The sequence below is a fragment of the Capsicum annuum genome, chromosome 12 (assembly GCF_002878395.1).
Source record: "Capsicum annuum cultivar UCD-10X-F1 chromosome 12, UCD10Xv1.1, whole genome shotgun sequence".
In the NCBI taxonomy this organism is placed as follows: domain Eukaryota; kingdom Viridiplantae; phylum Streptophyta; class Magnoliopsida; order Solanales; family Solanaceae; genus Capsicum; species Capsicum annuum.
Genome location: NC_061122.1, coordinates 197,030,645 through 197,174,823, shown reverse-complemented (window position 1 = coordinate 197,174,823; position 144,179 = coordinate 197,030,645). Strand labels below are relative to the sequence as shown.

The window sequence follows — 144,179 nt, the reverse complement described above, 5'->3', positions numbered from 1 at the left end:
CCCGACGACAACCAATAGTGGTTTTGCCTTTTAGTAAAGGAACAAGCTCCCAAGTACCATTGTCATGCAAAACAGTCATTTCTTCAATCATAGCTAACGCAAACCTGGATGAACCAATGCTTCTGCCACAGTTTTGGGAACTTTGACAATGGACAAGTTACTGACAAACGATGATAACTTAATTAAGTATAAATTAGATCTTGATTGGCAGTAGTTATAGTACCTTTGCAAAGAGCAATAGGAAGATCATCTAATGAGTGCTCGATTGGAGCCCACATCGAAAAAGGGATGGTAATTGGTCTCCTTATATGAACTTGCACAATTCTCCCTCATGAGCTGGCTTTTGGGGTGTGAGTTAGGCCCAAAACTTAATTTAAATGGTATTAGAGCCAGGTCTATCCCAATTCTTTGTTCACCGATGTTGGGCCCCGTATTATATTGTCAATGTTTAGTTAACGAGGTTTCAACGTGCGAGGGAGTGCTATATATCCCACATCGAAAAAGGGATGGGTAACTGTTCTCCATAGATGAACTTGCAATTCTCCCCTAATGAGTTAGCTTTTGGGGTGTGAGTTAGGCCCAAGACCTAATTTTAAAAAGTGCTTTGCGTACCTATATCAGAGTTAGAAATATTAATTGAATTAGCAGGCTCGAGAGGAGGCTGAGGTCGTCGGGAATAGACCTTAAGAGAAGGAGGTGAAGCTAGGGATGGAATAGTTGGAATGGAGATGGTTGATATGGTCTTTTGATTTTTCGTATTAGGAGAAAAATACGGTGAAGACTCAAAAAAAGTAACATCTGCTGAGATCAAGTTCTTGTTAGTAGAGGGGTCAAAGCATTTGTAACCTTTTTGTAGATGAGAATATCCGAGAAAGACACATTTAAAAGCCTTGTGTTGAAGTTTATCTTTTCAGTGGTAAGGTTATGGTTATGAACAAAATAGGTGCAACCAAACACATGTGGAGGAAGGGAAAATAAATTTTGGGCTGGATAGAGGATTAAGCGTGGACTCTTGTACTGCAAAACAAAAGAAGCATACGATTGATTAGGTAACAGGCAGTTATAACGTCATTAACCTATAAATGTAAAGGGACATATTGTGAATGTGTAATGTCTGAGTTGTTAGAATTAGATGCTTGTTCCTATGCACAACAACTCCATTTTATTGAGGAGTATGTGCACAAGAAGACAAGTGCATATGCCATGAGATGACATGAAAGAAGAGAAAGAGGTGGAGAAATATTATTGGGCATTATCACCGATTAACTTCTTAATGACAGTACCAAATTGATTGCGGATTTCAATACAAAATTTCTGAAAGATAGAGAATAACTCAGATCTATTTTTCATTAAGAATAACCACATGCATCGAGAATAGTCATCAATGAAAGTCACAAAATAATGAAAACCTAAGGAAGAACTTACACGACTTGAACCCCATATGTCTGAATGTACTTTAAACATAGAGGCGACCCTATTATTGACGCGCTTTGGAAAAGAGGAACGAGTGTGCTTCCCAAGCCGACACAACTCATATTCTAACAACGCTAAACTAAATAAAACTGGGAACCATCTTCTGTAGTTTCAAGAGACTCGGATGACGTAGTTGAGTATAGAGAAATTCAGAGGAAGTAAACGAAGTGAAAGCAACATGTGGTTGTGGGGTGGATAACAGGTACAATCCCTGTGACTCATGTCCTTTTCCAATTATCTGTCCTGTATTCCAGTCCTGCAGAAGAACAAAATCATCAAGGAAGGTTACAACACAGTTCTGGTTTTTGGTTAATTTGCTAATGAAAATAAGATTATATGGACATTTAGGTGCAAAAAGAACTGATTTTAAAGGTATGGAAGACAGAGGATGAGCTATACCTATCCCTTTTACAACAATCATTGATCCATTAACCAAAGTCACAGTAGAGAAGATAGAAGGGGCAGTAAGATTAGAGAGAATATTTTTGTTACCAGAAATATGGTCAGAAGCACCAAAATCAAGAATCTATTGTTCCTGAGATGAAGATTGTGTGATGTAAGCAAAGGAGTTACTAGGTTGCATTGTGTAAGCAGCCGATGAAGTTGATGATTGTTGCTTTGATGCTTTGAATTGTAGGTAGTTAATATAGTCTGTTGTAGTTAAAGTGATAGATATCGATGATCTGTTGTGGGCAAATACCATCTCCTTTATGAGCCACATTTGTTGTGTATCCAGGGTGGTCATTATCACGTGGAGACATTATTTATTACCAAAAAAATGTAGAAACCAGTTGTAACCAAAAAAAGGCAGATTTTTTTTCGTTTTTGCGATTCTGCTTTGCAGAATTGTTTTTTTTTTTTGAGAAAAGGAAGAAAAATTAGAGAAAGGAGGACTCTAATACCATAGAAATTAGAGGGAGACAAGAAGAGAATTTGGGAATTAATGTCTTGATTATTCCCTCAAGCTAGTGGGATTAAATAGTATTACAGAGAATATAAATAAGGAAGGAAACTAATAAGAATATTACACAATATTCTAAGTGCCTAACTATGGGGATTTGGGGATATTGTCATATCTACTTTATCTAATAATGATATCATATTTAATATTTTTTATCACACAATACTCCGGAAGCAAGCTTCCACTTCATTCATGTTGCAATATGATGTGTGCTATCATTGTTGGTGTCCCCACTACCCTGGATAATAAAGTCAAGATACTTGAAACTATCACCTTTGGGGATAACCTGTGCATCCAGCCGCACTTTCTCGCCTACCTCATGCTACCTCTTACTGAATTTGCACTCCAAATGCTTTGTTTTGGTCCTGTTCAACCTAAACCCTTTTGCTTTCAGAGTTTGTCTCCACACCTCTTACATATCATTAAATCCGCTATGCCTCTCATCAATCAGTAATATGCCATCTACAAATAACATATACCAAGACACTTCATCTTGGATGCACCGCATCAATTCATCTATCACCAAGGCAAAGAGGAACGAACTAAGAGCTGGTTCTAGGTGTAACCCTATTTCCACAGGAAAGTGCTCTGAGTCTCCTCCTACCGTCCTGACCACGTTTTAGCTCCATCATACATGTCTTTTATCACCCCGATGCAAGCCACCGGTACACCTCTATCCTCCAGGCATCTCCAAAGGATTTCCCTTGAAACTTTGTTGTAGGCCTTCTGAAGGTCTAGGAACACCATAAGTAAGTCCCTCTTCCTTTTTCGGTATTTCTCCATTAGTCTCCTTACAAGATGGATGGTTTCCTGTAGACCTCCCTGGCATGAAACCAGTTACTTCCCTCGATACTTTATTGTGGCCTTCTGAAGATCTAGGAACACTATATGTAAGTTCCTCTTCCTTTTTCGGTATTTCTCCATCAGTCTCCTCACAAGATGGATGGCTTCCTGTAGACCGCCCCGACATTAATCCAAACTGGTTCTCAAAAATGGATACACCCCTCCCCACCCTCATATCCACCACCCTCTCCCAAACTTTCATAGTGTGACTTAATAACTTGATACCTCTATAATTGTTGCAATTCTGAATGTTGCCCTTATTCTTATACAATGGGACCATTGTACTCCACTTCCACTCTACAGGCATCTTAGCTGTCTTAAAGAATGACATTGAACAAACTAGTCAACCACTCTATACGTGCCTTGTCCATGCTCTTCCAAAATTCCGCAGGAATCTCATTAGATCCGGTCGCTCTTTCCCTACTCGTTTACTAATAGTGCGTGTTACGCGCGTCACCTCCTCAACCTCAATACACCTAAAATACCCAAAATCCGTATGTCTCTCAGAGTGCTCAAATCACCCAGCACAATAACTCTTATCACCCAACATGTTTGACCAAATATAATTTGCTTATATTACTTGTTGGACTGGTAAGCACATCAATGGTTACATAGCAATGAAATACACAACATTTGTGTTTTATATAGAACAATATACTTGGAACATTTTTATTTCTTCATCCCCTTTGGATTTGGTAGTGGTAAGGTCTGCGTACACTCTACCTTCCCTAGATTCCACTTGTGGGATTTCACTGGGTATGTTGTTGTTGGATTATGTAAACAGATCATTTTATGTACCCTTTTACAATTTCAAATATAATAAATGGATCTCTTTCTTTTTCAGTGAAGCATGCAACAAATTTATATCCTTGAGTGAGAGGTGGCCAGATTTGATCAGTCCGTGGAAAGGGATGCAAAGAGATGATCAAGCTGTTCGGTGCTCTTATGGATCAGACATGTCGATTGATGAGGACCCTGCTATTTCCGACCAGCCACCTACTCTGTCCCATTCTACTAGTCGAGAATCCTATTTTATCAAACAACAGCATCCACACCACCTCAACCAATGTATGTCCTCGCAATGTCAGCAACTGACACCCCCCTCGCAACATTACAATAGAGAATCAAATGTAAAATCAGAAGAGAAGAGTAAGGAAAGGGATGTCATCGCTCAGAAAGAAAAGGAAGTCGACACTTCACCCAAGCAAGCCGAATCAGCCGAGCTTAGTAGACATAAAAGGCGGCTCAGTGTGCAGGACCGTATCAGCTTGTTTGAGAACAAGCAGAAGGAGGAAAGTTCTGGGAGCACTGGCAAGCCAGTGGTTGGAAAACCTGTAGAACTTCAGAGGTTATCATCTGGTGTCTCAACCCCACCTGTCATTGAAAAGGCGGTGTTGAGAAGATGGAGTGGTGCCAGTGATGTGACCATTGATTTGACTGGTGACAAGGACACTGAGAGCCCTCAATGCACCCCTTCTTCTGCCTCTGTTTTTCAGTCCAAGTCAAAGGACCAAAAGGCATCAAGTTTGACTGATACAGCAAGCTTTGGCAGGCCAAATTTATGCAGTGTTTCATCTATGATTGGTGACAGCAAATTAAATGAACAGACAGATGATAATTTTAGGATTCCATATACAAATGAAAAGGAAGAGGTGTCTGATGCGAAGCGATTAACTGGTTCTTACAGGAATATAGAAGATTCTTCCAAGTCTATATCAAATTCTACTTCAGATATCCTTGATACCGATGGATGGAAAGAACAAGCTAGTGGAAAGTCCAGGTCAATCACACTTATTAGAAGGGCTGACGAAAAGAGTCTGAAAAATCAAATGGAACCTGGAGGACAATTTCTCACATCCCCTGGCAGTAAGCACAATCTAATTGCTTCAACTCCCAACTCAAACTTCAAAGGGTCCCAAGGAGGTGATGAGTTTGGAGGGAATAAAGGCGAATTGATTCATAAGGCTGCTGGCCTGAAGAATCATGGTGCTCGGCAAGAGCGTGAAGCTGTGAAGGCCAAGATTTGGAATCAGGAGGAACTGGGATCAAGTGATCTTTCAGTTTTGTGGTTACGAGATAAGTCCTCTCAAAGGATTACAGAGGACTCTGTGCCGTTGGATAGCAGTTCTAGAGTAGAAGTTACAGAATCGTTTTCTGCTAAAGGCATTGAAAATGATTCTCTGTACCTGCAATCAAGATGGCGATCCCCTGACAAAATTGAGGAAGTTGGTGAGGATGAGTTGGGCCCATCTGAGAAATTAGCAGGTGCTTCTGCATCAAATGGAGAGGATTTCAGACAGCAACTAATGAAGCTTAAAACACAAGGTGCTGCCGCTGACCAGATCAGGAAGGCACAAGATAGCAGAGATGAAAGCAATTCTGGAACTGGCAAACTGATGTTGTCCGGCAAAATGTTTATGGAGGCTCAGGATGGACCCAAGTCATTTTTGACACCCCCTATAGGTAAACTTCAGAGGGTAAGGCAGTCAAAAGGAAATCAGGAGTTGAATGACGAGTTGAAAATGAAAGCTAATGAGCTTGAAAGGCTTTTTGCTGAGTACAAACTATGTGTCCCAGAAGACCTATATAATTCTACCAGGAAAAGCAAGGCCAGCAACATGCAAGGCCGGCAAGTTGCAATTTCTTCCAACAAGAAGCCTGATGTAGATGATGCTCTTGTTCAATTATCTGACAATTACATGTTGAAAGAGTCTGCCACAAATTCCGATGATGTAGATAGATCCGCTATTACTCCACCGATTAAAGAGACTGACAATCAGACTTTTGGAGATCTTTTAAGTAGGACTTCCTCTGAGCTTAGTTTTTCAGATGGCTCTCGAGGAAAATTCTATGAGATATATATGCAGAAACGAGATGCAAAACTTAGGGAAGAATGGAATTCTAAGAGAGCTGAGAAGGAAGCCAAACTGAAGGCATTGGAGGATAGCCTTGAGAGGAGTAGAACTGATATGAAGGCCAAGTTTGCAGGGTCCACTGACAAGGTCAGTGCTGTTTCTGGTGTTCGTCGACGTGCTGAGAGACTTCAATCATTTAATTCTAGGTCCATTTTGAGGAGAGACCAGGTATTTTAGTTATGTTCTTTCATTAAATTAAGCAATACCCACTCACGTCCTCATTTCTGCTTCTTGTTCTTAGAGTTGATTGGTTGTTTTTCTGTTATGTGTAACCAACCTTGAAGAAGTTTCCTTTAACAGCAACAATTAGTTTTTGAGCAAACTGATGAAGAAGGTATTCCTGAATTTCCAAAGCGGAAAAAATATGGTAAAGACAAGTCTTTTGATGAAACATTTGTTGGGGAGGATCGTTCTAAAAACACTCGGAACAAGAAACTATTTCCTGTCAAAAGTTTTTCTTCATCCACACCTTGCACCTCAGTAGTACCTGTTCCAAGGTTTGGCAGGAAAGCTTCTAGTAGTACCTCAGGTAGACGAAGATTTCCATATGACAATCCTCTTGCTCAGTCTGTCCCAAACTTCTCTGTCATCAGAAAGGAAAACACCAAGTCTTCTTCTGCAGTTGGTAAAACAACTCGTTCACAATCTTGAAACTATATCCGTGATAAAAGCTCCAGTGAAGGGGCATTTGTCAAGGAGGAAAAATCATGGCGATCACAATCCTTGAGGAAAACACATTTTGCCAATGTGGGAGAATTTAGCGAAGCATCTCCTTTGAATTCAGATGGTTTTGTGGCACCACTCAGGTTTGAGATGAAACAAATTGGCAATGATAAATTTCTAAAAAGTTCAGATTCGAAAACTTTCTTAATAAAGGGTAAAGACCCTGTCTTTAGCGCTAGAGCTGGTCTGACTATGAAAGGGTCTTCTGTCGTATCTAAGCTTGAGGACAATGATAACGAATCTGGTGATATGGTTCTTGAGCTTAAAGATACAGCAGACAGGGACCAGGATAAAGAAGAGGAAGAATTTGAGAACATGACATCTGAACTTCGGGCGTACTTTGATAATGGGGAGCAAAGACTGAGCCATGATTCAGAGAAGATGGTGACCTCTGGATCAGAAAGTGGTGATGTTTTGAGATCATTTTCCCAGGTGGACTCTGCTCTGGAAGCTGTATTGCCTTCTGAATTTCTTTCTGGTGAAACTGTACAAGATTCAGTGGGAGAAAGTCATGTCTCATGGAATTTACATGCTCACCGCCCTTTTTCTTATGCTCAAGAGATGTCTTATGTTGATGCATCTGTGGAATTGCCTGGGGGAAGTCCTGTGTCGTGGAATTCAAAGTCTCTAAGTCAGATGGAGTGTGACGCAGCTAGAAATAGGAAGAAATGGGGAATGGATCAGAAACCTATGTTTGTTGCAAATTCTGCTCAAACTCAATCGCGCAAGGATATGGCTGGAGGATTTAAACGGTTATTGAAATTTGGGAAAAAAAATCGTGGCACAGATAACTTAGTTGGCCTGATTTCTGCAACTACCTCCGAAGGAGATGATGGCACAGAAGATGGACGTGATCCTTATAATCGATCTTCAGAATATCTTAGAAAGTCAAGAATGGGCCTCTTAAAAGGGAATCCACTCGATGATAGCTTGTACGGGGATGAGGTTTTCATTGAACGAGGTGAAATTTGATGTTTCACTTTTTAAAAGAAAAATTTCTTGTTTTTATATGTCAGATTAATATTGGTCGTCTGAAATTTGAATTATTGGTCTGATTGTTAGTTGTTTTATGGTGACATAGTGTTAACAAATGATATTATTGATCAGTTAAAGAGTGCCTTATCACCATATATTGTAAGCTTAGGATGCCCAGATTTTTTGTGTATTTATTGAGTAAATTTGACATTTGAAGAAACAACAAAGAGGGTGTTTGAATTGGTTTATTTTTAAGTGCTTTTGACTTTTAAGCTCTTTTTTTATTTTGGGAGGTGCTTGTCAAAGATCAGAAGCGTTTTTAAGCACTTTACTTTAGGCTTAAAAAATTAAAAAAAAAAAAAGCCAAAGGTTGGTAGCAACCTACTTTGGGCTTTTGGCTTTTAGCTTTTAAGTCACTTAAAAAAAAGCCTATCCAAACACCCCCATAGTACTACAGTTACATGCAAATGTGTCTGATGAGGGTAAATACAAGAAGGGAGCTTAAATTGCTTGTAAATCTGTTGAGGGTAAATCTCTGCCGTTGATCAGAGATGGGGCCCTAGCTGTACTTGTAAAGTATATGAACGCTAGGGGCCTTAATGACCTAAAATTGAATGCAGCCGTAAGATAAGGAGTTGATGGTGGCGGTGATGATGAATATGTTTATGGGTTATATGGATATGGTTTTCTGGGATTTGACCACTTACATCCAATGGATTTAAGGAAAGCAGATGGAGGAGGGCAAGGCTAAGGTTATACTTCTGCGTTGTGTCTTTAGATAAAGAAAATACTGAAAATCGTTTTAGAGAGAGAGCTGGCCAAATTATCTGTTTGATGTATTCTCATTTTGTAGATTGCCCACCTACCTGTTTTAAATATTAGCAAACAGTTTTTATTTTCTATTTTTTGAAAAAAGGTATAAATCTACTTTCTAAATGAGGACTTTTCAAGAAGGTATAAATCTACTTTCTAAATGAGGACTTCTTTTTCGGACTTTCTATATGGACTGGATGCCATTAATTTGAGGTGAACAGTGTTTTTAGGTAGTGTCTGACTTGAGTAGAACTCTGTTTAGTAGCTATAATTTGTATTCTCGGCTTCTTGCTTCCAAGTTAGTTTAGTGGGTGAGATAATCTGTTAATGGTTTTTGCTACTAGATTCCTTGAACTTGTCAAGTTTTTTTTTTTAAAAGAAAAACTCATGTTTGGATAGTACATTTTCTTGGCATTTTGTCACTTAATGTTAGGATCTTACCAAGTCTTGTACGCCAGTGCCGCTGAACATTTGCACAATAAGTACTATCGTTCCATCTGAATTCTAATGCTTTGTACTTCCCGTGTTAAATTGGTCAAAATTGAGACTGCATATCATCATATTTATTGCACATTTGGTAATGTCGCAGTATTACTATATTGCAGACATTTGAAGTCTGTAAAATTCCCTTGCTTCAACGATCTGATGTATTTCACATGCTGACTTTTGTTTATTTACTGTTTGTACAGCTCCAAAATCATTCTTTTCCTTATCAACATTCAGAAGCAAAGGAAGTGATTCAAAACCAAGATAGCTCTTTCAGAGTATAAGAATTCCCACTCGTCGAAAAATTAGAATTTCCTTCACAATGTTCAAACAGTAATTTACGCATAGAGATTGAGGTAGGCTATCCTACAATCATGTGTATGGTGTATAGTTAGTATATCATGGGGGTTTGAGAGGTCTTGCTTCCACTTAGCTATCTCTAGCATTTTTCTCTTCCCGGAATAGTGTTGTACTATATTATCTTGAGATAATAGATCCCTGAAGAGGAACATTAATGTGATTTTGTTAGTTAGAGCAGTCTTTTCTTGCGTTGGCATATGACCTTGATGTTGGGTAAATATTAGATCATGGATTGTTTTCTTGACCAGCTTTGTAATGTGAAACACTCTCTCTATCTCCAAAGGTTGGGGTTAGGTCTGCTTACATTCTATCCTCTTCAGACTCCCAAGGGGTTTACGTTGTATGTAATTATATCAGATGTTGCGGGAACAGAGGGGTAGCAATTTGATTCTGATGTATTGTAGGTTGTAATATAAGGTATATTGCGACATATGACCTCGTTATCTTGTGCCATAACGTCATTTTGCATTGTCTAGACCTAGTTTTAGAGTTTTTAACTTGAGATATTACAGTTTACGTTGTGGTCTCGTATCCTAGGTTGTCCCCCTTGAGTCCTTGACGGCGCTTCAAAGTGAAATGCAAAAAATTTGGATATTCTTTAAGAATTGTTCAAAACAATTGACTGACTATCATCTTACAAGACTTAAAAGCATGCAATTCGACAGCCCTCTTGTCACGTTTCGCTTGTCGAGAATCAATTTAACGAATTTTCCAAGCTAGATTATATTAGAGTGATCCAATACTTAAAAGTTAAAATTTAGATGTTCGAAAATTATATGAAAAATACCATAAGTTGTAATTCTTCTTATTCGTATGTTAATTTAGATTGAAGTTCATGTAATTTAACTTTCGAGAAGTAAAGTGTGACAAGTAAAAGGGAACGGGAAAAAATAATTCTTTTTTCAGTACTTTGGATCTACAAATAATCACAATGGCGATGAGCCAATTAATAACTGTAAACTGCACATTCTTTGCTTAGCGTCAAGAATGATAAATAAACAGATTATAAATGATTACAATATGAAGAAAAGCTTTTAAGGAATCAAAATTTTGTCAATTATTTATGCAGAAGCTTACACATAAATAAATACTATATGTCATTTTCAATAGTCCTACATATACTTCCGAAATAAAAAATGGATTCTTTCTTACTCTCTTAACAGCTCCTTCCCCTCTTCCTTAAAATGGCCAACCTGACCAGTACAACAACAACCATATTTAATTGACTATATTACCCTACAAAAATGACAAGAAATGTCACAAAAGGGTTGAGTCATGATCACTCAACTTTTGGTAATTGATCACTAAAGTCGAGTCACTATAGTCACTCGACTTTATTGTCTTTCAAAAGTCACTCAGCTTTTCCAAGTTACCTTTCAAAGTCATTTTAGCCTGAAATATAATTTCCAGTATCTATTCAATTACATGGTAGCTGTAAACTTTTAGAAATTACTATTTAAATTTATTTAGGATCTTATCCATCATAATGACGAAAAAAATGAAAATCTTCAATAGAAAATTAGCATACCTGTTGCTGGTGGGAGATGACAGGTATACCGTGGAATTTGACGAGGTGTACACAAGCTGGCTCGGATGCTACAATTATCATAAAAATATATTCAAGGGATAAAAGGCAGGATGGTCATTTAAAGAAGAATGTAAGGACCCTATGAAGGGTGTCAACAAATAGGACCATAAAGTTGGTGTCTCTTGGCTTAGAAGCCAAGGGAAGTTAGGACACAAACTTGATGCACTAGTAAGTTACAACAAAAGTTGCTTCTTGGGAATTATGTCTTTTTTTGTACAAGAATTTCTCTTACATTTGCCATTGTGTTTGTTCAACTTCTGGTTTTACTCCTCCATCTTCTGTCTTTCTGTTTCTTGGAGCACCACATTGTTCGTGTATGCTTTAGTTACTCTCAACATATCAATGCTAAACTATTTTTCTTTTATTAGGGTGTTCAACTTACTACAACCTATATTGCTCGGACTTTTTGAAAATGTCTACGTGTGCTTATTGGATCCTCCAAAAGTAGTGCATTTTCAGAGGATCTTGATATGGGTGCGGCAATATTTTTTGGAGAGTCCAAGCAATATGAGTCTGCAATCCTTGTAGTTTATCTTTGTTCAAATAAGAATTCTAACAAGTAGATTTTCCAAAAAAAAAAAAAAAGAATATTAAGAATGCTATATTTGAATGTTGAATGTGTGATATAAAGCAATTTTAAAACTGCCCTTACTGCTATACTAGAGGCAGAGAGGCTGTTTCCAATAGACCTTGGAAAAAAAATAGTAAATCTGTTGTTAAAAATTGTAGGATGATTGAAATAGTGACAATCTCATATGAAAGGACCTTCTTTATCTTTTTTGGATTTGTCTGGTTCAATTAGTTAATATGAATCCTCTTATGTTTTAGGGAAACAGGTTGAAGGGAAAAGATGGCGTCCCTCGTACCAGAAGTACTAATTAAGCTTCTACAAAGTATGAACTCCAATGTAAAAGTTCGCGGGGAGTATAGATCAGTTCTTTTACAAGTAATCAGCATTGTCCCTGCCTTGAATGGTTCCGAGCTGTGGCCAAACCACGGATTCTTTATTAAAGTCTCCGATTCTTCTCATTCAACTTATGTTACACTGTCAACAGACGACAATGAGCTCATTTTGAACAATAAATTGCAACTTGGCCAGTTCTTTTATGTTGACAAAATGGAGGCCGGAACACCGGTACCAGTTTTAGTTGGGGTGAGGCCAATTCCAGGGCGACATCCATTTGTTGGCAACCCGAAGGACCTGATGCAAATGTTGGAACAATCAGAGATTCCTGATCAGACTGATCAGGAAAATAAGGCCGGTCCAAAGTTGAACGAATTGCCTGAACCGAAAAAGGAGAACCAGAAGAAGAAATTTGTCATCAAAGAGGAAAAGGCGGTTGTTGCATCCAGGTATATGCAAGGTGTGTCAAACCAAAATGCAAAGATTGGTGGAAATGATCAAGGTACTGGTGCAAAATGCATTGAGAATGAGAACAATGGAGCAGATCACAAAGCTCTACCTTTGAAAGGGAAACAACCAGAGGTTAAAAGTCAGGTATGATCCTGCATCCAGGGACGGAGTTCCGCCAGGATAAGGTCCAAAATTGTTTTTTATCAATATATAATACATGTTGAGAAGGGGAGCCTTGGAGTAACTGCTAAAGTTGCTGCGGGTTCAAGCCTTGGAAACAACCTCTGTCAGAAATGTAAGGTAAGATTGCGTACGATACACCCTTGTGGTGGGGTCCTTCCCTGGACCCTGCGCACGGGGCCGGACCCACATTATCCGTACCGGGTGCTTGAGCACCCATTGAACCCGGTAAAATCGGTTATAATGTATTGTTAAGTACCCATATATAAAAGTGGTTGTTGGGTGCTTTGGCTTTGGTGTGGAACTTAAACACCTTGACACCTATAGTGGTGTGGGTTCAATTCTTGGTAGCAACACACTTTTTTTTCTTAAAGGAAGTAAGCACCCACAACCTACAAATCCTAAATCCACCCCTGCCTGCGCATAGCTGGAGCTTTAGTGCACCTGACTGCCCTTTTTATATAGTACATGTTGAATCCCCTTGCTTTTTTTGTGTCCTTACCTCCTTATATTTTGAACCCCTTGGTAAAAATCTTGGCTCTGGCATTGCCTGCATCACAGATTATTCATCTGTTTCACTTGTTAGAAATTCATATCCAAGATTACTATCAGTCCTCCTTTTTATTCCCTTTACTCTTTTGGCTACAGATCCATGATTTCTAAGGTTGCTGTAGTTGCATTTTTTATCCGTAAGTTATCGATAAATTTAATTTTCATCGTGACATTCAACGAGCCACATTTAACCTGTAATTAATAAAAGCTTCCATTTTTTGGTCGCTCTTGTATTGTAGGACTAAAATTGCTTTCTCATAAGATGAGAAATCGAATATTCTGACGTAGAATTTGCTAAATTTGTGAAACTTGTATTCCAGGACGAAAAGATAACTGTTCTATTCGTTTAGAACGATAACACAAGGGTCCTAGATGTGAATTTGTCATGATCCCAATTCTATTCGGAGCTTTCTGATGACTTTTTCTGCTTTTGAATTTCAGACACGGCCTACAACTCCTTCTCGTAGTCGTCCTGATGCATTTTTTCCAAACTCAGATGTGAATGTGCTTAACAGCAGGGAGGTTTTGACTCCAAGGTTTTCAACTTTAAAACGTCCTAGCAGCAAACAAGAAAACACTAGAGAGAATGGTCCATTTTCTGAAACACTCATACCCTGGTCCTCTCTACCAGCCAACCTCGCAAAGCCAGGGAAGGTATACTTGTTTCTTTGCATTCTCCTTTAATATTTCATGCCATTGTTTGCTAATTTCAAAACCCCATTAATCACAAAAATTGTTGCACTATTTCCAAAGCAGTTCTGACTTAAATGAGGCCATTCGACACTTCATAATAATGCAGCAAAGAAGAAAAGAAAAATTGTGATTAGACTAAACGATTTAAAGAAGACGTGTAGATGACTCATTAGTGAATCAGCATGATCAAAGTGTACTTATGCTTCTCATCTTTTTGTTGTCTCTATACAAAGGGGATTCTTAGAAGGAAGAAGTTAGCTTCTTTAATAGCAGCAGAAGCTCAAGAAGAAGCATTGGCAGCAACCAATCTTCTTCATTGCTTCAGGTATGTGCTATTCTGGACTTTAACTTAGCCGTGAGCCCGTGACATGCCCTTGTGCAATCAAAGAGTTGTTCACGCACTCAGTTGAAATTGCATTGAGTCATTTATCTTAAAATTTCTTCTCCATTCCAGCATGTTTGCTGAACTATGCTCATCCGCATCACCAGAGAGTCCCCATCTCGCTCTCTTCAAATTTTTCACTCTCAACCAGCTGATGGAACAACCGAATACCAAGACAAATGAACAAATCCAAGATAACTTTGCTTCAAAATTATCTTTACAAGACAAGGAGATCAAATCAGGCAAGAAGACACGTCCCTTGAATGTTAAAAATACTCTGAAATCGTCTTTGAAGCCATCAATAGAAGTTTCTGTGGCTGAAAAGGTAGAATGGGCAAAAGGAGACGGCTCCAAAGGCACGAAGGAGCTAAGAGAGGTTCTGTATAATGAAATGCAGTCCTGGTTTCTGAAATTCATGGACGAAGCACTTGATGTTGGTTTCCGGATGAATGAGCAAGAACAGAAAAAGAAAACACGCGCTGTACTACAACAAACGGATTCAAATAACCAAATTGCTCTCGCGTTGTCACAGCTTAAGCACGCCAATGACTGGTTGGACAAGCTAAAGAGTAAATCAACGTTGAATAAAGATGTATCCGAGACAGTGGACAGATTGAAGCAAAAACTCTACGCATGTTTACTTCTTCATGTCGATTCAGCTGCTTCAGCACTTGGAAAACCAAGTTCCTAAGAGCTTCTGTTCACTTAATACTAACTAATCAGCTCATATGAGAAGCATGTAAACTTAATTGTTTCAATGTATTTGAAAAGGATGGTGAAAACAGTTAATTAAACATTACTTGTTTGTCCAGTTTTGTATAGCCGTAGGATTTTGTGGTAGGAGGTTTGCTTCTAACTTCTTAAATCGTATTACAATAAAACAGATTCATTTAGTAACTTTCACAACAATCAGAATCTGGCGTCTGTGAATTAAAGAATGTAGGATGTCAAATGAAAAGAGATGCTAATTAATCAAAGGTCCAACTGATTAATTACTCATGAAAAGTTGTAAAGTAAATGAGGTACATGAAATGCATTAACCAATTCACCGCAAGAAGCACCAATTTTCTGTTTCACTATTTGGTTTGATATATTAAGGTTAGTTTTATCTTTAATCATGCTTATTCATTTACTTATACTTAATAACCTTTGTATTGCTAATATCATAATTTGTCATGTATTAGTTACACATGTATTGAATAGGGTTTATAGCTAATACACTTTAAAGTTGCGAGCTTTATAGTTTGATAGTGTGTAAGAATAGTACATAATAGAGTGTATTAATAATGTTAGAATTAGTTGTACTCGGACTTTTTCCTTATCTATTGATTAGTTTGATGTATTAAGGAAAGTTTTCTCTTTACCGTGCATATCGATGTATTAATAGCTCGTGTATTAGTTATACATCATATAATAATAATATTGAATAGGATGTATAGCTATACAGTCATTTGGTATGGATTATAAGGAATAACTAATCTCGAAACAAATTATTCCAAAATAAGTACTTATTTCCAACCAAAAAAATCTTACATGTATTAGTTATTTATCGGCACAGAATTCTATTAAACAGCGGACTAAATAATATCATAACTAGTACATGTATTAAATTTTCTAATACATTCCGCCAAACGGTCGGTGCATCAGATTGTTTCTTCTTTTTTAAGAATATATAACTAATACCTGCATTAATTTATCTAATACATCCTGCTACACAATCTTTAGAAATAATATTTTTTACTTGTCAAATTATTTTCCTTCAAATAACTTTTCTTGAAATTTTCTAGTTCTATAATTTGTTTGGCTAAACCTTTTTATTTTTCAAAAATACTTGTTTCTTTTTTAAAAAAAATAAGGTGTTTGGCCAAATTTTGAAAGAAAATAAGCGCTTTTGGAGAATAGAATAAGCAATTTTTAAAAAGTTAACTTTTCCTAAATGCACTTTGGAGAAAATTATACTTAAAAATACTTTTGAAAAGTCTAACCAAAATTGCTGCTTAAAATATTTTTTAAATTTATAGGTCAGAGACAAACTACTTCTCACCAAAGGTACTTTTTTTAAAAACACTTTTTAGAAAAATATATTTTTCAAAATAAATTAATTTTAAAAGGTTGGTCAAATAGACTACTAGTACTCCCTCTGTTCCTATTTACTTGTCACCTTTTTAAACTAACACTCTTTAAGAATAATATTAATTAGAAGGTAATGTGACTAAATTTGTCTTATTTACTATTCATGCTTATTTAATGTTTGCACTGGATTAATATCTTCATATTCATTATCAAGGATAAAAATAAAAATAAAAATAAATATTTAATCATGTCTGAATTTTGTGAAAAGACAAATACTTCCTCCATCCATCTTTATTTGTCCACTTTTGACTTCTCTACATACCTTACGAAAAACAAATAGAGAGACGATTTTACTAGGAAAAACGCTCAAATATGCCATCGAACTTTGAGAAAAGGCTCATCTATGCCATCCGTTTAAAGTTTGACTCATTCATATCATTGCCGCTATAAAAAAAGCTCATTCATGCTATTTTTTTAACAGTCTAGTTTGGTGATTTCTGGCAAAATTATTTTGTACACGTGGTCAACAATGATTCGTCCCATGTCATTAATTAAATGAGCCAAAAGAATTTAAAAAAAAAGGCTCAAATATGCCATTAAACTATCGAAAATGGCTCATTTACTGATTCAAAAACAACTACGGAACATATAAAACAACCATGAACACAAGACAATAAGAAATACAAGCTACGGCGGTAACACCACAAACCGAGAATAAGAAACAAGAAACAAGAAACAAGAAACAAGAACACATGATGCAATAAAGTAAAGGGATTGATAAGATGACATAATAAGTTACGAAGTGATACAATAAAGACAAGAGAAACACGAAATAGCTCCAAAACAGTCCGCAAATGTTAAGGATCCGAGGACCTTTTTGGAGACCACTCTCGGATTCGCTATCAACAAGAATAATACAAGATACAATGATGTATATATCACCAAAAAACAGCTACAAAACGTGATGAACAAGAATAACACAAGTTTCGAATTCAATAAAGGACCCAAAACAGTCCACTACACAAGATAACAACAACAAAAGTAAGGGATAGATAGTGAGACCAAGATTATTACAATATTAAGAACTAAAGAGTGTATTAAACTCAAAAACCCCTAATGAATATAATAATTCAAACCACACTCTTACGGTGACCGCCAATGGAATCAACTCACCTCAAGATTCACCGTTTCCAAGAAAAGATCAATATTAGCTTTTTCAAGCCCTAAACTAAGACTACCTAATGTGTTCTACTCTCAAGAGAGAGGATTTGTGTTTCAATCTTCCAAAAACTAGTGAAAATAAGACTAAAGGGGCCTATTTATAATATATTACAAATGAAGATAAAAAACCACTTTGCCCTTAATAAGAGGGGCTGCCATGGTGTGTAAATACACCATATGTAATGTATAAAATACCCTTAATGAAGGGGCAGCCAAGGTATGTTATAACTTGAATGAATGGCGCCTTTTCAATGCTCTCAAAAACCGAGTATGGTTTATACTTCAAGGCTTGTGGTTCTCAGGTTAGCATCAATGTAAGCAAACAAGCAACCTTCCACACACGAGATTGCTTTAAGTCATACTCAAAATGATCCGTCCTTGTGTATCCTTGTGCTCTCGGGGTGATCAAGTCTTGAGCCTTTACGTGTTGGCCTTCAAAGATGTCATCAAAAGCTAAGATGACCATTTGACTCGTATCATCCTCCCTATCTTAAAAAGGATTCGACCTCGAATCCAAACCTTATAAAACCAAAGAAAGGACACACAAATACAAACTCCTCGTGGAATGAGGGTTAGGGTTAACACGATAAATCACCTTAACATTCCAAGGTTGCACATATTTAGAATATAACCAAGGATTCCTTGAACTAAATACTAAATAATTAATGAAAAATGCACAAAGGATTTGGTTATGGAATTTACCCAAAGTGATACTTTGATTTTCATGTAAACCAAGCAACAAGTTGGGTGCCCCATCATCATAAAATCTATATTTGGCACCGGGGCTAAACGGGAAGAGTGGCCATAGACACGGGTCTAGACAATACTCTCCTTTCCCGTGGTCTCTACCCAAACTAAATGACGTACTCTCTACAATAGCATACATATTATCCAAAGCAAATAGAGAGTAGAGAAAGGTATTACTCAAGTCAACTTCTACTAAGGTGTCCTTATGTGTGTACTCACTACTAGTTTCACAATCATCACCATGAGTACTCTCAACAATAAAATCACACAAAGTAGAAGGAGAAGTAGTTGCCAAGACTACACATCTCTTACCCTTAAGAGTACTTTCATCTTTCAAGAAGTGATTTCCATCTTTAGTAGAAATGTTGTCACACCATAGTGGGTTAGCATATCGGCTATAGCTTCTAAGGCAAGCTATACCATTATTTTCACAACTAGGTTCATTAGGAGTGGTTATATCATCTTTAAACAAGACATTATACCTAAAGAGAGCATGATCTATTTCACGGGCAGATTCACCGACAAGGGAATCAACTCACCTCAAGATTCACCGTTTCCAAGCAAAGATCAATATTAGCATTTTCAAGCCCTAAACTAAGACTACCTGAAGTGTTCTACTCTCAAGAGAGCGGATTTGTGTTTCAATCTTTCTATCTTCCAAAAACTAGTGAAAATAAGACTAAAGGGGCCTATTTATAATATATTACAAATGAAGATAAAAAACCACTTTGCCCTTAATGAGAGGAGCTGCCATGGTGTGTAAATACACCATATGTAATGTATAAAATACCCTTAATAAAGGGGCAACCAAGGTATGTTATAACTTGAATGAATGGCGCCTTTTCAATGCTTTTAAAAACCGAGTATGGTTCATACTTCAAGGCTTGAGGTTCTCGGGTTAGCATCAATATAAGCAACCAAGCAACCTTCCACACACGAGATTGCTTTAAGTCATGCTCAAAATGATCCTTCCTTGCGTATCCTTGTACTCTCGGGGTGATCAAGTCTTGAGCCTTTACGTGTTGGCCTTCAAAGATGTCATTAAAAGTTAAGGTGGCCATTTGACTCATATCACGAAGAATGAAGAACTAAACCGTATATCAAATGATAAGACCCTTAAACTCGTAACAACAAACACTAATCTTCTTACGATGACCGCTAAGGGAATCAACTCCGCTTACAACCACCGTTTCTAATCAAATGTCAATAATGTCTTTTCCAAGCCCTACACTAAATGGCTATTCCAATCCCTAAACTACACTCTCAAAGAGAGAAGACTTTCAATGCTCTTTAAATATCCATCATAAACTAAAGAGAAAAAGAATTGCTCTTTTGGAGTGTTTAAAGCTCTTCAAAAGACTTCAACACTTGTGCTCTTGAATAGTCATCAAGGCAATCCTCCAAGCAACCCTTCACACACAGAATTGCTCTCTTGAATGTCCAAAGCGGGTCCTTCATGCTATTGTGTCCTCTAGGTGACCAAATCTTGAGTCTTTAAGTGTTGGCCTCCAATGATGTCATCAAAATCTATGATGGTTATTTGGCTCGTATCATCCCTCCCTTCTTGAAAAGGATTCGACCTCGAATTCATACCTTGCAAAATCAAAGGGAGAACAAGCAAACACAACTTCCTTAAGGCATGAGGGTTAGGATTATCATAAATAATTATTTCATCATGTCAAGGTTGCACAAACTTGAAATATAACCAAGTATCCTTTGAATTAAATATTAAAAACTCAATGAAAAATGCACAAAGGATTTGGTTATGGGAATCACCAAGAGGTAATGAAACTACAAAGGTCCTAATGGCGTCACTTGATTCCCAAGGTAGAATTACCTCCATCGTATGAGCCATAAGACACAATTATTTCACTACCTCTCCAAGAGACCACACTAAGGGTGGTTCTTCAATTGGTTCTAAAGTCTACAAGACCCATATAGCATTATCACTCAAACAAGTGGACCAACCAACAAGTTCCCTACCTCTATATAAAACAAATCCAAGATTAGCATGGATATCATCATAAGCAAAAATGTAGTATAAAAATGAATCAAGTGCAAGGACATACATAGCCGAAGACAAAGCATTTAAGCACATACACATTTTTCCTTTCGAACACGTAGGCAACTTGACATCCACAAGTTGGGATTCACTCAACTTAAGCACAAGTGTGTCAAGCAAGGATGCACATTTAGAAGCATTACCCCAAGAAGTCAATGACACCTTTGCCTCGGGTTTTCAAGAATAACTACAAATTCCTTACCCTTAAGAGTACTCTCATCTTTCAAAAAAAGATTTCCATATTTAGGAGGAATGTTTTCACACCATAGTGGGTTGGCATATCAACTATAGCCTTCAAGACAAGCTATACCTTCAACACCATATCACCACTAGGTTTATTTGGAGTGATTATACCATTTTTAAACAAGACATTATACCTAAAGAGAGAAGGATCTATCCCGCGGGCAGATTTGGAACAAGCAAGATTACTCTCTAAAAGTTCATTACCAAGTTTCAAAGATGTTGTGGACACATGATTCTCCCTATTAGCCAAGAAAGCATTAGCCTTTACCACAAGACAAGCTCACGAGTTCACTCCTATTCTTTTGATTAATATTTTCAACATCATCACACAGTTGAGATTCATTAGTCATATCACACACATCCTCAAGTGGTGCACAATTTTTACACACAAGTTGATCAATATAATTTTCACAGACGATGTACTTTCATTCAACACAATGGCTTCAACAATAGGTGGACACAAATTGATCTTACAAGAGGAGTCTATTCGGTCATCAATAGGATCAACTAGTGTATCCACACTTAGAATTTGTACATCATCATCAAGAGGCAAAGAATCAACAAACTCATATGTAGGCAAGCTACTGCTCACATTCAAAGGGCTACTAGCCACACAACTATCATTCACATGCACAAAAGTGTAAGAGTTAGCTATTTTACCTTGAAGTTATTGAGTATGTTCTTCTTCACATTGGTGTGAAGGTCCCCTACAAGCTTCGACAACAACTTCTCTTCGACCTTTCTCTCCTTCTTTTCATGTTGGTACCTACACAAATGTCCTTAAAAATAGAAGGACAAACAAAGTTAGCACGGTTTGGTGGCAATCCCCTCACTTCACTCCTCACAACCTCTCCTTTTTTCACTCTCAGATTGCCACCTTGCACACCCTTACTCCTCTCTATCTTTTGTCTCTCATAATAATTTGGATTGGAGTAGGTGAACACTTCTCTTTGGGACTTGGACAGAATGAACGTCATGAGATGATTTTCCCATTGGTCTCTTATAACATTAGGCCAATTTTGCATATTTAGAACTTTATGTTGTGCAAACCAATTGACACCCAAGCTTACATAACCATATGTCAAGGGAAAAATATCGCACCACACCTCCTCATGATATTCAAATTGGGATAAGACAACCTCCACCCTCTCAGTAACCTTAAACCCATCCAAGGAATATGAAACAAGTAAAGGTTCACGAAATAACCCCAAATAGTCAACCATGGATGGAAAGATGTAGTTTATAAAGTACCTATCATCTAGCACAATGAGGCATCCTGGTATCCCACAAATGATCACCTTTTCGGAGTGAACATTTCTTCTTGGATCAGCATTGTAAGGCATATGGGTACCCTTCGACTTTGGAGATGCATGCCCTTTTCTTCTCGTGGAAAAACCTCTACTATAGCTAGTATAACCATTCACACCACTTCGACCTTGATAAGAAGTACTACAAGGTGACGAATATAAATTTTCACGCTCCACACATGCACTCTCACCATAGCTCTCATAAGTTTTGCAAATTAAAGGGTTATACCTTACACCAATTCTAGTATCGGCTTGGAAAGTGTAAGACCCCCCATACGTTCCAACTTTATCATAAGGACCATCACACGACTCTTTATCATCCCCATGTTCACCATAATCACTAGGCACTTCATCCATCTCATTTTCCCCCTCAAACTCGTAACCCTCAAATTTGCCCGTGCCTTGATCATGGCTATTTTCATAGCCCCATAATCTCCCACAACTTCGTAGCCATAAAATCTCCCACTATAATCAGTCTCCCATGTCGTAGTCACAATAATCCGCGACTATCGAAGACATGTTCCCCTTATAACACGTTGTACCTACAGAATGGACAAATAAGATTAGTGGTAAAAGCTCCTCACCAACACTCGTATGCACTCACCTTTGTGATCCTTACAATTGGAGCGGTGAATATTAAAAGTTTCTTATACTTTGGTGGTCAATAAGGTGTCAATCCCTACTTAACGGCCGGAATAGATTCTTGTTTGATTGACTCAAGATACAAAAATAGAAAAATCTATTTACAAACTTGAAACAAAAAGTTATGACGAATTAAAAATGAGAAAAGAACATAGAACGAAGACACGACAAAAATGGATTCAAAAACTAATTCACAATCTAGTAGGTGATTACTAGTTGCTAATTAGTACTAGAATCAAGAAATAAAACTACCAAAACAAAGAAAAAACGTAGATTCTAAATTTGAGCTTCAAGGTTTTTGGAATGTTGATGACGTGGCACTTTGATGACATGGCAGTTTGGTGACGTGGCAAATTTTTTTTCTTGTTTGCAATTGGAATTGGTCAAAATTTTAATTTGAAAGATGTGGAAATTTGGTTTGGAGGGAAAAGAACAAGACTTGGAGTCTTTTCAAAATTCAAGATACATTGACTTTCTTTGCATTTTTTTTGGCAAGACACCTTTTGAAAGCCCTTTGTCCTTTTTTCCTCTTTTGTATGTCTTGGAAAGTGCCCTTTCTTTTTTTTGGTAGGCAAAACTTTTTGAAAGCCTTTTGTCCCCTTTCTTCTTTTGTACTAGTCTTGAAAATATTTTCAAGATAAACAAAGACTCACTCTCTTTCCACTAGACTTTTTAGATCAAACCACTATTTTGAATGTTCTCGTTCAATAACTTATGAAGAACATGAAGAACATTCAACAATGGTACCTAACCTAAATGAGCTCGGAATTAGATGATTTTTGGTTCTTTTTGCCCACGTTAAACTTCACAACAACAACAATGCATTTTCAAGCCACAAACCAACAAAATCCCTTACAATTTCGAGCTTCACCTTACTAGTTTCTTCAACTTTCAACTCAACAATAGTGAACAACTCAAAAGCACTCGGATTAAGCTCAAATCCAAGATCTAGACTCACTTAGTGTTAGGGAATAAGAACCTAACACTAGAAAGAAATAAAACACACTAAACTCTCATAAATCTAAGTTCAAAATTTCAGCCAAAACATAAAAACGTGGACAAAATTCTTTTTGTGAGATTTTTTATTTTCAATACTTTTTTTGATTTTCAAGTTAAAAAACCCAAGATTGATCTCGTAGGAACGAAATCAATCCTTGCTCTGATACCAAATGATACAAAAATGACTACGAAACACACAAAATAGCCATGAACATAAGACAACAAAAAACACAAGGTACAGCAGTAACACCACAAATCGAGAATAAGAAACAAGAACACATGATGCAATAAAGTAAAGGGATAGATAAGATGACATAAAAAGTTATGAAGAATGAAGAACTAAACCATATATAAAATGATAAAACCCTTAAACTCTCAACAACAAACACCAATCTTCTTACAGTGACCGTTAAGGGAATGAACTCCGCTTACAACCACTGTTTCTAAGTAAATGTCAATAATGACTTTTCCAAGCCCTACACTAAATGGCTATTCCAAGCCCTAAACTACACTCTCAAAGAGAGAAAACTTTCAATGTTCTTCAAATATCCATCATAAACTAAAGAGAAAATGACCAAATAGAAGACTATTTATAGGTTAGCTTATTACACTTAAACACTTGTGCATCTTAGTTAGGTAGCCCCAAGCTTGAGTCTTTATGTCTTGGCCTCCAATGATGTCGTTGAAAGTTATGATGTCCCTTTGACTCTTATCATCCTTCCCTTCCTGAAAAGGATTCGACCTCAAATCCAAACCTTGCAAAATAGTAGGAGACACAAACAAACACACTTTCCTCATGGCATGAGGGTTAGGGTTAGCACAATCAATCATAGTATCATGCCAAGGTTGCACATACTTTACATATAACCAAGCATTCTTTTTTTGAAATATTTAAAATACATTGAAAAAAGTACAAAGGATTTGGTTATTGCAACTATCAAGAGATAAGGAAACTACAAAGGTCCGAATGGCATCAATTAATCCAAAAGGTAGAACTACCTTCACTTTCCGAGCCACAAGACACAATTGTTTCTTCACCTCATCAAGTGATCACAATATTAGTTGTGCCTCAATTAGTATTAAAGTCCACAAAAGCCATATAGCATTGTCACTACTAGTGGACCAACCAATAAATGTCCTACCTCTACACAAAAATAAATCCAAGACTAACATGGATATCATCATAAGCAAAGAAGTAGTATAGGAAGGAATAAGTTGTAAAGGCATCATCCAAAGTGCTGTCATCTATAAGAAGGCCACTTGGCTCAAAAGATATAACGCATAAGTATGGGATCAAGTCACTTAAACACATACGACTTCTTCCTTCCAAGTGAAACATCAACTTGGCATCCACAAATTGGGATTCAAGCAACTTAAGCACAAGTGTGTCAAACAAGGATGCACATGGATAAGCAATACCCAACTTAGAGGGTAAATTACCCTTCCAATCATGGGAAACCAGATTTACACATAAAACATGCTTAGCATTAACATAATCATGCTCACACAACTCACACACGTCATTCCCAACCACGATTTGAAGGACATCAACATTACCATATTTCAAATTATCACTAGGATTAAATGGGTGAAGTGTCCATGGACACGGGTTTAGGAAACACTTCTTTTCCTCAAGATTACCACTAATACAATCATATGTCCTGCATATACTATCATGATAAAAAACAAAAATAATTAGACGGTCATCCTTAGTCAATCGACCAACATTTTCAACACCACTATCTTCACACACAAATTGGTATGACTTCCACAAGACAATGTACTATCACTTGTCATAATGACTTCAACACTAGGTGGACACAAATCAATCTTGCTAGAAGAATTAATTTTGTCATCATTAGGATCAACTAATGTATCCACAATCTTAAGTTGTACATTATCATTACGAAGTAAAAAGAAATTACGCTCACTTAAAGATAAACTATCTTTCACACTTAGTTGGCTACTAGCCTCATTTACTAGAGTGCGAGAGTTAGTTTGATTGCCTTGTAGCTCATTTCGAGCATGTCCACTCAAGGAAACTTTGACAAATTGGCGGATTGGGAAGGGTGGATTTAGGAAATCTTGGATGCTCTATCAAGTTATCCAACTTCTTTGAAAGAGAACCTTGCATCTCATTCATTCTTTCCATTCGACTACTAACACCCACTATGACGACCATCAAAGCTCCCATGGTTACCTTTCCCGATGCCATAGTACCTAGCAAATAAATACTAAAACAAAAACAAAAACGTTAAACACATTAAGGTTAGTAAATCAACCTCATAAGCTCTCGAGCTCACACCTTGAAATGTCACTCAATTGGCATCGTAAGTGTTGGTATCTCGTTTATACTCTAATGAGATCACTTGGTACCGATTATGGCTTGAAGATGGAATATGTTCTTGTTTGAAATGACTCAAGAAAAATATGTACAGATTTGAACCAAGAAATTACAATGAATCAAAATGATAAAAGCACACAAATAACACAAACACAAAGAAACGGACTCAAACAACTAATTCACAATCTAGTAGGTTATTACTAGTTGCTAATTAGTACTAGACTCAAGAAATGAAACTAAAGAAACAAGGAAAAGAAGCTTAGAAATCTGAAATTTGAGCGTTAGGTCATTTTGGAAGGGTAATAACGTGGAAGTTATGTGGCAGCCTTGGATTGGGCGTTGGAATTGTCGAAATTTGAAAAAAAAATTCTTGTCTTCAATTTGTATTGATTAATTTTCAACTAAGGATGAGTGGAAATCAACTTTGGGAGGGAAACAACAAGACTTGGAGCCTCTTTTTCAATTTCAAAAAGGTTTTCTTCCTTGTACCTTTTTGGCAAGACACCTTTTTGAAAACTTTTTGGCTTTTTCCTCTTTTGTTAGTCTTGGGATAAACTCTTACTCTTTTTTTGGTAAACAAGACTTTGGAAATCTCTTTTGTCTCCTTTCCTTTTTGGATGTCTTGGGATTGTGTCTTTCAATACAAACACAGACCCACACTTCTTTCTTCACCCTTTTAGATCAAACTACTCCTTTTGAATGTTCTTGTTCAACAATTCATGAAGAACATGAAGAACACCAAGAACATTCAAGGGTTGAAACTAAACCAAATGAACTCCAAATTGAATGATTTTGGATTCCTTTTGCTCACGTTAAACTCCACAACTACAACAACACGTTTTCAAGCCACCAATCCACAATAACAACACACGTACAAGCTTAGATCCACAACAACAATAACATTCAAATTTCAAGAACAACTAGGAAATGACTCAAAATTCGGATCTAGACTCTATTAGTGTTAGTGAAGAAAGAGCTAACACTAGAAAAAATCAAAACACAAAAATCTCCTAAATCTAAGTCTCAAATTTTGGCCAAAACACAAAAAACGGGACAGATTTCTCTTTTTGAGATTTTTGATTTTTCAACACTTTTTTTTGTGATTTTCAAGTTAACAAGTCCAAGATTGATCTTGTAGGAACGAAATCAATCCTTGGTCTGATACCAAATGATACAAACCAGCCAACAACACAAGATAACAAGATGAAACAACACTAAGGAAACAAACACAACCCGTTTTTAATATAACAAGAAGCCCAAACATCAACTAGTTACAAGAAAGTAAAGGATAGATAGTGAGACATAAAATATTACAAGCTTTAAGAACTAAAGTGTGTATTAAACACTAGAACTCCTAAGACCCACAATATCAACACGACACTCTTACGAAGACCTCAAGGGAACCGAAATTCTCAAGCAACCCTCGTTTCTAAACGGGTAACCAACACAATGATTTCACGTTGCCACAAGTGAATCCACACTTGCACAAGTGATTCCACACTTGTAATACACTCTCTAAGAGTAGTCTTTCAAAATATATTCAAAACTACTGAAAAATGAACTAATAGAAGCTATTTAAAGTCTTGGCTAAACTTATTACATAGCAAAATGACCAAAAAACACTTAATGAGTTCCTACACTCCATAGGCACCTCATGCTCTAAAGAAATGACAAAAGGGCCCTTAATGAGGGCGGCCTTGGAGTGTAATGAGTTATTCTTCACACTTCAACACCTGTGCATCTTGGTTAGGCAGCCCCAAGCTTGAGTCTTTACATCTTGGCCTCCAATGATGTCGTTGAAAGCTATGATGCCTTTTTGACTCGTATCAAGTTGTAATTCCATTGACTCCAATATATACTCTAAAGTTGCAAGAAAAGAAGCCAATGAACGATTAAGGCAAGCAAGAAAAAGAAGGAGATGTACCAATAGACCTTCTCCATTTTTCCATCACGAATTAGGAGAGCATACATTGTTGAAAAATTATTTCCAAATAACGGCTTAAAAGAAGCCCGCTATCCCAATTATTCTACCATTTATATGGGATAACTTATTCCATCACTATAGTATAAATGGTGAGACAAATAATCTCGATACTAACTAATTTCAAATATTTGAAATTAATATAGATTTATTTTAATTAATGATGTGGACCTCTAATAAAAGGCGACGTGAAAAAACTATTTTTGAAAATTCACCGTTAAAAAGTAATCGCATGGATGAGTTAATTTTATAAAGGCGATGGCACGAATGAGCTAAACTTTTAACTGATGGCATAAATGAGCCATTTTTGATAGTTCAATGACATATTTGGGCCTTTTCTCCTATTTTAATTAATGACATGGACCTCTAATAAAAAGGACAAATGACAAAGCTGTTTTTGAAAATTCACCGTTGAAAAGTAATGGCATGAACGAGTTGGTTTTGTAACGATGATGGCATGACTGAGCCAAACTTTTTACTGATAGCATAAATGAGTCATTTCTGATAGTTCAATGACATATTTGAGCCTTTTCTCATTTTACTATATCACTATTTAAATATAATAAATGCTTTGCTTTAAAAATAAAATGAGTGATGAATTGTATTTAATATCAATGATAAAATAGGCAAAAATAAGTATTTTATAAACTGAACAAGTATTGTTGGACATTAAAATAGAAAATGGATAAGTAAAGATGTACGAAACAAGTATTGAGGAATATCTACTTTATTTTTAATAAACGACGATAACTACTCCCTCCGTTTCCAAATAGTTGATCATCTTTCTAAAAATATTTGTTTCAGTTTAGTTGTCCCTTTAATTAAATCAAGAAAAAATTATTATGTTCTTTCAATATTATTTTTATTATTAAATAATTAAATAAAGTGTATATACACAAATTTATATTTTCTCAAAACATAATTAATAAAGTTAATTTGATCAAATAAACCTCTTACTTCCTCCATTTTAAAATAGTTGTCCCTTGTTGACTTGACAATTTTCTTAAGAAAATATTTATTAGGGACTTATTTTTCAAATTACTCTTATTAATCATATTTTAGAAATATAAGTTAAAATATAAACACTTTATGTAATTATTTAATAACAAAATAATATCGAAAAAACATAATAAAATATTCTTGATTTGATAAACCAAACAATTAAGGGGTAGTTTGGTAGGGTATATTAGAAAAATAATTCATGTATTAATTATGGTATTATTTTAATACTTTATTTGGTAGCAATTTTAAAGCAATGTATAAGCAATTTTAAAGCAATGTATAACTAATACATGTATTAGTAATACCCCCTACATGGTATTATAGGGTGTATAACTAATACATCTGATTTGATGTGGTAGTAATACATGGCTTTTAATGCATGAGATATATAGGAGTAAAGAAAAATGCCCTTAAATCTTTCCAAGATCTTTTTCAATTATTCAATATGAACAAATAAAGAAAAGATAATGGAAAAAAAAAAAATCAATCCCCACAAGTGAATGATGAAATTTTGAAATTTCAAAGTAAATTATTAGGTACATCATTGATTTTTTTTCAAAGTAAATTATTAGGTACATCATTGATTTTTTTTATTCTTTTTCTAAAAAAATAAAGCTTTGTAAAGAAAACACAAAGTTATAAAATGTTGGGATATTTTTGTAAACAAACAATATTATTTTAAAAATATATCAATACATATTATTTTTAATATATTAAATCAAATACAACATAAAAAATAACCTCAATATTACTAATCTCAACTTTATTAATTCCAATATTATTAATACACCCTATTTAGTACTCCTTCCATTCCATTTTATTCATTTCAATTTGATATTGTACATTAATTAAGGAAAATAATTAATAATATGACTATTTTATCATTATATTCTTATTAATGATGTTTATATTTTAATTTTAAAAAAACAATTAATATTAAGAATAAAAAAATATTTTTTATTTTAATTAATGAAAAATAACAAGTAAAATTAAAAATTAAAATTGGGATGGAGGGAGTAATTAGGAAGGGAGAGAGTTGTACTTATCACACAGGACAGCTTTTGCGTAGGTGTAATTACGGTAGAGAGTCTTTTTAAATTTTTACTCCCCAAATCTGTGGAAATGGTGGCATATTAATTACTACAATTTTATTAGTATCACACACAATAAATTGAAAAAATTAGGGAGGGAATAGAAGTTGCATCAACATCCAAGATCGGGAACAAGTATTATTTGTGGATCCATCAGCAAGCAGTATACCCAAATCAAGACTCAATAAATACACTGCCTATGATTTGTAATTAATTTCATCTATTTAACTTGTTCAATTACTAATTTATTATTAGTTCAATCAATCAGTATTCTTTGTCTACCTAAATTATTAAATACTATAGCAAAATGCATATACAGGATTCATAGTGAGGTGATTTCGCTTGTTTACTTACCCCCATTTGTTATCCTTCCATTTCGATCCCAATGTTAGAAATCACGTGTTAATTGCTTGTTTACCCGTATTTTTTTTTTTTTAGTGAGCAGCTCGACTAATTCCACTGCATACCTGCCACCTACCGGATAACTGACACCTCTAGGCCACACTAGAGGCGGAGTAGAATTTTTATCAAAAAGGAAAACTTTTGAGTAATTGGTAAAGTTGCTTCCATGTGACAGGAGGTGTCACAGGTTCAACTCGTGGAAATAGCCTCTTGCAGAAAGGTAAGGTAGGGTTTGCGTACAATAGACTCTTGTGTCCGGCTCTTTCTTTCTCGGACTCATTGGATAGTGGAGCTTAAGTGCACCGGACCGTCTTTTTTTGGTTTAAAATAGGAAGAAATAAATGTACTTAGAAGCCAAAGGTGGTTTCAACGTCTACTATTTATACGTAAAGGTTAATTTTAACCAAATTTTGAACAATGCAAATTTTCGTCGAAGGGGTTTGGATGAACCCCTCCATCCTACCTGCTCCCGCGCCTGGGCCACACCCTTGTGTGCTCTGCAAGTAGATTTTGTTGCAGTTATGGAATGTTAAAGTTATATCTGCAAAGGTGTCTTTATTGTAACAGTTATTGTTATAATAGAGTTCAAAATGTTGTGTATCTTGAATTATGTACTTTACTATGCCTCATTTCCAAAGATTTGGAATCGGTTTCATGAATCACCCATGTCATTAAGATTTAGAGCCGTTCCATGAGTCATCGATGTCATTCTGCTCTGTCTGGACCTACTTCATTCCCACACTAAATAATTTGTCTTTCAAACGCAAAGTAAAGGTTCCTTAAATTCCAGAAAAAACTGGACCTAATGTAAGTCTAATGACGCCAACTAAGTTTTTATCTGTGCAGGATACACTTTGTCAATTGAGTAGTATTTGAGGAATATGGCTTTAATTGAGTTCATCATGGCTAATACACCCTTGTCGGGTGTTCTTTCATGATACGAAATTTGTGGTATATTTGAGCAATATAGTTCATTTTAGTAGGTCCTTAATAAGTTCAAAGTAAAAATGTTGTAGGGTGAATCCCTTTTTAGAATCTTCAATTAAGTTCGACATGACATGGATCAAGAAGACCCCCTAATTATTCATTGAATTTGCTTTTTTGAAACTTTTGAGTTGAGCATACGTTGTTCTTTTCTATGGTTAAGGAACACAAAGTAGAGTAGAAGCAGATAAAGCTACTTAATTTGGGGCACATGCCTAACATGATCATAGGTTAATGGGAAGTTGCATTCAGCAGGGCATACCGCATAAGTTATTATCACTTGTGGAAAGTAGGAAGGAGAGAACATTAGAAACTTGTTCGACTGCATCGGTGCAAAGTCCTAGTGAGTGAGTGCTAAATATTTCTAAGAGTCCAAAATCTGAACAATATAATTTTCCAACTTACTCTGCACGTTTGAATCGTTATACAATTTAATGTCAATACAACAACATACCCAGTGTATTCCCGCAAAGTGGGGTCTGGGGAGGGTAAAGTGACGTATTCCATACCACTACCTCAACCTCAGATGAAGTAGAGAGGTTGTTTCCGATAGACCCCCGGTTCTAATAGCCTTAGGAATATCATTTTCTTTTCACAGTGTCTACACTTCAGGCCAGTCTTTCTTGCATTGAAGAGTTTCGGAAATTTTAATATAGTAGTCAAAATCATACATCTTTGTGAACTTTGAATAATTTAGTTTTTAGTAACATAGAAGTTGTGGGTCTTCGATTTATTAATCTCTGAACACTAAAGCATAAATTAATGTTTTTTCCTGCATTTGTCATTTGTTTTGAATTCGTCAAATAGATACATCTTAATCCTTACAATGATCAAAGTGGATTCAAGTTTTAGTCTCTAAATGAGAGAAGAAGTCATAGGATTCTAAGATGATCTAAAAGATAAAGTGCATTTTAGAAAAGCTACTTCTCTTACTCTTGAAAAAGCAAAGAAAAAACCGGATTTATTGGAGCCAAAAGCAGGAAAGTCCCATTAGAAAAGGCCTTGTTGGAATCCACTGTCCAAATAACAGAACATATTTGTAATATTTTCCTACTTCAAATATGCAAATGTAACTCTGACCTTCTTGTGTTTGATGTAGTTGTATGCTTGTGAAACCAAGATGGTGAAGTTGACTATGATTGCTCGTGTGACTGATGGTCTTCCTTTAGCGGAAGGCCTGGATGATGGCCGTGATATTCAAGATGTAGATTTCTACAAGCAGCAAGCCAAGTCCTTGTTCAAGAACCTCTCTATGGGCCAGATTGAGACATCAAGAATGTCGGTAGAAACTGGGCCTTATATTTTCCAGTATCCTTTTATTTTGTTTAAGATAACATCTGTTTCAATGTTCTTGGTGTGTTTAAATCTCTCATATCGCTGCTTACTGAAGTTTCTCAAAGTACAGAGTCATTCTTTTAGTTTTATTTTGTGGGATCTAAGTAACTAAGTGGTCATCTCCAAATAACTTCTCTGAATTACTCATGGTCAAGATTATTATGTTTAGCAATCTCCATCTCAGAGAATGTTGCAGAATTTTGTCACTTTGTTTATGCACTTGGGAGTGACACTCCATTTTTATTTTTTTGGGTGAAAGTAGGTTCCACTAGAGAGTCCCTAATAAATATTCAAGAGATTCAGTGATCAGGTTTACGCCCCCCCCCCCCCCCCCCCCACCACACACCCCCCCCCTTTATTTTTATTTGCCAACTATTGCCAATATCTTTGTCGCAGTTATAATCAGCACAACTTGTCAGAGAACTGTGATTTGGTATACGCATGAGTGGATTGTTTAGCACCTGCAGGTAGTGTTGCAAAATTTAAGGACAACTAGGATTTTTCATGGTATTAGCAGAAGTAAAGACGGTTGCACTGGTTGCCTTTAATAAATTTACTCACCTGTTAATGCATTGGGAAAGTTCTTGGTATACAAACACAGATAATTTTGCACAAGATATGGTTCTCTACAAATAACATCCAATCAATTTTATTAATAGTAACATCAGGGGAGGACCAAAATGGTATAATAAATGAAAGGAAGGTCCTCATAAAAAGTAATTTTTCCCTCCTTCAAATGCTGGCTTGATCCTTTTCTTCAAAGTACCGACAAAATAGCCAAAGGGATGAAGGATGGATCTGGCTTAATGCTTTCGATGAACTAAGAGGGATCTCTTTTTTGTTTTTTTTAAAACTAAAACAGAGGGATCTTTTTTGTTTTCATATTGGCAAACTTATTGCTCTAACCATGTATCCCTCTCCTTTTTGTCTTTCAACCCAATTTCTTTCTCAATCTATAGTAGTAATTTGGATGATATCTAATCTTGGATACACAAGAACTGATAAATACTTTTGGAAAAGCGGAAGCTCAGTGCATTTTATCCTCACAATATCTGTGATCTGTTTTCTGGCTTTTTTCACGGTATGCGCATTACCTATATAGGTGCTATGTTATTCGTTTTCTGGATTAAACAGCAGCAACAATCTTGTTGAACAAAATCTCATTGATGGTTTGCCTTCCAAATTACATTTTGCTTTACTACCCTTTCCTTTCTAAAATAGATATACTTAACTACTGCTTTTTGACACTAAAAGAAGGTGTTATGTGGGTATTTTGTGCTCTCTTAACTGGTTCGCTCAGTTATATCATTGAAGGCCGTGTTTGTTATTTGACAATGTGTGACCGCGTTTACCCCAAGAAACTTGCTTTTCAATACCTAGAAGACCTCAAGAATGAGTTTGAGCGTGTCAATGGGAGTCAAATTGAAACTGCTGCCAGGCCCTATGCTTTTATTAAATTTGGTATGGTCTTGCCTTTACTGTTCGCTCTTATAATTTCTAATTGATCTTCTGTTGAATACTTATCCTTTTTCTTTCTACAATTTGTAACTTTTCACATTTCAAAAGATACATTCATACAGAAGACGAAGAAACTGTACCAGGACACCAGAACTCAACGCAATATTACAAAGTTGAATGATGAACTCTATGAAGTTCATCAGATAATGACTCGAAATGTACAGGAAGTTCTAGGTGTTGGTGAAAAGTTGGATCGTAAGTTTCTCATTCCTATGTTTGCCTGACCTCATTACCTTCTTATAGTAGGTTGTCGCTCTGATGTTCTTAGAAATCTCTTTATTCGCAAAAAGTAGGTTGTTGCTCTGATACTCGCCATGCCTATGCTGCTTGTGGTGCAAGGAGTGGAGCAAAATCAACCTGTGTTAAAGTAAAGTTAAGAGTTGCGTCAGTTGTGACTTTTTATTGCATCTTAGAAATCAAATGGCACAACTAAGAACGAAACACATCAAAAGAAAATGTTTCATATAGCTGATACCAACTAATTCGGGTTAAGGCTTATTAATTGTTATACTTACAATAGTTCATATGTTTTTCATGACTCTTTCTATTCTAGTTAGGGACTTGTATATCTGTTTAAGGGTAAAGTGAGGTATAAAAAATCTCTAGTTTTGGTGAACTCTTAATTAGTCTTAAAAGACATCATTTATTTGTTTAATTATTATGTAAAATTCTTATTTCATTTTATTTGTTTTTAAGAAATTCTGCCAGGCAGTTGGAATAAAATAAATCTGAATAAAGCAGAACTGTACAAAGATTCTTATAGTTTACCCAACTCATTTGGAATTGAGGATAGTTGATTGATTGAATATAAAATCCAAAAGCACATGTACGTTTTTCTGTCAGTCATAACTCATACGACTCATAGCTTTAATATAGATCAGCAATCACACTCATTTCTATGCTATGCATTTGTTGTGTAGTTGGTTCTCCCTTTTTTTTCATCAGACTATCTTCAACAGTTTATGTTTGATATTAAAGATTTGATTGTTCAAATATGAAATTGTGCAGAGGTCAGTCAGATGTCCAGTCGCTTGACATCAGAATCCCGCATATATGCTGACAAAGCAAGAGATTTAAACCGTCAGGTTAGTGTCATGGAAATTTTGAGATGATATGATCATATTCTTGGTCGAAAATGTACTTTCTACTTTTGTCTCCTAAAAATATTGTACTTTTCTACTTTTCATTAGTTGGAGTGAAAAATGGTGAGGTAAAATGATTTAAAGGAGCGTGAAACTTGGATCTGTTCTTTATTTTCTGATGTGCACACAGATGCATATAATGTAGGATGTTACTGTAGAAGATTATGGGTATCGATATGTCCAGTTTATTGTGGATGAGAATTTTTTAACTCTATTAAGACTTTTGTTCTTTCCATGGCTCTTCGAAACTTGCACTTAGTTTAGTTCGCATTTGTGCTTCAGATAGGACATAAAAAAAAAAAAATGGTAATGAAACTTTGCCCATGTCTAAGTTCTAGTTTTAGTCCCGTTTGTTTTTATTAATATTCAATTTGGATACTAAATAATTATGAGGGTATGTTTCTCAACATTTTAATATTTGAACCATATTTTAAAAAAATTAATAGATCTTATATTATTTCAATAAAATATTTTGAAAACTCATATGATGGTTGGTGGTGGTGATTGGATAATGGTGGTGGCTGTGGGTGCCAACTGGGGTGGTATTTGGTGGTGGTGATTATCGGTAGTAGGCTAGTAGCTAGTGGTAATGGTGATCGACAGTATTGGTCAACAATGGCGGTAGTTGTTGGTGGCAGTTAATAATTGTGGTGTATGATACTGGTGACTGATAGCGGTAGTTGACGATATATAGTGGTGGCTGATGGAGGTGATACCACTGACTCTGGTGATTGGCGGTTGTGGTAGTTGATAATGATATTAGGATGTCATTACATGTTTTAATCATTCATATGTATTGTAACTGGTAAAAATAAAAATAATGCACTTAATGGTGAGATTTGAAGGATTAAGATTTAGTTCTAAAACACAAATGCACTTCATGACTGAGATCTGAATTTTAAATCCATGCGCTAGCATAGACATCCAGTCATGTATCAGATGCGTCTCTTTTTATTTTCTTATTTGCAATCACTTTGATATATTGACTCATATGTTCATTACTTTAGGCTTTGATTCGGAAATGGGCACCCGTCGCTATTGTCATTGGAGTTGTTATTCTCCTCTTCTGGGCGAAAAATAAGATTTGGTGAAGCTACCATTCCCATATGCAGCTTAGAATGTGTTATTACTCTTGGATACTTACTGATTTTGCAGCACCAAACTGTGTGGGCAACCGATAGACCACTTAACATTTCAAGGTGGCTGTCGTGTAACGAAGAGAGGTTTTTTCGCGGATGGGACACTCAAGCTATGAGTTTGTTAATGTCAGACAGATAGACCATGTTGGTAAACATTGAGATATGATACTATTCTTTGTTAATCCTCTTCATATTTTGCCTTGCTAAACTTGAAAATTTGATGTGCAACATCTGTTGTAATTTTGATAGGATCAGTTGCAACTTTTGATATATTAAAATACAGCTATAAGATTGCAGTGTCGATGTGTGTATTTTTTTTTTGCTTTCATCATTTATGCATGCTATGAAGTTCTGGTGTTTATACATGAGGCTGAATCGTGATCAAGTAAAAATAAGAAATTCTGAATGTTGTGCAACATTTCTCCAGCAAAATGCAGTGTTGTGCAACAATCCATAACCTTCGTAGAGTACTTTAGTAAAGATTTCATGTCTCTTTTCCATGTATTTGACTTTTGGCTACTAATACAGAACTCAGAAGGTAGGGATCCATGTCAAACATTCTGCCACAAGGTGGAATTAACTTTTTGTTGAACGATCCAAAACAAGTTTACTGATCCTCGCTTGATTCATTTCTCACTCACAATTCAAAGGTTTCTGTCTAGTATTGTCAAGCACATATTCAAATCACCTATCTGAATGTACAATTAAAATCTATTTTTCATCATACATTGCTACCTATGACCTCATTGTTAAATAAGGCGCCATCTCCAACATTCAGCAAAAGTTTACCACTACGGGACTCGTATTTGCAGCATTCCTGGCATTCATTTTGACAGAACACCATTAGGCTGGTTACAACAACATACTCGGTGTATTCCCACAAAGATGGGGTTTGAGGAGGGTAAAGTAAACGTAGTCATACCATTAGGCTGGTTAAAGTTGCCAAAAAAAGCTCCTCACAAGTGTGGAATTTAATTGAGCACAAAGCTAAAGAAAATTAACTTTTAAAATATGGTATAATAACAATTATACGGCTACGGCACTCTTGAAACTCATAATTTCAAATGTCATATCTTTTGTGTAAGCTATAATAGCTTGGCATTGAGAGTACAATAAGAAGTTTAAGTACGACCTTTTCTAAATATTAAAAGATCACTTCTTTTTTTTTTGAAAAAAAAAATAAAAAGGAAAATAAGTTAACTCGAATTTCAATGGACCACCTGCGAATCTAAATCGCATACATACAGTCATGCACTACAGGCAGACCGTAAAAAACGTTGCGCTAACTCGAATTACAATAGACTACAAAAATAAATATCCACTTAATTCACACAAGCCTGTCAAGTATTAAGCCATCAAACAGTTGACTCCTCAAGCTCCATTTTGTGAATTGTATATTCCCTCTCAAACAACAAAAATTCCTGCATGGAATGTAAGCTTCAACTTTAGTAGCCGTTAGAATATGAGTAGGAATAAGAATAATAATAGAATCCTAATTGGAAAAAGATTGGAATGTAGTGTCTATAAATAGAGTCTCAATGTAATAATAAAGGTACAACAATTCAATACTAATATTTTTCTCCTATATTTCTCACTGTAGCAGTATCTAATTATAGCTAAACAGAAATGACCCGATTAACAATACAACAAATATAATAAGCCACGATTTCATTTCTAGTGGTTCCAGAGGTTCCAACTACCCGATCATCTATACAAATGGTTGCACACTTCAATCTACACTAGCAAGTAATGGTAAATGTATCTTAAAATATCCTGCTCATGACAACCAGGGGGGGTATGTCGGATATAACAGAAGGAAGTGGCCAGATGGTAAATGAAATCGGAGCAGGGGGAGGAAGAAGGGAATCAATCACAGCGACACAACAAGGTGAACAGCGTCAAAGGTTGGGAATAAGTACATGGGCTTGAATAAAGACTCGAGAGCTTATACAACAACAACACACCCAGTGATTTCCCACCTAGTGGTGTCTCGGGAAGAATTTGCGAGTGATGTATGCATGAGAACTGATGGGATTTTGGCAAAACATAACAGTGCATAAAGGGTAGAAGCCTGACATGAAGCTTACCTGCAATTGATGCTGACTGAAGAGACGAAGAAATCCAGTTTCAGGATTTGTGACTAGGTTGATCAACTCATCATGGTTATTAGGTGGATTACCAGACTCCACGAGTGAGACAGAAACCTACAAAAGAGCTCAACAGATCAGAACAGGGAGAACAAACAGACAAGTCCTTGTAGCTTTTGCTTCTATTAGAACACTCAGAATAGTTAAATAAGATAAACTAAAGTTGTGGTTATAGGCACTTTGTTTTAGGTGATGGCGCGCACAGACAATACTATAAATAGTTAGAAATTGTGAGTTCCAATGGAAAGCTCACCTGCATACAGCGCAGAGCGACTTCAGGGATGCAACACCTACGACAAAGACCATGCACTATGTAGGTTGCAGGGCCATCAATAGAACCATCACTGCCAGAATACCAAGCATCTAACCGGGAGATCTCCATTGTAACTCCAGCTTGAAAGCGAACAAGCTCCCCTTTAACGAGAAACAATGTAATTTAAGACAAGGGCAACCTTTCTCAAAATATATATATATATATATATATACACACATACACACACACACACAGAGACACAGAGAGAGAGAGAGAGAGAGAGAGAGAGAGAGAGGGAGAAGAGAAAAAGAAAGAAAAATAAAAGCAATGGGCTTCATCAAAATTCCAGTTTACAACTCATGCCAAATGGCGCATTCTCATGCTACAAAGTCGTAGAAGAGGTCATTACTAGCTTCTGTAAAAAGAACTGCCTCTGAGTGGTTTTATGGCCCAAAATGTCAAAGATGGATTAAGATCGCATAGTGAGATAGACTTCAAATGGTAAAAGATTTGATGATGTGTTATGGACTTATGGTGAGGCAAAAACTACAGAAGCCAAACATCAAAAGTTTGGACAGTAGCAGATACAACCCCATATACGACGAGGTAAAAAACTAGGATGATACCAACTACCAATAAAATGGAGTTCACAAAGCAACTATAAATAGGGATAGAGAAGCATGTTCAACCAAATGAAATACAGATGTTACAACTTTCATTTATATGCAATACTATTCGAATCAATTCATAGACTCATTCCAAGAAGTCAGTAGTACCACAGAGAAACAATAGCCAATCCTCTACTCCATTTCAGTTGACCCTCACACTATCTTTCCACAGAGAGCAAAAGAAGAAACATTGACTGATCATACTTGAGTTTAGCAGAGTTTTGCCAACTTAATGGTCAGATGGTGTGAAAAGGTTTAAAGATGTTGATTTCAATTCAAAAAGACACTGGATGAATTAAAATATTTTTCCTAGAAAACTATATTTTCCTTGACAAAATCATTTTCCAGTATTTGGCTACAATAAATTTTGGAAAGGAAAATATATTTCCTGAAAAATATTTTTTACAAGGAAAATGCATTTTCCACCAAGTGGTAAAATGATCGAATCACACATTCGCAAAAGTCATTTCCTATACAACATCCCAACTCTTAATCGATAATACTAGCTTCAATCAACACGACATTGTAGTCATAGTTGAAAGCATACAACGATTTGCACCGTTTAAATGAATGTGGCCCTGAAAGGTGCTCCAAGATGACGATCGTATCAACCGAAGGCTTTGCCAAATTGGGAGAAGGCTATTCTAAAAACAAGTTCACCAACTAGATATAATTACCTTTGAAGCCAGCAGCAAACATTGCAGCAAGAATACCACCATCATGGAATTTATGTGGCCCAAGCCCATCGTTTTCAGTTGCTAAGCAGCGCAATACAACCTCGACACAATAGTTGTCTCTGGACGATATGGAAACGTTCACCTGCACGAAGATCACAATCCCAACATTATTAAGTTAATGTTGAAGGTTAAAGCTGTCCTGAAGCACAACCTCCTGCTTGAATCCTGTTTAATGTATACAACAACAACAACAAAAAACCCAGTATATTCCCACAAAGTGGAATCTGGGGAGGGTAGAGTGTACGCAGTCCATACCACTACCTCTAAAGAGGTAGAGAGGTTGTTTCCGATAGACCCCGGCTCAAGATCCTGTTTAATGTATAGTTGCTTTTAATAATTTGTTTCAGACAGAAACGCCTGATAAGTCTAGAAACCCATTACAAAGTACGAGCCCTATAGCTGGATGAGTATGTGTACTATCTATAAATCTTAGTTTGGGTCAACCTTCTGCTGCCTAAATATCAGCGTGTGGACTATCATGTTCTATATAAATCGCTACACCAATAGGTCCTAACCCCAGACAGATGTATTCATGTTTTAAGTACATTTGCTAGCTCATATGTCCATTCGGACATCCCCCAACACCCCTTTTCCTGGCACTGATACCTTGGCTGGGAGGTTCCATTTTACCATTTCCAAAGCTCACTAAGAGCATGTTTAGATGGACTTCTAACTTATGACTTATGCTAATTCTAACTTATGACTTTTTGGCTTGTTTTTGTTATTTTGACTTACAAACAAGAGTTCACAAGAGCTTTTTTATCTTACCTAACACTACAAAAGTGCTTAAAAATTATTTTGGCTTACAAGCACCTAAGATAAGACAATCCAAATGGGCTCTAAAACTTGTCACTTTTTATAGGTACCTTAATTAATGGAAAGTAAGACCAACACAGTCCAGATACAATTAAAAGTTAGACATCACAAGAAAGAGAGGAGACTCATGTATTGAACATGTACTCACTGGACCATACTACATCAATTTATAAATTTCCCACTTGACTTTCAATGGAAAAATCAGCATACCATTATTTGGCGATTTAATACATCTTCCTCACTGACAGAAGAGTAAAGGGCGCTCATTAACGCTGTGCATACGGTGGCATCGGGAGCCATACAATCACCAGATGATGAGCAAAGCATTGCAGTCGCATGCAACTCCAGGAAAACAGGTTCATCAGTATCCAATACCTGATCTTCAGTTGGAACCAACCATGGATTCTCTTGCCCTAAACACACACACAGCACATTAACTTTCTGGAAGCCCAACAATTCAATTTATAAGGCATATACTTGAGAAGAAAAACTGACAGCCAATGTGCAGGGTAGACAGAGAAACAATGAGACTTCACGAGGGGTAGGCGAATCATTTATGAGAAAGCAATACATCTTCTACAACTAGATATCTTTTGAACAATCCTCTCAAATAGGTTTTGTTCACTCACGTTGTAGAAGCGAGAGTGATGCATCAAGAGTTTCTCTAGCTGCTATAACTTCCTTCTGATTTTCCTCATCTGAGAGTTCAATTGGTGAAATTTCTGCATTCTCTAGTTCAACCTTTAGCCATTTGCGATAAGTTGCATCACATGAATAGAACTCACTCTGATTTGGGGAAAAAAAAACAAAATATTACAATTAAACTTCTACAAGATTGAAGAAATAACAAGCAAATCAAAGGCATCTCAAGATCATCTTTAGAATTCTCAAGAGCATACCCAGTCTTGGAACTCCTTTAAATTTTTAGAGAACTCATGACTCTTGTCGGAAACAAGATCATCTGATAGCTGCTTCAATGGCTCAGCCAGTGAACTGAGCAAAGTGTGAGCACCAATGGGCATTGCTGGAACCCTCCACATTGAAATAAGAGCAAATTCCCGGAACAGCATATTGCTGTGGAAGTAGTTGAAAGTGAATTCCAATTATATGTTGGGGACAAACAGTGACCAAACGTACTTGAGCATCGAAAAAGATTAACAAACAATAGTGGAGGGGGGACGCGACATCACACAAAAATTTTAGGTTGGGCATGTTGCCAAAGATTGAAAGCTGAAAAGAAGTGTTACAGAAAAGTTAAAAGTAATTAATTCTGCTAGTTTACTGGTTTTAAGAAAAGTACTCCTGCTGATATGTATCGTACATGCAAACTTGATATAATCAAGGATCAAATGTGTTCAACTTCAACCAAACGAGTTGCTTCCTATTTGCAGATGGGAACGTACTGTTGGTTTTTTTTTTCGTGTGTGTGTGTGTGGGGGGGGGAGGGGGGGGGGGAGCGATCATTTGAGTCGCCTCAAGGAATATTAAATTTTTTTTTTAACAAAAAAAACAGAGGGAAACAACTGACCTGTGCATCAATGCGCGGAAAAGAAGTTTCATACTGACAGACGTAGAATTATTGATTGTTGAAGGAGGGGTAAAGCAAAGCCACTGAATGACCATAGCTTTCTGAAGGCTCTGCAATCGATGCTGTTCTGCAATATCAGTATCACTATCATATTTCCCAACTTTGATTTCACGAGACCTTGAAAGAACCCTGTTTAAAATAATTTAATGTCAAGTCCTTTGAAGGAATTCTACTTTGGATGTTTTCAAACTTGTGAAATACGTGAAGAATAAAGGAACCTTTCAATGATCTCTTCAAAACTGCCCTTAGAATCATCCTCTGGAGCAAATGGCAAGTATTCAATAGCAGAAAGGAATATTTTATATCTGACGTGAAAACTGTCAAAAATGGAAAAGCGGCAATGGAATCAGACAGCAACTTAAGCCATTAAAAATAGTTTAAACAAAAACCACATAAACATGCTATATAAATCTTCAAATAAAGTCATCGACGTTATTCCAATCCCTGCATATTCGGAGAGCTTTGTATCTGATAGGGCACATAAACGTGCTATATAAATCATCTGTGTTAGAATAACTTATGACTTCATTTGAAGATTCAAATGCATTAAAGGCCAATTTTGAAGAGGATTTGAATCTTCAAATTTGAGCAACCAATGTATTAGCGGAATAGTACGTGTTTAAGAAACCCCTTTGGAGGCGCCTATATACCCAATGTAAGATAGTTGATATCGCAAAGACACTCCTGTATGTATAACTACTTCTGTTGTTCATGCATGGACTAACAATTGAATTTATAGGTAACAGAGCAAGGTTAAAATTTGAGAGTAATCTTTTATCAACATGTTTCAAAATTAGAATAACCTCTTCTTCAGACCAGTAACTTCATTCAACAATGGGAGAAAATAGGATCTATTTCAATGCAGGATTCAAGTCTTTTGAAATTACGAGATGGAACTCTGAAATTCAGTGTGGTTTGAGTGGGTAGAAAGAAGCCGCAAAATCATGGAGTGGATCTGTACCATTCTAAGAGAAGCCTCTGGCGACCATAAGAATATGATCGGAAGGTGGAAAAATGCAGAGAGAGGGGCTGAGCATTTTTGCACAAGAAAGTACAATGAATATGGGAGATTTATAAGCATCCTAACTATAAATAATGGGGGGAAATCTGTCTTAGTCATCCCAGAGTTGGCCATTAATGCTGGATGGCAAGACATAACATTTAAAATCGAGAACTTCATTAAATATCCTAAAGGGATGGAAGCTGCAGGCCCGCTGAGGGTTACTGATGCCAACTACCCATATGCAAGAGTCATATGTGATAGTAAATGGCAATCCATAACTCTACAAGATGCTGACGTCAAAAACAAGGAGGGGCACATTGAAGTTGCGATTCAGAAAGATAGCAAGGATACTGGACTGTTGAAGAGGTGTCTGGTACCAAATGGAAGGGAGAAGGAAGGAAAAGCCATCCTTGACAGAGATAAGAAGATGGTCAACTATGATGTGGAAGAAGGCTTTTGGGATGAACATTTATGAAATGTACGGTGACAAGTTCCTCTTCGAATTTCCCAACAAGCACATGGCTGAGTAAACCTTACAAGGGCAGTGGAGTTGGAAAAATCAAACTTTCAGCCTGGAGTGGTGGAACCCAATGATAGGTTGTGCACCTAATAGTACAATGTCCACTGGAACTTGGATCAGAATTATCGTACCCTTTGCATCTATGGTCACAAAAAGTTATCCAAGAAATTGGAAACCTATGTGGGGGATGGGTGACCACAGAAGAAGAAACAGAGCTGAAGAACCACATGAAATGGGCTAGAATCTTGGTCTCGAACGATGGAAGGAATATACCAAAAGAAGTGGCGACATCCATAAATGGTGTTAAGTACTATTTTTCGATCTGGTCGGAAAGTAAAGTAAGATTTGAATTATCGTCGGAAATGTACAGAGGAGACATCAGCGAAATGAGGACAAATAAGAACCCAGTTAATCCTATTATCCAAAGGATAATAGATGGCTCCTACTGTCGTGAAGTACAACAATCCCACTTTCCTAGGGATGCCAGCAACAGAATACGAGAAAGGGGTAACTTCAAAAGCTGTCACAATGTTTAAAAGAGGAGCATGTGACCAGTTTAAGGCTGCATTTGTTTTTTTAAAGATTCAGAGTCTGAATCTGAATGCACATCTGAATGATTAAGATGTCTCTAGATCTGAAAACTAAATGATTAAGACTGCTTATTTTTCAACATCTGAATGTGCAAAAAAATTTTATTTGTGTATATGATAAAATAAAAAATAAAATTCAAATAAAAAACTAATTATATATTAGAAAAGTATGTAATTTAATACAACAAAATTATTATTTGATTGAAAAAAAATTTATGTTTGTTAGTGATAGTGGAGATGGTTTATAATGGTGGTTGCAGTGACAATGATTGATGTTAGTAGTTGGAAGTGTTGATAGTGATGACTGAAAAATGAATGCATGATGGTTTGACAATGTGTTGGTGCTAGTTGAAGATATTGTTAGTTGTGATGGTGGAGATAGTTGTTAGTAGAGATAAATTGTAGCGATGGTAACGGTTGAAGTGATGGTAGAGGTGGCGTTACTAGTGACAATGATGGTGGCGGCCAAAGAATGTGTGAAGGTTGTGATGTATTAGCGGTAGTTAGCGGTGGTGCTAGTTGTGATAGATAAGTTGGTCGATAGTAGGGATTGGCCGATAGTGGTGTTGTTGACGGAGGTGAATATAATTAGAATAATATAGGTAGAATAATAAAGGTAGTAGGTGTGGCAACGGTTGACAATAGTGGTTGGTAGAAATATTCGTTATCGATGGTAGTTGTGATGGTGGAGGTGGTTGCTGGTGGTTGACAATGGTGGCGGCGGCAGAGGTGGTTAGTGGTTGTGACTGATGATTATGAATAGAGTGGCGGTGAATATTATTCAACACCAGAATACCTCCTCAGACCTATTAAGACTTGATTCTATAATTGAATGTGTTTTTTTTTTTTTTAAAAAAAAGATGGGGTAGCAAAAAGGGGTTAAAATGACTCTCTTTGGATTGAAATGGCTTTCTAGCTTTAATAAGCTTTCAATGACTTTCAATAATTTTCTTAAGCTTAGGAGGGCTTTAAATAGTCAAATTACAATAACAAACTGCATGATTTAAAATTCAAAAAAGCCTAAACTATCTCAACAACTAAACAACCTAATTTTAAAATTCAAAATTCAAATTCATCCTAAATCAAATAACTTATTTTCCTAAAAACTATTGCAGTAACTAAATGCAAAACTCAACACTCCTTTTTTGCTTTAGTTGCTGCAATATAAAAAAACTGCTCCTCAATTTTTACTTTGCCAGTGAATGCTGAATTTTTTCAATTTTTTTTGAACTTGAACTTTTTCTTTTTGATATTGATCTTTCTCTTCTTTCTATTTCTTCTTTTGATTCTTTGCTGAAAAAGCATCAACAATCTTGTCTTGTTTGAAGGTATTTTCACGGGCTTTGCAAAATATTGTAAGGATTTTTCATTCATCAAAACATAAGGATGGATTCCAAGATATAATTTCTTCACAGACCAAAATTGATAGTTTTTGTCGGTGAAAATTTTTGGGGCATTCAAAGAGAGACTGCTGCTTGACATCTTTTTGGTTGAAAATAACTCTATGCTTTGAAAATAAGCACGGGTTAAAAATGGGTAGCCCTGACGGGTTAAAGAGATAGCCCTCACGGGTTAAAAATGATATGGTAGCACTTTGGAAGAATTCAAGATCCCGTAAGATCAATGAAGCTCTGATACCACTGTTTTTTTTTTTATTAAAAGATGGGGCAGCAAAAAAGGGTTAAAATAACTCTCTTTGGATAGAAATGGCTTTCAAGTTTTAATAAGCTTTCAATAACTTTCAATAATTTTCTTAAGCTTAGGAGGGCTTTAAATAGCCAAATTACAATAACAAACTGCATAATTTAAAATTCAAAAAAGCTTAAACTATCTCAACAACTGAACAACCTAATTTTAAAATTCAAAATTCAAATTCATCCTAAATCAAATAACTTATTTTCCTAAAAACTACTGTAGTAACTAAATACAAAACTCAACAGAATGATTAAGACCTATTCAGACCCATTAAGAGCTAAAATATTAATAAAAAACAAATGCACTTAATGGTCTGAAGTCTGAACCATTCAGATTCAGACCTCCATTAAGTACAAACAAACGAGCCCTAAATGAAATTGAAAAAATTGGCCAACTTATGAAGCCCAACAAAGAGTCCACAGTTTCAAGAAGAGGTGGGCCTGATTTCTCAAGTCAAGTCATCTTTAATAACTTAAACAATAGTTGCGCTTTGGAACAGAATAGAGGCATCTCTATTGTGACTTCAGAAGTGCAATACCTCCCAAAAATAGAGCCAGCAGACATGCAGATTAGAAGTTGAGTGGTAACTGAGGATAGGAAGACAACAAAAGTGTCGGGAGAAGTAACAGTAGAAGCTGAGAATCAATTAACAGAAACAATTGAGAGGGAGTTGGGGAGATGGAGACTGACAATGCTGAAAATAAACTAATTGAGGCAGCGGAGAGAAATTCACTTACTACAGAGAATGGGAGATTGTTGAGGTAGAACCACTGCAAATCCTACAACAATTGATAATATGCAAGGAAAGGGAAACATCAGTATGGGCGAAGCAGAATATGATCAAATTGGGTAAAGTACTAGGAGTAGATTTTCAGGGCCATGAAGTAGAAGCTCTGGAACTACTTTTACAGGTGGATAGTTCTCGGCAAGTAAGAAGAATGGAGAATGAGAATTTCTGTCAGAAAACAAGATTTAGAGGCTCCCAAGAGCTGAAAAGTCTTGTGTCTTTTGATGTCAAATTCAAAAACAATGGGAATAGGAGCAAGGGGAGAAGTCAGACAAGCAGTAATCGATGAAGTTCAAACTTGTATCATGGAATGTTAGGGGGTTGAACAATAGGGATAAAAGGAGATTGGTTAAAAGTTTAATAGTAGAATGGAATGCAGATATTATTTGTCTGAAGAAACTAAACTGGAGGGGAATTTATCTGGGGAGGTGAAACAAATATGGGGAGGAAGATGGGTTAGATTTGCTTGCTTGGAAGCTAGTGGCTCTAGAGGGTGTATTATAATGCTATGGGCCAGCAGGGCATGGAAAGGAGAAATCCTGAAAATAGGTACTTACTCATTAACTTGCAAATTCGAGGCACAATTGCAAGACTTCTCTTGTCATATCACTGGGTATATGCTCCCAATTGTTACATCGAAAGAAGATTAGTATGGGAGGAGATGGGGGCAGTCAGAGGTTTAATGGAAGGTCCTTAGGTAGTATGTGGAGATTTTAATGTGGCCAGATTCGTCTCCGAAAAGAGAAACTGTCTAAGAAGATCAAGGGGCATGAGAGAATTCTCTGATGATATTGAAGACCTAAAGTTGATTGATATACAGTTGGAAGATTGTAACTATAATTGGTTTAAAGGGGATAATCATGAGATAACCTCCAAGATTGATAGGATTCTTTTTTCAGAAGAGTGGCATGACAACTTTAACAATCTAAAACAAACGTCACTGCAAAGGCTAAGATCTGGTCATTTACTTATTGTATTACAAGGGGGTGAGTATAAGAACAAAAACTACTTCAAATTTGAAAATTGGTGGCTAGGAACAAAAGGATTTAATGATAGAATCAAGGAATGGAGATCTTTCAACTTCTCTGGAAAGTCGGATTTCATCCTTGCATCCAAACTTAAAGTTCTAAAAAATAAGCTTAAGGAATGGAGCAAGGGTAAACAAGGAAACCCGGGAACAAGAAGGAGGAATCTGCTGAATATATTGGCAGAGTTGACAGAATAATGGAAGAAAGAAGTTTGACAGAAGAGGAGACGGTAAGGAGGGCAACAAGTTTGCTGGAGTATGAGGAATCAATTAAAATGAAGAAATCTCATGGAGGCAAAAGTCAAGGTCATTGTGGCTGAAGGAGGGTGACAAAAACACCAAGTTTTTTCACAAAATGGCTAATCATTGACTAACTCATGATTGAAGGAGAATTATCTCAAGATCCCGAAAGAATTGAAGGGGAAATTGTGTAGTACTACAAAAAGTTGTATTCTGAAACCACAAGTTAGAGACCAGCTTATATGTTCCCTAATTGTCCCAGACTAACAGATGAGGAAAAAGAAATGCTACAAGGGGTTTTTGAGGAAAGTGAAGTTTTGAGATGCCTAAAATTTTGTGCAACAGACAAGGCACCTGGCCCAGACAGCTTCACAAAGGGTTTCTTCATAAAATGTTTGGAGATACTGAAACAAGACATAATGCTGGCCTTTAGAATTTCCATGAATAAGAAATGTTTGAAAGAAGCCTTAATTCCACTTTCATAACTCTCATTCCAAAGAAAAAAGGAGCCAAAAGAGTTGAGATTTTTAGACCAATCGGTATGATATGCAATATCTACAAGTTATTTGCCAAAGTATTGACAAAAAGGCTGAAAGGTGTGATAGCCAAGTTGATTGATTCACAACAAATTGCTTTCATCAAAGGTAGACAAATCATGGATGTAGTGCTAATAGCAAATGAAGCCGTTGACTCCAGATTAAACCAGAAGAAGCCCGAAATCCTATGTAAGCTAGACATGGAGAAGGCATATGACCATGTTAACTGGGAGTACTTATTGGATTCTATGAAAAGAATGGGTTTTGGTCAGAAGTGGATACGATGGATAAAATACTGCATCTCAACTGTGAGATTTTCCGTACTAATCAATGGCTCGCCAGTAGGATTTTTCGATGCACAAAGGGTTTAAGACAAGAGATCCTTTGTCACCCTTTCTCTTCTTAATAGCTATGGAGGGTCTAAATAACATGATCAAAACAGCAAACATGAATGGGTGGCTCAGAGGATTTAATCTGGCCAGAATTGGACAAAGGAACCTAGAGATAACTCACTTGCAATATGTTGATGATACTCAAGCTATGTGATGCTCAAGAGGATAAACTCAAAACCCTGAGGGTGAATTTGGTACTTTTTGAAGGGATTTCTGGGTTGCACATTAATTGGAGGAAAAGTTTTCTATATCCTACTAATGAGGTACAAAACATGGAGTCATTGAATGCAATCCTAGGTGGTGAATTGGGAATCCTACCCACTATCTATCTAGGGATGCCATTGGGAGCAGAATCACAATCAACTGAAATATGGAATAATGTGATTGAAAGGTGTGAAAAGAAACTGGCAAGATGGAAGACTCAATATTTATCCAGGGGAGGCAGACTAACTCTCATCAACTCAGTTCTTGATTCACTCTCAACTTACAAGATGTCTGTTTTTCCTATTCCAGTGGAGGTTATTAAAAGAATGAACAAAATAAGGAGGAAGTTTCCTTAGCAAGGAACCAAGGAAAGGAATGGTTATAATCTGGTCAAATGGGAAGCAGTGATAACTGAAAAAAGACAAAGGGATTTGGGAATCAAGAACTTGAAATTCCAAAGCAAGGCCCTTAGAATGAAGTGGTTATGGAAGTATAGTAATGAGAACTTGACTCTATGAAGGAATGTCATTAATGCAAAGTATGAAGAGGAAGACCACTGGATGACCAAGGAAATAACTACGCCCTACGAAGTTAGTTTATGGAGTTCTATTTGTGGAATGAATTCAAAACCAACATTAAGATTAAAGTGGTAAATGGAGCTAAAACAGATTTTTGGAAAGATGAATGTCATGAAGTGGGAAGACTAGAAAATTTGTTCCCAAATATTTATGCATTAGTCTCTCATCAACAAAAGACTATTGCGGAGTTCTAGACACCCCATGGATGGAGCTTCAACTTTAGAAGGCATATAAATGATTGGGAAATCCAAATAGTAGCAGATTTCTTCAATACCATCGAACATTTTAATGGACTAGACGCACTAGATGCAGGTCAAGATACCTTGTGGTGGAAAGCCAACAAAAAGTCTGGAAAAACAAAATCCCTCATAAAGTGACTTGTTTTCTTTGGTTGCTAGCCAAGGAAGCAGTTCTCCCCCAAGACAATCTGATGAGAAGAGGGATACCACTTTGCCCTAGGTGGTTTTTTTTTGGGGGGGGGGGAGAGGGGAATGCCGAGACAGTTAAACATCTTTCTTCATTGCAAAGTCACTAGACAGCTATGGAAGATTTTCCTAAATCTCAAAGGCATCTCCTGGACTATGCCTTGAAAGATTACTGAAGCAATCGAGTGCTGGGAGGAAGCTGGAGCGCAAGCAAAAAACAGAGATACATGGAGGATTGTCCCTGCTTGTATCTAGTATCTAGTGGACAATTTGGAAGGAGAGGAATGCTAGGTGCTTTGATAGCATAGAGAATATATGCAAAAGATTAAGCTAAACTGTCTTTTGTTATTTTGTTTTTGGTGTAATCAAGTATACTCAAATAACAGTATCTCCCTAATTGATGTTCTAGATTCTATTTAGCTAGGAGTTAGCAGAACTTGGAAGTAAATATTGTAATTATGGTTTTTTTTAGTACAACCTATGCACTGTATGTGAGAAATATATGTTACCAGTTTCAAAAAAAAAAAAAAAGTTTAAACAAAAACCTCTGCAAAAGTTTCCTAGTAATGATAAAGTTCTTTCGGAAAAGCAAGAATTATGGCAACACCATACCATAATGTTTTTCTATTGGACCTCGTAAATAAGAACTTGTCCAAAAATAATAGGACAAAAAAGTTATAAATAAACCTCATGGCAGCAACAAACCATAATGACTTTTCGTTGTCCAACGAAATTAAAGAGAAACAAAAGTCAGCATTACATAGGCAAATACCTGCTATTCAGCCTCAAATCCATCATATGCACAAACAGATCAATACAACGATGACGAGCTAACTGAGAAGCATAAATCCCAACCAATTCTTCGTGTTGCTTTGTAAATAGAAACATAGTATACCTGCAATTGCAATTCAGGTTTCAGAAGCACATAACATAGTGCTAAAAAATCACAAAACACCGGATATTGGATGATAATATTTGAAAATAACACTGAAAATAGTGCAGTACTACGTAGATGTTTTACAATAATGAGCAGATAAACTTGATACAATGAAAAAAAAAAAATCAACAGCGAAGTCATTAACTCTTCACGAAACTTGTCACAAAAGGCAAATCCAATCAATCAAGAAACAACATAAATATACGGAACCAAGTCTAGTCTCTTTGTTCGAGTTTGGAGTTTAGTGATTGCAACCCCACTTCAATCAGAACACTATTGGATTTCTTAGCTGATCTGGTCTATCATAGCATAAACATCTTAAATGTATTTATCGTCTTTACCGTGTGTTATGCACAAGTCGAATAATATTTTGCAATAAGTACTAACCAAAGACCACCTACACAGCTACATAAGTCAAAACATCTCATAATCAATTGTATTACAGACTTTTTTTCTGGATAAGGTAGACAATTTTATAAAAAATTGGGTGGAAAACCCCGTATACATATGCCAAAGAAGAGAACCTACACCAAAATATGGTTCTCACCAAAAAAGGTCCAATCCTCTATACAAATTGGAACCTCGCAAGTACACAAAAAGTGAACTAGGTACAAAAAACTACTCTTTAACTTTATGAAATCAAGTTCTACCCCTTCAAAAGCCCTCCTATTCTTCTCTAGCCAAATGACCCACATGACTACCAAGGGGGAAACGATCCATGCTCTCGAGCTTTCCTTCCCTCTGTTAAGAGTCCAACTTTGCAAAGCCTCCTTCACTGTGCCCGGCATGACCCATTGCATCCTAAACAAACTTAGGGCCACCCTCCATAACCAACTAGCCACCTTACAATGAGAAGAAGATGATCTACACTTCTGCTGGTACTTTTACACATGAAACACCAACTGACATGAGTGATTTTCTTCTTTCTCAGATTCTCCGTTGGTAATATCACACACCCCTTGCCACCAACCATACAAAGAAACAAACCTTCCTTGGTGCTCTAGGAATCCAAATGGAGTCATGAAGAAAGGTACCTTCATCTCTCACTAGCAACCTCTTATAGGAAGAGCTAATAGTGAATAAGCCGTCACCACTCTCCTGCCACCTCCATGCACCTAACAAGTTGTTTGATATGTCTAGCCCATTCCAAAGCTCTAACAAATTGTGAAATACTACCATCTCCCAATCATGTAGGCTCCTTCTGAATCTTAAATCCCAGTGAATTGCACCCTCATGAGGCCTACAGATTATCACTCATTTTCATGCTTTTAATTTTCTCTTTTAACTCATAATTCACGTACCTCGAATCAAATAAAATAGCAACAGTAAAAACTTGTAATTTTCCACCAAAATTACATAAGATGCTATAAGCAATGGGAATCATGAACGTGTTTGGAAATCAAGCAATAAAAAGAACATTCCCATTGATTCAACATATACCTTCTACATTTATCAACACCACCACCACCAATAAAAAGAACAAGCTAAGTAGTACTTACATGTGAAGAATGAGGTCACCAACCGTCAGTAATTTCTCTCTAAAATCATCTTTCATTTGATCTTCGAGTAAGTATCGGAGCACAAGCACTAAGTGTGCACCAAGGCGCATCATTTGTGGATCACCATGAGGTCTAAGCAAGAGAAAATGCACATTCAGCATAAATCACATCCAACATAAACTTTATGTCCAAGAATACAAGTACTCATGCATATTGTGAACTAGTCTATTACTAACCACATGCATAGATAAATCATCCATTTAATTCTAACTATCAATGACACAGACTATTCTGTAAGATCCAGGAGACCAAAAACAACAAACGCACCTTCAGCTTACAGGAAGCCTAACCCCTTGGGACAATTGACACCAGGAAATCTAACATGCTAAAGATAAGAGGGAAGGCTCAGTATGTGAAGTGTGTTAAGTTTTTTGATGAGGTGGTCATACAAAACTCAACACGTCGCCAGAATAAGCAGAAGTCCTGGCTTTATATCTCATTACTACCGTTTTAGAAAAGGAACTTCGCATGTTGGACAAGAAAAAGAATGAGACTGAAACATGAAGCGGTGTGTTAGTTAGTAATTAAACAAAAAATGTGTTCCGTCTCTAGCAACTTCAACTATTTGACGAGGTGGTCACACAATTCAATAGTGTTAAAATGCTAGCAAAATTCTCAAAGAAACTATCAAGGAGCTTTATAAGGACAATAAGAATAAAAACACAACTGGAATAACCTAATCTTGGTGTGTATAAGCAGCAGTGAGCCTCAGCTCATGACAATAAAGTGTGAAAGGTTTACTTACCTGAAGAAGGTTTCATCATCTTCAGAAGGCGATATCCAAGACCATATGATGTCCAGCAAACTTGGTATGTCTCCTAACATAAGGTTCATCTGTTCAAAAGTTTTGGTTAAATATGAAGAACAGATCAGTGCAACTAGAATACTTCGGAAGTGAAGACGGTACTTAGCTATTATACACTAATATCTTCCACGTGGGAAAGATGTACTAACTTACAATGATACCAAGAAAAAGGATAGGATGAAAGACACTGTACCCAAAGTAATTACCTGCCTGAGCCACTATATACACAAAACTGTTAAGGCAAAGAAGATGGAAGGAGTCGAGCTTGTCTGGGAGTGATACAAGACCATGTGAGGGGGAGTCCTAAATACCAGATTTTATGGTGTATAGAGCTATAGGTTGAGCTGTCACAACAATAGATTCAATGCATATGCGTGGTAAATTTGTGACAGGAATAACGTCAAAGAAATATGACATCCATGGATGTGGAAAGTAGCATGCAATGGTACCCTATTTCTCCTTCTAAAGATCATCAGAAATTACTTAAATCAATAGACAAGACAGACCAATGTTCACAGACAGTGCTTCTTTATCATTCAACACAGCAGACTGTATAACAGCTTATGGAAAACCACATAGTATTTACAATTTGTAGTAGTACATTAAAGATAAAACTTTCTTTTTTAATAACCATGGTGTCCGGGCCAAGTTGCGCAAACCTTGACTAATTTCATGGGACACCTTGCCACCTCCCACCACCACCAGCTACTAGGTAACTCTGTCCATCAAGGCTAGGACGGATGGGAAGAAATCACCTAGTGTTTTTGTCCCTACTGGGATGTAAATCTGAGACCTCATGGTTTTCAACTCACTTCATTGACCACTAGACCATACCCTTGGGTGCAGTGCAGAAAAAGTATTTTAATGTGCTATACAGCCTTTCTCATCAAGTGTGTAGAGTGAAGACTTGCATTTAATATAAACTACGCTTCGGAGATTAAGTTGTTTGAAGCAAATGACCATGTATACTCACGACAAGTACATTAACTGGTAAGATGCATCTCGTTATCAAAAAGGGGGATACTAATTTTTCCAATGGATGAAAGGACTAAATAGAGGTTAAAACAGATCACTATTCAAAATAAAAAGTACAACGGTTAAGAGACGTTATGAAACCACGACTCTATACCTCAATTTGTCTCTGCTGCTCCTTGCACGATCGAGCAACAATTTCATGCACTGTATCGCTAGATAACCAAGAATTCATATGGATATCAGATAGGAAGTAGCAAAGAAAAATATGCTGCAAAATCTGGATTTCATAGTTACCTTGAATGGAGTTTTTGAAGAAGGGCAGAAAGGTGCCTAGGTTGCTGATTCACAACTTGAAGTGGCCAACTATCTGGTCCACCAGTTGGCTGAGAAGCGCCATCGGTAAAATCTGGACTTTTATTAATTGCTTCTTCAAAATTCTTGAAGTATCCACCAGGTTGCAGGCGGGCCAATTCCACATCAACCTGAAAATCAAGCCATGATTTTGACATGGCCCAGCAAGCAGACTGCAACAAGAAAATATTGATTTCAATCTCAAGAGCAACCATCAAAGAAGCAGCAGAAGGAAACAGAGACAAGTGGAACCAAAGCTCCTTATGACAAATGCAAGCATATGGTTGCAAATAAGTTCATCCTCCGAACAGAAAGGATGAAACTAAATGCAGTAAAGCAATTTGTGATGAAAGAACAAAAGCAGTTTATGCAGAAATAGTGCTGTCAACACGATAAAAAAAAAGGGCAGCCTGGTGCACTAAAGCTGCCGCTATGCGCGGTATCCGGGGAAGGGCCCCACCACAAGGGTGTATTGTAGGCAGCCTTACATGCATTCTGCCAGAGGCTATTTCGAAGGCTTGAACCCGTGACCTCCTGATCACATAACAATTTTACCCGTTATTCCAAGGCTCTCTTCACTGTCAACACAATCAAACCAGGTTAATTATAAATACAAGAAACAATCAACAACCAAACCAGGTTAATTATATATATGTATATATAACGTAGTTTTAGTTTTTTAGTTTCTTGGTCCATTTGAATTTTCATTTTTGCTTGTATTTATAAGTAACCTGTTTTTTTCTGTGTTGACAACAATATTTCTGTATATGTATATGTATAAGTATAAGTATATGTATATGTATAAAAACTACAGAAATGCCAATTGAGTTTAAAAAGCACACTCAATTTTCATTCAGATGCAAAAAACACAGTTCAGGTTTTTACTAAAATTCAGTGAGTAGTTTTTTCACACAATTTCTAATTTCTTAGTTCTAAGCAAATAGCATATCCATCCGTAATATTTTATATTGACCATTAGTTACTATTGTCGCTCCGTTAAGACAGAAATCATGGGCCCTGAAACACATGCCTCCTTGGTCTTGCATCAAAATTGTATAACAACGGTGAAGTGCACCGTACTGCACCAACTTGAGGGCTCAAGTGTGCATCAAGAAACAAGAGTGCCTTTTAACAATAGTTGATAGAGGAGTATAATGCAGAGTTGACCATAAAACTATGGAACGGCAATGTGTGCACCATGTGATTGAAGCAACTGTTCTAAAGAAATGAAACTCAGAAAGTTGATAAAGATTTAAGTTAATCTATGCAACCAACTGCCATTGCATATTGTTTCTAATTCAAACCCCTGATTGGGTCAAGCACATTGAGGCTGATTATGACCTAATTCATAAGAAGATACATAATAGACACATTTTCAAGAGCAATTCATAAGCTAGCAGGTACGTCAACTAAAGCTTGTCTATTGCTTCCAACGTAACTCCATAAGAGTATCAATCGATCAACGCTTTATTCATAAGAAGATAAATTCTACACGTATAAAAACTATTTTTGTGGTTCCATTCATTAGCTAGCAGATATTTCACTCAAGCAAGGATTAAGTGCACGGGAAGCAAACTTGGAGCAAATAATCTTTAATCTACAATTTAGAAGTGTTAGTATGTGCCTAGGTCTAAGGATAAAAATAGGCTAGGTCAAAATGATGGGACCAGGACCGTACTTGCATATACTCGCTCCGTCCATCTTTATTTGTCCACTATATTAAAATAAATTTCTACCAATACTTGTCCAGTTTGGAAAACCAATGGATAATTTATCATTTTGTGTCCATTTTACCTTTGCTATTAAATACTATTCATTACCCAACACATTTGTCAAAGCATTAAATTCAGTATATTCAACGGGTGGTATACTAAAATTGCCTCTATTATTTATTGTTTCTTAAGGTGTGTGCCAAGTCAATAGTGGACAAGAAAAGATGGACGGAGGGAGTGCCTCTGAAACATATATGTAATACATTTTACAATATCTTAGAATATCATTTTGCAACTCTTTTTATCAAGCAACTGTTTTATAGATTCCAGAAAACAACCTGGTGTACACAGTACAACTCGAATAAAAATACTACTTTACATTCACAATTTCTGTGTCAATTTTATCTTTCAAAATTTACTTCACAGTGAACAAAATTTCGAGGAACAAAACGAATAAGGTTATTTGAGGAATAAATTCATATTTGTAAAAAATAAATGTTTAAAAAAAGAGCAAGGGCCGGGCCATCCAGATAACCCGTTCTGGATGAGACCTCATTTTGAAGTTTTAAATGGGCCCTGGACAGTGGACCAGTTTCTTAGGGGCGTCTTGGCCCATCTGCTTTTCATGTGTATCCAGTCTTCTCTTTTTCTTTTTTTAGCTCATTTGTACATCTAGAGTCATATGTGTTTAGGTTCATTGAATAGAACATTCATATGAACAGACAATAATAAGGAGTCCTTCTAATTAGAGGACCTTATCAAAGAAATTAAATAATCTGGTTTACATACTGAAGTCTCTCTGTCCCAATCTCAATGTCCCCTTCAAGAGGAAGTTTTAAGAAATGACAACTATGACCAGAATCTGTACAATATCTGAAAGATTAGAGAAGTTCCCGGAAGAGATCTAATCAACATTCAGCAAAATTTTCAATCCAAAGGCTACCAAACATGTAGTATCATGGAGATTAAAATATGAAAAACACTGCATTAACAAATGCAGGAATATTATACCTCCCAATCCATACATGTTGGAAGGATGCGTTTCAGATTACTGCACTGGGCTGCATATACTGCTGCTTCATACTTTCCACCATCTTGATCTGCAATATTCTTCAATGTAGCAAAACAAGTTCCATCAGTTCAACTGAAACCAACCCATCAACACATTCATAGATGGACCCAGAAAGGCACAACAGAAATAGACATCCATAAACCCAACATCTCTTGCATATACTATGAATAACATAATTATTTTTGGATAAAACAAAACCAAGAAATGGAATAGGAAAACTTCCATCACTGGAATTCCTATTTCCTACCTCTGAAGCACAATAGCAAGCCCATTTCCAGAGACGCCATTGATGACCAATTCCACTTTCCAGCTCAATGGCCTGTAAGGTTCTGTTCTTGCCATTTCTCACTAAGGCTTCCATGGAAGGGAATAGATCAAACCCTCCGAATGGAGATAGTGTTGCAGCTCTCCATGACTGTCAAGTCAATGGCTCAATGTTTTCTCAGAATAAGGGATAAAGTGTCATACTTCCCATAAAGATCGACATACCTGTCCAGCAGACCGGCAGAGGTTGCATGCTTCTTCCAGTCTCCCTGCCCTTAACAGAGTCCAGACATCCTCCAGAAGAGATTCATCTTGTTTCTATAGGTACAAGAAATTCCGAATGGCAAAATGAGTAACCCACACCATCAGTTGATAAGATATCTAGGCATCATGAAACGCACCAATATAAACTCCCACCCACGATGGTGGATACAAAGATCCTGGTTTTTCCCTTCCTTTTTCTCCATCCCCTCCCCACACGTCCCCTTTTTCACATGATTCATTTATAAAGCACGCAGGGAAACCAAAGATGCATAATAAATGATACATAAATTGAAAAGGACTACCATGAATGAACTGAATGAAGATAGGCATAATGAGGATGGAAGAAGACATGAGTTCCCATGAGAAAGCTGAAGCATGGTGGTTTACACCATATCTAAGCCTACGCCTACAGTTCAAAGGATGATGATACAAGGTCTTCCAATAATTCTACAACTAGAGATAGTTTTTCTGTTAATAAGAAAAATTCAACAAATTTTAACGATCCCAAAGAATCATCAATCATCCCGAAGGAGAACACATGGAGACACCTACGCAGATAATTAAGTCAATTTATTTGCAACAGAATACCTTGTCATCAGGTAACTGCTGAGCCTGTTCACGTGTAGGAGCATCAAAGTCCAAGTGATTAATTGTCTTTGGATTTGAAACACCTTTCTTCAGGAACCGTTGAGTGTGATGCCAAATTCCAGAGCTAGGGAGATAGGTGCCAACGTGAGATCCTCGCACCTGCAAACGTCATTAAGTACAGCATAATTAGAAACAAAAGCCACTACAAGATTTCACGGAAAAAAAGAGCAAAAATATGTTGACAATAGAAAATAGACACGGCACTGAAGTTATGGGCAGTCTTTCCCCCTTCATTTTTGGTATTATGCTAGATAACTAAACAAACAAATAAACCATCAAAGCCATCTCGCTTACACTCTATGATTTTCGTGCAAACAAGTGAAGAGAGATCGGGTGAAAAGGATGGCATCCCTTTGTTCCAGAAGAGAATGTAGCGAGAGAAAAAATAACACCTTGAAACTTTTGCTGCAATTACAAATATCCCAACAGATAAATGTGAGTAGAAAATATGATGTAACATCAAAGATCTTATCTCAAAATTTTACAAAAAAATATCTAGGAATCAAAGCCTGTTTTATCCATCCGACTGTCTGGAGAATTTTTCATTTTTCTTTTGAGAAGGTAACAATTTTGTAGTATAAACCAATACTTAGGTGGTAAAGTAGTGAATCCTAAAAACACAATATCAGTCCTAGAATGAATCTAAAACTTCTAGTATTGCTTCTGGCTCTGCATCTTCAGGGGAACTCTTTGTACAACAAAAACAAAGCAACAGAATACAATCTGTTTTAATCTTCTGTAAGGATCTACTCTTATCCTCAAAGCTCCTAGAATTCTTTTCTTTCCAAATGGTTCACCGTCATTTTCAAGTCCGCTAAGATGCCCGAGGTGTGGAGATTGAGAACAATGATTCCTTTATATAAGAACAAGGGTGACGTTCAGAGCTGTAACAACTATCGTGGTATTAAGTTGTTGAGTAACACGATGAAGATTTGGGAGAGGGTGGTGGAGCGGAGGTTGAGGAAGATAGTGTCTATTTCGGAGAATCAATTTGGATTAATGCCTGGTCGCTCGACGACTGAGGCAATTCACCTAGTGCGGAGACTAGTTGAGCAGTATAGAGAAAGGAAGAAGGATCTGCACATGGTGTTTATTGATTTGGAAAAGGCGTATGACAAAGTCCCTAGAGAGGTTCTTTGAAGATGCTTAGAGGCGAGGAGGGTTCCAGTGGCGTACATTCGCTCGATTAGGGATATGTACGAGGGGACGAAGACTCGGATAAGGATTGTGGGAGGGGGTTCCAAGCATTTTCTGGTCTTGACAGGATTGCACCAGGGATCGACTCTCAGTCCGTTTTTATTTGCCTTGGTAATGGATGTGTTGACATGGAGTATTCAAGGTGAGGTGCCGTGGTGTATGCTTTTTGCGGATGATGTAGTTTTGATAGATGAGTCACGACGAGGTGTTAATGATAAGTTGGAAGTTTGGAGGCAAACTCTTAAAGCTAAAGGATTCAAGTTGAGTAGGACCAAGACGGAGTATTTGGAGTGCAAGTTTAGTGACTCAAGGCAAGAGGACGAGATGGCAGTGAAGTTGGAGTCTCAGGTGGTTTGTAAGAGGGATAGTTTCAAGTACTTCAGGGAAATGGAGAGATTGACGAGGATGTCTCTCATCGTATCGGGGCAGGTTAGTTGAAATGGCGGCTCGCCTCGGGTAATTTATGCGACAAGAAAGTGCCTTCCAAGCTTAAAGGCAAATTCTACAGAGTTGCAGTCCGGACGGCTATGTTGTATGGAACGGAGTGTTGTCCTGTTAAGAATTTTCACGTCCAGAAGTTGAAGGTGGCGAAAATGAGGATGTTGCGCTGGATGTGTGGACTCACGAGGGCTGACAGGGTTAGGAATGAGTTTATTCGAGAGAAGGTGGGAGTGGTGCCGGTAGAGGATAAGTTACGGGAAGTGAGGTTGAGATGGTTTGGTCATGTGATGAGAAGGGGCACGGATGCCCCAGTTTGTAGGTGTGAGAAGTTGGCCTTGGATGGTTTCAAGCGGGGTAGGGGTAGACCAAAGAATTACTGGAGATGAGTGATTAAACGGGACTTGGAGCAGTTACGGCTCACTGAGGACATGACCCTTGATAGGAAGGTTTGGATGAAGAATATTAAGATAGAGGGCTAAGGTGTGTGGTCAAGTCTTAGGCTGTAGTTAGGAGAGTTTGGTGTAGCTCGGTTGGTAATGCTAGGGTTTGGGGGAGGAGGTGTCCTTTGTTAGTTAAATGTGCTTTATTTTTGTGGTTGTTGTATCTCTGTTATTTTTATCATGCTGTATGCTTGCGACTTTTGTCTATGGTCCTTTGTCTTGAGCCGGGGGTCTATCGGAAACAGCCTCTCTACTTCGGGGTAGTGGCATGGACTGCATACATTTTACCCTCCCCAGACCCCACTATGTGGGAATAACTGGGTTTGTTGTTGTTTTTGCCAAATGGTCCACCGAATGCTTGCTGGAATAATCCTCCAGTAGCCTATGTCCTTTGCTCCCTTCCCTGCTTCTGCTTCTTCCCAGCTAGGAAGAGTGTCAACAACCATAATAGGCATTGTCCATTAGATGCCTCTGAGATTGATGAAAATCTTCCATAATTGATCAGTGATTCTGCAATGAAGGAACAAATGGCTCACCGTCTCAGCTGCTTCCCCACAAAGGCAGCAATGTGTCACCAAAATAATGCCTCTTTACCTCAAGTTCTCATGCATCAAAACAACCTCTTTTGTTAACAGCCAAGTGAAACATGCCAACTTGAGTGGTATCTTGTCTTTCCAGATCTCCAACCAAGGTCAGTTGAGGCTCTCTAACATGTCCAAGCTCATGATCTTGTACCCTGAGCTCACTTTATAAACCCCCTTGCTATGTCCAGTCTGCCATAGGCAGTCCACCCCTTCACACTTTGGAATGTTTCCAGCAGTTTTAAAAGCTCAACTAACCTATGTACTTCCCAGTCGTTAAGATATTTCTTCTGAGAGAGATATTCCAATCTTGCGGAGACCACATTTCTGCCACTGATCTTTCTTTTTGAAGAGCTAAGTCAAACATATCTAGAAAGAATTCAAATGAGCTTCTATTGCCTAAACAACTATCTTCCCAAAAGCTTGTTTTGTTGCCATCATGAACTCTGATGACAGTTTGACTTTTTAGAAAAGGCAACCAATTCCTGATTGATCTCCATACTGTCACACCATACGGGTTGTGTACTTGTTTAGTAACTCAAGAATCCATTTCTCCATACTTCATGTTATCACCTTGCGCCACAATGATTGTGGTTCTTGAGCATATCTCCACAACCACTTCAATCTTAGTGCCTTGCTTTGATTCTTCAAGTTTTTAATGTCTAGACCTCCTTGTTTTTTCCCAGTAATCAATACTTTCCACTTTACCAGGTGAAAACCTTTTCTTTTCTTGTTACCTTGTCGGAAAAAATCCCTTCTAAACTTGTCCAGTCTTTGTACTATACCTGCAGGGATTGGAAACAAAGTTAGCATGTAAAAGGGGAGGACATCCAGGACTGCATTGATCAGTGTAAGCCTGCCCCCTATGGACAAGTATTGTGCCTTCCATCTAGCCAATTTCTTCTCACATTTCTACAAAACCGAGTCCCAGATATGTTTAGAATTTGACGTTGCCCCCAAAGGCATCCCAAGATAAACCAAGGGCAATGCTCCCACTTCACCCCCTAACACAGACGCCAATAGATTCATGTTAGGAACTAACTTTATAGGATAGAGGTGGCTCTTTCCCCAATTGATGTGGAGACCTGAAATACCTTCAAATAGTACCAGAATGACCCTTAAATATTCCAGTTGCTCCTCGTTTGCATCACAGAAAATTCAACTTCTTTATTTCATGGGTCCTTGCAGTAACTGGTTAAGTTGCTACCATGTGACCAGCAAGTCACGGGTTCAAGCCGTGGAAATAGTCTCTGGCAGAAATGCAAGGTACGGCAGCATACAATAGACCCTTGTGGTCTGGCCCTTCCCCGGACACTGTGTATAGTGGGAGCTTTAGTGCACGAGGCTGCCCGTTTCTTTTCAATTTTATTTCATGGATCCCTCAGACTATCTTTCAACACCTTTCTGACATGCTTTCATGACCCATTCATCGACGAAAAAATGATTTCATAACCCAATAATCAAATGCCATCATCAGTGTGTACAAACACGAGTATCAGAAAGTGTCATCATCTTCCGTAGACAAAGTACCTCAGTATATTTTTGTTTACTCTTCAATTGCTTGATCACAGTAACAAACCTTAGACTTAGGCATTTTCAATTGTTTCCTCTGTGAAGTTCACTACAAAGAAAATGCCCATTTCTCACCAAAATTTAACTATAATGTAGGTTATAACCAAGCCACCTTGGATTGACTCAATTAAAGTTTTACTTAAGAAAGAATATCACCATACCAGGTATAAATTTGAGGCAAGTGCAAGACCTAAAAAACTTAGCTTTAACAAGCCAAAGATCAAGATAAAGGAGCATAATTCTGTTGATTTTATTAGGTTTCTGCAAATTGAATGCAGGCCTTACAACCAAACTTTAGTCAAAATCTTTTGAGCTGAAAGAATCACTCTAGAAACCCTCTCTTCCCTCGACAATTTTCAATATTTTAATACATTCCAACGAATTTGGAATTAAAGGGGGAGCTGATTAATTAATTTATTACATCCCCGACGAAGCTTAAACAAATATTTGTAATAGATAAAATCACATAAAATTCAGAATATAAAGGAAGATGAAACTTATGTTAGCCTGTTTAGTCCCACATTGGTCAAGTCTATGAGCCATTATCTCACTAAATGATCTTCAACTATATGATCTCAAATAATCGTCACCTGATGAGCTATAATTTTTGGGGTTACACTAAGTACAAGGTCCATATTCTTAATATGATATTCATGTTGTTTGGTTACACAATGTGGGACCCATACTATATTACTCTATGTTCCACATAATTTGCAGGGGTGCAGTCAAATCCAGCTTGTAGGTCAAGTTCGGTTCAAGGTTCATTTTTTCACATAGTCAGTTAGACTGCTTGCACATTTACATAAAGATCAAAACCTAGAACCAACAAGTTTCAACGAATCTGCCGAAGTGTGTGTGCACTTCTCTAATATACATAAAAATTCTATTTGTGTACATTGCATGTAAGGCTTGCAGTGACACATTTTTTGAAAAAGTAGAATATGTTCCAAATTGTTTTTAGGCGAAAACACCTTAAAATTCTGAAGAAACACTGAAAATATTGATATTTTCTGGAACTTTACACCCTGGACTACAAAAACAAACCAGGAAATATGATTAATGAAAATGGCAATCACTGAGCTGGGGGTCTATCGGAAACAACCTCTCTACTTCTTTGGAGGTAGCGGTATGGACTGCGTACATTCTACCCTCCCCAGACCCCACTTTGTGGGAATACACTGGGTTTGTTGTTGTTGTTGTTGGTTCAATGAGAAACTGAGATTGTTTTGATATAAGGTGAATGATGCCATTGGTTCCAGGGGACATCCAATAAAACAGTGATACAATCTCTTTTTTTCTTTTTAGATAAGGTACTATCAAACTATTTCATCACACTAAGCATCAAGGTTCACCTCAATCATCCACATTCAACTATCCAGGGAGCAGGTATGCAATGCACAAGTACAATGTCATAAATATTTCTAATTAACTCAGACGTGTAAATCTGTAAAAGGAAATGTTTAACACCCCTGGTTAAATTATGGGCTTGATTGATTTGAAAAAAAGAACTGAGCGTATAGGGAAGACCGGCAAAAATAAGAGAACTGCAGAAAAAATGTGCTAAAACCAAGTTAAATTTTATAATTTACTAACTCATTACCTTTCTGTCCAAGTCAAGGGCTTTGGAAGCTAATCCTTCAAGCCACTGAACAATTCGTAGGCATAGTTGGGCTGTATGATTCTTCACTACAAACTGGCAAGCTTCTAAGTGTGAAGTAGTCGGTAACTGGACAGAACATCACATAATACATAAATATTAAACACAAAGGGAACAAAACAAGCTAACAGCGATACTACTGGTATGTTAACAACTAAAGATACATCACCATGATTAGGTCTTCAGGAAGTTGTTCATTTCCTGCAAGTGGATGAAATATTCAATTTTAAAAACAAGTTGCAATACTATAAAAAGAACTAACATCAAAACAATCATTTTGAGCTGGATACTGTTTTTTGCTATGAAAACCTTTGCAGTAAAATAGCTGAAACACACACAGCTCAAAGTGACTTATGTCCACAAATCCTTTTTCCAAGTGCCAAATGCAGACTACATTTTTGGCAATCACTTATGAGAAAGAACATGAAACACTTAAGCTATCTCCTAGTGTTAACTGTGCACAAATTTTCATATTTTTACAGTTAGATGGAAGAAAAATATGCCTTCCATTCTACCGATGAGAAATGACTTTTTGTCATCAAAATTATCAAAGTTTTAAGTTGACAATGATGTCCATTAATTCAAATTTCCAGACTGAACCTTGCACACTTCAGAACTAAATTGAGAATACTATCGACAATAATGATTAGATTTTCACGACATTTATTAGTATACAGATTTTTAAAATAAAAATAATCAAACTGGGTAGTTTAACATCAGAAATTTAATTTAAGTCATAAGAAAATGGAGTAACAACTAAGCCTTTCCCAAAAACATACACAATTTTTAGAATGGTAACATGTCCAAGACACAATTTCTCACTACCAAAAGTAAGGAGTGCGAAAACTTGTCTAGTGATAACTAAGAAACATTAAAAGGTTGACGACTTATTTCCTTTTCCATAAAGATGCCACAAGAGAGACCATGAAGCTGCCTCATCAAGCAAAATCCGAGCCTTCTGTCTCATCAATTTGTCCTCCATAACTCTGTGCATGTCATTAGAACCATACCTACAGGAAAAGATCATAAATAATTGCAGTATCACATGAAAACACTAACGGACATATCCCCTAATTGGGACTACATTACAATGTTCACAGTAACATCAGAGAATGTGGGCAAACATCATCAATTTGACAAATTTGGCATGTTAGTTTTTTTGTTTTACTGTTTTAGTCATTACAACTATTTTGGCATATCTTTGTAAGATATTTGCTAAGGAGAGAAGTTTCTCTGCTACTAGTCAGAGCACATATTTCTATAAAGCCGCTTGCCAAATAAGAAAGATTGATACACTGAAATGAGGAGGATTTACTGAACCAAATAAAACAAGGAAGACTAATTGCTAATTCAGAAACAGTTTAGGGACCTCCAACTCAATTGGCTGAATACATGTACACGAACAAGCAAATCGGGAGTATCTACAGGCTGGGTTTAATGAAATTTCCTTTTTTCTCCTATTTTTAAGACTAATGGAAGAAGCATAACAGTTGGAAAATCATTTTTAAAGAGTAAAAATGAGAATCCAAACCAAAGAAGATTTAAATGACTGCAAAAGGGACACAGCAAGAGAAGAAAAAAAAAGGAAGGTTGACAAAGAGCCCTACGACCAAAATGGCAAAACTAGTCCAAGGCTTTGGAGGGCTCTCTTAGTATGCTGTTCCGGGAGGAAATGTCAACCCAGTTTGAGATCCTAGTTTGCGAATCTGAATAAACTCGAGAGAAGTTTATCCAGTTTTTCCTAAGCTAAAGAGGATTCAAAATATTTCTACAATAGGAATTTGAGATCGTCAAACATTTCAAAGAACCCAAACATGTAATTGATGATACTTTAGTATTTTTGGATAAAAATACACTAGTGGGATTCTGTTAGTTTGATCTTACGGAAGGAACACCAAGCCAATTTCGGCATCTTAGTTTGTTAATCTGGATTGAAGTTTATCCATTTTTAACTCAAGTTAAAGAGGATCCAGAATATTTCTGCGGCGGGGAATTTGAGATTGTCAATCACTTCAAAGAACCCAAGCATGTAACTGATGATTCTTGAGTATTTTTGGAACAAAAAAGCTGCACTGGAAGTAACTAAAAAAACTAATAAACAAAGCCATAATTAAAAATAGCTTATTCTCCCATATATTTCAGATGAATTGAACATCCACCTTTCCTTTTAGCTTTATTTCAATACAAATCCAGAACAGCACTTTTCCAGCTCCCATCAATTCATCTCTTTTTTGACAATGGTAACATTACCCATCAATTCATCTCTTTCTTTCCTTTTTATCTTTTTCTTTTTTTTTTTTCCTTTTTTATCTACTAAACTCATCTATTTCTTATTCCTATAGAATCAAAGGTAACCAACCAACAATAAACACAACACATTGTCAGCTCTCATTAATAGATATAAACAGTCAAATAGAGACATTCATTAGGGATAGAATGCAATACAACAGGGCAACATACATACCTAATTGACTCTGAAACTTCACGGCAACAATTCTCAAAATGTAATATCAAGTCAGGGATAGAAATTAGCCCTACAGCACATAGAAACAGAAACAGTTAGGTATCAAACTCTATACATAGTTCCTTATTCATGGCATACTATGAAAACTTTTCTCCTTAAGACTAATATTTTAATCTCCACTGCATAATGATAATGTCAATGTATCTTAAGTTCAAGTCTTTCCAAAGCCTAATTCAGTCCATAAATTAAGAAATAACAGTCCTAACATGTCCTGTCTGTAAAAAAATGTGTGAACCAAAAGATTTGAAGTTCGGTTTAAGCAAACACCAAACTTTCTTTATTCCGAGCGCATGATCTGCATCAAATAGAGAAGAGTATGTCTTAACAGAAAAATAAGAATTCTCTGGCTCTCTCTCTGTTTCCTATTGAATCCAGCTTCTACAGAAAGTACACACGTCATCTTCGTAATATATAGAAAAAAATAAATAGGATTGTGAATAATTCAAGATCCGATCAACATAAAGATTAAAGAGCTTGATATGTCAGGAAAGGTTGCAAAGAGATTTTCTTGGATGTGGATCATATTTTGTTACATTGCAAATTAGCCCCGAGGCTTAGAAAGGATATGTTTACATGGTTTGGCTTCAGTTGGGTAATGCCAAGATCCGTGGAGGAGTTGATGTTCAGTTGGAAGAGTGGATCTAGGAGAAGAAGGCACAAGGCGTGGAATGTTACTCTAGCTCTAATGTGGGTCATTTGGAAAGAGAGAAACAAGAGAGCTTTTGAAGGGGTGCAAATGAGCTTTGCTCGATGAGGAGTAGTCTCTAAGCCCTTTTTTTTTTTTGGTGCACCCATGTAGTTCCTGTTGGTATAGAGGATTGGGTGTCTTTTCGCAGAGAACCATATTTTGTAGGTCTCTCCTTTTGGTATATCTCTTGTATACCGCCAAGTTGGCCTCGTAATTATCAACGAAAACCTTACTTGATCCCAAGAACATCAGATCTGTGTAAGTTTCTAGAAAATATGTTGATGTCTAGAATACGAAACTTCACCAGAAAAGAAACAATAAGGCACTAAATTAGTTCTTAAGTCTATGAATCTGAATAATGAGCATGCAGAAAATCCCAAGAGAAGCTCCATGAAAACAAGTTAATCACACAAATCACTATACAGAGCTTAAAAATATGTATCATGCCTCTCCACTTCTCAAACTGCACTAAGACATTCAAGACAAGAAATTCTTTTTTAGCCCTGAAAAAATCAATTAACCAATCAATCCACTACACCTCAACCCCAAACAATCCGAATAGACTAATAATTTCAAAAAAATAGAGCTTTAAAACAATCTTACTAATAAGCACCTTGGAGAGCTGAATCCAGCAGAGAAGCAAATAAAGTAAATGTTGAGTCTCCGCTGTCTTGTGATGCATCATGCTCCTCCTTGCAGGTTGTAAGGGAAAGGCTACCACCTCGACGAATCAAATCAGTATCTGTATCTAATATCCCATGGCCACCAAGAGAGGGTCTCCTCCTAGAAGCAGTTTGTATTCCAGCAGGTGTTACATCAGCATCAATACTTTCAACTTCTTGTTTGATATTCTCCATAAAAAGAGCGCCATTCGATCTGACCTCACTGACCTTAGCAGCAGATCTTTCCCGATGAGGAGACAAGCTTGAGCCTGAACTCCTTTTCCTGCTCATGGTACTCACGCTTCAGTCCCAATATGAATTTTTTAAAAAGGAAAAAACAATGTACACACCAAGAGTATATGTCTAGCTAATAAAAATCATTGGCAATGCTATGAAACGGCACATATTTACTACAAACATATAAACAAGCAACCTTCGACTACAATAATTTAAATACTTCAGCAAAATAGCCACTCCAGATCCACTACACACGAATTCGCATGCTCTTGTACAATAATAGGAGTAACCAATGGTATTAGTTCAGTTATCTTACTCTTAAGTTCTTTTAGGGGGTTCAGCATTCTTTTTTTGATAGAAAGAGATATCGTGCCACTTGTCATCTCCACCAACACAGTCCAAAGCTACGAAGTAACTCTGTCCACCACTCATTGGACAAATGGGAAAAATTCACCTAGTATTTTGTCTCCACTAAGATTTAAACCCAAGACCTAATGGCTTTCAACTTACTTCATTGACCACTCACTGAAACCCTTGGGTGCAGGTTAGGGGTGGCAGCGGACCGGAGTTTATCCGGTTCCGGTCCGGTAACGCAACGGTACCAGTTGGTACCGGTATACCAGTACCCAACGACCCGGAATCCGGTACCGGTGCGGAGCATCGTTTTTTTCCGGTAGTTCCGGTGCCGGTTGTCCGGTTCCGGTCCCGCGCCGACCGGTGCAGTTTAATTTTTTTAAAAAAAAATTGTTTAGTATATAGCCATTGTTGACCGTTTGATTTTAGCCGTTGGAGGGGGCCAACAGCTATTTTGTGCCTCCCCCACCCAATTACCCCACTACCCCTTTAAATTTCTACTATAAATACCCTTTATTATCTATTCTTTTTTCTCACAAATTTCCCAATTTCTCATACTCTCTTAATATTCTCATACTCTCAATATTTATAGTTATTGTATTAATTGGAGTTGGAGATTTTTTTTTTGAAGATATTACAAGCTTCAATTATCATCTTTCAATTCCGACATTTGGTATACGTTTGCTTTTACGCTGCTTTTACGCAGACGTTCGGTATATTCGTTCCAACTTTAATCTCTATATTTTTATTTTTAGTATCTATATTTGTTTACTTACATTAATTTTTTGATTTATAATATTTATATTTCTTGTTTTAACATTTTAATTATATTTAAATTTAATCATGGATTTCAATAAGAGTAGTGGTAAAAGACCAATCTTTGGTAAGGTTTTTCGAAGAAATAAAAAAAATAGTGCTACTACTAGTTCATTACCGCCTAAATTTAGTGAAACAACTTCATCACAACCTAATGGTTTCGATGTTGGTGCTGGTATGGAATTAGACCATGAGACACTAAGTAGGCGTTATGATAATTTTGAGGAAGACTTACCGGAAAAAGATAATATAGAAGAACAAGAGTTAGGTAAAACCCCTACCCTTACTAGTCCGGTTACGGAATTACCAAAAGACGATGATGTACTTCCCCTTTACCGAAATTTAGTAGGGTCAAAGGTACTGAACGTCCTAAAAGGTCTTTAGTTTGGCAATTTATAAGTCAAGATAAGGTAAATAATATTGCTACTTGCAATAAATGTCAGAAAGTTGTGAAACATTTGACAGGAGGAAAAAATGGTGGGACAAGGTTGCTTACTACACATTTGAGGAAATGTAATAAAGAATTTATTTGTCTAGAAAATGACGTTAAGACAAAAAAAGGTGGTACACCATTGATGGAAGAATTTGTATGAGGTAATATGGTTCAAACGCGTTTAGATAGGTTTAACCCAGCTGGCCCAAGTTCTTCATTGACATATAGTGAAGAAGTAGATAGAGCAGAACAAGAGAAAATTGTTGTTGTTATGGGTTTGTCTTTTAGTTTTCCTTCACATCCCGGTTTTATTCATTATTTTCAACGAGTATATAATCCTTCTTTCAAAGGTTTTTCAAGAAATACAATTAAAAATGATATTTTTAAATTTCAAGCTGAACATTGTCATTTTCTTCGTTGCTTATTTAGTAAATTTGATGGTAGAGTATCTATTACTTCTGATATGGGTCGTAGTGTTCTCGGTAATGATTATTTTACTGTCACGGTTCATTCGATTGATCACCATTGGAACATGCAAAAAAGAATTATTGCTTATAAATATGTTGACGAGACTAAAACCGATAAATTTATATCTACTACAATAACGGATTGCTTAAAATATTTTAGACTTATTGATAAAACTATGACATGTACATTAGATAATGCTTCTAATAATTTGAAAGCCACTGATTTTTTAAATGCTAGACTATGTCCTATGGATGATGATTATTTTCATGTTAGATGTACTGCATATATTTTAAATTTGATAGTACATGATGGTGTTGAGTTGTTTGGAGATGATTGTTTTAAGGTTCGAATTGCTTGTAGTTTTATTTTTAAAAATTAAAAAAAGGCTATAATAGATGATTTTAAATATCAATGTACAAAATGTAAACTTCCATATAGAAAAGTTCCAAGAGAAATTCCTACTAAATGGAATTTTTTGTATCAAATGCTTGAAGTTGCTAGTGTATATCGTGAACCTATACAATTAGTTTTTCATTCGCTTAATTCGAATAATGATTTAAGGCTAGGTTCTGATGATTGGATTGAAGTAGAACTTTGTAAATTTTTGAAAACTTTTTATCAAGCTACGTAGACAGTATCTACACAATATACTCCAACTATTTCTTCTACTTTAGTAAATATTACTGCTATTTCTAAAGTACTTGCAAAATATGAAAAAAATTGTCCTTACAAAGAGACAATTGAAGCTATGGTTGATAAATTTTAAAAATATTTTTTCCTATTCCCCAAATTTTTTTGGCAGCTACTTTATTCAACCCATTTTACAAAGAACATGGTGTAATGATGATGGTTCAAAAATTTTACACCAATTTAGAAATTGAACCTCATGAAAAGTCATCAGTTGAAACTTGTTGTGCTAGCATAGCACCTAAAGCTAGGAGTTTATATAACATGTATCTAGTTATGAAACAAAATATTGCGTCGGTCGAACCTCCACTTCTAGACATAGATATGATGATTTAGATGACGAGATGGGTGAAGAACTTGGTCTTCAATGTGGTAGCAGTAATGATTTTGATTTGTATATTTCTCAGGATTGGGAAAGTAATAGAGATGCAAATGGACAACAACTTTTAGCATGATGGAAGACCCGTACAAGACAATTTCCAAAACTTTCAAGGGTGGTTCGAGATTTGCTAGCAAGTCAAGCTTCTTCAGCTGCTTCGGAGCAAACTTGTAGCGCAGGAAGATTTATGATTGGAGATCAGCGATATTCGTTGGCGGAGGATAATTTGGAGATTTCGGTATTATTTAGAGATTGGATCAATGCCGAACGAAGAAATTTTGGGCTCTCAAAATTACCGCCCCAAATTAAAGGCGAAATAGATGAAATATTTGAGGAGAGTCGTGATGATGGAATGGAAGCAATGGAAGAATAAGGAAAAAGACCAATTTCCAAAAATATAGAAATAGATAACTTACGTCTAGAATATTATGGACGTTATAGATATTAATAAGATTCTAGAATAAAGATCTAATTCAAACAGAACCCTTCCTAAAAGATGGCTGCATAGATTAGATTCTCTTTTAATATTTGTAATAAATGTACAACGTACTAAATTTGAATAAATATAAAGGCTATTCGCCTTAATTTTATTTTAAAATTTGTTTTGTTTGATGCAATTATAGTTTATATTTATAATTTTAACTAGAGAAGCATGGCCCGTGTCAGCACGGGCCCAACATTAAGATATTTATTTGTCTTTTCAATCTTGATATATTTAAATAAAAAATTTTAATAAAAGAATTGCATATGTTTTCTAGGATTCATCCGGAATCTAGCATGGGTTCAACATATGTTATTTTAAGATGTATTTAGAAAATTTAAATTGTTAACTATTATAATTTATAATATTTTTTATGTAATTTTGAAATTAATATACGTTACTTTTCTTGTCCAAATTTTTGTGGCGCTGATAGTCAATTATATTTAAAAAATAATTTAAGTTTTTAATTATTGTAATTTATAATACTTTTCTTCTATTCCAATTTCAGTGACACTAATATAATTTCAAGAGTCGACCAAATATTTTATATCTTTTAAATTTTTTAAGTTGTTAATTATTGTGATTTCTAGTATTTTTCATGTAATTTTTTTGAAATATATAGCATATTAAATTGTTTTTAGATATTTTAAGTTGTTAACTATTGTAATTTATAATACTTTTTATATAATTTTGGAATAATATATGCTACTTTCCTAGTCCAGAGTTTTGTGTCGACGATAGCCAATTATATTTTTTAAATAATTTAAATTTTTTATCATTGGGATTTATAATATTTTTTCTATTTCAACTTATGTGAACAATGCTTAAATGACCATAATAATTAATTAGGGGTGATATGGTAAAATCACGACTGAAACAGCGAAGCATAAATGTCTTAAATGACTTACAACAACAAATAAAAAGTGACATAGCGAAATTACAATAAAAAATACTTGTGAAAAATTTAAGTGGACCTTTTATTTTGTCATGATTTATGCGGCACCGATAAAATTTTGAGAGTTGAATAAAACCTTTATCTATTTTTAAAAAAGTATTTTCATTTGTTAATTATTGTGATTTATAATAATTTTTACGTAATTATCAACTAATGTATTTACTCCTTGTGTCCCAATTTATGTAGCTTCGGTACAATTTTGAGAAGCAACTAAAATTTTTATATATCTTTTAAATATTTTAAGTTATTAATTATCATGATTTGCAGTACTTTTTCTTTTATCTCAATTTATGTGGCATTGCTAAAATAATGAGAGTCAATAAAATTTCTCTGTCTTTTAAATATTTTAAGTTATTAATTATTGTGATTTGTTTTCTGAATTATCCGTCGCTACGTTGTTCCCAAGGACTAGCAAAATCGAAATAGCGAAATTCTTGGGGGGTTTTATGGGCCTCCATGTGTTTGTCTGTGTGTGGTTTCTGAGCTAGGAGCGCTTGGATCTCCGCTTACGAAAGAAGTCCAAGTTGACTTTTTGCGAAAGGGAAAATGGCTTTCTGTTAGAGAGTGATCGAGAGAAATTTTCAGTTGGGAGCCATTCTATCTTTCCAAGAGTACTACCCTGTACGTAGTCTATGTCTGGGGAGCATACTTGACAGTCCCTAGGCCCCATTGCTGGAAAGGCTCGGCTTCAAAACCGTACGTGGAGCTTCCGCCTCATACGCTTTGGTTAGGAAGAAAGATTGAAACTTGAGCTGCTGCTGATGGATCCTTTGAAGCCTGCCTTCCAAAGGTGCCTAGAGGACGGGCCAGACGCAGCAAAGCGACGACCGGGGAGCGGGTTCCCCACTGGAAGAATTAGTTTTGAACATAATAGCCAATTAAATAAATAAAAAAATTTTACTTCCAATATGTAGTTATAGTTACAACAACAACAAACCCAGTTTATTCCCACCTAGTGGGGTCTGGGGGGGTAAGATGTACGCAGTCCATACCTCTACCTCTGAAGAAGTAGAAAGGTTGTTTCCGATAGACCCCCGGCTCAAGGCACGAGATACCATACCAATATGTAGTTATAGTTAATTAATATAAATTAATAGAATATATTAAATATTTAAACATGATGAAACAATGGAATCATTATATATTGGGGCATGGTATGTAATTAAGTGGAAGTAGGTGGGTTTTTTGGTAATTACATGAGGGGTCGAAAGCAGCTCTTCTATCTAATAGAAAAGAAAAGTTATGGAAAAAAAAGTTTTAATACTTTAATGTTATAAGTTAAATTTATAAGTATTTTTAAAATTATATATTATAATCTATTATAACTTAAAATTATAACTATTTAAGTTAATGTTAATTGTTTTATAGTATAAGTTTTTAACTTAAACTTATATAAATATAATTTAAATTAACTCATAACATTAACTTTAAAAGAATATTAGATTAATATATCTTTAACTTAATTATATTAATAAAACAAGTTAAATTATTAAAATAATTATATTTTTTTAATTTTGTTAAAGTTAAAGTTAATGTTATGAGTTAACATAAACTTATATTCTTTTAATATAAAATTCATAACATTAATTATCAAATCAACTCATAACATTAACAATTTAACATTAAACAGCTGTTTTAAAAAAATCATTAAAAAAATTTAAAAAAAAATAAAAACACGTCGGAACTCCGATTTCCGTAACGGTTCGACTCGGTACCGCACCAATGACAACCGGACCGGGGTGGAAGGCCCATATTTTCCGGTGGTACCGGTACCGATTCCGGTTCAGTAAAACCGTTCCGGTGGTACAGGTCCGGTCCGTTGCTAGGCTTAGTGCAGGTTCAGCGTTCATTATAAAACTATCCTCTATAAGAACTCTGAAAACAATAGCGAGGTAGCTCTGAGGTTTTAGCATATTTGCAGCATTGGAATAGCACACCCTCTGCCAATACACTCCCCCTCGCTGGCACGCCCAATTGGTACATCCAAATGTCTCTGGCCTAGGATTTGCTTTCACTTATGTGTGTACTGCCTCTTCTGTTAAAGGACATGTCGGGGAAATAGACCCAAACGACTAAACAGGTGCAACAAGATAGTTAATTTAATGTCCCCTTCCTTCATCAAATAAAAAGAGAGTAAATTTGACATCCTATGATCGGTTCAAAGTTATGGAGAGGCACAGAGACTTGAAAGCTAAAGAAATAACTAGGTAAGATGAATAAATACAGAACCAAGACCTAAAACCCATACCCGAAAAAAGAGTCAATCTTAGGCATTATATATATGATTATATTGCTACTAAGTCTGCACATATTGTCCCACTGGAGCAGTGGAGCATATATATAATTGGACTTCTTTTTTGAGTACATATGTTTTACTAATTCCAAACTCATTATCACTCAAAGATAGTGGGTGCGATGGTATTTCACATTAACTGAGAAAAAAATCTAAATCTGGCTCTAGCAAGAACTACACTTTTCTAGCCCTACCCACTCTCTCCTTCCCTAACACTATCTGTTAGTTCTCTGAAAAAGAAATTTTGAGCTGCACATCTCTCCTCTACTTTTTTAGCTACCGAGTTCGTGTTAGGTAGGTCCTAGAGGGTAAATCACTCCTCATCTAAGGGTTCTTCATACTCAAAGCTTGAGTTTGAGACCTCCAATCAAGGATGAGGCAATTCCAACTATCCCACCACACCTCTCAGTGATAATTATGATATGAACATCAAACTACCACACTGAATGAATACGCATCGGGCCTCATAATACGGAAACATCGAGGTCCCCCCATAGGTTCAGAACTTCCTGCTTCACAAACTACAATGCACGAATAGCTATGCAGAAGCTAAGTATACATCGATTGCAGTCATCAATCAATCAACATTCGACAATACCTATTCCCAAAATAGTTGAGGCCGGTTAAACCAATCATCTGTATTCATTTTCTGCTCTATTTCCTTTTCCAGAGAGGTGGTGTCTGGGCCATCTTTTGTACCTCAACTAATTCAACGGGATACCTGTCACCTCCTTTCCTTGAGCCGAGGGTCTACAGAAACCAAACTCTCTACCTCTTAGGTAGAAGTAAGGCTGCTACATTATACCCTCCCCAGACACCAATTTATGGGAATATACTTGGTATGTTGTTGTTGTACTTATCACCTCCACTAGCAACAAATATCAGGTAGCTTCATTCACCAAGGCTAGAACAGATGGGAAGTTAGTGACTGATTGTAGGGGCGTGTGTTTGCTACTTTGGTTCGGTGTTTAAGAACTCAATTTGGAGGGATTGGCTTAAATTCCTCTATACAACTGCATAGAGCTTTCCTCGAGTAAAGAGTAGGCCATTTTGGATGGAGTGCTTTTGCTATTACTGGAGATTTTAAGAAAAAGACCTGTCCTTTATGAAATTAAGGATTTTTCCAATCATCGGAGTAGGGGCAAATCACCTAGTGATATTGTCTCTGCTGGGATTTGAACCTAAAAGCTCATTATTATCAACCCACTTCATTGGCCACTAAGCCACACCATTGGGCGCTATTTAACTTTTTTATGATCATGGTGTCTATGCCTGTTTGTATGCACTTCAATTACTTCCACGGATACAAGTCACCTTCCACTAGCAACAAATACAAGATAACCCTACCCACCATAGCTAGAAAACATGGGGAAAAATCATCAAGTGTTTTTTTTGTCACTGTTGGAATTTGAACCTGAGACCTCATAAGTTTCAACCCACTTCATTGACCACTAGGCACACACACTTGGGTGCTAATTTTTTTTTAAAAAAATAATCGTGGTGTCCCAGCCAACTTGAGCACAACTCAACTAATTGCACCTCCCAACAGCAACATATATCACACCAATGTTAGGACAGATGTGAAGAAATCACCTAATGCTTTTATATTTACCGGGATTTGAACCTGAGACCTCATAATTCTCAACCAATGTCATTTATCATTAGGCATACCCTTGGGTGCTATTTTACGTTCTATTAGACCTCATCATATTCCAATATTAAATAAGACAAGCATTCTCTAAAACTAGAGGTCTGTTGAACCTCACACCTAGTGAGCCTACTAACCTAGCAAAGATGGAAGCAAGTGTAACAACAAAAAAACAACTAAACTTTAATTTTCAACTATATCGTACCAATTACAATCTAAATAGACACAATAGAAAAGAAAAAAAAAGACCATTTTCTAGGTAAAAAAACGAAATGGCTTAGTTGAGGTTAGCGCTAAACCAAATCATCTATATTCATTCCCCACTCTATTTCTTTGGGAAAGTAGTGTCCGAGCCAAGTTTCAACCTCAACTAATTCCATGTGATACCTATCACCTCCCACAAGCAACAAGTGGGCCTGAACAGATGGGAAGAAATCACCTAGTATTTTTGGGATTTGAACTTGAGACCTCATGGTTCTCAACCCACCTCATTGACCACTAGCTCAAGTGCCATTTTTCGCTCTATTATCAGATTCCAATATACTAAAATAAGTTAAAGGGGTTTCCTACTAACCTAGCAAAGATAAAGCAAGTGTAACAACTAAAATTCAATATTTTTCAACTAAATTAGTACCAATTAAAACCTTTATAGACCCAAAATATATATTTTTTAGGTAAAAATCGAAATGGAGGAACTGAAAATTTGCAGGAAGAGATACCCGTAATGATATTAAGGATTTTTCCAATCATTAGAGTGGTGCCAAATAACCTACTGCTTTTGTCTCCACTGGGATTTGAACCTGAAACCTCATAATTCACACCCTACTTCATTAACCACTAATCCACACCCTCGAGTCCTATTTTTCCCTGTATTGCAACTCATTAAATTCCAAAACTAAACAAGTTACGGGTTCTCTGAACCTCAACGCTCATGAGCCTACTAACCTAGCAAAGATAGAAGCAAATAGAACAAGTGTGACAACAAAAACAACTAAAGTTTAATTCTTTTCAACTATATTGTATCAATTACAATCTATATAAAACCAAAAGATACAATTCGTAGGTAAAAATCGAAAAAGGGAAAGTGTAAATTGGTGAAAGAGATACCCATAACGACGAAAACGCTCTCTAGTACTAAGATTTTCAGGGTCAAAATATGTAGGAGAAGTGTCGTCGTCAATCTCCATCTTCACAAATATCCAAGGATTTTGACGCAAGGGTTTAAGAGCGGGAAGGGTTTAATAATACTGTCTACTGTCTAGTGTGTGTGAAGAATATATAGTGTGTGTGAAGAATATATAGTGAGTTGTATACGAACACACGGTATAGTATAAGAATTTAAGTTTTGTACTCTGTCATTATATAAAATATTTTACAAAACTTATCGGACTAATTTTTTATTTTTAAATTTTTATATAAATAATTAGTTCTGCAATAACAGATCAAATTAACTAATAGTATAAAATATTTTGTGCACTAATGATGCACACAACTTAAACTCATATATAAAAGATGATTAGAGGCATGCCTCAAAATCCAGCATTCCTATTTATCTAATTTCTTAATTTTTTGAGTTTTTTTCCAAATTAATTCCTTTTTTTAATTCTCCCCATTTATTTCTTAATAAATTTATTAAATGTCATTTAGTTTCCAAAATAAAAATCGTTGCTTCAAACAATGCTCAGGCTTCTCCTATTCCCTTCACCAAGTATGTTAACAATTCTTCTAAAAAAGAAAAGAAAAATTGAAGCTCCATTTGCTTTCTTCATCTCTTATTTAAGCACATACACTGTTAATTTTCTTCTCACTGTATTTCTAGCGGCTTGTGGGAGTGTATGATTTTGATGGTTTCAGGAGGTGTTCATATATATGGTTCTCCCAATTAACGACCCTTATAAGTGTTCAATTTCAATTAATGTGCCTGAGAAGAAGATAGTTCTCCCAATTAACGAACTCTGTAAGTGTTCAATTTCATTAAAATTTGTCAATGTTTAATTTTGTACATTCCGTTTTTTCCAACTTTCTTTGAAACCGACCCTGAGAAGGAAATGGTTTTCCATTTTTTGTGGCTTATATTTTTTTACTGTAGAGTTCTTCAACACAATCTATTAATGAGCCCTTTAAGTATTCAATTTTGTTGTAATTTTTTTAATTTAGCCAATCTATTAACGGCCTGACAAAGTATTCAATTTCAATTTATTGTAATTTCTTTAATTTAGCCAATCTATTAATGGCCTGACAAAGTATTCTATTTCAATCATTTAGCTGTGTAGCGAAGCCTCATTGTTTGCCGATTATGACTCTTATTATTTTAACTGTTTGATTCTTACTTTTAGGTTCGACTCCGTATGGTACTTTTTGCCAGCCACACTGCAGCTATCGCTGCTGGAAACAATGAGATTCCCGATAAAATACACAGATTTGAGCTTGGAAGAGCAAGTGTTATGACACCTCGTGCGAGGTAAGTTAAAGTAACTCTTTAAAGATTTGACTAGCATATTGCCTGGTCTCTTTAGTATTAGAAAGTCATCTAAAAATTGAAATTCTTATTCCTTGTAGAATTGATTTATAAAAGGCACTATACATGCTAATTGGAGGGTTTGTTACAGATGTAGTTGTTGTTATTGATCAGGTTTGCCCGATGGAAATAATCAATATGGATAGACAGTATACATGTAAGCTGTAACTTAGAAATTGTTGTGCTATGTACCAAATAAAAGGAAAAGCCAGCTATATCGTGTTTGTTGATATGTAAACATGTGTTCGTCCAAATATTTACTTTAGGGTTAAGTTTTATCCTGTTAATACATGAGTAGTCTATGTTTATTTGTAAGGTGAGATTTCAATATCACCTATCTGCCATCTTTATCATTTTGGGAATTCTACTATTCTCGGGTTTAAAATTAGTTCCTCAACTTCGTAAATGCATTACATTAAAAAAAATCAGAAATTCCATTGCCTGTTGTTATGTACAAAGCTATATTTTTTACTGTGTGTATGTATAGATCTCAATATGTTTGCATAATGACATATATATATGTACATAGTTATATCCACACTGTAAATCAATTTTTTGCATCGATTATTGCTACATTATTGTAGATGCTGGCAACTCTGAGGAACTCACCAGACTTCACTAGCATGACAAGCTTGAAGGACCAAGTGGATCCCAGTTTGATGGATTTGTACCCTTCTGACTGTGTTTTTAAGGTAAGTTGTTTATTAACAATTATAGATTGTAAGAGATGTTTACGAACCAATATCTGAAGGATAAATTTGCCTTTTCTTTTTATTGTTCCTGGAGAATGGTAAGCCTAAGGATCTGGACAAGTGGGGTTTAATTTCACGACCTTCTGGTTTATGGTTGGACCCTAAATGCTTGAACCAGCCCTTTGGGTTAAATGAAGGATAATTATTTCAAAAATTTGAGAGAGATTCATACTTTAGTAGATGTAGTCTATTTGCAAGAGTTTTCTTCATAGCACTGAATAACATATCTCAGAGCTATTGATGAATTTTCATGGACCCTCATACTATATGTTTAAAGCCATTATTGCATGTTCTTGGCATGTTCAAAATTTAATAAGCTAAAAAAAGTTATAATTACCTATCAATGTGCTTGGAGAGCTAAAGTTGCTCGTAAGGAACTGAAGAAGCTTAAGATAGTAATTCTCATTCCACATCTTTTTATCATCTCTGTTGGATACAATTTCACTCTCTGAAACTGTCTTATTTTGGTAGTATATATTGCCACAAAGTTTTTAGATATATGATATTATTATAGGTTGCTTGAACACTGTAAAAACTTTTTTTAATATCTTGTTAGACTTACTAAACTTCTGCCAATACCATCTTCCATATAGGCAGTTTCCAATGTAATTGTGCAACTGTTTTATTTGTCATGATTCTTTGTGTTTCAGTTGGACTTTCTCCTGTGAAGATAAAATTGTTCATTGAATCTTGCTGAATCCTTTCAATTATGTTAATTATTCTCCTCCTTTATTCACACTTTAAGAATGAGAATGTTGGAGTTGTGTTACTTAAAAATATAAATTACAGAAGCACTCATAACATGCAAAGACAATAATCTGCTTTAACAAATCGGCAGACATTCTTTAATATGATTTCAGGTGAATTGAATCAGGGAACTGCCTCAGGATAACAAGATAGTGGCCACACACACTGACAGTCCTGATGTAAGCATCTGCTTCTGAATATTTCAATTTTATTTTGAAGCCCTATTATACATATTTGTTTCCTCCCTGGTGGTTGTTGTTTCTTTTTGGCGTCCATATCAGTATTTAGTTCTATTGAAAATCTTAAGGTGACCTTGAAATTTTTTGGAATCAGGTTCTTATTTGGAATGTTGAGTCTCAGCCTGATCATAATGCTACATTGGAAGAAAATAACTATTCTCGACTAGACTTGGTAGTTTTTCTAAACAACAGGTTTAGTTTGTCAACTTTGTATTCTTATAAGTAGTAACTTATAGTCCATATTTACTTACAGGAATTGGCTGGACATCAAGACAATGCTGAATTTGAGTTTGCAATGGGCCACTCTAAGCCTTTTATGCTCTCTGGAGGTTGACTGACTCGTCATTAAATGTTATCTTCTTTCAAGGATTTTGTGATTAATTTTATTCCAATTATTAGCTCATTGTTAACTGCACATTATTAACAGATAATGTTTTATTTTATAACTAGTAGCTAGTTGGTCATGCTTACGATGCAATCTTTAGAAAATTTCTATTTCTTTTTAACTTTTTTCCTTAATGACATGTTCTGATCGTTGGTGACGGGTGGTGTAATATGTTTCTTGCAGCTTATTCCTTGGATAACAATTTTCAGCTACCTGGGTAATCCATATTATTTGTTACAAAAACAATCCCTTCTTTTTTTATGCCTGAGTGGATTTAGTGTTGTATTGCTTTGGCTAGGTAAAATGGGACCAGTATAATGGACACTTCCATCCCCATAATCGTTTAAAAAGTAGCAATATATGCCACCACCGAATTGACATAAATCAAATCAAGGTTTGATGAAGAACATCATGCTATGGTTTAAAGTTGAATTATTAAATGAATCTGCAGTTTCTGAAATATTTAGGAGTTATATGGTTTATTTTGTTTCCAAAAGGGTGTCATATGAATTGTGTTGAAGGGACTATAGTCTCTTTCTTAATGGTGATTTGTAGTTGACCTAGGGAAAATTTTGGAACACATCAGAGTTCAGCCTCTTACTATCTTTAATGCCTGCAGTCAATTATTATTACCCTTTTTAGTTGTTACCTCAGATATGTGAACTTTTTCAAGCTTGTATACAATAAAGCTAATGCAATCATGGATTTATTTTTATAGGGAAGGATAAATCGGTTGTTCTGTGGAGCATTCATGATCATGTGTCTACTTTGGTAGCAGATCAGGGAGATATAAGTCTCCGGATCTGGAGCAAGTAACCCAAAACCCTCTACAGAAGGCCCTACTATTCAAGATCGAGGTATTTTCCAAGGACATGATGATACTGTAGAAAATGTTCAGTTTTGCCCTTCCAGGTAGCTATCATATCTCCTCCCATATTATATAAGATGTTGAGTTTAGTCCCTTATTTTTTGGTTAAGAGTTGTGATACTTGATGTTGCTTGGGTTAAAAAACCTTCGTGTAACGTGACCTTGACTGAAGATGAGCTAATACTCGTATGAGCTGTCATGTCATATGTCAAGCTTCTTTTTCTTCTGAATCATGTCTTGAAAATTTCAACCTTAAGCCATTTTACTCCTCTTTTTTTCCTGGATGAATTAATCTACTTACCACTTTTCAAATAAAAGATAAAGAGAAAACATTAAAGAAGACAGAAAAAAGAAAAATAATTTATTCATCGCTTATCTTGGCTTAACACATCCTTACTGGATTCTTCTTTTTGGATAAAAGTACACAGGAGTTTTGTAGTGTTGGAGATGATTCCTACCTAATACTTTGGGATGCAAGAACTGGTTGTTCTCCTGTTGTCAAGGTTATATTCATATCTTTTACTCAAGCACTTAGTATGGAACTCTCAATGTCTTTAATGTATATTACTCATTGAATTATTGCATTGCTAATTTATTGTTGACCCTCATTAATCCTTTCTTTCATATTACTTATTTGTAACTGCAAAATCCTTTAATATGTATTAATTTATAAATAATTATATTGCTAATTTATTGCCCTTTCACACTCTAATTATATCACTATATATAGATTGGAAGTAAACAGTTCTCATACTATAATATCCTTTGATTGTATACCTTTTAGTCGAGATTTTACACTGACATATTATTTTCTTTCACATTTGGTTTCTGGCAGAGATGATTTCATGATATGTGTTAGACTTTGTAGAATGTGGGATGTCATTAATCACAAAAAAAATGGTGATTTGATCAGTGTGAAAATAATATTTATTGATGAAAAGTTACTTTCTTACATTGATTCTTATTTTAAAAACATTAATTCTTCTTTAAACTTTTAGTTTGCATAACACTTATGACTTTCTTCCATCAGAAAAATTTGATCTATGGTATAATTAGTACAAAACAAGTGAACAGGCTGAAAGGCATGTTGAAGAAGGTTCTTTATTTACCATCAAAAACTTGAAAGTTGTTGAAAATATTTCTGCATACAAACCTATTGAAAATCCATTGACAATTATTTTGTCTGCCTTAATTGTCATCAAGAATTTATCTGAAGATATTGTTGACATTCCTATAAATAGATTTCAGTTTATTAAACCAACTATGATTGATTCACGGGTGAATAACCACACTATGTTATCAGGTCTACATTTTTCTTATTATTAATTATTGCATAAATTATTAAAACAACAACATTATTCTTAATGTCATACTTCACCCACTTTTTGCAGATGTGGTTGGTTGTTAATATGAAATTGGTGATATAGAGAATTGTGGATCGAAGGGCAAAAAAAGGAAAATTCAAATTATTACTGGTTAGTAAGTCACTCATCTCTATATAACCGCTTAATATCTTCATTATAGTCATTCATTCATGTTATGACATCCAAATTTCATATGTATAAAAGTACACATTTCATTTGTCAGTTTTTTTATAAAAAAAATCTTCATAATTTTTTTTTTACTTTGGTGTTATTTAAATGCAACTTATGTATTTAAAGTTCATGAAACTTAAAATATATGCATTTAAATTCTTCCATGTTTTTCCTTTTCCTCGATTTTGGGGTGATTTCTTAAATCCAAATATAACAAAACAAGCTTACCAAATTATGTATATGTCTTCATATTAGAACCAAAGTCTGAAAACTTCTTTTGGTTAAATTTAGATGAATTATATAAATTATACACCTTTAATTTCCTTTGTCTCTTTTCATGCATAGTTTTGAGAAAGTTAAAATTACTTTATGGGAAGAACTTGGTGAAAAATTTGCTCCTTTCTTGTACAATAAGGATGTCGGCCCGTATGTAGTGATAGTTGATCTTGGGTGTATTTATACGCCTAAGCACCATAATTTATCCATATTTTAGCTATGTTTAGAGAACAAAGTGTCTAGTTTCTTATGTTTTTACTCTACTTCTATGTAATTGAGCTAACCGATGTGATTAGCATGATTTCAGGTATTAATGAGGTAGATGAAGATATTATGGGACTATGTAATGCGGATGACATATGACACAAGAGAGAGTAGCAACCTGGACCAAATGTGGCGCCTAGAAACTACAATCTGGACCAAATGTGGCGCCTATAAACTATGTCCAAGACTAGTTTGTCATTTATAATTAGTTCAGGGACCTAGAAGGTAATTATTAGAGAAGAGATTATTAAAAGGCTTAATGCTGAATTTTTAAGGAGGATTCATTATTCTGTATTTTTTTTGGGAGAGAGAAGAGAAGGGCGGCTTAGCTTGAAAGAGAGAAAAAATATTTTTTGCTCTTGCTCTCAGTATTCGCACACCAAGATCGTCTTCTAGTTTTTGGTATGATGAATATTTCTATTGTGATTTTCATTTTATTCATGAGTAGCTAAGTTTATTAGTTAGGGTTTTGGAAGCCTTGTAGCATACAATCTATTACTTTGGGTTTTGAATTCATTATGCATTGATTTGTTTACATCATACTCTCTTCGTTTATCTTGAATTCTCGTGGTTGCAAACATAGAGGATATGCCTTAAAATGCAACTTGTTCGAAAGAAAGGTTGTTGTTCGAAAAGGAGAGTAGTGACAAGAAAATAGGATTACCAACCCTTATTTCATATGTTAATGCCTTAGAAGGATTAACTACTTGGAGATTTCGTATTGTTTTTGGTAAACGCTTTTGATTCGAGAGAACTAAAGTGAATTAGTCCTTGATGGTTGAGAAACACTAGGATTATATTATTAAATACAATACGTTTCTCTGTAATCATGATGCATGTATGAATTCATAAAGCCCAGAGTTAGAAAGTATTGAAAACTACAAGGTGGACATAACCCTAGCTTGCTCTTTCTCTGAATTTGAATACTACTACACTTATTTCATCTTGTTAAACTGAAACCATTAATTTGTGAACTGAATCAAATCCCCCTTATTATTTTACGGAAACGAACGATTGAAAGTCAACTAATCTGCATACAACTTAATTAGCACCATATTCCCTGTGGGATTCGACCCCAACCTAGTTGGGTTATATATTTGACAATGATCGCTTACTCTCTCATAAGAGAGGTGTAGTTTGGGCGTATCAATAGTCACATCTACAACTGTGAAAGAATTTTGTGGTAATTGTCCTCAATTTAATTGTCACTATTATGACTTGAAGTGCTATCTTTTTCAACAAATGTCAAACTTACATTTTATTACATTTATTGTTAATAGGTGAAATTAGCTTCTTCACCACTCATGCAATAAGAATATATGTAAATCTTGATATAAATTACGTAAGATCTTTGGTTCAAAAATGTACAACCATGTATATGGAGGTACAAATTACCGAAAGTTTAATGTTAATAACATTTCAATTGAGGAAGAGATGATTTTGAATCCAATAGATATTAAGGAGTTGTTTGATTCTGAGTAGATTCCTGAAATGCAGGTTATTTAAATATTTTGCTTCTTAAGTGTGTGGATTTCTATTTCAACAATTTTATTTACTGTTTTAATCGTTGAGTTCAACTTATTTTAAAGTTGAAACTGTAAGTCAAGATTTCCTAACATTCTTAGCTTTTTCCGCTACATATCTTTCGTTTGATTCCTAATTATGATGTTTAGGTGAACAGGTCGTTGAGGTTCTTAATGTCTCTTGGGAGGACATCGGAGGCCTCGAGAATGTCAAGTATGAGCGCCAAGAGGTACTTATTATACTAGACATATAATAATGAACATTAGGATTTAATCTGCGAACCTTATTTATTTACTTGGCCTATTATCTATTATTTGTTTTATAGACCGTTCAATATCCAGTGGAACATCTCGAAAAGTTTGAGAAGTTTGGTATGTCTCCGTCAAAGGGTGTTCTCTTCTATGGCCCACCTGGATGTAGGAAAACATTGTTGGCGAAGGCTATTGAAAATGAATGCCAAGCTAATTTTATTAGTATCAAAGTTCCAGAATTCCTTAGCATGTGGTTTGGAGAGAGTGAAGTCAATGTTAGGGAAATATTCGACAAGGCTCGAGCTTCTGCACCTTGTGTACTATTTTTTGATGAGTTGGATTGAATTGCTACTCAACTGATATTCCTTGTTCTCATGTTCTCACCGAACTGTTACTACATGTGTTTACCGCTCTTTTTAGATTATTTGCTTCTGTTGCTGAATACGACTTGATTTTACAGAGAAAAAGTAGCGTTAGAGATGTCGGAGGAGTTTTCGATAGAGTCTGAATCAACTTCTCACTGAAATGGATGGCATAAATGCCAAGAAGACTATTTTCATCATCGGTGACACTAACAGACCTAACATTATTGATTTTGTATTTCTATGTCCTGGTCGGCTTGACCAATTGATCTACATTCCTCTCTCTGACGAGGACTCCCGCTATCAAATTTTCAAGGCATGCCATAAAAAATAACCCCTTTCTAAGGATCTAAGATCCCTTGCAAAATACACGCAAGGATTCAGCGAAGCTAACATTACAGAGATCTGCCAATGTGCATGCAAATATGCTATCAGGGGGAACATTGAGAAAGCAAGTTTTCCATCTCCATTTCTTGCCGATTGATAGCCTTTGAGGCAATATATATTAGTTACTAAGTTCTAAATTTCTTAATAATTTTTATTTATTAATGAACTTTTACAACAAATACAAGTAAATTTTGCCGAACTTGCTTCCTATATACTCCAACTCTGCCCCTTTTGGTCTTAGAAAATGTTGCATTGTACGTTTACAGGATATTGAGAGAGAGAGAAGAAGAAGGGGTAATCCCGAAGCCATAGAGAAAGACGTTGATGACGAGGTATCCGAGACCAAGCCTGCTCACTTTGAGGAATCGATAAAGTAAGCTATGAGGAGTATCAGAGATGCTGATATCTGCAAGTACCAGGCATTTGCATAGACGTTACAGCAGTCCCGAGGCTTTGGTTCTGAGTTTTGGTTTGCGGATGCTAGCACGGGTGCCACCACCAGAACTGCTGTTGACCCTTTTGCAACTTCTACTAGTGGTGCAGATGAAGATGATCTCTATAGCTAGATTTTCATAACTTATTTTCATGTCTTATGTTTACTATATTTACAACTTGCTAATGTGGGCTATAATTATTTTTGAAGAAACTTTGGAAGTTGATAAAATTCAGCATTTCTATTTATTGCCCAGAGTTTGTAATATCATTTTGATCTTTATGAGCTTTACATAAAATAGTCTGTAGCTACTTATTATTTTGTTATACCTTAAAGACTAGATTTTATTAAAAAGTTACATTGCTGCAACATTTAATATATATATATATATATATATATATATATATTGGGGGCGGGGGGTGTTTACACTTGGTGTTCAAATTGTTATCATTTTTAGTTTGCTGTGACGAGTAGATGTATTGATGAATAAATTTGTTTGTTAATGTCGTTGAATATAATCGATATGATGATATTCATACTTGTATGATTATTTCCATATTTACTTGAAGTTCTGTACTGCTTTTGTTTCTAAGAAAACCCATGTTTTTTGTAAGGGTGAGTTGGTCATAGATGAACGCAAAATTTCTTTTCATTACATGAAAAATGACTTTGGCATTGATCTTGCTGCTGCCCTTCCACTCCCGCAAGTCAGTGCATTATTGATCTTTCTTTGTTTTTGTAATGTCATAATTTTGCATTTTATCTTGGTAAGATATGGTATATCCATGACTAATAGCATTTGAATGAATTCATAGTTACAAGGTTTTGTTGGGATAAACCACCCTAAAGATTTTTTTAGCATGGTAAGATATTGTTGCGTTGGATCGAAATTGCACATTTTTTCCCAGAAGACCCCGTATTATGAAGATTATTGCTATATGTAGCTTCCTTTTCTTTAAAAGTCTCACACCAACAATCTCCCCTCGAACTAAGTTAATCACAAAGCCCCTGAATCAACTTGCACATGTGTGCCAGCCACATTTTCTCAGTACTTATCGCCACGAAAGTCTGGAAGATAACTCCTTCTTGTGTGTGCGCGCATCTCCAAGCTACCTTGGCCGGGAAAGCTACTAAACTAAGTCTTACGCCATCACTCCGCTATCCTCATACTTGTCCCGCCAAATCATTGGCTCTATTACCAGTTGGGCTAAGTAAATATGATTCAAATTTAAGAGAATTTATTAAGTGCCTTTTGGGGGCATTTTATATAGCATATAAATGAATGTCGACTTGAATATTTGGAATTGAGGCATAGTTGACAATACATTATAAATTAACTTATTGACATATAAACTTGTATCTACTGATGTCTCATTGGACAACTTGAAAGATCCCGAGGAAGAACTACAATTCACTAATGGTGTTAAAAATAGAAAAAGAGGACATCTAATCATACATTTTCAAAATTTATTGCGAAATACCCGTTTATTATAACATAGACGAAATAATAGTGTTTGTGGATAATATTTTTAGTCTTATTAATTAAAATTATACTATTCATCATGCTAAACTTAATAACCTTCATTATCTCCCAGCATTATAATACAGGAGTTACAAGAATGAAATATAAATACCTGTTAAGAAAGAAATATAGTATTTTACAACTTAGCACAAATATAAAAAAAAAGCAAAACTTCCTATTAAACAATAGTTTGAATTGCCTCTAACCTTTCACGTTTCACTTCTCGAGGGTCAAACTGTGTGAATTTTGACGTACATTTTAAGATATTTTCTAAAAATATTTTAATGTGAAAAGAATTGAAACTTATAGCATTTTACTTATAATTAAATTTGTATTATCAAGATTTTTACATTGCCTTTATTTTATTTTTCAGTATTCAAGAAAAAAAAATCTTTGATTCTTTATTTTGTTAAAGAGGGATAATATCCAATTAATGTATAGTACATAAATTAAATAAATTAAGGATATGAATAGGAAAGAGTAAAAAACTAATAACCCACGTTGCTCTCAAAAAGCTGTTTCCTATGGTTTATTCATCTTCTTCTTCTCTACAAAATATACCTATGAAGGGCTCATATAGAGATTTTAACTATTCTTCTACCAAGGTTTGTAATGAAACGTTTCTCTTCGCAATCATTTGTATCTTTAATTGATTTTAATGCATATTAATCTCAGAATAATTGCATTTAATTAATTCTTCAGCCTTTCCATGTTCTTTTTATGTACTATATATAGATAAAGAAATCAATCTTTTTCATATTATAACTTGCTTAATCTTTTTTGCTATTAGTTTTTTAGTATGATGTATTCTCTTCTTTCAGATTTGGTTACTGATAGAGATGATTTGATGATAAGGGTTAGGATTTGTAGAATATGGGATGCCATGAATTAAAAAAAATGGAGAATTGACCAGTTTAGATATGATATTTGTCGATGAAAAGGTACCTCATCAACATAATTCTTACTCTTTCTTATACACATTTTTTTCAAAATTGTTAATTATAAATTCACATGTTTTGATATATCAGGGCAATTTTAGCGCAAGCTATAGTCATGAAAAACCACGTTAGCGGGTTCAAGCACAAGTTAATTGAAGGTTCCCTATTTATCATCAAAAACTTCAAAATGGTTGAAAGTAGTGGTGTATATAGACCAGTTAAAAATTCTTTGAAAATAACTTTCTTTCCCTCAACTGCAATCAAGAGTTTATCTAAATATATTGTGGATATTCCTATGAACGGATTTCACTTTATTAAACTAGAATTGATTGAGTCAAGGGTGAAAAATAATGCCATGTCCGAGTTTAAATTTTCAGTACGTTCTAATGGCATTATTGTCTATTGTTTGAGAATTTGAAGCCTCGATCGACATCTCAACCTTCACCAATTCCATGTCTGAGTTTAAATTTTCAATACTCGTATTCACTCTAGCAATGTCACGGGACGTGACCTCAAGACAAGCCAATATAGTATTAATGGCATTATTGTCCATTTTTTGAGCATTTGAATCCTCGGATTCCATTGTGGTTGTACTGAAGAATAATCCTTTAATTTACAGTCCAATAAGACACCAAACCAGTTCATAACGTCACACACAACAATACAACACCAAACATACAAAACAAAACACACGTTAGTTCAAATAACCTCACTAGCCTCTCATACACGTTGTGACCTCTCACTTGATTTCACAAATATTTGCACGTCGGCTTGTAACTCGTGGTGAGTTGAAGAGTAAGTTTACTCCTTAGTTGGAATGGATTCTTTGTTTGACGACTCAAGGAAGTAGTGTACGAACTTGAACCAAAAAGTACTACGAGTTAAAACGACCAAAAAACACAAAAGAAACGTAGATGCGAACAATGGATTCGAAGGACTAATTGACAACCTAGTAGGAATTTACTAGCTTGTAATTAGTTCTAGGATCAACTAATGAAACCAAGAATAAAAATTAGAAACTAGAAAATCCAAATTTGAGCTTAATATTGATAGGGAACAATAACTATGATGATGTGGCAGTATGCTATTGGTCACGATCCCACACACAAAATTTAGTCATCAACTTGAAGTTTAGTCTTTACACAATCTTAGAATGGATGACAATCAATATTGGAGGGAAACACAAGTCTTGCACTCTTGTTTTCAAATTCAACTCAAAATAGTGAGATTTGACTTGTACTAGCCCCACAAAACAAGGTTCTTGAAAGATGGAAAAGTTGATGTCAAGTCTATATGAGTGATGCGATCAAATCTTTCACTAACAACTTTACAACTTTGTCTTACAACCTTTTGGATCTATTTCACACTTTATATTGGTTAAGATATAAGAAAAGGTGAAGAACAATATGAACACAACAACAACTTTCAAGAACACTTCAACAACATGCCAACAACATCCACTCCAATCTTCACAACAAGGGACACACGGCCAACTCTAATGTTCACAACAACAATGTCAATATTACAAGCTCAACTTTAGATCTAGACACCCTTCTTTGTGTTAGTGAGAAAGAAAACAACATAAGAAACACACTAGACAAACAAAAAGATTACTAGATCTAGACACACAACAACAAGTCTCGGCCAAGACAACAACAATACACTCTTCTCGGCCAAGAACTAAAAAACTCAAGAACACCTTCTTTTTTGAATTTTCTAACAAGCAAGCTCAAGATTGATCTTGTAGGAACAAAATCAAGCCTTTATCTGATACCAAATGATACAGTATTAACAAAGGACACACAAAACACACATCAAAATCAGTCTACAAGCCAAGGAAGCTGAGGACCTCAAATGATGACCCATCTTGGATTCAAGAACAACAACAAAATTACAATGTAATGAGGTGTTTTAACACTTGATTTCCAGCAGCAACCCAAACTATATTAGAAACAATAGATTAAGAACAATAATATTACAACAACAAAGGTTCACAGGTTGCACTAATAAGACAAGGAAACCAAAACTACAATAAGATACAAGATAGAACAATAAGATACAAGATAGATAGTTAGACAATTTGTAGATATATTATTAAAAACCCAAGAGCCTATTCTGCTCTTGGACCCTTAACACCATACACTATGAACACCTAACTCCTAAGTTGACACAAGAGGTACTTTACCTCCTCTAAGCACCAACGTCTTAAGCCAATAATGCAAACACAAGTGAATCTTCACTTGCCTAGCCCTAGTTTCGATTGGAGTTACTCTCAAGAATTAGAGAGAACTTTGGAGTGTAACAATATTACTAGTCTTAATAATAATGAACTAAGTGAATGAAAACCCTAAGTTGTTCTATTTATATTACATCACAAAATAAAAGGTGAAAAGACAAAAGTGCCCTTTAATGACCCAATGACATTAAACGCCTATGTAGTGCACATCATGGGTGGCCTTAGAGCTTCTTTTACACCTAGACGTGTGCACTTCTTCGGTTGCATTCAACATGCTAAAAAAATATCCATATACGAGGTCGTATTTGTATCATCCTCTCCATCTTGAGAGGAGTTTGACCTCAAACTCACGGCTTCATCAATCTCATGGATTTTTCATAAAATCATCTCCTCATTCTCGGCCTTGAAGCTTAGATGCTTAGTCATGGGCTCCTTGAGATCATCAAGTGCCTTTTGGTAAGTAATTTTCCCCGTATTCCCTTTAGGAAATACATGATCATGTACCTGTACATAAGAAAATATGGTACTAGGCAAAATGCTAGTACCTACGTTAATGAGAAGTAAAGGTTCCCCGAGGGTAAGTCCCAAAAGTGAGGACCTCTTGTTATTTGCTCCTTGGTTCCCCCCCTTTCCTCTACTCCCACCCTCGGTCTTTTCCTTTTTCTCCTACTTTCTCTTTTCCTCCAACTCTCTTATTTGTTTATTAACTTCGGCTACTTGCATCAGTGAGAGAAGATGGAGTATATACCGTCATCCATGGTGCTCCAAAGTGTAGCTATTGGTTCATCAATTATGCACGGTATATCTATCATATTGCCATGGTATTCCCAGCTATAGGTGGCACGCTTGCATAAGAATAACATCACACAATACCTCGTCAAAGTAGTTGCCTACCTTGAACTGTATCACCACTTGTCGGTTTACCTTAGCTCCCATACTCATTCAACCATTGAAGATTGTATGGGCTGGAATGGCGGGTAGTGGGAAGCGTTAATACATCAAGTAAGGTACTACTAGCAATATTGGCACAACTACCTCCATAAAAAATCATAGAGCACACCACTCCCTTAATAAGGCATTTGGTGTTAAAAAGGTTTTCCCTTTGATTCGGAGCAACCAAAGCCTTATTAATCATGGCCTTCCTCACTACAAAACATGGCACTTCAAGTTCACCATCGCAAGGCCAAGCATCTTCCTCCTTACCCTCCTTAGGCCCCTCAGGTTCTACCCTCTATCTATCTTAAGATTGTTCATCAATCTCCTTCGGTTCAACTCCAACCTCTTCCCCAAGAAAGTATAATTTACCCTCCCTTAGAATCATATTCTTCCTATTCGGACACTCACTAGCCTTGTGTCCCCAACCTTGACATTTAAAACATTGATAGTCCTTAAAATTAGGAAAGAAAAGTGGTTCACCTTCATTGGTTGGAGGGTGCCTTTGGTGAGCCTTGTTCTTGGATTAGGTAGCCTTGATCTCAGGTTTTTACATAGTGGATAAGTCATTCTTGTCCTTGTACCAACCCGAAGGTGATTTTCCTTTAAGCTTGTGCCCCGATTTCTCTCGTAACTCCCTTTCAACCTCTAAGGCGGCTTGGAAGATGGCATGAGGGTGTCAAACTTGTAAAGTGTCAACCGTAAGGCAATATCCCCATTCAATCCCACTTTGAACCGAATGAAGTAGTGACTCACTTGCCCCCTTCTATGGTCAAGTTTCTAGATAAGTTGTTGGAACTCATCGTAGTAATCCACGACACTCTTGTTCCCTTGCCTCAAGTTATACAATTTGGCAAAGAGTTTTTGATAGTATTTTTTGTATAGGTACCTTGTCTTATGAGGTATCGTAACTGAAACTAAGGAGGGGGCTGCCCCTTCAACTAAAACCTTGCCAAAATGCTTAACATATTCCCACCATGTAGTAGCATAACCCTCAAAGTGAGCAATTGCGTAGCAACTCTTCTTCTCTTCGGTAAGATTATTCACCTGGAAGACCCTCTCACATGTGGATTCCCATGCAAGAAACTCTTCGGGATCACTCTCTCTCTTGAAGATTGGAAGCCCCATTTAGATGGTATTTATCCCTACTTCATGGTTTGGGTGCCCTTATTTGTTCCAATGACCAACTCTTCCTTCCCGACCATGAACTTCCCTTGGATCGACATGCCTACCCCTTATATCTTCTTATCTCATGTAAGCATCATCATACGAACCATACCCCTCATATTGTTCCCTCCTCCCGTATCCCTCTATATGGACGGGTCTATTTGGGTTAAATGGAGCTTGTAGTGGCGGGATTGGATTTGGTGGATAGTGAGGTCTTTGGTTAACTGGAGTTTGGGTTGGAGGGCTTGGGTTTTAGGGTGGCATTTGGGTTCTAAGTCCTTCTTATAGGACTTGGTGTAGTGGAGGGTGGATTTGCCTCTCATGGTCTCGACTTTGGGAATAAAGTGTGGGCTGGTTTGTGACATTGGATTGTTGTCTCGGGGGATAGTATATTTGGTGCAAGGCCTCAGGGGTAATGGTCGGTGAAATGTTTTGAGTGGTAGAAAGTCGGCTTCTTTGGTTTTCCACACGTTATAGTCTCCCACCATAGTCGACATCTCACCCTTCACCGATGCCATGTCTGAGTTTAAATTTTCAATACCCGTATTAATTCTAGCAATGTAACGGGACATGGCCTCAAGACGAGCCAATATAGTATTAATGACATTATTGTCCATTATTTGAGCATTTGAAACCTCGGGTTCTATTGTGGTTGTACCAAAGAATAATCTTTTAAGTTACGGTCCAACAAAACACCAAACCAGTTCACAAAGTCACACACAATAATACAACACCAAACCTACAAAAAAAACATAAGGTGGTTCAAACAACCTCACTAGCCTCTCACACACGTTGTGGCCTCTTACTTAATGTCACAATTTTCTGTACGTCGGCTTGTAACTCGTAGTGAGTTGAAGAGTAAGTCTACTCCTTAGTCGGAGTGGATTCTTTATTTGATGACTCAAGGAAGTAATGAACGACGTGAACCAAAAAGTACTATAAGTTAAAATGACAAAAGAGCACAATAGAAATGTAGACGCAAACAATGGATTCAGAGGACTAATTGACAACCTAGTAGGAATTTACTTGCTTGTAATTAGTTCTAGGATCAACTAATGAAACCAATAATCAATAATTAGAAACTAGAAAATCTAAATTTGAGTTTAGTATTGATGATGAACAGTAACTATGATGATGTGACAACATGCTATTGGTCACAATCCCCCCCACAAAATTTTGTCATCAAATTAAAGTTTAGTCTTTACACAATCTTAGAATGGAGGACAATCAATGTTGGAGGCAAAAACAAGTCTTGCACTTTTTTTTTTTCAAATTCAACTCAAAATGGTAAGATTTGACTTGTACTAGTCCCACAAAACAAGGTCCTTGAAAGATGGAAAAGTTGTTGGAAAGCTGATGTCAAGTCTATATAAGTAATGTGATCAAGTCTTTCACCAACAACTTTACAACTTTATCTTGCAACCTTTTGGATCTATTTCACACTTTATATTGGTTAAGATACGAGAAGAGGTGAAGAACAATATAAACACAACAAAAAACTTTCAAGAACACTTCAACAACATGCCAAGAACGTCCACTCCAATCTTCACAACAGGGGATACAAACGGCCAACTTCAATGTTCACAACAACAATACCAATATTACAAGATCAACTTTAGATCTAGACACCCTTGTTTGTGTTAGTGAGAAAGAAACCAACACAAGAAACACACTAGAAAAACAGAAAGATTACTAGATATAAACACACAACAATAAGTTTCGGTCAAGATGTAACGCCCCAACTTAGGAAGGAGTCCCACATCAACAAAACACAGGAGGGTTACTGGGTATATAAGTAAGAAAGCCTTACTCACTGGTGACACATTTTAAAGCCATGTGGTCCTGAGCCCAGAGTGGACAATATCACTAGTAGGTTGGGGAGTTACAGAGGTATCTACGGCCCTGGCTTGGGTCATGACAGAATGGTATCAGAGCCATTTCTGTGTCAGCCTTGTCGATGTGGGCCAGAGTTTAAACTGAGTGTAGGCGAATCCCGGTAAGGTGGGGCAAACCTCAGTCCTGAGTATAGGCAAATCCTATTCGGTGGGGCAAACCTCAGCGAGGACGCTGAGTTCATAAGGGGGTGTATGTAACACCCCAACTTAGGAAAGATTCTTATATCAGCAAAACACAGGAGGGATACTGGGTATATAAGTAAGAAAGTCTTACTCCCTAGTGATGCATTTTAAAGCCGTGTGGGCCTGGGTCCAGAGCGAAAAATATCACTAGTGGATTGGGGAGTTACAGGGGTATCTCGATCCTTAGTGGTTCGAGATGCCCGTAGCGGCTAGGGCCCCATCTCGGGTCATGACACAAGCCAACAACAATACACTCTTCTCGGCCAAGAACTAACAAACTCAAGAACACTTTTTTTTTTAATTTTCTAACAAACAAGCCCAAGATTGATCTTGTAGGAACAAGATAAAGCCTTTCTCTGATACCAAATGATATAAGATTAGAAAAGGACACATAAAACACACATCAAAATCAGTCACAAGCCAAGAAAGTCGAGGACCTCAAATGATGACCCCTCTCGGATTCAAGAACAACAACAAGATTACACTGTAATGAGGTATTTTAACACTTGATTTCTAGCAGAAACCCAAACTATATTAGCAACATGAGATTAAGAACAACAATATTACAACAACAAAGGTGCACGGGTTACACTAATAAGACAAGGAAACAAAAATTACAACAAAATACAAGATAGATAGTTAGACAATTTGTAGGTATGTTCTTAAAAACTCAAGAGCCTATTCCACTCTTGGACTCTTAACACCACACACTATGAACACCTAACTCCTAAGTTGACACAAGAGGTACTTTACCTCCTCTAGACACCAATGTCTTAAGCCAACAATGCAAACACAAGTGAATCTTCACTTGCCTAACCCTAGTTTCTGTTGGAGTCACTCTCAAGACTTAGAGAGAACTTTGGAGTGTTACAATATTACAAGTCTTAACAATAATGAACTAAGTGAATGAAAACCCTAAGTTGTTCTATTTATATTACATCACAAAATAAAAGGTGAAAAGATAAAGTGCCCTTTAGTGACCCAATGACATTAGGCACCTATGTACTGCACATCATGGGCAGCCTTAGAGCTTCTTTTACACTTAGACGTGTGCACTTCTTTGCTTTCAATCAACATGCTCAAAAAATATCCATATACGAGGTCGTACTTGTATCAATTTAGGAGAGAAGTTTGCTCCATATTTTCACAAGAAGGATTCTAGACCATATATAGTGATTATGACTTCCATAACTCTTAAAGAAATTTGTGGTATTATTTTAGATTTAATTATTGAATGTTATATATTTTATGTGCTAACATTATGAGTGATCTTTATCGCAAATTTTGTTACGTCCATTGTTAATACGTGAAGTTAGCTTCTCTACCATATATGCTAGCAAAGTAGTTGTGAATCTTGATATAGATTACATAAGATCTTTGAACCAAAAGTTTTACACCATGTCCACGGGAGTACAAGTTATTGAAAACTCTAGTATTAATAGCATTCCAATAGAGGATGAGATGTTTGTGAATCGAATGAACATTAAAAATTTGTTGGAGTCTGATTGAAGTGCTGACATACAGGTTATCTTTTGCTTCTTACATTTTGATTTGCCATTTCAACACTTCAGCATGATAGATAATTGTAAATTTTCTTTTGAGGATTGTAGAAATAGATTGTTACTGTAAGGAGAAAAATTACAAACATAATAAACTATTTTAGATGGTACTACATTTGATGCAACGCATGCTCGAAGAAGATTACACCTGCAAATGGTGTTTATCCATGCCTCAAATATAACAAAGATTGTAATTTTCCATTGGTGAATTTAGGATCCTCGAAGGACTATGAATTTGCTTTGTATTATGAATTAATGTTAACTTATTTTTACAAACATAGGTTCAAGATTCACATACAAGTGAAAGACAATACTGGAAAAATTACTTTTGTCTTATTCAATGACGTGGATGAGAAACTCCTTGATACATCAGCTCACAAGTTGTTCAACAAGCTATCGTCGTTAGATAACAACGATGTTCCTGCCCACATTCTAAGCCTCTGTGGAAAAGATTTTATTTTTAAGCTTAAGTTAAATAGTTACAAATTGAAAAAGGGGCTTAAAAATTTCACTGTATCAAAGCTTTGGATTCCAGATGAAAATTTGGAATCATAGTACAAGCTAAAAGAAGAGAAAAAGGTATTACAATATAGTCTATTGAAATTTGTAATGCACAATTTTGTATACTTTGTAAATCATTTTTTTGATGTTGCTTTTATATGTGAAGTATTTGATAGAGGATGAAAGTGAGCCAAAAGATCGCATTCCTAAAGAACTGTCCACAGAAAAGGTATTCAGATTTACTGTTTTAGTTATGGGGCTTCTATTTCTTCTTAAGATCAATATGTTTAACACACATGTTCACAAATGTACTTTTACAAAATAAACAGGTATCTCTTGACGTATTATTGGATAAAGTAGAAGATCGTGAGGAAGAACTGCATGTCATTGATGGGGCTAACAGTAGGAAAAGAAGAAATCTAATCGTAGATGAAGATGACTTAATTGCTGAAGACACAAATAAATGCAAGAAATAGAGAGTTTGTTGTCTGTTCTGACCTTTTACTCTTTCTAAACTTAGAGAAAATAGTTTGATCCTTTTACCTTTTTATATTAATTTCACCAGTAGATGTGTTTTGACGAAGAATTTTCTTTTGCAAGTTTATTTAACTTTTGTTTGAAATATGAAATCCATAATTGTCTGGTTTATCCCAACACTAATTTTCTTCATCATTTAGCTATGTAATAGTTTGGTAGTTTGTATCTATGTTATCGTATTTCTTTTCATGGTTACTGCTATTATTGGTCTATTCTTTTCTGCATACAATATAGATTTGAGTATGAAAATAGATGATATAGTAATATTGGTTAGCCTTCCCTTTTATTTCTATCTTCTCATTATCGCCATAAGAGGACCATCAAAAATTTCTACAACTAGCCAACTGCTGGAAACTCTATGCTAGAAATAGATGAGTTCATTCTGATGGATCCTACTATGAGTGGATATGACACAACTTCTTAATGATCTAGATTTAGGAGCTAATGAACAAAATACTGATCAAGATGAAGGTAATAATGAATAGATTCCTTATGAACAAGATTTAGGTCCTAATGAGCAAAATGTAGATTAAGATGGAGGAACTAATGAACGTGTTCTTAATGAACAAGAAATGGGCACTAATGAATAAGACGGAGGTGCTAATGAATAAGATTGGGGAGTTAATGAACAAGTTCCTAATCAAGATGTAGATATGCTGAGGAATTGGGCATTATTCATCTAAATCAGAATATTTGAACCATTTATTGATGAAAATGTAGACATGGATAGCATACTGATGTTGCACAACGAGCTTATGATGATTGACGAAGAATACACTTCCATTGAGTACATTCACTAGAGCTCATGCATACACGTATTAAATCATAGCTGTGTGATATTTTCTATTTTGGTTTCGAGGATTATAGTACATATCATTACTTTATTTTTGAGAAAACCAATAGACAATGAATGTCGAAGCTTTGGCACTGTAACACCCCGCATTTTTGGGCTAGACTTTGAAGCATCATTCTTACGTGTGTTAACTCTAATCCTATGAATTTATTTTGGATACATGTCTCATAATCTTTATCCTAGTGTGTAAAGTTATTTGGACATATATTAAGTCTCAAAAAGCTCCTAGCTTCTAGACACGTCAAAACATTTCTTAGCTATTAAATTCTTGTGAAGAAAATAACTACAAACAACTTCAAACAAGTATAACTTTTTGTATGCTAAGAATTTTTTAGCACTAGATCCATCAATAGATAGATAATTGAATTATCTTTCCAACGATACCAATTTTGCCTTAATCCAATATCAGAGTGGAAAGTCGATATTGGAAAGTTATACTCATTTTACTTTAGCATGTCTGTCTGTCAACAAAGTGACGACCTGAGTTGATATGCCATTAACAAGGTGACGATTTATTAGCCCAAGTCGTCAGCCTTAAACAAAATGCCATCAATTTCAGCTTCCAAGTGATGGCCTGAGTTGATAAGTCATCACCTAAGTGACGACCTATCAGCCTAAGTCGTCAACCCAACCAGAAACTCATCAAATTCAGCTTCCAAGTGATAACTTATCAACCCAAGTCGTCAACTGAAAATTTCAGCAATTATGAATTAGTTTTGTAAGGGTATTTTGGTCTTTTTCTCACCTCAAACCCTACCCCACCTATGTCTTAAAGAATCATTATGCGTTATTAGCCATCACTTATCAGTTTTAGATGCCAAAAAACTCCTCATTTACACTTAACATCAAGATTAGGGTTTCCTTTCAAGATCATTCCCCAAGAACAAGATTCAAGCCCTTCTTCAAGAAAATCAAGAATTTACGATTCCCAATCCAAGAACGTTCAAGAAAAGTCAATTCTCTTTCAAGATTTAAAGATCTAAGGTATGTTAGATGTTCATTCATAGGCCATTTCTACCCATGGAGCCCAAGAACCCAAATTTCAAGTTTAAAAGTATGATCTTTACATATTTTTATGAATTATGTCCATGAACTTACATGAATTTCGAATTTTATATTGTGTTTACATAAAATTGTTGTTTTTATTAAACCCTACATGTTTGAATGGTGTTGTTCACTGATTTGAGCCTTGATTGGTGATTTAGTATCAAAATTATGCTACTACTACATGTTTAAAACTCTTCCAATGCTTAAGCCATGTATTGCAAGTGTTTGATGAAATGCCTCAAAGAATGAGTTTTGAATATTGACTACATGTCATGACCTCAAAATTTTAGTGTGATCTTGTTATTGCTATCGAGTCTTGGAGGTTATGAATACCCAAAGACTTAGCTGTTTATAGAATTTCAGTAGTTACAGAATAGTTTAAATAAACCATGAGCATATTCAGCCAGTTAGCCATCATGATCAGTTACTTGTCCAGTTAACCTTAGCTTAGTCCCGTAATCAGTGTCAGTTCAGTTGGGAGTAGGATTCAGCACCAAGCGAGCCTAGGGATGGGGGCTCACCCATCAGTTAGGACTGGGTCCTTAGAAGCAATCCCTAAGTTCCAAAACTATGTAGCCAGCGTAGGTTATGAGATGTCACCCGTCAGTTTAGGACTGTCACTCTAAGAGATCACCCGTCATATTAGGATTGATCTCAGGGGTCACCCACCAAATTAGGACTGACTCTACAACTATTGTTAGTACCCGTGGCACGGTACTAGCACCTTTCCAAATGGGGTCATAGGTTGGACCCCGATCAGCTCAGACTGGGGCATATTGGTTAGATGATACCTCCCATAGTTTCAGTTTTTGTATTCAATTCAAAACTCAGTTTAATTTTGCTTGACCATAGCATACGTATTATCAGTTATTCAATTATCAGATTTCAGTATTTCAGTTTATAGACTATATCATAAATATGTTATATTCTTGGTCATGCATTCTCAGATTTTACAGCTTTCACGCATTTATATTTAGTAATCTCATGTTAACCAGTCACTCTTTGCTTCATGCATGTTTACTAAGTTATCTCATATTATTCAGTTAGTTATTGCTTTATTTTCAGTTATCCCATGCTATTCAGTCAGTCAGTTATCATTTATGCATATGAACCCATGTATCTCAACCTTACCTCATCTTGAATACCAGTACATTCAAAGTACTGATCGTATACTCATTTCTTGTGTTATGATATTTAATATCATAGGTTCGGATGCCCAGATTCTCGATCATACTTAGACTATCCAGGGTATCAGCAGTAGTAGTTGTGGTGAGTCATCATACTTTGAGGACATGATTTATTTATCTCAGTTTAACTTATCAGTTCAGTATTTTCTATTCAGTCAAAGTTAGTTAAAGGTTTATCCCATTAGCTCCACAGTTAGTTAGTAGTGGCTTTTCAGACTAGTACAGACAGTTAATTAGTTTTCAGTCGTTTTATTAGTATTGTTTTACAGACATTATCAGAGTTATGTTTTAAAACCTTATGATATTTTTTTCTAGTTAAATTCCGCATATGATCTTTTGATATCAATTATATTCAGTGCTCATAGCAGGTACCAGTCATGGATTAGCTTGTGGTCTTTCGGGACCGTAAGCAAAGTGTGGAATCCAGGGTATACTCTCAGGGCGTTACAAACTTGGTATTAGAGCCTAAGGTTTTAAAGTGTCCTAAGGAGTTCTAAAGCCGCAATGAGTAGAGTCTTGTGCTTGGTTGTGAAGAACGCCGCACATATAGACAAGAGGCTACAAAACATTTTAGGAAAAGTTTCCCTTCTTTTGGTACATGTCGTGAAAATGAGAATGAGTTTAAGTTAAAATCTCTATCTAATCCAATCTTTCTTTTGTTCATAAAACATGCTTGTCAGAAAGGCTAACGAAAGAAGAAATGAAACCAGCCAATACCTCCGCCCGTTCAGGAAGATTCCCTGAATGAGCATGTTTCACATGCTGAGTTCAGAGCCTCATTCACTACTTTGGCTCACTCTGCAATAGCTCAGAACATTTTTCCAGCTGCAGTCCCAGCTAACCTAGTGTCCAACTCCGCCACAGCTAGGATTTGGGACTTCACCCGAATGAATCCTTCTCTATTTTTAGGATCAAAGTCTGAAGAGGATCTGCAATAGTTCCTCGACATGGTTCAGAAGGTAAAAAACATTATGTACGTGACTTATAGTGAGAGTCCAGAATTAGCTGCTTACCAGTTGCAGGATGTAGCTCACACCTGGTATAAGCAATGAAAGGGGGATAGAGGCATAGATGCGGGCCCTATAAAATGAGAGGAGTTTGCTATATCCTTCTTAGATATGTTTTTCCTTTAGAGTTGAGGGAATATAAAGCATTAGAGTTTATCAATCTGAAATAGGGCAACATGAGTGTGAAGGAGTATTCTCTTAAATTTACTCAGCTAGCCAAGTATGCTTCTCATGTGGTGGATGATAACAAGTCTAGAATAAGTACGTTTGTTTCTAGTGTAGCTAATAGTGTTTTCAAGGAGTGTAGGACTGCTATGTTGATTAAAAAAATAGACTTGTCTAGGCTTATAGTTCATGCTCAGCAAATTGAGAAGGAGAAAGCTAAGGAGAAGAAAAGAGAGAATAAAAAGGCTAGGACAGGTATTTTTATTTTTTCTCAGCCAAGGTCAGAGGGTGGTAACCTTTCTCAGCTCAGTCAAAATTTTTCAGCCCTATTTTCATCTTCAATTAGTGTCCCAGTATCAAATTTTAGGACTGATAGTTGGGATGGGGCACCAGGCTCTAAAACCCAGGGTAGTGTAAGCAGTGGTTGTACCCATCTGCTTTGCGAAGAATGTGGTAGAAATCACCTAGGTATGTGTAGAGCTGGTAGTGATGTATGTTTTGGATGTGGTAAGCCATGCCATAGGATGTGGGAGTGTAGAGTAATTGCTCAGAGGGGAAGGATTTGCATCAATAGCGTCAGTCCAACCATCCTCCAGTCCCATCCGACCGCCCGACTCAGCAGGGCACCACTTCCAGTGCCACCAGTGGTTTCTGCCAGAATAGAATTTATGCACTCGAGTCTCGTTATGATCAGGAAATCTATCTTGATGTGGTTATCAGTATGTTATAGGCCTTTAATCTTTGAGTTTATGATTTATTAGACCCCAGAGACGTATTTTCCTTTGTAACTCAGTATATAACTGTTAATTTCTGTGTGAGTCCCAATACTTTAGTAGAGCCCTCCTTATTGTCTACCCCAGACTCTAGAGTAAGGTGGTGACAGTTCAGTTTAGAGTTATTGATTAAGTGGTTCACAAACTTAGAATAATGGCTTTAAGCTAAAGGGAAGATGGTAGGACAAGTGACCAAGTCAGGCTCTCAGATTCTAGTAAGAGGCCCGTATATTGTAGAACAACACAAGGGAGAAAGATGCCTGACCCATGCTTATTTCAGTATTTGTACTTTAGTTATCACGATATGTACTCATGCCTTACATGTCAGCTCTATGATCATAGCTCATATTCATGCACCTTATAAAAAATCATGTACTCTCCCAGTTCCTAGTATGAGGTGTTCTAGTCCACTCAGCTGTATGAATCATGTTCCACAAATTCAAAAACTCCAAACTCAGGTTATGTAGCTCATGACTCATGTGTTCATGCTTTACAGTATGTTCAGTTCTAGTACTTATGCTACACTCTTAATGATAAAAAATTCAAATTCATGCCATGCATGTCCTCAGTTCAAACCCTTTTGATGAATTTATGTAATTGACCCTTTATTCCTCCGACCTCACTTTCACACTCCAGATTCTCAGTCATGATTCAGTTCGTAAGTGTTCCTTACATCATCTCAGTCTTTCGTTAGTATTTCAGCCAAGTCAGTATCATTCGGGGGACAAACTATCCCAAGGGGGAGATGTATTATAGTTCCTGAGTTTTCATGTCCTAAACCTCTCAATTTTACTTCAAGAAACCAGATCTAGCCTAAGGTAATGGATACTCATAAGTTGACTCTCTTGTTTTTATCTTAGCCTTATAATCATTCTCATGTCATTGTATGTATTCATGAAATCAGTTTAGTCATATATCATGTTTCAGACTAGACATGTAATCAAGTTTTTAGTTATGTATAATCATTATATGGTCTCAGTTTCCCCAGTATTTTCATCTTAATTAGTCTCATTCGAGGACGAATATTTCCAAGGGGGATATTATGTAACACCTCATAATTTCGGGCAAGACTTTGAAGCATCATTCTTACGTGTGTTAACTCTAATCCCATGAATTTCTTTTAGATACATGTTTCATGATCTTTATCCTAGTGTGTGAAGTTATTTGGACATATATTAAGTCCTTAAAAAGTTCCTAGCTTGTAGATAAGTCAAAATATTTCTTAGTGATTAAATTCTTGTGAAGAAAATAACTATAGCAAGCTTCAAACAAGTATAACTTTTTGTATATTAAGAATTTTTGAGTTCTAGGCTCTTCAATAGATAAATAACTGAATTATCTTTCCAACGATACAAAATTCACCTTAATTTGATATCGGAGTGGAAAGTTATACTCATTTTACTTTAGCATGTCTGTCTATCAACAAAGTGACAACCTAAGTTGATAAGCCGTCAACTAAGTGACGACTTATCAGCCAAAGTAGTCAGCCTTAAAAAGAACGCCATTAATTTTAGCTTCCAAGTGACGACCTGAGTTGATAAGTCGTCACCTAAGTGACGACCTATCATCCCAAGTCGTCAGCCCAACCAGAAACTCATCAAATTCAGCTTCCAAGTGACGACTTATCAACCCAAGTTGTCAACTGAAAATTTCAGCAAATATGAATTAGTTTCATAGGCATATTTTGGCCTTTTCCTCAGCTCAAACCCTACCCCTCCCACAACTTAAAGCATCATTATGCGTTATGAGCCATCACTTATCAATTTTTGATGCCAAAAAACTCCTCATTCACTCGCAACATCATAATTAGGGTTTCCTTTCAAGATCATTCCCCAAGAACAAGATTCAAGCTCTTCTTCAAGAAAATCAAGAATTTAAGATTTTCAATCCAAGAACGTTCAAGAAAAGTCAATTCTCTTTCAAGGTTTAAAGCTCTAAGGTATGTTAGATGTTCATCCATGGGCCCTTTTCACCCATCGAGCCCAAGAACCCAAATTTTAAGTTTAAAAGTATGATACTTACATATTTTTATGAATTATGTCCATGAACTTACATGAATTTTGAATTTTATATCGTGTTTACACGAAATTGTTGTTGCTTTTAAACCCTAAATGTTTGAATGGCGTTGCTCGCTGATTTAAGCCTTGATTGGTGATTTAGTATCAAAATCATACTACTACTACATGTTTAAAACTATTCCATGCTTAAGCCATGCATTGAAAGTGTTTGATGAAATGCCTCAAAGAATGAGTTTTGAATATTGACTACATGTCACGTCCTCAATGTTTTAGTATGATATTGTTGTTATTGCTATCGAGTCCTGGGGGTTATGAATACCCAAAAACATAGCTATTTATAGAATTTCAGCAGTTACAGAATAGTTCAAATAAACCATGAGCATATTCAGCCAGTTATCCATCATGATCAGTTACTTGTCCAGTTAACCTTAGCTTAGTTCCGTAATCAGTGTCAGTTCAGTTGGGAGTAGGAGCGATCCTAGGGATGGGGACTCACCCGTCAGCTAGGACAAGGTCCTTAGAAGTAATCCCTAAGTTTCAGAACTATGTAGCCAGTGTAGGTTATGAGATGTCACCCGCCAGTTTAGGATTGTCACTCTAAGGGATCACCCGCCAGATGACAGCGCCCAAACACACACGCAAGTGTACGTGACTTTATCAAGTAGTATAGTGGCTTCAAAGAAGCCCAAGTATCGATCTCAAAGGGACTTGCGTACTCCATTTTTCTAATTCTAGTCTAACTAATTGAGAAAAAATAAACTAGAAGAGAGTTTGTAATTTTGTAAATTAAATATAAAATAAATAATACGTAAAAATAAAAGTCTTGGGACAATCAATGGAGAAAAGCCTAGGGTTAAAGCACTTCGAACAATCATACTATGTTTTTGAATTTCCTTCGTTAACTTGCTTATCATGATTGTTGATTCCTAGGGTTAATTGCATAATCATGGTTTCCCAACCTCTAATCTTTTATCTAATATGAACATTACAACTACATCGTTGAGCGGGGATGTAATAATCCAATTAAGTGAATTAAAGCTATCATCCTACGTTTGAATCAAGTAAGGCATCTAAGTACATCCCTGTCCTAAACGTTAAGTTTAATTATTTATTTTATAAAAGAATAAAAACCCAAACTTTGTTTATTCCCGTGTTCTATCTCCTTATTCCCTCTCCTGAGATCAAAAGTTTGACAATATATGTATTCTAAGGGTCGCGAATCCTTAAAATAATTAAAACAAGAATAAACAAACAAACACATATGATAAACAAAGTCAAACGAAATTAATCCAAAACAATAGTACTCATGCTCTTGGCTTTAACCCCGAAAGAAGGGTTTTTAGCCAATAATATTCATAATCACAATTCAAATAATTGAATACATGATATGAAAAAATTAAAAGTTAAATAAAATAATTAAAACCTAATTAACCGAGTGCCTCTGCTTTTTCTCCAAATCGTGTTTAGCGTTAATAGCGTGTCCCCAAGTATTTATGTTGTCACCTGTACGTGTCCAGTTTTCCAATTGTAACCAGCCGTTGTGCAATACATATATTATACTCCCTCCCTTTAAAAAAGAATGACCTACTTTGACTTGGTACAAAATTTAAGAAAATGAAGAAGACTTTTAAATCTTGTGGCCTTAAATTAAAGTAGTGTCAAATGTATCAAAATGCCCTTTAATCTTGTGATCATAAATATGTCAGGTGACAAGTTGAAATTAAAGTATTGCCAAAAAAGAAAAGGGGTCATTCTTTTTTAAATGAACAAAAAAGAAAAATAGGTCATTTTTTTTGAAACGGAGGGATTAATATATTTCTTTTCCTTGTCACTTTGGATTACAAAGGGTGCACGTGGATCAAGGCCACCAACCGCCTTTCTATTTGCGCCAATTCCAATTAATAATGGGACATGCCACTGTGCTGTGTCGGCAACATTAAATTGATAGTGAAGGATTTATCAATGCGACACGTTGTTCAACGCTTTGGGCACATCGATGCGACGTGTTGACTTCACGTCGTCTCACTAGAATTTACATTTAAAAATTTGATTAAGTGTAGACCGTCCCATCCTTTGCTAATGCCTTTTGTAGTGTATTTTCAACGAATTTTTGGTCTTTAAATCATCAACATATCATCATATTTAATTCATCAAGCCTCCTACAATATCATGCACCACATATTCAAGATTAAAATAACACAATATTCTCAACAACAAATCAAAACACAAGCTAGGATAAGGCAAATTTGCAATGATCTTCCACTTATTATTTCGACCCTTGACTTAATCAAATTAATCTGTGCACATTACAAACAAGTTATTCCGCATAAAATTACACATTTAAAATATTTGGAACAAATTAAACACATTAAAATCCAACGGAATCAACTAGACACACACCTAGCTCAAGCTAGTAAAACTAGTTTTTCGGGTTGAACTCTAAATTACTCAATTAAGCACAAACTTGTTTGAAAAATACTTTGGACATTATAAATAAACACTTGGACACTTAAATGCTTATTTATATCAATATGAACACGTCAAGCACACGAATTTCTCTCAAAACAAGGCAACATAAGCTAGAATAATGATACAAAAGTGTATAAAATCACCTCAGATCATCACCCCACACTTAAACTCTTGTTCATCCTTGAACAACTCTTTAAGTATAAAAATTTGAGGTGATGCTACACTTCGAATAAAATAAATACTCTCAAGCTAGTACTACAATGACTACACGAAATGCAAGTTTCTACACAAAGCACGTTATTTACACAATTGATAGCTCATAAACACAACTCTAAAACATCCTAACCCCAAGAATTGACTTAATACATGGCAAACTCATGCATATTATTCAATAAAGGACATCTTACAAATCACCCACATTAATCAAACATGTGCCCTCATAGCAAGAGAGTTAACCCAGAAACACTCACAATAACACAATTTATCATATAGTGGGTATAAGAATCGAATTATGCTCACTCTCACAAAGAATTCACAAGTTACACACAATGAACCATGGGCTTTCCCTTAATGTAATGCTCCACTAAAAGTCGAATGTAAAGCTTAGGATCAATTAAGACTTTCCAGGTTATAATGTAGGCTAAGGGATGAATAGGAACTATTTTGGCCAAGAATAGTGACTAACCTCTCTAAGCACTTTAATACACTATATTAAAAATTTAAAGCACATCTCAAATAACTAAATTACACCATTTTTTTCTACCATTTCTTTTTATTTTTGCCCCATGTCTTTTAAGCATTTTCACGAACACTTGATGGGCATATGGTTTATTACCACAAGAATCACTTTTTTTTACAATCATGAAAATATTTCTTTCATCAATTATATCACATCAATCCACCACGCCTCAATTATAAACACCAATAACTATTACCTTGGGGCATCAATTTCACTTTTTCTTCTTCAATTTCTCAAACTCCTTACTAATTCATTTTTTTTCAATTAAAGCACTTAGGAGCTTTTTGGATCAAATTATGGTTTATCCAAGAAGGGGATTAGGCTACATATGAGGCTACCAAAGAAAATAAGATAAAGGCTCAATGGAGTTTAACTAAGATAGTGCACAAAGGGTAGGACAAATAGAAGGTATAAAACAACGCTATCAAACAAATGCCTAAATCATCTCCAAAACTCACACTCTTTATTTCGCTTTGCACACACACCGGACAAGTTCTAGACATCATATGCAATAAGGAATATACAAAAAACCTTACACGCACATGGTATATGCTCAAATCAAATAGGATCATCATAGACTCTCAACCAACAATAGCATGAATTCAAAATTAAGCCCAAAAAGTACAAGAGTCATAAACTTGATTCTAAGAGTCTTAAAAATAGCAATTCACTCAATTCAACATGATTTTACAAACAAATCAATTTGCATCATGTAATAAAAAATAACATCAACAAGAATATTTCACTTATTCCTAACCTAAAAAAAAATTAATTGAGCCAAAATTTGAGAATTTTCCCATCCCACACTTAAAAATCTACTTTGTTCACAAAGTGAATTTAAAGGTAAGAGATAGAAATACTCCCTGAGGCATCTAGGCCTAGCTAGTAGCATCTTCACATAAAAAGGAGATCCATGGGACCCACACTCAATTTTTTCCATGCTTCAAGCTCAAGTTTATGATACTCAGACTTCTCGTTAACCTGTGACTCAATAAAAAACAAAAAATACGTGAAATAAAAACTATGAAAAACTAAAAAGAAAACATACCTAATTAACTTGGGTCGCTTCCCAAGAAGTCCCTAATTTAGTGTCGCGGCACGACGTAATCAACTTTTTCCTCCACCTCGAGAATATAAATTTCACCCCCAACATCGTATCTATCTTTTTGCCTCGATCCTATGGAGGTGGTACCGAGATTAATGAACCGAGTAAAGGATGATGCATGATAAACCACTCAACCTTCAAGTGAGGTATGTTTTTATGTTGCTTATCCGATGTAAAATCAAGAATATAAGATTCTTGTTCCTCATCTTCACACTCTTCCACTATTTTAGATGATTCCACAAATAAGATATCATCTAAAAATAATATAGAAAAATGCTTCGACTGAGGCCCAACCAATCCCACTTCACAATTTACACTATCTACTACATACTCACTTTTATTCACCTTCTCAATTTTGGTCTCAAGATCAAGATGACAATTGAGTGGTTGCGATTCTTGTGTTTGCTCCACATATTGGCTAATATCCTCCCAATATTTTTCTTTGTTTAGCCACTATAGACATGGTGACAGTAGTAACTCCTCAACCTGTTCGACAACTTTAGTTTCTGAGTACTCAGACTTCCTCAAATTATTTACATCATATTGTGAAGGTCTCGTCTACGCACTTTCATCAAAATTTGGACAATAAGCCTCTTGATGTGGTCCCCCACAGAAACAACAAGAATCATCATCACTTGAAAACCATCTATCCCAGGCTGACATATCAAGAAGTGTGATAAAAACAAAAATAAAAGAAAATAAAAATAAACTAAACAAAAACTATTTACAACTCAATATAGTTACAGGGACTTGCGTTCGCCGCCTATCTAATTCTAGTCTAACTAATTAAGAAAAAACAAACAAGAATAGAGTTTGTAATTTTGTAAATTAAATATAAAATAAATAATGCGTAAACATAAAAGTCTTGGGACAATCAATGGAGAAAATTCCAGGGTTAAAGGACTTCGAATAATCATACTATGTTTTTGAATTTCCTTCGTTAACTTGCTTATCTTGATTGTTGATTCGTAGGGTTAATTGCATGATCATGGTTTCCAACCTCTAATCTTTTATCTAATATGGACATTACAACTACATCGTTGAGAGGGAATGTAATAATTCAATTAAGTGAATTAAAGCTATCATCCTACGTTTGAATCAAGTAAGACATCTAAGTACATCCCTGTCCTAGATGCTGAGTTTAATTCTTTATTTTATAAAAGAATAAAAACCCAAACTTTGTTTATTCCCGTGTTCTATCTCTTTATTCCCTCTCCTGAGATCAAAAGGTTGACAATATATGTATTCTAAGGGTTACGAATCCTTAAAATAATTAAAACAAGAATAAACAAACAAACACATATGATAAGCAAAGTTAAACGAAATTAATCCAAAATAATAGTACTCATATTCTTGACTTTAACCCCAGAAGAAGGGTTTTTAGCCACTAATATTCGTAATCAAGATTCAAAAAATTGAATACATGATATGAAAAACTAAAAACTAAATAAAATAATTAAAACCTAATTAACCGTGTAACCGCCTCTGCTTTTTCTCCAAAATAGCATCTAAATCGTGTTTAGTGTTAATAACGTGTCCCCAAGTATTTATGTTGTCACCTGTACGTGTCCAGTTTTCCAATTGTGACCAGCCGTTGTGCAATACATATATTATAATAACTACTTATAAATTCTATGTTATGTATAATTTTAGCAAAACAGATATATCTTAAACGACTTATAATAAGTATGAATTACAAATCATATAATAAAATTACTATAAAACAATTGATATACCTAGTCCAGTAACAACTTTTGAAAATTGACAATATAAACAAGAAGAATATGGAAGTTTGTTACAGCTGCATAAATGCTTTTGAAACCTTGAACCAAACAAGTCCATGAGTGTTAAAATAAGGAGAAAGCAGAAAGAAGAAAACAAAGATGAAATAATAATATCATAAGGCTAGTTCTTGTTTTATTAAAAAAAAAAAACTCTAAGTATCTATACAAGAGCTCATAGAAAAGTAACACCATTTTCAGGAAAAGGCAAGGAAGGAAAAAGATTTAATAACTCATCTATTATACGAAGTAGACCAACAAAGAAAGAAATTCAAGTCATATTTATTTGCAGTCTTATCCATCTTCTCTCTAGGGAAAGATTATTAATCAATAAATAGTGTACTATAAATAATTAAATCAACAACAACAACGAATTCAGTGTAATCCCATAAAATGGGGTCTGGGAAGGGTAAGATGTATGCAGTCCATACCGCTATCTTCGAAGAAGTAGAGAGGTTTCCGATAGACCTCCGGCTCAAGATGAAGAACAGTAAACAAATGAACTATAAATAATTAAGTCAAGTTACCATAATTAAAATAATCTTATCCACTAAATAAGTTGCAGATTTAATTGACCTTAATTATCTACAATCAAGCGATTATAAAATATTGGAAGCCCTTTGGAGTACCAGAAAACAGCAAAGCTTATGCTATGTAATTACCTTTTCTATGTACAAAAACGGATAAAGCAGCAGAAAGAAAAACATTATCTATTCAAATGGGAATAATCCAAAGTAGATTCTTTTCTTTGGATAAATAAGAAACTGAGGTGGTGAACTTTGGATAAACAAAAACTCAGACGGTGAGAGTAAAACTATTAGAAAATTATCAAAGTACCTTTTTTTTGCTCAAGCAAACATGCTGACCATGTCCTGTGTGCTTGAGCAGGTACATCGTGACTTATTATATAGTAGAATATATTTCTTTTCCTTATCACTTTGGATTACAAAGGGTGCACCTGGATCAAGGTCACCAACCGCCTTTCTATGTGTGCTAATTCCAATTAATAATGGGACATGCCACTGTGCTGTGTCGGCAGCATTAAATTGACAGTGAAGGATTTATCAACGCGATGAATTATTCAATGCATTGGGCACATCGATTCAACGTATTGAATTCGCGTCGTCTCACTGGAATTAACATTTAAAAATCTGGTTAAGTATAGACCGTCCCATCCTTTGCTCATGTCTTTTGTAGTGTATTATCAATAATTTTTCGTCCTTTAAATTATCAACATATCATCGTATTTAATTCATCAAGCCTCCTACAATATCATACACCACATATTCAAGATTAAAATAACACAGTATTCTCAACAACAAATCAAAACACAAGCTAGGATAAGGCAAATTCGCAATAATCTTTCACTTATTATTTTGACTCTTGACTTAATTAAATTAATCTTTGCACATTACAAACAAGTTATTCCACATAAAATTACACATTTAAAATATTTGGAATAAATTAAAGACATTAAAATCCAACGAAACCAACTAGACACACACCTAGCTCAAGTTAGTAAAATTAGTTTTTCGGGTTGAACTCTAAATTACTCAATTAAGCACAAACTTGTTTGAAAAATACTTTAGACAATATAAATACACACTTGGACACTTAAATGATTATTTATATCAATATGAACACATCAAGCACACAAATTTCTCTCAAAACAAGGCAACATAAGCTAGAATAATGATACAAAAGTGTATAAAATCATCTCAGATCATTCGAACTGATCTCAGGGGTCAGCTACTAGATTAGGATTGATTTCATAACCATTGTTAGTACCCATGGCATGGTACTATCACCCTTCCAACTAGGATTACAGGTTGGACCCCGATCAGCTCAGACTGGGGCATGTCGGTTAGATGATACCTCCTACAGTTTTAGTATTCAGTTCAGAACTCAGTTCAATTTTACTTGACCATAACATACGATTTATCAGTGATTCAGTTATCAGATTTTAGTATTTCAGTTTACAGACTATATCAAAAATATGTTATATGCTTGGTCATGCATTCTCAAATTTTACAGCTTTCACGCATTTATATCCGGTAATCTCATGTTAACCAGTCAGTATTTACTTCAGATATGTTTACTAAATTATCTCATATTATTCAGCTTGTTATTGTTTTATGTTCAGTTGTCCCATGCTATTCAGTCAGTCAGTTATCATTCATGCATATGAACCCATGCATCTCAGCCTTACCTCATCTTGCATTCCAGTACATTCAAAGTACTGATCGCATACTCGTTTCTTACACTATGATGTTTAATATCATACGTTCGGACGCTCAGATTTTTTATCATACTTAGACTATCTAGGGTATCAATAGCAGTAGTAGTGGTGAGTCCTCATACTTTAAGGACATGGTATATTTGTCTCAATTTACCTTATCAGTTTAGTATTTTCTATTAAGTTGGAGTTAGTTGGGGGTTTGTCCTATCAGCTCCATAGTCAGTTAGTATATGGTTTTCAGACTATTACAGATAGTTAGTCAATTTTCAGTATTTTTATCAGTATTGTCAGTATTGTTTTACAGATATTATTAGAGTTATGTTTTAAAACCTTATAGAATTTTTTTCCAATTAAATTTTGCATATGATCTTTTGATATCAGTTGTACTCAATGCTTATAGCAGGTACTAGTCATGGGTTAGCTTGTGATCTTTTGGGACCGTAAGCACCGTGTGGCGTTCGGGGTGTACCCTTGGGGGTTACAGACACTTTTGTTCTCTATATGCTGACATTGATCTGATGTTTCTATAAAGACGTAATTCTTAGTTTCTTTGCAATAGTGCAGTTGTCTGTTATGCATGTCGGTCCAACTCTAATCCAAAGTTCCGTTACTTTTTCTTCTAGAGATAAAACTATACCTTCAACCCAATTCAAATTCTGTGATATTTTCATTACTACGTTCTTATTTTTGATAAATTCTATGCAATATAAATTTATAAATTAAAAATAGTGGTAATTAACTATTTTATTTATTCTTATAAAAAAGGAATCCATAGCGGATGCACCACCCGCCAAAGGTATTTCACTCTTTGAAACTATCCTATTTTGGTAATATATGTTGCCATAAAGTTTTCAGATATATGATATTATTGTAGGCTGCTTGAATACTATAAAAACTTTTTTTCATATCTGGTTAGATTAACTAAACTTCTGCCAATACCATCCTCCACATAGGCAGTTTCCAATGTAATTGTGGAACTGTTTTATTTGTCATGATTCTTTCTGTGTCAGTTGGACTTTCTCCTATGAAGATAAAATTGTTCATCGAATCTTGCAGAATCCTTTCAATTATGTTAATTGTTCTCTTCCTTTATTCATACTATAAGAATAAGAATGTTGGAGCCGTGTTGCTTAAAATTATCAATTAGAGAAGCACTCATAACATGGAAAGACAATAATCTGCTTTAACAAATCAGCTGGCATTCTTTAATATGATTTCAGGTGAATCAAATCAGGGAACTACCTTAGAATAGCATAGCAAGATAGTGGCCACACACACTGACAGTCCTGATGTAAGCATCTACTTCTGAATATTTTAATTTTATTTTGTAGCCCTATCGTACACATTTATTTCCTCCCTGATGGTTGCTATTTCTTTTTGGTGTCCATATCAGTATTTAGTTTTATTGAAATTCTTAAGGTGACCTTGAAATTTTTTGAAATCAGGTTCTTATTTGGAATGATGAGTCTCAGCCTAACCATAATGCTACCTTAGGAGTAAATAATTATTCTCGACCAAACTTGGTGGGTTTTTTAAACAACAGGTTTAGTTTGTCAACTTTTTATTCTTATATGTAGTAACTGATAGTCTATATTTACTTGCAGGTATTGATGAGACATCAAGACAATGCTGAATTTGCGCTTGCAATGGGCCATTTTGAGCCTTGTGTGCTCTCTGGAGGTTGACCAAGCCGTCATTGAATGTTATCTTCTTTCAAGGATTTTGTGATTAATTTTATTCTAATTATCATCTTATTGTTAACTACACACTATTAACAGATAATGTTTTATTTGATAACTGGTAGCCAGTTGGTCATACTTACGATGCAATCTTTAGAAATTTCTATTTCCTTTTAACCTTTCCCCTTAATGACATGTTCTGATCGTTGGTGGCAGGTGGTGAAATATGATTTTTGTAGCTTATTCCTTGAATAACAATTTCAGCTACTTGGGTAATCCATATTACTTGTAATAAAACAATCCCTTCTTTTTTTATGCTTGAGCGAATTTAGTGTTGTATTGCTTTTATCTAGGTAAAATGGGACCAATATAACGGACACCTCCATCCCCATAATCGTTCAAAAAGTAACAATATATGCCACAACCGAATTGACACAAAATCAAATCAAGGTTTGATGAAGAACATCATGCTATGGTTTAAAGTTAAATTATTAAATGAATCTACAGTTTTTGAAATATTTAGGAGTTATTTGGTATATTTTGTTTCTAGAAGAGTGTCACATGGACTGTGTTGAAGGGACTATAGCCTCTTCCTTAATGGTGATTTGTAGTTGACCTAGGGAAACTTTTGGGACATATCAGAGTTCAGCCTTAGAATTTTTACTCATTCTTTTGGTGAAAAACTTAAGACAATACACATATTTATTAGAGAAACAGTCCCAATAAGGATTGACTGTTACACATGTTACGACAATGAAAGCGGAGAAGTATCAAGAACCTCCCAAGAATGCAAAATTATTAATTTGAAATTTACCTTATGATGTAGATAGTGAAGGGTCGGCTCAACTTTTCCAATAGGCTGGTGTTGTTGAGATTGCTGAGGTAATAATGATTCAACTTTTGAGCTTATTTTAAAAAAGATCGAATAATTAGAGCTTTATTATTTGTGGAACTGAATTTTATTTTTTATAGGCTATTTACAATAGGGAGACTGATAGGAGTCGTGGATTTGGGTTTGTGACGATAAGCACTGTCGAAGAAGCTGAGAAAGTTGTAGGGTTGTATAACCGTTATATGAGTCATATTTGTCCCTTTACTTTGATGGAACAATGATGAAATTATTTGATTGCTATTATTTTGATTGAGATGTAATTTAATTTATTAAAAGTAGATAAAGAATAACTATGTTGAATCTGTGGGCTTTGTTGTTTGATTCGTTCTATTACTAGCTACCTTCTATTGTTTTTAGTTTGTTGATTTTGTACTGCTATTACTTTCTTTATTGGGACTGCTTTGGATCGTCTACTTGAGCTGAGGGTCTATCAAAAACAACCTCTCTACATTCGGGCTAGAAGAGGTAAGGTCTGTGTACACTCTACCCTCTACATACTACACTTTATGGGACTACACCAGGATGTTGTTGTTAGTGACAGTGTTGTTGTTGAAAATAAAAACCATCTCTCTATTTTGTCTTACAAGTAGTGATACTAAGAAACTTTGAAGGTTAATTTTACATTTGTAAATTCAATGTAGGTTCAAGAGTCCTTTTGATGCTAAATTGTTTTGATTCTCTAATATCATGTATAATGCGAGTAAATGCTATTTTAGTTTCTTAGATTGTTTATAATATTACACTTAAATATCTAGGGTAGAGGTTAAGGAAATAAGTACTTTTATTAGCAGGGGATTCAAGGTTCACGGGAGGAGGTTTTTCTAGTGTTTCAACAGCAGGTACATCAGTGATCTGTCAAACTGATGAAGTCAGGTTTGAAGCCCAGTTGGTTCAGTTCCTCCTATCAATATCATGTACTTAAACACCTTAGGATTTGGTGTCCACTTGACTGTTGATGACTCCCCAGGAAGACACTGACCAATGTGAGCGTTCAAGGTCGTATTTGATGAGGATGTGAAAGTCAAGTAGCATATTCCACATTCTTTGGCTACTCTTGGGCAAACAAATAGATGATCTTAGAGATTTTAGAAGATCACTTCTCTTCGTAAATGAATCAGTCTGAGTTAATACATCATTGTCACTTTGCACGCCAGTCGAGCTTTATTATTTGTGGAACTAAATTTTGTTTTTTGTAGGCTATTTACAATAGGGAGACTAATAGGAGTCGTGGATTCGGGTTTGTGACAATGAGCACTATCGAAGAAGCTGACAAAGCTATATTTTTGTACAATTGTTATGTAAATTTAGCTGCGTGGAAGATCCTATGCATAGAGCTGTGGAATGTTTTCACAAAGAAAAGCTATCCCCAAGCTCAAGTAATTTTTTATTGAGAAGTGTATAAAAGTTTTCTTGAATTGAGTTTTATGGTTAGTATGTCCTTGAAGATGCCGTTATTGTTGTTCTTTCTTCGCATCTTGGTTGATTATCATCATCTCTTACCCCCTCCCCCTTTTTAAAAAAGTGACAAATTGATGTGAATAATGAAGGGAGTCCCAATTTTATCGACTGCCACTTCACTTTCAGGAGCTCAGTGTGCTTCCTCCAAAGGTGAGGAATATCCTTTTTGTAGAGCTTTGTTTTCACCAAGAAAGGCTATCCCTAATCTCAGGTAATTATGCATTTGTAATACCCTGTACTTTTCTTAGCTTAGTGCAGCTCCTAGTGCACGTATAAGTGGCTTAAAGCCTGGAAATTTAATCAAGTGTTAGGGACTTAGTATTATTTTTGGCCTCTTAACATCAAGAATTTTTAAACGAGTCTTCTCGACCATGAGACATTAGTTTTTGAGTTAATTCATGTTTAGGGGTGTAAGGAGCATGTCTCGGAAAAGTTTCAGATTATTCAGACGAGGATTGAGTCATGTTTGGATTTTGATTCCAGTAGCTCACCGTGATAGCATCGCGTCGCACTGCTTATAGCGATAAGGTACCCATCGCGTCGTGAACCCCTTTAATGGGCGTTCTAGTTATGAATTTAAATCTTTAAGTGGTAATTAAGTCTTTTCCCCACAACCCAATTCGTAAAAACATGAAATTTAGTTTCAGTTAGGGCATTATTTTCCTATATTTCTCCAATTTCCTCTCAAGAAACAAATACGAATTTAAATCTTTAAGTGGTAATTAAGTCTTTTCCCCACAACCCAATTCGTAAAAACATGAAATTTAGCTTCAGTTAGGGCATTATTTTCCTATATTTCTCCAATTTCCTCTCAAGAAACAAACCCTAATCATCCCCAATATCATCAAATTTTATTCCTTTCTCTTCAAGAAAACCAAGAACTCAAGCTTCCCGATTCAAGAACTTCCAAGAAAGCTTTCCACATTGTGTTTCCCTTTCAAGTGTAAAGGTTAAAGGTATGTGTGATGTTCATCTATGGTGTCCTTTCACCATGGAGTCCAAGAATTCATTTTTATGCTCTAAATAATAAAATTACATGTTTATAATAAATTATCTCCATGAAGCTTTTATGAATTTCGATTATACACGGTGGTTACAAATGTTTTTCATTGAAAGTAGCCCTTACACGTTTGAATGAAGAAAATTCCATGTTAAATCCCCAATCCCATATGTTTCAATCATTCCCATGCTTAAGTTCATGAACCTCTTTCTATTTAAATTTCAAGTTAAGTTTATAATTGATTTCAAGTGGAATGAATTATAGTATGTTCTAAATATCATAGTTGTCATATCATGTTTATGTAAACTCAGAATAAATCCTCAGTTTATGATGTTGTCCTGTGATCGTGCTATCTCATTATGTGTAAAAAATATTTCCATGTTAAAATCTTGGTCCCCATGTGTTTGATGAAATGCTTAAGTGAATAATTGTGAACAATGATTTCCTTCTATGGTTTCAAAGCTTTCATGTGTCCCTATTGTTATTATTATTGAGTCCTGGGGTTTATAAATACCCTAAATTTAACTATTTACCTATTTTTCAGTACCCATAAAATGATTGCAGAATACACCATGAGCATTCTCTTTCAGTCAGTTATTATGATCAGTTGTTAGTTAAGTCAAACTTAGTTCAATCTAGTAATTAGTTTCAGTTTAGTTGGGAGTAGGATTCAGTATCAAGTGAACCTAGGGATGAGGGCTCACCCGTCAGTTAGGATTGTGTCCTTAGAAGCAATCCCTAAGTTCCAGAACTACGTAGTCAACGTAGGTTATGAGATGTCACCTACCTGTTTAGGACTGATATTCTCAGGGATCACCCACCAACTTAGGAGTGATCTTAAGGGTCACCCACCAGATTAGAATTGATTCCACAACCATTGTTAGTACCCGTGGTAAGGTACCAGCGCCCTTCCAACTGCGGTCACATGTTGGACCCCGATCAGCTCAGACTAGGGCATGTTGGTTAGATGATACCTCTCATAGTTTCAGTTTCAGTTTCAGTATTCAGTTCAGAACTCAGTTTAATTTTTCTTGGCCGTAGCATACAGTTATCAGTTATTCAATTATGCATTTTTAGTATTTCAATTTACAGACTATTTCAGAATCATGTTATATGCTTGGTCATGCATTCTCAGATTTTATAGCTTTCATGCATTTATACTCAGTTATTTCATGTTATTAATTTAATTAGTTATTATTCATGCACATGATCCCATGCATATAAGCCTAACCTCATCTAGCATACCAGTACATTCAAAGTACTGATCGCATACTCGTTTCTTGTGCTATGTGATGTTGGGTGTATTTATGCACTCTAGTGTTACTATTCTAGCCTGTTTAGTCTTGTTTTGAAGATAACTTATGTGCTTATTGTGTTAATTATGAAAGAAAGAAGCATATAAATGTTCAGGCCATGAATACAATGGTTCAAAGTGTTTTCCAACAAGTTTGTACTTAATTGAGTCATTTAGAGTTCAATCGAGATAACTAGTTTTACTAGCTTAAGCTAGGTATGTGTCTAGTTGGTTTCATGGAATTCTAGTGAGTTTAATTAGTTCCAAATAGTTTAAATGTGTGAATATATGTGGAACAATTGTTGTTGATGTGCAAAGTTCAATTTGATTAATTGTAGAGGTGGTACAATAAGTTGAAGATCAACATGAACTAGCCTAGTCATAGCTCTTGTTTTGATTCATCGTTATGGATATTGTGTTGTTATGATCTCTAATCTGTGGTGTGTGATTATGTAGGAAGCTTTGTAAGCTTAATATGGTGATATATTGATGATATAAAGGCTGGAAATCCATTGGAAATACATCATAAGTCAAGTAAAGAAAGATTGGATGATAAAGACTTAACCAAAATTTGGATGGCAAGTTCTAGTGGTTGCCCGCGATAAGCATCCGCAATCCCCTCTATTATAGTGAACTAGAGCCCGTGCAACCCTCTATATTGTGGTGCACTAGAGCCCGCACATCCCTATTAGTGCGGTGCACTATAGGAGGCAGCGCCCCCTCTACTCCCATGCTCAAATTATTGGAATTCTTCTACTCCTACACGGCTTGTGATTGGGGCATTATAAATACCACTTGTTAAACACTTTTGGAGGTATCTTTGGATGTATTGGAACATCAAGGAGCTACTACTACACATTTTTTTAGGTTTACATTATTTTATTTATCATTCTGTTAGATTATATCATGTATTCAACCTTTTGGATCATGATTATGATGATGAGTGGCTAAGAACCTCCTTTTCGGGGTTAAAGACAAGAACATGAGTACTATTGTTATGGATTGGTTTAGTTTACTTATCATTATTGGTTAATTTTTTGTTCTTGATTTAAATATTTTGAGGATTGATCACCCTTAGAATATATCAATTGTCTACCTTTTTGATCTTGGGAGAGGGAAAAGGGAGATAGAACATGAGAATGAACAAAGTATGGTTTGTATTCTCTTAACAAATAAGGAATTCAAATTAGCGACTAGGACAAGGATGTACTTAGATGCCTTACTTAATTCAAATGTCAGATGATAACTTAAAGAACTCAATTGGATTATTACATCCCCGCTCAACGATGTAGTTGTAATGTCCACATTAGGCAAACGGTTAGAGGTTGGGAGACCATGATCATTCAACTAACCCTACGAATCAACAACCAAGATAAGTAAGTTAACGAATATAGTGTAATAACATTGTATGATTGTTCAAAGTGATTTAACCCTGGGCTTTACTTCTTTGATTGTTCCAAGACTTATTTTCCGCATTGTTTACTTTTCTTTAGTTTACAAATTACAAACTCTCTTCTGGTTACTCTTGTACCAATTAAATCTCAATTGTGAACTAGAATTGAATTGTTGTTAGATCAAGTCCCTGTGAGATCGATATTCAACTTTCTTGAATGCCACTTTACTACTTGATAGACCACGTACACTTGCGTGTGCACTTGGGCGCCGTTAAATTTTTGAGCCGTTACTGGGGACTTGTAATTTGGCAATTGTTTTGTCTTTAGTTTTTCTTTTTAGATTTTTTTAGTGTTTTTACTCTTGGTCTAGGTTGTGTATTTGTAGGAAATAGGTTGACAAAGTAGTAAGCTGGCGATCAGGACTTGGTTGAACCAAGCTTCGATCCTGAGAAACTTTTCCATCAACGAAGGAGAGAAACAATCCTTCTCCCCCGTATTCCTCTAATCGTAGAAGATTAAGAAAATCCTGCTCTAATGGCTGAAGAACAAGCAACCCACAGGATAATTAGAGAAGTGGCAATCTCATTTCCAACAAATTTAACCTCCCCATTTCAGAAGCCGGCAGCTAGAGGCAATTTTGAGCTCAAACAAAATATGGTACAACTTTTGATTAGTAGTGGATAGTTCATAGGGCTTTCATATGAAGATCCACAGGTCCACTTGCGGAATTTCCTTGAAATTAGTGACATCTTTATTCTTACGAAGGTGAATGTAGATTATGTAATGATGACATTATTCCCATTTTCACTGCTGGGGGCAGCAAAAAAGTGGTTGAATCGGAGCTGGCAAATTCAATCACATCATGGGATAACATGACTCGAAAATTCTTATCCTATTTTTCCCATCTGGCAAGACTTCAGGACTTCTTAGTGAGATATTGTGCTTCAAACAGAAGCCAGATGAGAATCTATACCATGCTTGGGAGCGCTAAAGGCACTTCTTCGGGACTGTCCACACCATTAGCAGTCCAATGAAATACTTACTCATACTTTTGTAGAGGCTCTTGACCACAATACAAAAATTTTGTTAGATTCAACTGCAGGTGGTCAAGCTCTTGAGATGACTTATGTTGAGTTGAACACTTTATTGAACTGCATAGCTTAAGGAAATCTAGAATGGTATTCATATTTGAGGAGCACTATAAAAAGAGCTGCAGATGTATTAGAGGTTGACCAATTCACTGCCATATCTGCTCAGATCTTTGCATTGCAAAATTAAATAAGCAGTCTTAAGTTGGGAGTAGCATAGCCTACATCTACAATCAATGCAATCCAACAAGTTGCAGGTTGGTGTGAAGTTTGCGGTAATAGTGACCATTCAGTAACTATGTGTGCTACAAATCCAGAATCGATAATGTGTGTGGGTAGTGTTAAAAGGCCTAATTATGGTAATTCCTACAACATGAAGTGGCAGACTTAGCCACCAATTCAGACATGGAACACCCTACAGCAACAGGCTCCACCAAATCAGTCAACTAGCAACGTGGAAGAAATGATGAAATAACTCTTAGCTGGTCAAGCACAAATAACTGTGGATATAAAAAGTCAACAGGTAAAATTAAAGAATCAGCAAGCAGCCATAAGAAGCTTAGAGTTGCAGTCGGGGTAGGTACAATAGACACTAAATACCAGGCCTCAAGGTAGTTTGCCAGCAGATACTAAAAATCCAAAACAAGTGATGGCATTTACTTTGAGGAGTAGTAAAGAACTCAACAAATAACCTCCAAAGGAAACTAAGGAGGTAGATACATATTTGACTCCCCCATAGGTATCTGAAAAAATTACTGAAAATTTGAGGAAGTCTGAGAACTCAAAAGAAAAAATTATTGCAGAAGTGGAGAAGTAGATGCCACAACATTATTTCCCACACAAGCATAGAAAAGCAAAGGAGGATATATGTTTTAAGAAGTTCTTTGACACTTTCAGAGAGCTTCACATTAACCTTCCTCTGTTACATATTTTGTAGGGTATACCAAAGTATGCTAAGTACTTGAGGGATGTGGTTGCAAATAAGGTAAAACGGCAGGATGTGGAGGCAGTAGCACTCATTGAAGAGTGTTGCTCGGTGATAACACAGAAGATTCCTAAGAAGCTTAAGGACCCAGGGAAGTCCACTCTCCCCATTTAGCTTGGGAATAGTGAGATGGTCCATGCCTTGAGTAATTTAGGGACAAGTGTCAACTTAATGCCCCTATCTTTGCTCAATACGTTGGGTTTAGGTAAGACTAGATCGATTTTAGTGCTACAACAGTTTACAAATAGGAGCATAGCCTATCCCAAATGAGTGATAGAGGATGTCCTCATAAAGGTTAGTAAATTCATTATTCCTGCTAACTTTATTATTCTAAATTTTCAGGTAGATGAACATGTACTAATAATTTTGAGGCATCCATTCTTAGTAATCAGAGGAGCTTTGATTAATGTTAGAGAAGGTACACTCACTATGACGTTGGAGGATGAAGGGCCAATTTTCAAAGTATACAAACCACTAAACACATTAATCCACTATAAGGACTTATGCATGATTACTGTTATTACAGATGATAAGTGTGGGGCGTTTAGTCTGCCAAAGACCTATTTGGACACCCTTATTGAGCCACCTAAGTTAAAGATACCACAGCCCAACATCATGTAAGTGGATGAGCCTGAAAATGCTAAAGTTGAGAATATCGTTGACCTTGAGAGTGCGCATTCAAGAGGTCAGAAATGAATAAGAAAATGCCCTCCAAGTATGAGGAAAAGGATGAATAAATTTGTCTAAGCCGTAAGTTGGGTCGTGCCGCAACACTAAATCAGGCGCTGCTTGGGAGGAAACCTAAGTTAAGTAGTTATGTTTTATTTATTATTTTTTAGTTTTTACTTCATGTAGTTTTTGTTTTTGATTGAGTCACAGGTTGATGAAAAGTCTAAGTACCAAAAGCTTGAGCTAAGGAACATGGCAATGAATAAGTGTGGGGTTCCCAGACCCTCTTGGTATTTAAAAGATGCTACTAGATTGGCCTAGAGGACTCAGGGAGTATTTCTATCTGTACTTTTAAATTATAATTTGGTGAAAAAGTAGATTTTTATGTTTGGGGTGGGGGAATTCCCATTTTTAGGGTAAATTTTAAATTTTTAGGTTAGGACTAAGTTAGATACTCTTCTTGGTCGTTTAGTTGATTGAATGGTGGAAGTCTTTGTATGAAAAAAAAGCATGTTGATTGTGTGAATGACTACTTTTAAGACTCCTAGGCTTATGGTTATGACTCTTGTACTTGTTGGCTTAAATTTAAATTCATGCTATTGTTTGGTTAAGAGTCTATGATGATCCTATTGAGTTAAGCATGTTCCATATACGTGTAAGGTGTTGTATATTTTCTTGTTGCATGTGATATCTAGAACTTTTCCGGTGTGTGTGCAAAGCAAAATAAAGAGTGTGGGTTTAGTAAATAATAGAGGCATTTCTTTGATAGCCTTATTTTAGACCTTTTTTTTGACCTACTCATGTGCATAATCCTAGTAAGCCTCGTTGATCCTTAAGCTTTTTCTTTGACAGCCTCATATGTATCTTAATCCTTTCTTTGGGAGACCTTAATTTGATCCAAATCTCCAAGGCACTTTATTGAAAAATAAGTTGTGGTAAGGAGTTTGAGAAATAAGAAGAAGAAGAAGAAAAAGTAAAAGTGAAGCCCCCAAAGTGATAGTTATTGGTGCTCAAAAGAATTGTTATGTGTGGTGGTGGGGAGTTGAGTAATGAGAAAAATAAAAATTTATTCAAAATTGACTGAGTTGTGCACAAAATACTCCCACAATAGTGTATGTAAATGAGCATAATAAGATTGGGTGAAACAAAAAAATAGGGTAGACAAAAGTGGTGTAATCTGGTTGATAGAGTTGAGTTGAATGATAAAGTGACGTATTAAAACACTTAGGGAAGATAGTCACTATTCAGCCAAAATAGTTTCTAACCATCCCTTAGCCTATATTACAACCCTCGAAGACCTATTTGATCCTACGCTTAGCATTCTGATATTAGTGGAGCATTACACTAAGGGCAAGCCTATGGTTCATTATGTGTAACTTGTGAATTCCTTGTGAGAGTTAGCATAATTTAATTATTGTACCCATCATGTTATAAAATGCTTTTATATGAGTGATTATGGGTAACTCTCTTGTTGTGAGGGGCACATGTTTGATAAATGTGAGGGATTTGTATGATGTTATCGATTTAGGCAATATGCATAAGTTTTACACTTAGGCGAGTCAATTCTTGAGGCTAGGATGTTTTGGAGTAGTGTTCATGAGCTTTCAATTGTATAAATAACATGCTTAGTGTAGAAACTTGCATTTTGTTTAGTCATTATAGTACTAGCTTGAGTGTCTTACATTTTGTAGAAGGTTAGAGTCTCCTTAGCTTATGATGCTTAGAGTAAAGAGTTGTTCGAGGACGAACAAGGCTTTAAGTGTGGGGTGGTAATGTTGGGTGTATTTATGCACTCTAGTGTTACTATTTTAGCTTGTATAGTTTTGTTTTGAGGATAATTTGTGTTAATTATGATATAAAGAAGCATATAAGTGTTCGAGGACGTGATGACAATGATTAAAAGTGTTTTCCAACAAGTTTGTACTTAATTGAGCATTTAGAGTTCAACCGAGATAACTAGTTTTACTAGCTTAAGCTAGGTATGTGTCTAGTTGGTTTCATGGAATTCTAGTAAGTTTAATGAGTTCCAAATGGTTTAAATATGTGATTATATGTGGAACAACTTGTTGTCGATGTGCAAAGTTCAATTTGATTTAGTGTAGAGGTGGTACAATAAGTTAAAGACCAACATGAACTAGCCTAGTCATAGCTCTTGTTTTGATTCATCATTATGGATATTGTGTTGTTATGATCTCTAATTCGTGGTGTGTGATTATGTAGAAAGCTTTGTAAGCTGAATATGGTGATATATTGATGATATAAAGGCTGGAAATCCATTGGAAATACACCACAAGTCAAGGGAAGAAAGATTGGATGATAAAGACTTAACCCAAATTTTGATGGCAAGTTCTAGTGGTTGCCCGCGATAAGCATCCGCAATCCCCTCTATTATAGTGAACTAGAGCCCGTGCAACCCTCTATATTGTGGTGCACTGGAGCCCGCATATCCCTATTAATGCGGTGCACTATAGGAGGCAGCGCCCCCTTCTACTCCCATGCTCAAATTATTGGAATTCTTCTACTCCTACACGGCTTGTGTAATGACCCTTACAGTCTTTTTCCTGTATTTTCATATATTCTTGGTATCCACAGATTTTATATAACTATCCCAAATTGCTATGACTTGCTGGGGCTGATAGTTCGGTTCCCAGGCAGTTCGTTGAATTAATTTTAATGATATCTAATATATTATGGATTATTTAATTAAATTTGGCATTTGGTAGAAATATAACTTAGTAACCTTCTATAATATTTTTGATATAAGTAAAATTTTTTAAGTGATGATATACTTATATTACTTTATAACAGATCTTTATGATTTATTAATATTTTAAGTGGAGATAGTAAATTTAGAAATGTTAAAATATTATTATTATTATATAATAGAGGTTTTATTAGAAATAATTTTCTATTAATTATGGTATATTCAAAATATTATAATTATTTTACCACAAATTTATACTATATCCGAATATGTATGCAGTTTAGAAAAACTATTTGGTGTGGCCACCACCACCACACACGTGGAAATGGGAAAGGGCGGACCACTTTTGGATGGCTGCCACTTGCCTACAAATTTTTGGCCTAACATTACTTATATATATTTAGTATCTTTGAATTTTTAAAGTGGAAAGAAATGTGAAATTTTTTTCGGTAAGCATATATAGATAGATGCACGTATGTCTGTTTTCTTCTATATTTGGGGACCTTCTCATTTTTTTTAATTGGTTTGAGTTCTTGGTTAGCCTTATAAAGATACATATGAGTTAAGGGACGTTGTGGAAAATAATTTTCTTGATGTTATTTAAGTTCGGGTTCTAGTAGCGTTATTTTGAGGCTTCGCGGAAAGGCTTTTTAGCATTGGCATCCAGGTAGGCTAGGCTTACCCTACCTTTTGATTGAGCTTATTTACTGAAATTGTAAACTATTATGCTAGCTTTGGATAAGTGCTTGTAGATGCGTATTATTTGATTTATATACAAACTGTCTTATTTTTCTGGATTAGGACCCCGTTCTAGTAGATTTTGGTATTTTGTCTTTCGATATAATATAACATCTATCTACTCTTATTAGTCTTTTGCACTCGATACTGCTTGTGTATGTTGTGCATATTTTAGATTTTTGTCTAGTACTCTGGGCACCTTTTAGTAGTGGCTCTAGTACTGACCTTATCAGGTCTTGGGAGGGATTCGTTTGCATATTTGGTCCTTTTTCCTCCTCTCGTTTTGATATATTATACATGCTCTCTTCTTAGTTTTCACTTATTATTGTTATTGCTATCATTATACGTGATCTTTTATTTGGTCTCTGCCTGTTAGTCCATTACTTATCTTTCTGGACTATGGCTTAGCTTGCCTATTGGTGAGTTAAAGTAGGCGCCATCACGACTTGAGAAATCGGGTCATGACAGCTTGGTATCAGAGCTTAGGTCTCACTGGTATTGTTAGTACTAGAGCCAATGTTTAGTAGAGTCTCGCGGATCGGCACAAAGACGTCTGTATCCTATCTTCGGGAGGCTACAGAGCATTTTTAGGGAACAATCTCATTTTCTTGATCCATTCTCGTGCGTTTGGTCTGAGTTGGTTGTAATTTTTACTGGTTCACTCTTTAAGCAGGATGGCTAGGATGCGTGATTCGAGAGCTGGGGATCGGGACCCTAAGTCCGCTGCTAGAGTTCCAACTTGGGGTTGAGGTCGACCCAAATATCGGGGGAAGGATAGAGTATCAACCCCTATTTGAGATCAGTCCAGGTATCCATTACCTGATCCTGTTACAACTCTTAAGATTGAGAGAGCTCCAGGTATTCCACCATATCAGTAGGTAGGCCAGGGGGCAGCCCAGGCTCTACACGGCTTTATATCATTTTCGGTTCTTCGAGATGTATTGGGACAGTTATTGTGTTTAGTTGGCGGTCCACCCACCGAAGTAGCTCAACTAGCAGCATAGAGTAGAGTTGATTTAGGAGCATAGCCTGCGACAACGACATCTAGGGTAAAGGTTCCGCCAGCACCAGTAGTCCCCCAGCCAGCAGTAGCCCAGCCAATTATGTCTTCATAGGAGTAGAAGATGCTGAGCCAATTTTTTAGATTAACTCCACCCAAGTTTGCTGGGACCCTAAGAGAGGATGTCAATGAGTTTCTATCCGATTGCGAGGAGCAGTTGTGAAATTTGGGGTTGGTTGAGGCGCAAGGAGTGGACTTTGTTGCTTATCAGTTCAACACGGTAGCGAAGAGGTGGTGGAGAGGTTATCTTGATTCTAGGCTAGCTGGATCTCCACCAGTGACTTGGACTCAGTTCTCTGAGGTTTTCTTAGGGAAGTATATGCCTTGCACGTACGCGCTATCTTCGGGATGAGTTTACAGCCATGAGATAGGGTTCTATGACTGTGGCTGAGTATGAGGTGAGATTTTAAGAGTTATGTAATGCCCTGAAATCTGATCCCGAGATGTCACACGGTGCTCAAGGCTACGAGTATCCCCAAGCTAACCCTTTGAGCCTGCTACTAGATCTGAATCTTACTTTAAGATAATCTACTCAAGAATTAATGTTTTATCATACCAAAACTGAATTGAATAAACTGAAGATACCATCTAAATAGTAAATACTAAGAGTCTATAAATAAACCCGTAGTTTGACAAGCCTCCACTACTAAAGAACTAGAGAGCCATTGGGATAGACCCCCAACTGACTCAGACTAAACTGAAAACGATAACTCAAATACTATGAAAGTTGGAAATCTGGAGAAGTAGACCCTCGAATCATGAGGACTCACCAATTATAAGAGCGTGGATAGAGATGTTCAAACTACTCACACTGCTGATACTGAGAACCTGAACCTACATTATAAGACAATGTAGCACATAGACATAAATGTGGATCAACACTTTGAGGATGTACTGAGTATATGGGGGTGTAATTCATAAGTAAGACATCATCATAATTAAAAAGTAAATGCATGCTGGATGTATATGACTCACATAAGCTTGATTATCTAAAATACCAAAATATAAAATCATGTATAACAAATCATACTTGTAAATCTAGTGAGTCATAGCACTTAGTCTTATAAAAGCTTTTCTATCATTCTTTTCTTTCGAAACTTAGAAGCTTTGGTTTGGAAATCTCGAAAATTTGGGACTTAGGGAGTTTCTTCTAACAGACATAAACCATGTGAGCTGACATGGAGTCCAACATCTTGCCCACGTTGGGGAGAGCTGTTCTATCCTTGCCATCCAAATATAACCTTAACTTAAGTGATCACTATCTTAGCCTACTATGGGCAAATCAGAAACCTATGGTGGCACGTAGTTATGGGGCATGAGACCTTGAAATTATACCTAACTCGGTGCTAAATACTACTCCTATACTTATTGCTCAGAACTTTTAGGAAATCCACCTTAAAACAACACAAAGGGTTTATAATGAAAACCAATTATAAATCTCTTTGCTTTAAATCATAAACTGTATGAATAATGTGGATTCCTATCTTTTCTTGGATCAATAGATCAAATTTCTTTATCAAAATATGAAAATAACTAATCATGGGATACTTAAAACATAGTCATTCTTGAAATGTCAACATACAAACTAGGGCTTAATGACCCATGCTTCAATTTCATGTCAAACACCATAAGGTTCATGCTTGATAATATAAATATTCATAATTAAACTTAAAATCTGGAAAATATAATCATATGCATTAATTCTTCGAAAGTAGACATGTAATTCAATATCTAAATCACTTAAAATCTCAAAATCATGCAATTAACAACATTGGGTATAAATGCTAGCTTAAATTTCATGGAAAATCATACAAAACTCAACAGTTAGTAATTTAAAGTAAGTTTTTGGGCACATGGATAAACGATTTATCCTTGTTCAAAACCCCACATGCCTTGGATGATGAACTAGATGAACAAGTTTGCTTTTGAGACCCTATTTGTGCTCTGAATGATGGTTATAGGAATTCTTGTGTTGGGAATCTTGAATCTTAAATTAATTTGGAAAAAGAGTGATGGAATCTTGAGATTCTTGAGGTTGATTGTTGAAGTTTAGGGTTTTGGTTGAGAGAAATTTTGAGGAATATATCATAAAATTCATGTAATAGACTTAAATCTTGTGTTTGAATGGTTTAGGGGGCTGGGAAAAAGTCTAAAATACCCTCTTTAAATGCCTAAATGAAACTGGAAAAATGTAAATGGGTCCCGATTTAATGGGCCACCGAGACGCACCACTATCGCGGTGGCTCACTGGAAACTGACGAATAGGAAATTGGGGACCTCAACGATGCGGAGCTATCGCGTTGTCCCACTGGATTTTAACAATTGGGACCTGTAACTTCAATGCGATGCACCACCATCTCGGTGTCCTATAGAAATGCCATTTTAGACTTCGGTGTGACGCGCCACTATAGCATTGGACTGCTGGAATTCAACAATTAGAAAAATCGACCTCTCCGTGATGCACCAATATCGCAGAGGTCCACTGGAAATTGACAAATGGGAATTTGGACCTCACCACGATGCACCAACATCGCAGTGGTCCACTGAAAAGTGACAATTATGAAATTTTCCTTCACCACGATGCGGTGTCTGCCCAGTTGGCACACTGTCAACTTAAAAATGCTTTAGCTTCTTCACCGAGTGTCGAATTTGGGCAAATTTGGTATCGATAGAAGGATTATTCAATTTTTCACACAATGAAAAGTCTAAATCTAGAAAATTCTATATGAAACAAATATTATTTATTTTGGAAGACATCCCTTAACATTCTAAGAACGAATTTAAGCTAGAAAAAGTTTGGGGTATTACAAGTTAGCCAGGCACACCGCTATCATTTTGCCTACGAAGTATGAGCAAATTTGATGCTTCATTAGGAGATTGAGATTATCACTTCGTAGGAACGAATTCGATTCTTTGTCAGGGGATTGAGATTATCAATTTGTAGGGCTACACAGAGTTTGGTGACTTCAGGAAAGTTTTTTTCTGAGATAGTTGAGCATGTTTATTCTATAGAAAAGATGGATCATGAGGCCCAAAGGGGCAGTAATAAGAGACCACGTTACCAGGGCAGCTACAATGATTCACAGTTTACAGGAGAATTTCACCATAGGTACCCCCAGCAGAAGCCTTAGTCCAGACATCGCTTCAGCTATCAGATAGAGTTCAGTCTAATTTTAGTAGTTCCAATGGTCAGAGCAGTAGCCAGTCGCAGAGGGGTATTTAGTCAGGATCGTCAACTCAAGGTGGCCATTTCGAATTCACTAGATCTTCTAAACAGAGAAGGGTTCCCGAGGCATGTTATGACTGCGAGGTTGTTGGTCACTTCTCCCGTAGATGTCCTCAGTTTAAGATGGTTGAGACTTCAGTTTTGACTGCACAACCGATTAGGTCAGTGCCGCCGTTAGGTAGGGGTGATGTACAAAGTCATGGGGATAATCCTCAAAGTTCTAGAGGTGGTTCTATAGGAACCCAGTCTAGTGGTGGACATGGTCATTTGTATGCTGTACTAGGTATATCTGAGGCTGAGGTTGAGGATGCTTTGATCACATGTAAGATTATCGTATGCCATCAACCAGTTTCTGCTTTGTTTAATCCCTATTCCACATTCTCATATGTTTATGCTTATTTGCATAGCGGTTGGATTCATGTTTGGAGTCTTTATCTGTGCCATTGCATATAGCTATCCCTTGGGTATTTTCATATGTTTTACTTTCGCGAACGAAAGTCCTTTTAATAGTGGATGTTGTAATGACCCTTACGATCATTTTCCTGTATTTTCATATATTCTCAATATCCAGGGATTTTATATAATTGCCCTAAATTATTATGACTTGCTGGGACTGATAGTTCGGTTCCCAGGCAGTTCGTTGAATTAATTTTAATGATATCTAATATATTATGGATTATTTAATTTAATTTGGCATTTGGTAGAAATATAATTTAGTACCCTTCTAGAATATTTTCGATATAGGTAAAATTCTTTAAGTGATGATATATTTATTAACAAATTTTTATAATTTATTAATATTTTAAGCGGATATAGTAAATTTAGAAATATTAAAATATTATTATTATTATTATTACATGATAGAGGTTTTATTAGAAATGATTTTCTATTAATTATGGTATATTCAAAATATTATAATTATTTTACCATAAATTTATATAATACCCGAATATGTACGCAGTGTAGAAAAAGTATTTGGTGTGGCCACCGCCACCACACACGTGGAAATGGGAAAGGGTGAACCACTTTTGGATGGCTGCCACTTGCCTACAAATTTTTGGCCTAACATTACTTATATATATTTAGTATCTTTGACTTTTTAAAGTGGAAAGAAATGTGAAATTTTTTCCAGTAAGAATATGAATATATATATATATATATATATATTATATTGAAAGATGACATTAGGACGATCAAGGGCAAATATGTAATTATACTCACTATCAGGGGCAAAGTGTATATATATCAAAAAAAAATCTACTACTACCAACAAATTTTTACCTTCCCACCAACAAACTAAAGGTAAGTCTAGAAACATTTATTGTACTCTATCAAATCTTCTTCTTTTTTTCTTGGCTTGGTAACAATTGATGATGAGATTTACAAATCTTTAGCAGTATCTTACCGTTTGTTATTGTTGTTGTTGTTGTTATTATTATCATATTTATGTACTTTTTAATATTTTTAAATGAAGTTTCTTTAGTAATGCCTTTCTATCAAATTCTTATTTTAGCATAAAATGCATGTGTCTACTTTTATTTTTTTCGTTTTCCATTTGCAATTTCTCTTTATTTGCTTTAAATTGTCACAATTTAATATATATATATATATATATATATATATATATATATATATATATATTGTAATCAATTCTTTTATCTTTTATTTTATTAGTGATTTATAACATTATCATTATTAATGGGGCAACTCTCAAGGAAGGCTTTAGTGTCATGGGAGAAACTATGCTACCCAAGGGATGCGGGTGGATTGAATGTGATAAATATCAAGATATGGAATAAAGCAGCAGTCATGAAGTAATTATGGGCAATATCAATCAAGAAGGACTCATTATGGATAAAGTGGGTGCACAGCTACTACATAAAACACAGAAATCTGGAAGATCTGGCCTTACCCAAGACTGCAGCTTGGGTAATCAGGAAAATTTTGGGATGCCGGGACACTTTGATGCAGATGAACTCATTACAAGGATCATTTGCTCATAGATTAGCTGAACTACAGATGGGAGGGTCCTACTAGATAAAGAAAGCTTATGGAAGGCTACTACCTGAGCTCCCAAGAGTCTCCTGGAAAGCAATAGTGTTGCAGCCAATAGTTCACCCTAGGCATAACTTTAACTTGTGGCTAGCCCTGCAACAAAGACTTGCCACAATGACTCGGCTACAAATATTTGGCATACAGGTACCTATGGATTGTATATTTTGTGCAGGTACTATTGAGAGCTTCACCCACCTATACTTTGAATGCGTATATACTAAAGGTCTATGAAGTAGAATAGAGCAGTGGATGGGCTTCGATCATGTTATAGGGTCTTAAGAATCAGAAAAATAGTGGATCAACCAAATGGTAAAACAAAATCTACAGCAACAAACATCACTTGTTATGTATTGTCATGGTAGTATTTTGCATTTGGCGTGAAAGGAACTCTGCTAGATTCCAAGGAAGTTGTTTTAGTGTGGATGCAGTTTGCAGAGAGGTGGCCATGCACATTCACATAAGAGGGAGATGATTAAGCAAATAGCAGCCACAACTGCAAAGACTAAATTATTTCCCTTAATAGTGTTGTTAGGAGAGTGATGATCATTGTTTAGCTTTAGAGAAATTAGTGAGAGGCAAGGGTCTTCTTGAGCCTGATTTTGTATTACAATTTTTTTTGATTGATAAAAGCTCGCTTTTAATTAAAAAAAATCATATTTAATTTCATTTTTTTGCCAAAAAATCCACAAAGATATTTTCTTCTATTTAAAATTTATTTATTTTGAAAATAATTTGAAACATTGTAAAGTTTTTTCATATATCATAAATTTGATGTCTAATCAAATGATATGCAAATAGTAACATATGTTCCATAAAAGATAAAAAAGTAAAATTAATTTTGGCCGCATATTTAATTGCATAAAGAAACTATTGCTATATTGTAGTAAAATAATAATAATAAAAGTACTCATAAATTTGAATAAGCGTTTATCTATTAAATACAATAAACAATTTCTTCATAATTTTAAAACTTCACATGATACATATCATTACAAAGATTTATAATACATATAATTTATGAAAACGTAATTATTTACTAATCACCTATTAAAATTGTTTTAAACAATTTATGCAAAATGTATATTAAATATCTCGTATTAAATTAATACAATATATATATGTTAACATTTGTTAATTCTTTTGATTCTCTATATTTGAGGTGGCAAATTTCTCATTAGGTAGATAAATCACTTCAAAAAATAATTTTTTGTTTATTATATTAAATTGATCTCCTATTTCTGATATATAAGACAAGATATAGAGACAATTCTTTAACATTATGATTCATTAAAACCTTAATTCAATAGACCCTTTTTTATTTGTTAAACACCCATAAAGCGAATTTAATTGTATTTAAAATCAATTTATGTATGGATTAATATTATTTATTGCTTAGTATGATTCTATGAAAAAAGTTAATTACTATAATTTTAATCTATTCTCTTGTATGATTTTTAAATAAACTAGAAAAAAAATATTAACATTAGTTATTTAATCTAAGAAAATGTGTTTGACTTGATCATAAAATAAGCATTAGGGTATATGATATTTTAATATTAACTATGAAACTTAAATAAGTTGTAAGCTAATATTTGATTTTGTAAAAATAAGAAGTTATATTTTATTATATAGTGTGATTTTTTTATTATATATTATAGAAGAGTCGGTAGCAAGGACGAGCAAGGGCAATTTCATCCAAAAACAAAAGTTTCATCTTTAAATGAATGTACATTATGCATCAAGAACAGTTAAATGACAAGAAACCCAACTAGCTTTTATATAATTACTGATGTGCCATCTACCACTCACATCACATCATCAAAATCCCTGCACAATGCTGAAAATATGGGCCCTTCCCCGTGCTACTCCAGTTATTAAAATACTCATACTTAATATTCAATTTCATTTTGCTTTGTTTTTATTTTATTTTGCTACTTTCAATTCAAGTAGATTAAGGGAACATTTAATACGTAGACTAAATTATTTTGAAATTATAATTTTAGTTTTTAGACTATTTTATATCATATGTGAGGTGGTATAAAATAATTCAATGTTTGATTGATAATATAAATTATCACATATCTATAATATATCTCACCTACCTCCTACCGAATGAGCCCTAAGAATATTCACTAAAAAAATATTTCCTCAGTTTCAATTTTACGTTTTAGCTAGATTAAGTATGAAATGTAAAATAAAATTTTATGATCTTAAACTAAAAATTGTGCAAGATATTAAATTCCCTTTAAATTTTATTATTAATACATAATTAACCCATTAAATTTATCGGGGGATTTCATTTAGATTCTCAAACTATAAGTCCTTTTTTCAACTGAAAAATTAATAATTTTTGTGTGTGTTATCATCATCCATTAGGTAGTTAACATAACTGCATAAAATATATCATCTTTTTTAATTATACGCATTCACCTCAATGGGTCTTAAAATTCATAAAATTTCAATTTGAGGATGATAAGGTTGAGCCTATATTTTAAATTTTATGGTGTTAAACATGTCATGTAGAATTTGAAAAAAAGATATTCAAAAATAAAAAAAATATTATTTTTAAAAAAGAAAAATAATATACTTGAACAAAATGAGTAAAATAATTTTAAATAGAAATTATGCTTATTTAAAATTCATTTCATTTAAATATTAAAATCTAATTTATATATGTAAACTAAAATAAATTTGATTTATTTTCAAACTTAACCTAATTAAAATTTGATAGAGAAAAAGTAAAATTTGGATCCAATTTACATGACTGACAATGTAATCATTTAACATTTATAATTAACCCAATTAAAGTTTTATCACTTTGAGTAGATTGCTTGAGTTTCTCAAATTACCAAATAATTCATTATACTGCTATACATTCTTTTGTCTTAGATAAGAAAATAGACAAAATTTATTTTTATAATAAATTTTATTAATGTATACTAATGACAAATTTGAGTTTCCATAAGTTTTGTGTTCATAGCAAAACATAGTTTATACTTCAAATCTATCATAAAAGTTTTTTGGTCTAAAACTTTTTATTGTGATTTTGAATTAAGAGTAGTGTTTATTGATGTCAAAAGAATTATCAAGAAAATAATTTTAGTTGGATTTCATGTTTGAATCAGTAAAGAAAAATTTTGCGAATATTCATGAAAAATTTCATTATTTCAAGCTACTAAATTTGCTTTTCATGAATACTCGGCTAGAGTAAAATAGAGTCTGTAAAGGAGAAGTAAAAGCAGAAAAAGAGATGAGATAGTCGATAAGACTAAATTTGATATTATCTTTATATCATATTTGGTTAATAATATAAATTTATCATAAATTCATAAGATATCCCACCATACACCTCTGCTAGCAAATACCACTATTTTTGGTTTTGGATCTTCCAAATCATTCCCGCAGGAGATCCGGACCCATTTTTTTCTGATCCTTCAAATGACCCCTAAAAGTATCCACTGGGAAATAAATATTTTCTCAATTTTGATTTAACATTTTAACTAGATAAAACATGGAATGTAAAATGAGATTTTATGATCTTAAATTAAAAATTGTGTAAGGCATTAAATATCCTTTAAATTTTAAGATTAATAAATAATTAACCCCTTCTAATAAGTGTTTCAGTTACACACTTTCAATTTAATTTAATAATTTTTTTGTGTGTGTTCTCATCATCCATTAGGTAGTTAAGCTAACCGCATAAAACACGTCATCTTCTTTAATTATATGCACTTGCCTCAATAAGTCTTAAAATTCATAACATTTCAATTTGTGGTTGATATTGTATGTTTTATAAAATATAATTTATTGTTATAAAACATACTATAGAAAAAAATAATAAATATTTCATAATTTCTAAAATAGAGAAATAAAGAACAATTATACTTTACTACAAGAAATATGTTTTAAAAAATCTAATAAGGAACAAAAAGATATTTGTAAAAATTATTATATATAATCCAATTATAGTGATCTAAATGAAAATGATCATTAGATAATAAATGAGGACAAATATAATAATGTGTAGGAAAAGTAATAAACACACGTACCAATTCTATTGCATAAATTTTTATTGTGAGGACTATCAATCTTATCCTATTATCCTTTATATAGAAGTATAATATTAAAATTTTAAACTAAAAATTGTGTAAGGTATTAAATATCCTTTAAATTCTAAACTTAACATAATTAAACCCTTCTAATAAGTGTTTCAGTAACACATTTTCAGTTCAATTTAATATTTTTTTTGTGTGTATGTTCTCATCATCCATTAGGTAGTTAAGTTAACCACATAAAACATGTCATCTTCTTTAATTATATGCATTTCCCTCAATAGGTCTTAAAATTCGTAACATTTCAGTTTAAGGTTGATATGTATAATTAAGGAGATAAAAATATTTTATATGATTAAGTTAACTATATAATAATGAATGAAAATATGTGTAAATTTTTTTTTCAAAATTCGAATCAAAAGTGTGTCAGATTGAATTAATTTATTAGAAGTTGAGATTGAACGTATATTTTATAATGTTAAACATGTCATGCAAAATTTGAAAAAAAAAAAAGATATGCAAAAATAAAATAGTCATTCTTTAAAAAAAAAAATACTTGAATGGAATGTGGGGAATAATTTTAAATAGAAATTATATTTAATTTGAAATTCGTTTCATTTAAATATTAAGATTTAATTTATACTTCAAATTTATCATACAATTTTTTTTTATCTAATGCTTTTGTTTTTTATTTTGAATTTAGAGAATTGTTTATTGATGTCAGAAAAATTATCAAGTAAATAATTTTAATTCAATTTCATATTTACACCTAAAAATACTCATAGTAAATATATATAGATGCATGTATGTCTGTGTTCTTCTATATTTGGGGCCTTCTAGTTTTTTTTTCTTAAAATTGATTAGAGTTCTTGGTTAGCCTTACAAAAATGCATATGAGTTAAGGGACGTTGTGGAGAATAATTTTTTTGATATTATTCAAGTTCGGGTTCTAGTAGCGCTATTTTGAGGCTTCGTGGAAAGGCTTTTTAGTGTTGGCATCCAAGTAGGCTAGGCTTACCCTACCTTTTGATTAAGCTTATTTACTGAAATTGTAAACTATTATGCTAGCTTTGGATAAGTGCTTATAGATGCATATTATTTGATATATATAAACTGTTTTATTTATCCGGATTAGGACCCTGTTCTAGTAGATTTTGGTATTTTATCTTTCGATATAATATGACAGCTATCTACTCTAGTTAGTCTTTTGCACTCGAGACTGCTTGTGTATGTTGTGCGTATTTTAGATTTTTGTCTAGTGCTCTGGTACCTTTTAGTAGAGACTCTAGTATTGATCTTATCAGGTCTTGGGAGGGATTTTTTTGTATATTTAGTCTTTTTTCCTCCTCTCGTTTTGATATATTATATATGCTCCCTTCTTAGTTTTCACTTATTATTGTTATTGTTATCATTATACGTGATCTTTTATTTGGTTTTTGCCTCTTAGCCTATTACCTATCATTTTAGACTATGGCTTGGCTTACCTACTGGTGGGTTAAATTAAGCGCCATCACGACTTGAGAAATTGAGTTGTGATAGCTTGTGATTGGGGCATTATAAATACCACTTGTTAAATATTTTTAGGGGTATCTTTGGATATCTTGGAACATCAAGGAGTTGCGACTACACTTTTTTTAGGTTTACATTCTTTTATTTAACATTCTATTAGATTATATCATGTATTCAACCTTTTATATCATGACTATGATGATGAGTGGCTAAGAACCTCCTTTCCGGGGTTAAATCCAAGAACATGAGTACTATTGTTAAGGATTGATTTTGTTTAATTTGCTTATCATTATTGGTTGTTTTTTTGTTCTTGATTTAATTATTTTGAGGATTGACCACCCTTAGGATATATCAATTGTCTACCTTTTTAATCTTGGGAGAGGGATTAGGGAGATAGAATATGAGAATGAATAAAGTATGGTTTGTATTAGTTTATGAAATAAGGAATTCAAATTAGCGACTAGGACAGGGATGTACTTAGATGCCTTACTTGATTCAAATGTAGGATGATAGCTTACAGAACTTAATTGGATTATGATGTAGTTGTAATGTCCACATTAGGCAAAAGGCTAGAGGTTGGGAGACCATGATCATTCAACTAACCCTACGAATCAACAACCAAGATAAGAAAGTTAACGAATGAAGTGCAATAACATAGTATGATTGTTCAAAGTGTTTTAACCCTGGGCTTTACTCCATTGATTGCTCCAAGACTTTTATTTTCTGCATTGTTCACTTTCCTTTAGTTTATAAATTACAAACTATCTTTTAGTTACTCTTGCACCAATTGAATCTAAATTATGAACTAGAATTGAATCGTTGTTAGATCAAGTCCCAGTGGGATCAATATTCTCCTTTCTTGAAGGCCACTTTAATACTTGATAGACCACATACACTTGTATGTGCGCTTGGGTGTTGTCACTATGATGTCTTATATCATCAGTTTGAACTCTCAAGTTCCTGACCGCACTTAGACATTCCAGCGCATCAACAGTAGCAGCAGTGGTGAGTCCTCATATTTTAAGAATCGATTATATTTATTTCAGTGTTTTCAGTGTAGAAGTCAGTTGGAGTTAGCTGGGGCTTGTCCTATTAATTCTTATTCAGTCAGTTTTAGAGGCTTTCGAACACTTCAGATAGTCAGTCAGTTTGTCATTACTTTTATTTCTTTTCAAACCATTGTTTTCAAACTTATGATTCAGAAATGTTTTAGTATTTAAAACCTTATGGTGTATTCAGTTATTCTGCACATGTGTATTTTATCATTATTATTCGGTGCTCGTAACAGGTACCAACTCATGAGTTAACTTGTGGTCTTTCGTGATCGTAAACGCCATGTGGTGTCCAGGGTGTATTTCCGGGGTGTTACAATGTTTTATCTGAAAAGTGAATTAAGTTTTCTTGATTTGACTTCTTTAGTTAGTATGTCTTTAGATATGTCAGTATAGTTATTCTTTCTTGGTATCTTTGTTGATTATCATCATCCCTGACCCCCCTCATAAAGTGTCAAATTGATCTGAATAATGAAGGGAGCCCCAATTTTATCAACTTGCAGAGTGCCACTTCAACTTTAGGAGCTCAGTGTTCTTCCTCCAAAATTGAGGAAGATCCTATTCGTAGAGCTTTGGAATATTTTCACTAAGAACAGTTATGCGCAAGCTTATGTAATTATGTATTTTATTTGAGAAGTGCATTAAAATTTTCTTGAATTGACTTCTATGGTTAGTATGTCTTGAAGATGTCATTATAGTTGGTCTTTCTTGTCCTCTTGATTGATTATATTATCCCTAACCCTACCCAAACCCCAAACTTTTCAAAAAATTAAAAAATTGATCGTCGTTTCCTTTTCAAGAAGTGTAGAGGATGTTTGCTACCCATTTCCTTTGTTTTACTATAGTCCTATCTTACTGGTTCAATTGTTTATTTCTTGAATACAATTCACATTGAGGAAGTTGTGTCTGTTCAGAAAAAGTAGTATGACTATATTGCAAAGTCGGGTTATGGACATGTTATCCTATGGTCTATTCTAAGTGGTTATGAATTGCTTCTATATTGCTATCTGAATGTATAATGTTCTCGTTAGTGTATTTTTTCTCTTGGATTTGTTTTTATTTTGCATCTATAACTTTAAAATATTTAAGTTACGACACTACAAGTTGGTTGTTTGCTTGAAGAAGTAGGCAATCATCGTTTTCATGTTTTGTACTGAAGAGTTCATATACATGTTGTATCAGTCACATTCTGACACAAATTTAAGTAGGAGACTTATTATGTGAGAGAATTACTAAGGTGCTCTTATAACTACAAAAAGTGATAGTTATCGAATAGTTGAAGTAACAACCTTGGGAACCAGGTTCAAATTCAAATAAAGGTGATGATATGAAAGCACTAATATTAATAGTATTCCAAAACAGAAAGAGATATTTACGAACCAGATGAAAATTAAGAATTGTTGGAGTTTGATTGGAGTGCTAATATACAACTCATCTATAGCTTCTTATGTATTAATTTTTCATTTCAACACTTTAACAAGATAGATGATCAAAATTTTTTTTTTGACAATTGTAGGAATATATTGTTACTGTGAGGAGTAAAATTACAGAGATAGTGAACAATTTTAGATAGCACTACATTTCAAGTTGTACAACATATCTTTGGAGGGAGATGGCTAATAATTGACCTTTGAAACGATCATCATAGTTGCACCATCTACACACATTGGGTAAAATACTGTAACTCTACTGTAACATTACTAAAATGATGTCATAATATCTATCTCTTTTTGTGATTTACAAAATATCTTTAACTTTTGTTGACAAGGATGGAGAAGGAAACCATATCAAGGTCCCTGTTGGAATGTCTATGTTAGAAGATGCACATGAAAATGACATTGAATTTAAAGGTCAACTTTGTTGAGTCATCTCCAATTGACAAATCTTATCATCCTTAACTACTTAAGTTCACTAACAATTTGTAAATGATCAGGCAACTTAGTAAATCATGGTATTACTTTCTGTCGATTAGGAAGTATTTAGTGGATGTGTTAGAAATGTGATCTAACATCATATTGCACAAACGGATTAAAACAACCATTGTAACTTGATGAGGTCCTAATAAGAAACCAACAATCTAGAGAATTTTATTC

At 35.3% G+C, this 144,179-nt stretch overlaps 5 protein-coding genes and 2 pseudogenes across 17 annotated transcripts in view; 6 read left to right on the top strand and 1 right to left on the bottom strand.

Annotated features, from left to right (window-relative positions):
* The window catches only part of LOC107850935, a 19,195-nt gene extending 12,020 nt beyond the window's left edge, over window positions 1-7,175 (top strand). For 3 of the 5 annotated variants that reach the window (XM_047400934.1, XM_047400933.1, XM_047400937.1), the window contains 2 exons: window positions 4,122-6,360; window positions 6,493-7,175. In XM_047400934.1, coding sequence (XP_047256890.1) covers window positions 4,122-6,360; window positions 6,493-6,843 — 2,590 coding nt within the window. In that variant the 3' untranslated portion in view covers window positions 6,844-7,175. Of the gene's footprint in view, window positions 1-4,121; window positions 6,361-6,476 lie in introns of all 5 variants that reach the window. The other 2 variants (XM_047400936.1, XM_047400935.1) reach the window with 2 other exon arrangements.
* A 990-nt stretch (window positions 7,176-8,165) lies between these two features.
* On the top strand, window positions 8,166-15,109 carry LOC107850934. 5 transcript variants are annotated; one of them, XM_047400938.1, is made up of 6 exons: window positions 8,166-8,642; window positions 9,393-9,545; window positions 11,966-12,635; window positions 13,665-13,877; window positions 14,150-14,241; window positions 14,371-15,109. In XM_047400938.1, exons 3-6 carry the CDS (start codon window positions 11,988-11,990, stop codon window positions 14,987-14,989), a joined length of 1,572 nt encoding a protein of 523 aa, XP_047256894.1. In that variant the 5' UTR covers window positions 8,166-8,642; window positions 9,393-9,545; window positions 11,966-11,987; the 3' UTR covers window positions 14,990-15,109. The 5 variants fall into 5 exon arrangements, with proteins under 5 accessions (XP_047256894.1, XP_016551274.2, XP_016551273.2 ...); XM_016695788.2 differs by lacking the exons at window positions 8,166-8,642; window positions 9,393-9,545 and adding an exon at window positions 11,125-11,305; XM_016695787.2 differs by lacking the exons at window positions 8,166-8,642; window positions 9,393-9,545 and adding an exon at window positions 11,316-11,451.
* Window positions 15,110-29,946: 14,837 nt separating this feature from the next.
* LOC107850543 (25.3 kDa vesicle transport protein) lies at window positions 29,947-36,829 on the top strand. Of its 4 annotated transcripts, none has more exons than XM_016695146.2 (7): window positions 29,986-30,216; window positions 30,449-30,632; window positions 32,496-32,704; window positions 34,032-34,192; window positions 34,298-34,444; window positions 35,258-35,334; window positions 36,399-36,829. In XM_016695146.2, the coding sequence occupies exons 3-7, from the start codon at window positions 32,517-32,519 to the stop codon at window positions 36,480-36,482; spliced, it is 657 nt and encodes a 218-aa protein (XP_016550632.1). In that variant the 5' UTR covers window positions 29,986-30,216; window positions 30,449-30,632; window positions 32,496-32,516; the 3' UTR covers window positions 36,483-36,829. The 4 variants fall into 4 exon arrangements, with proteins under 4 accessions (XP_016550631.1, XP_047256888.1, XP_016550632.1 ...); XM_047400931.1 differs by having other exon boundaries at window positions 30,449-30,637; XM_016695145.2 differs by lacking the exon at window positions 30,449-30,632 and having other exon boundaries at window positions 29,947-30,216.
* Window positions 36,830-37,579: 750 nt separating this feature from the next.
* On the bottom strand, window positions 37,580-79,101 carry LOC107850542 (nuclear pore complex protein NUP107). 2 transcript variants are annotated; one of them, XM_016695143.2, is made up of 25 exons: window positions 78,944-79,101; window positions 69,037-69,368; window positions 67,676-67,745; window positions 66,106-66,221; window positions 65,381-65,412; window positions 65,155-65,280; window positions 59,264-59,422; window positions 58,637-58,729; window positions 58,395-58,562; window positions 58,087-58,185; window positions 55,307-55,536; window positions 55,167-55,224; window positions 53,978-54,066; window positions 53,173-53,304; window positions 51,509-51,631; window positions 47,285-47,326; window positions 42,958-43,056; window positions 42,680-42,868; window positions 42,051-42,225; window positions 41,781-41,937; window positions 41,362-41,564; window positions 40,276-40,417; window positions 38,931-39,091; window positions 38,618-38,734; window positions 37,580-37,951 (listed from the first exon to the last, which is right to left on the bottom strand). In XM_016695143.2, the coding sequence occupies exons 1-25, from the start codon at window positions 79,021-79,023 to the stop codon at window positions 37,886-37,888; spliced, it is 3,258 nt and encodes a 1,085-aa protein (XP_016550629.2). In that variant the 5' UTR covers window positions 79,024-79,101; the 3' UTR covers window positions 37,580-37,885. The 2 variants fall into 2 exon arrangements, with proteins under 2 accessions (XP_016550629.2, XP_016550630.2); XM_016695144.2 differs by lacking the exon at window positions 47,285-47,326.
* Window positions 79,102-80,184: 1,083 nt separating this feature from the next.
* Window positions 80,185-88,510, top strand: LOC107848988 (annotated as a pseudogene).
* A 10,139-nt stretch (window positions 88,511-98,649) lies between these two features.
* Window positions 98,650-99,787, top strand: LOC124889705. The gene is made up of 4 exons (XM_047401689.1): window positions 98,650-98,714; window positions 99,092-99,323; window positions 99,478-99,540; window positions 99,641-99,787. Exons 1-4 carry the CDS (start codon window positions 98,650-98,652, stop codon window positions 99,785-99,787), a joined length of 507 nt encoding a protein of 168 aa, XP_047257645.1.
* A 33,754-nt stretch (window positions 99,788-133,541) lies between these two features.
* LOC107848989 overlaps window positions 133,542-144,179 on the top strand; it is an 11,980-nt pseudogene continuing 1,342 nt past the window's right edge.

Coding starts and splice junctions, on each gene's coding strand:
- LOC107850934 (XM_047400938.1), top strand. CDS start 11,988: ATGGCGTCCCTCGTACCAGAAGTACTAATTAAGCTTCTACAAAGTATG. Junction 12,636..13,664: donor AACCAGAGGTTAAAAGTCAG/GTATGATCCTGC, acceptor TTTGAATTTCAG/ACACGGCCTACAACTCCTTC. Junction 14,242..14,370: donor AATCTTCTTCATTGCTTCAG/GTATGTGCTATT, acceptor TCTCCATTCCAG/CATGTTTGCTGAACTATGCT.
- LOC107850543 (XM_016695145.2), top strand. CDS start 32,517: ATGGTGAAGTTGACTATGATTGCTCGTGTGACTGATGGTCTTCCTTTA. Junction 34,445..35,257: donor TGTTGGTGAAAAGTTGGATC/GTAAGTTTCTCA, acceptor GAAATTGTGCAG/AGGTCAGTCAGATGTCCAGT. Junction 35,335..36,398: donor CAAGAGATTTAAACCGTCAG/GTTAGTGTCATG, acceptor TCATTACTTTAG/GCTTTGATTCGGAAATGGGC.
- LOC107850542 (XM_016695143.2), bottom strand. CDS start 79,023: ATGGAGATTGACGACGACACTTCTCCTACATATTTTGACCCTGAAAAT. Junction 59,423..65,154: donor CCCTTGACTTGGACAGAAAG/GTAATGAGTTAG, acceptor TGACGTTTGCAG/GTGCGAGGATCTCACGTTGG. Junction 51,632..53,172: donor GGTGACCTCATTCTTCACAT/GTAAGTACTACT, acceptor TTGCAATTGCAG/GTATACTATGTTTCTATTTA.
- LOC124889705 (XM_047401689.1), top strand. CDS start 98,650: ATGTCCACGGGAGTACAAGTTATTGAAAACTCTAGTATTAATAGCATT. Junction 98,715..99,091: donor ATTCCAATAGAGGATGAGAT/GTTTGTGAATCG, acceptor TTACAAACATAG/GTTCAAGATTCACATACAAG. Junction 99,541..99,640: donor AAGAACTGTCCACAGAAAAG/GTATTCAGATTT, acceptor CAAAATAAACAG/GTATCTCTTGACGTATTATT.